This window comes from Haliotis asinina, chromosome 6 (assembly GCF_037392515.1).
Source record: "Haliotis asinina isolate JCU_RB_2024 chromosome 6, JCU_Hal_asi_v2, whole genome shotgun sequence".
Lineage (NCBI taxonomy): Eukaryota > Metazoa > Mollusca > Gastropoda > Lepetellida > Haliotidae > Haliotis > Haliotis asinina.
Genome location: NC_090285.1, coordinates 19,910,563 through 20,054,741, shown reverse-complemented (window position 1 = coordinate 20,054,741; position 144,179 = coordinate 19,910,563). Strand labels below are relative to the sequence as shown.

General features: G+C 40.2%; 4 protein-coding genes across 4 annotated transcripts; 2 read left to right on the top strand and 2 right to left on the bottom strand.

Annotated features, from left to right (window-relative positions):
- The first annotated feature begins 86 nt into the window (after positions 1–86).
- Positions 87–15,639, top strand: LOC137286750 (uncharacterized). The gene is made up of 12 exons (XM_067818729.1): positions 87–452; positions 3,699–3,858; positions 4,619–4,789; positions 6,302–6,393; positions 9,956–10,182; positions 10,826–11,079; positions 11,454–11,676; positions 11,987–12,076; positions 12,352–12,563; positions 14,553–14,753; positions 14,912–15,086; positions 15,508–15,639. The coding sequence occupies exons 1-12, from the start codon at positions 121–123 to the stop codon at positions 15,621–15,623; spliced, it is 2,253 nt and encodes a 750-aa protein (XP_067674830.1). The 5' UTR covers positions 87–120; the 3' UTR covers positions 15,624–15,639.
- A 6,530-nt stretch (positions 15,640–22,169) lies between these two features.
- On the top strand, positions 22,170–47,826 carry LOC137286125 (uncharacterized). Its single transcript, XM_067817788.1, has 12 exons — positions 22,170–22,570; positions 25,300–25,459; positions 40,322–40,492; positions 41,695–41,786; positions 42,285–42,505; positions 43,569–43,822; positions 44,205–44,427; positions 44,729–44,818; positions 45,119–45,330; positions 45,636–45,836; positions 46,630–46,804; positions 47,525–47,826. Exons 1-12 carry the CDS (start codon positions 22,239–22,241, stop codon positions 47,641–47,643), a joined length of 2,250 nt encoding a protein of 749 aa, XP_067673889.1. The 5' UTR covers positions 22,170–22,238; the 3' UTR covers positions 47,644–47,826.
- Positions 47,827–49,803: 1,977 nt separating this feature from the next.
- LOC137286128 (receptor-type tyrosine-protein phosphatase eta-like) lies at positions 49,804–118,337 on the bottom strand. Its single transcript, XM_067817791.1, has 50 exons — positions 118,173–118,337; positions 117,230–117,536; positions 116,719–116,973; positions 113,620–113,907; positions 106,983–107,119; positions 106,325–106,447; positions 105,614–105,677; positions 104,550–104,719; positions 104,103–104,295; positions 102,068–102,241; positions 100,341–100,475; positions 98,656–98,792; positions 98,072–98,194; positions 97,702–97,765; positions 97,331–97,506; positions 96,682–96,862; positions 94,435–94,608; positions 93,652–93,786; positions 91,013–91,149; positions 90,418–90,540; positions 90,011–90,074; positions 89,645–89,814; positions 89,004–89,208; positions 87,641–87,814; positions 86,820–86,954; positions 85,812–85,948; positions 85,457–85,579; positions 84,961–85,024; positions 84,513–84,703; positions 83,430–83,610; positions 83,056–83,229; positions 66,551–66,685; positions 66,243–66,379; positions 65,497–65,595; positions 64,329–64,395; positions 63,952–64,116; positions 63,392–63,541; positions 63,188–63,287; positions 61,649–61,719; positions 60,935–61,034; positions 60,488–60,562; positions 59,153–59,234; positions 58,650–58,740; positions 56,647–56,723; positions 55,761–55,895; positions 55,001–55,126; positions 53,010–53,161; positions 52,343–52,487; positions 51,482–51,587; positions 49,804–50,731 (listed from the first exon to the last, which is right to left on the bottom strand). The coding sequence occupies exons 1-50, from the start codon at positions 118,224–118,226 to the stop codon at positions 50,667–50,669; spliced, it is 6,846 nt and encodes a 2,281-aa protein (XP_067673892.1). The 5' UTR covers positions 118,227–118,337; the 3' UTR covers positions 49,804–50,666.
- Positions 118,338–121,726: 3,389 nt separating this feature from the next.
- On the bottom strand, positions 121,727–140,188 carry LOC137287735 (receptor-type tyrosine-protein phosphatase F-like). The gene is made up of 17 exons (XM_067820122.1): positions 140,182–140,188; positions 138,651–138,824; positions 137,818–137,952; positions 136,630–136,766; positions 136,340–136,397; positions 135,341–135,531; positions 134,374–134,554; positions 133,548–133,682; positions 133,241–133,377; positions 132,298–132,396; positions 131,137–131,203; positions 129,449–129,613; positions 129,014–129,163; positions 128,803–128,902; positions 127,999–128,075; positions 124,633–124,720; positions 121,727–124,065 (listed from the first exon to the last, which is right to left on the bottom strand). The coding sequence occupies exons 1-17, from the start codon at positions 140,186–140,188 to the stop codon at positions 123,804–123,806; spliced, it is 2,163 nt and encodes a 720-aa protein (XP_067676223.1). The 3' UTR covers positions 121,727–123,803.
- Positions 140,189–144,179: the final 3,991 nt, after the last annotated feature.

Here is a 144,179-nt window from a genome sequence, read left to right as displayed (position 1 = left end):
TAGCAGGGAACTAGCTATAGTTTCCCTACACCATGTCCTTGACACGGTAACACTTGATTATGCAGCGGGCAATAGCGTCAGGCTATATCTGGATAAGATTCGCCAGTGAAAAGACAGCTTATGTCAGTAATTGTTGACAACATGGCAGCAGGTGCATGGACCATCCTGCCTTCTATCCTATGTGTTGCCCTTACCCGGGGGCTGGCAGACTTTCCGTTCAGGAACACCTCACTGTCCTGGAGTGCTCGGGTGGATGACCTGGTCAGTCGTCTCACTATTGATGAGATCCAGCGTCAGATGGCGAGGGGTGGAGCGGATACCGATGGTACTCCTCCTATCCCCCGACTGGGTATCAAGCCATACTCTTGGAACACGGAATGTCTGAGAGGTGATGTCCGTGCAGGGAACGCTACAGGATTTCCTCAGGCGCTGGGTCTTGCTGCTTCGTTTAGGTACGTCTAATGTTTTAGGGCATATGAGTGTAAAGCACAGGTATATGGCACTGTGTTCTACTCTTCGGTATTTGAACAGTAGAACAACATTCAATGTCATTAATAGTTCATTGTCGACTCATATCTATAGGAACTTTTTTTATCTTAGGCAGTTGTATATAACAGAACTATTTCTCTCTAAAGAGACCTAGAATACATGTTTTTGTATTGCATCAAAGTCCAAATATAGTTACACTCGACTCTCAAGTTTATCTAAACTCTTGTTTTCTATTCAGCTGGATTTTAAACTTACGTTTCCCTATATGCGCAATGTTACTGCATGCAAAAGTTCGAAAATATACTGAAGGAAAAGAATAAGGGGTCACATGAAAGGACAGGTGTTCTGTTTTTTTTTTGTTTTTGTTTAAAGTTTCTTTACAAACTCTGTGAAGTTTATGGAAAAAATGGAAGAAAGGAACACATGTACTTTTATATGATCCTTTATGTTTTCTCTCTTCTGTACATGTTCTTACATTTTTACACTAGACTCTATACCTGACAGAATATTTGCATGACATAACACAATATTACCCATATAATGATTTTCATATATCCAGATGCTTGCTTGCGACGGCGATGATGATTTTTTTAAAAAGTATTTCTTAAAGGTCACATGGAACCAAAAAATCAAACATAAATTAAATTAAAACACAATTATCACTTATTCATGACATCTAATATACATTGCTGCTTGTTAAAAAACGAATAAACACAATTATAAGCGTACAACGGCGATTCAAAAGTGCAATATTTTTTACTTGGGCTTACTTCCCTCGAAACAAACCCTCGGGAGACCGAACCCAGTCATAGCGGGTGGCTGTACACTCAAGGGTAACGACGACTTCCGATTGGCTGGTTCATTTGCTGATGCGCTGAGGGCTCATTGTGTGTACAGAAAGATGATCTGTTTGATGGGCCTTTTATAAGTATGGCTAGTCACAAGAAAGTAAAATTCTTTATGGATAACAACTTCTTTTATTGTACTTGATGCATCGTTTCAGTATGGATTCATATACCGTTGTCAAACAAAATCATTTACACTAGAATAAGTTGTTATCCCGAGAGAATGTGTATAGAGATGTTGGGTTTTGTAAATTCACGTTATCTGAATTTGAGTTCGATTAAATCAAAAATCATCTCAGCAGAGATGGTGAAGTACTGTGTGACTGGAAAGTGTCATTCGTCCAAGTACAAAGCAGGACTTGAAAGAGTTTGCACCAGTTTCCGTCAAATCCAGTCATCCGAAAAAATGGCTGTAGTTTGTTTGCAACCCACAGGCATAACAATTTGTCATGTGTACAAGTATCACACCTGCCTAATTACATAATGTGGCAGAGACTGGACTCGGGTGCACGGGTCATAAATCAATTTATTTTGTTTATGGCACATTTTTTTCAACTTTATAGACTGAATTGTCACTTTTCATGATTTGTTTCGGTAAGTGCATATCTAAAGGTATCAGAATCTGCAAAGTTGTGTTTTACGTTGCATGTGACCTTCAAGAAATATATGTTTAAAGAACACGAGTTTTCATGGATGACGTTTCAAAGTATGTTCTTCATCAGGTGAATGAAACAATTATGACCATACAGCTATATATGTACATGTAGAAACAATAACAGTATGACAAAGGAAACCAGTAGTAAATAGATGGATGGACAACAATGGGAGCCAGGAATTGTTAATCCAGGAATGATTGGTAAGAAAAACAAATGGAAGCCAGCGGGGCGGTGTAAAATTAGCACTGACTGAGTGGATGGAGAATAGGATGGAATAAAGGAAACCAGGGAGTGGCGTAGTTGATGACGTAACAGTGACGGCGTATAACTAAGGTGGTAAGAAAACAAGTGGAAGTGGGCCTTATAGTAGCATGTGCAAGGACAAAGAGTGAACGAGTCAGTTTGGTTTTACGCCACACTCAGCAATATTCCAGCTATGTAAATGATCGAGTCTGGACCAGACAATCCAGTGGTCAACAACATGAGCATCGATCTGCGCACTTGGGAACAGATGGCATGTGTCAACCAAGTCAGTAAGCCTGACCACCCGATCCCATTAGTCGCTTCTTACGACAAGCATAGTCGCCTTTCATGGCAAGCATGGGTTGCTGAAGGCCTATTCTTGATCGGGTACAAGGGCAAAGAGGCAGTGATGATAAATTAACCTAATATCAATAAGTCCAAGGCACAAGGCAGATATGCTCCCTGTTCCCTTCACAATACTGAAGTCATCCATAAAAACTCTTGTCTTTATGTGTTTCACTTCTAATTGCCCTTCAAAGACCCCCCAAAAATATGATTAGCCTAAATTTGCTTTGTTATGTGACAGAAGAGCAGAGCTTGATTATAATGCACACGTATAATGTTCGAATGTGGTCGAAGACAGATTTATTTGACTTATATATATTTGTATGTTTAGCATTGAAATTGTATTAGCGTTTGCGTATGTATATATAGTTTGCTCTCCGAAAGAATGCTTTGACTTCTAAAAAACTTTAATTTCAAGGCATAATTGATGTCAACAAGGCTGGTACATTTTTATGAAAAACTAAACATTGGTGATGATACCAAATGTTTCATTGTTAATTGTTAAGATCTTACTATATTTTCAGTCAGCAACTGATTAAAATTAATTTATAGACAATGTCTGCAAAACGCATTGATACCATAACCAGGTTTAATCCCATGCCAGTGAACCCGTAAAGGTCCTCGGTAGAATAGGCCTTCAGCAAACCATGCTTGCCATAAAGGCGACTATGCTTGTCCTAGGAGGCGACTAACGGGACCGGGTGAAGTCAGGCTCGCTGACTTGGTTGACACATGTCATCGGTTCCCAACTGCGCAGATCGATGCTCATGCTGTTGATCCCTGGATTGTCTGGTCCAGACTCGATTATTAACAGACCGCCGCCATATAGCTTGGATATTGCTGAATGCGACGTAAAACTCAGCTCACTCACTCACTTACTCACTAATCCCAGGGGTAAAATACAAAACTTGGGGACAAAGCCACATTTTGTTATCGGTTTTCATGTTTAATATTGAGCATGTTCACCTTCCAAAATGAATAAGAGTTAAATTAATTGACCGTTCCATCTGTAATACAGATGCCATCGTGTTTGTTCCTCTAAACCACCAAGACCAAATATATTATATGATAGTTATTTTAAATGATTGTGAATCTCAAGTAGATTGCTCTTTTATTTCAGCCCATCTTTGATTTATCAAATAGCCGAGGCAACAAGTGTCGAGGTCCGAGCAAAGTACAACTATTACAAAAGTCAGGGACTTTCTCAAAATCATATGGGAGTAAGCTGTTTCAGTCCTGTCATTAACATCGTCAGGGACCCTAGATGGGGCAGAAATCAGGTGAGTGAGATGATATTTAGGGCACATTGTTGTTTGTGTAGTTTTTGTGTGACATAATCCATGTAAAATTTGAATACATAGAGCAATGTTGCTAAAGCACAGATGCATTGACCGTTTCCTGATTTCTACCGATTTCTGACTACCAATTGTACCTTTGTATTCATGGCATATTATTGCTCAGATAAATAATATAATGATACATACGTATATATATAATATCATGTGGTGAATATCCTTCCGTATATATGTGCAACAAAGATTATGAGGCCGGTAGACGACAGATCAATGACCTGTGAAGAATCTGTTTTGTTATAATACTAGATTAATTTAAATAGGGATAATGTGAAAAAGCTGCTGAAAGAGAGTGTTTGTTATTTCCTAAATACCAAGTTTTCCTTATTGCAACAAAGTAAGGGAAATGTACTTTCAATGTACGATTGTCGAAATTGGGAGATATATGGGACTGAATCAGTGGTGATACTGCATACACAAGATGAATGTCATTGTATCGTTCCTCAGTGGGTTTTCTTTCTACCACACTTCAACGCTCAAGTTCCCCTACCTTTTTATGAAGAGTATATCATATCGTTTGGTGAGTAGTTCTTCCGTATATATTGTGCAAGATACATTATGAGGCTGGTAAACAACAGATCAATGACCTCCGAAGACTGAGCTTTGCAGTAATACAAGATTAATTTAAATAGGGATAATGCTGTTTCTTGTTTCCTAAATACAATGTTGTCCTCATTGCAACAAATAGGAAACATACGGGGAGGACCCTTACCAGAGCGGCGTTCTTGCAACCAGCTTCGTCCGGGGACTACAAGGCAACGACGCGCGATATGTGCGTGCCAATGCTGGATGTAAACACTTCGCAGCCTATGACGGTCCAGATAATATACCAAGTTCAAGATTTCAGTTTGATGCCATGGTAAATATGTTGAAGTTAATGCCCTTGAAGACTTTGTCCGTTTCCAACTTTTTTCACAAGGTGTGAGTGAGTGAGTTTAGCTTTACGCCGCACTCAGCAATATTACAGCTATATGGCGGCGGTCTGTAAATAATCGAGTCTGGACCAGACAATCCAGTGATCAACAACATGAGCATCGATCTGCGCAATTGGGAACCGATGACATGTGTCAACCAAGTCAGCGAGTCTGACCACCCGATCCCGTTAGTCGCCTCTTACGACAAGCTGAGTCGCCTTTTATGGCAAGCATGGGTTGCTGAAGGCCTATTCTAACCCGAGACCTTCACGGGTCTTCACAAGGTGTAATCAGGCGAGGAAATTTTGAAGAAGATACTTGATATGGGTCATTCAAGGAAAAATCTTTAAACGTCTTAAACGTAGTTGGGCGATACTGAACGCCTCAATTCACGAGAGCAGGTTTGAATATTTATGTGTTTGTACATGTTATGAACACGTATATCAACATTTATAACTGACAAATAGGATCTTCAAGGGAACAGTAGCATTGCTTTTGCCTCTGTGTGTTGAATGGTATTAGTATTCTAAGTATTCCAGTATTATCATTTGTCGGTGACATTTCCCGTTTTAGGTTCAATTGCACATGCTCTATGTATCTCTTTATCTCTTCATGGTCTTTTTAAACCTCATATGGCTCATTTCAAAAAGATTCGAAAGACACTTCTAAATTCGAGGCTTCGGCGAAGAATGGACATCCATAGGACTAACTACTGTAAGAGTTCCGTTTGGATTCCACGTTTCGCGAACATCCAGTAACTTCACAATTTGACAGTCATTCTTGAAACACATGTACAGATTATAATCAAAATTACACAATCGATTTATTATTTCCTATGAACGCTGAAAGGGTTTTTGCTCTCTCGTATTTGAAGGATACTATCTGTGAAGTAAGTGACTCTTTCTATTTCTTGTGTGTTTTTTGTTTCATATCGGCGATGTCACTATTTGATACTGATTACATAAAAATACTGATATCATTGATACAAGACCAAGAATAGGCCTTCAGCAACCCATGGTGGTCATAAAAGGCGAGCATGCTTGTAAGAGGCGACTAACGGGATCGGGTGGTCAGGCTTGTTGATCAGTGGATTGTCTGATCCAGACTCGATTATTTACAGACCGCCGCCATATGGCTGAAATATCGCTGAGTGCGACGTAAAACTAAACTCATTCACTGATTTAATTCTTCTTGTCACGGCATGGTTGAAGTATTGCTAATGTGACGCTAAATGGTAACTTACACGTATAAAATATATACTTGTAATACTGTTGGAGCCGTACTGTGGGGAGGACCCAAAACAAACCGCATGTGATAGTTCCAAGGGCCTTAGTACCTGTATGCTTCAACAATGACATTAAAGTTTGTTGTTAAGATACGAATTTGTTTCATGGAAATTAACAACAATACCTTTGTTTGCAATTCCGTGACTACAGTGTTTTATCCGCTGTCCACAGGTAAGCGAGCGTGACCTCCGAACGACCTTCCTTCCTGCCTTCAGAGCCTGTGTCAAGGCCGGAACATACAGTTTCATGTGCAGCTACAATAGGTACACACCCTTCTCGTCAGGCTTTGTCAAATTGCAGATAAATAAATAAACATCAGTCTTGATTTGAGGCCAACGTATCTGACTGGGTTATTATCGATATTCTGGTTTGATTGTTTCATTCCGGATTTTCACCCAGTTCACCCAAAAGTTGGTAGTTTGGTTGGTTGTTTTACTCAGCAATATTCCAGCTGTATCGCGGTGGGCTGAAAATAATCGAGTCTGGACCAGACAGTCTAGTGAACAACAGCACGAGCATCGTTCTACGCATTTGGATACGATCACATGTGTCAACCAAATCAGGAAGCCTAACACCCGATCCATTCAGTTGTCACTTTTTAGAAGCATGGGTTACTTAAGATCAAACCCGGATCTTCGGTGGCGTTTTATTAACTTAGAGCCCGTTTATACGGCAAACATTTACATATAAGCAAATTTGCTCATGTGAGTATATTTACTCACATATGCAAATATAAATTTGCGTTGCGTTCATTGTTCATTTTAAATCCATAAGTTAACTGGTAGCAAATTCAGGGGATTTGTTATTCCAACAGTTATCATGGACTGGGTCAGACTGAGAAGACTGAGTCGATGTAGAAGATTTCCATATTTCTTTAGTTTGGGTGTTTTACTGGGAACATCAAACTTCAGAGAAATGCGGAGGAAAGCAAGACACAGTAGATGGTTTGAAGATACTGTTTTACGGGAATTTAATGACTTGGATTGGCAAGAAAACTTCAGGATGAAAGAGGAAACATTCACTTTTGTTTGCGAGAGACTCCGGTTTGAATTGTCACCTCAGCGTAATACAGTTGACGAACCGTTAAGTGTTCAAAAGAAAGTTGCAATTGCAATATACTGGCTTGCTTCCAGCTCCGAGTACAGGACAGTGGCCAATCTTTTTGGTGTCGGGAAGGCAACTGTATGCGTATGTGTCCATCAAGTCTGTACAGCTATCATGAAGGTACTTCTGGATGAATTTGTGAGGTTCCCTGAGGAAAATGCCCTTAAGGATGTAATTAAAGGCTTTGAGGAAAGATGGAACTTTCCAAATTGTGCAGGTGCTGTTGATGGCTGTCATATACCGATTATAGCTCCCCAAAACTCCCATGGCGATTACCTCAGTAGAAAAGGGTTTTACTCTCTAATACTACAGGGTGTGTGTGATAACAACTATGTCTTTACAGATGTAAACATTGGGTGGCCAGGTAGGGTACATGATGCCCGTGTCCTAGCAAATTCAGAACTGTACATGCTTGGTGATAGCGGTGACCTATTTCCAAACTGGAGGAAGAAGGTTGGAGACTGACAGATGCCTGTAGTTCTTCTTGGAGACGGGGCATACCCATTAAAGACTTGGCTTTTGAAACCTTACCTTGGCAGGGACAACCTCACACCTTCCCATACCACATTCAACTACCGCCTAAGCAGGGCCAGAATGACAATTGAGAATGCCTTTGGTCGTTGAAAAGGATAGTGGAGATGCTTACAAAAGAGACTAGATGTGGATGTGGGTTTTGCGTGCACTGTGATAGGCTGCTGCGTCGTCCTCCACAACATATGTGAGAGTTTCAGGGATGTGTTCAGGGAAGAGTGGAGTGTAGATCAGGAGGCGTATGAAGATGGTGGACAGGATATGCAAGATGCAGGACAGGAGTTACCCTGTTGCGCCAGGGCTCTCCGAGACGACATTGCACAGACTTTCACAGTAAACAGACCCTAGAAAGACTGTAAAATGTGTATTTTGTTTCCATAAAACGTTCGTGTTTGCAAATATGAACACATTTAGACATTACCCTTTATCATATTGCTCCATGTTCATTACGCACATCAGCTGGCTTTTCATGGATCCCTGTGATTTCATCTCTTATGGTTAATTATTCTTATTCAATATGAAAAAAGCAACCTTTCTGTTTCTTTATTTTAATAAAAAAAACAAAAACATTTCCACTCTTTCTGTTTACACTGTGATTTAGAAAAGAAACGAAACACTGAATAGCAATCAGTTGTCTATCAAAAATCGCAGATATAATCAGTTTTACCTCACAGTCTTGTGAAAATGACTGAAAACAAATCTACTCTTTCTTCAAAGAAATAAAATCCTTTATAGTTTGCAAACACATCATGAACAAAGTATCATCCAAGTATAAATGCAGATTCGGCCATCAAAGTTAAACTGCATGCATTAGAGATTGTAATAGGTTTTGTCATCGACAGTATTAGGTGCAATGCATGAGGATGTTCCACGGGACACGCCAGGCCCTGCATTGTAGGACCCTTGACCCCATGACCTCATATTAAACTGGTGCTCTCTCTCTTCCCGTCTCTGTCTCTCCTCAGACTCCATCTTTGCTCTTTCTAGGTCAAGTCTCTGTTTTTCCAGGTCAATTTTACTCCTTTCAATATCCAACATTTCCCTTTCACATTTCTCGTTCTCAGAACTGAATTTGTCCATGACAGTGGAGAGAGCTAGTTCAAATTTGGATTTTCTGACTCTTCTTTTCTTTTTTAGTTCTCTCTGTCTCTTCGTTACTCGATATCTTTCGCTTTGCATCCGGTGCGTTTTCGGCATTTGAAATGCTTGGCATACTCATTGTGTCTGTCTCCGTTGAAGATTCCTCTTCACATCCTTGCTGTGCTTCGGTATCTTCATCATCAACAGTCATCATGTCTCCAATGTATTCTGTCGCAGGTACATTTGATTCACTATCATCTACGCCAAGGTCATTCACTTCGTCATTCTCAATCGTCTTACTCAAAGTTTCTATCACTTTTACAGGTGACGAGGCCGGTCTGGTTCCCAAAATTCTGTCCATCTCTTCATAAAGCTTACACATCTTTCTTCCCTTCCCGCTTTTCTTCATGGTTGTTTTGCATTGTCTGTAGGTTCTCTTTAACGTGCGAATGCGCACTTTACACTGATCAGATGTACGATGGAATCCTCTGTCCAACATTTCGGTGGAAACTGTTTTATAAACAGACCCGTTATTGGCTTTTGGATTTTCTAGTTGTTCTTCAATACTATTTTCCTCCCATATTTCCAGCAAACATTTTGTTTCTTCGTCATTCCAGGAATTTCCCCGTTTTTTTCCATCATTGTTTTTCTGTTTACTTGCCATCGTAACACGTCTTGACTGTGTGACGACAAAACATCAAGTGATATTCGAAAAGCCAATCGGATGCAAACAGATTTGGCGGGAGAACTCTAAAAGTAGGTATTATGAAATTACCCGGGAATATTTGCTTACCGTCAGTAAAGTTACTGTACGTCTATACGGCATGTTTGGTTAGGGTAGCAAAAAAATTGTAAATGAATTTGCACCTACCCCCTGCTAGGTGCAAAATTGCTCCTTGTAGCAAATTTTGCACATGAGTAATTGCGTCTATACGACCACATTTACACACGTAAGTATAATTTGCATATATGCAAACGATACATACGTGAGCAAATGTGGCCGTATAAACGGGGTATTAGTAACCCCCAAAAAGTGAGAAAACAAGTTAAAGTGTTACGAGATAAACTGCTGGCTTCTAACAATAATCATGTACTCTTGTTAATCTACAGCTTGAACGGCGTGCCGGCATGTGCCAGTAAGCAGCTACTCACCGACATTCTCCGATCGGAGTGGGGGTTTACAGGATACGTCGTAAGCGACGAGGGTGCTGTAGGGAACGTTAAATCCGGCCACCACTACGCCAACACCTCCGTGGACATCGTGGCCGACTGTGTGAACGCTGGATGCAACTTGGAACTATCTGCGCATGAGAACAATCTGAAATACTACTATATGGGTAAGGACATCTCATAAATACCACGTTACTATTTAGTTCCCATCAAAATGGAGATCATTATGATTCCAACCATTATACATCATGTATTTTCGTAGTTAAATGTGTGTATGTTCTTCCAACATTGATATCGATTAAAACAAGATCAAACGTATATCAGACAATCCAGTGATCGTCTATGGCAGGTATTTGCAGACAGTAATGTGCCTGCAGCTAGAGTGAATGAGTTTAGGTACGCCGCACTCAGCAATATTCCAGCTATATGGCGTCGGTCTGTAAATAATCTGATGTGACACAGACAACCCACTGATCAACAACATGAACATCAATCTATGCAACTGGAATGACATGTGTCAACCCAGCCAGAGAGCCTGACAACACGATCGATAGTAGTCTCTTACGACAGGCATGCAATGTTAAACTGCAAAACCATGGCTATTGGCCAGATGTGCTCACTTATTAAAATGTGCAGGAAAAAATCTTCAATGATGCAGTTCCATTATGGTATAATGACCCTTATGAGACACAGTTTTGTAAAACAAAATTAATGTTTCAGTCTGGCTTTTGAAATAAGGGGTTTCCAGCCAGAAATGTATGTGTACATTTTGACAATGGTATTTTGTATAATGAGTTCATTTGATTCAAGCCGAGGCCATACAACAAGGAAAACTTACAGAGGAAACAGTCAGAGAAAGTGTCAAACCCTTGTTCTACACCAGAATGAGGTTGGGCGAGTTCGATCCCCCGGAAATGAACCCATATTCCAAACTTGACCTCTCTGTTATTGAAAACGAGGCTCACCAAATACTTGCAATCGAAGCAGCCATGAAGACATTTGTGTTGCTGAAGAACATGGACAACATTTTGCCCCTTAAGAGAGACACTTTCGACAAGATTGCTGTGAGTACTGCAAAGTAAACATCATATTTTCATTCTCACGTCAACTTTTGTATTGCAGATGAAGTCAGCATTGAAAGCGAACTAAAGCGATAATTTGAAAACCAAAATAAAATTAATCTTACTTTAACTTGAATAGTCGTTCATGGCCATTACTGTGTTACGGCAAATGGGGGATGCGAACCCACCATAATTTTAAATACTAGACACGAAAAAGAACGCAACTCAGCACATTCTATTCTCGAAAGTCACCTTTCCCTGTGAGTTTAGATCAAATGCACACGAACATTCCTTCCACCTTGTAATATACTCCACAACAGAACATGCAAGCAATGATTGAGGAATCACTAATTACTTTAGTTTAATGTTATGATCAGGTCGTTGGACCCATGGCAAATGATACAACTCAGTTGTTTGGGGACTATGCGCCTGCTACCCCCTCCATCTTCATACGAACTGTCCTGCAGGGCTTGGGAAAGCTTGCCAAGTCTGTCAACTACGCAGCCGGATGTGATGACAACTTCTGTAAACATTACGACGATGTATCTGTGAAAAAAGCAGTGGCCATGACAGAGGTTATATTTGTGTGTCTTGGAACAGGTAATCCGTATAATGGATTAAAGAGGTGTTTTACAAACATACAAAACTGTTTTTCGATAGTCAGACTCATTGACATATGTCATCGTATTTCAATTGCGTGGATTGATGCTCGTGATGTCAGTCACTGGATTTCCTGGTCGAGACTCGATAAAATACAGACCGCCGTTAAATAGATGAGTGCGGCGTAGAAGAACAAACAAACAAAACCCACTGTGAATCATGCATCATTCCTACACATTTATTATTGGTTGAGTTAAAAAATTCCACATTTATTACGAACGTTCATCCCATTTTCATGTTGATATTCTAGGGCAATTGATTGAATCCGAGAGCAACGATCGCTACGACATCAACCTCCCTGGGGATCAACTACAGCTGCTTCAAGACGTTGCTGCCAACAGTCAGTGACAGTTCTAGTTATGTTAGACATGTCGTGTGTAGATATTATGACAATGTTTGTCTGATAGTACATGTTGACTGGTATTCCAGCTGGTTCGTCACAATATATTATAATATTTAAAGCAGAAGGGTGTTTGTGGTTCTTAGTATGCTGATTCTAATCAATACTTAAAAGTGTAACTGTTTACATAGTAATATAGATAGAGAGATAATATAATATAATATAATATAATATAATATAATATAATATAATATAATATAACTCTCTTTCTACAGGAAATGGGACCCCCGTGGTTCTCCTGTTGTTTAACGCCGGAGCCCTAAACATGACCTGGGCAGATCAAAGCGCCGACATCGCCGCGATCATGGAATGTTTCTTCCCAGCACAGGCAACAGGGGAGGCACTTAGGCGTGTGATGATTAACGAAGGTCCAGGTTCGAATCCTGCTGGTAGAATGCCGGCTACATGGCCCGCCTCAGAGGATCAGGTTAGGATATGGGTGTATCGAATGACGTGCAAAGTCTCTTTGACTGGCATTCTAAATGCTGGGATGTGCCATATGTAACAAACGAAATGGATATAGCTTCTTTTTGTTCGTGAGTGTGTGAGGCATGAGAAAACAAAAGTAAGCATTGAAACGGTGCATTCAAGAAATAAATGTAGTTTCTTAAGCTTATTTAATATTGGATATGTGTCCACTATACCCTGCACGCATCTACGGGTAGGCCCGGTAATTTTGTTACCTCCCTTTGCTGTCTCCGCACTCTCACAATAGCCAATCAGCTAGGCCGCAGTTATGACCGAATTCGCCAGAATCAACAAAGGCAGCGATCGCAAATGCGAAGGTTTGCTCGCAGTGCGACTCAGATTTTGGAGTAATCATACAGACAAATTTATAGGCCCGAAACTTTACAAAAATATATGCAAGACCTCTTCCAGAGAACCCCTGCATGGTTTGTGTTGCCAAGTTTAAGACGAAATGAAAAGCGAAAGTGAGTTGTGGTTCGCTCAACTTCCCATCGTAGACATCTGATTGGATAAAAAGCCAGCCAAGGGAGGTAATAAATGTACCGGGCTGAGATGTAGATGCATCAGGGTATAGACTTATCGGATCGTATAATCTGGAGATATCGAGGATGCGGGTGAGAAAACTGGTTTCACGCACACGTATGTGTGAGATCGACTTCTAATCTCGTGATTGGCTGTCCCGTGGTGATGAGTTAAGGTCAAATCATGATATACAACTTTCCTGATTTATTGGTAAGTTACTCGTGCTTGAATTAATCAGACACATGTTACTCGTGCCCCAAACCCCCTTTTCATGTATTATTTTCACCACTGAAAGCACAAACAGGTCTTTATACAATGAAACACATACTGAATAGATATAACACGAACGTAGCTATTTTCTGATTCATTTTATTTAAACTTTTGATGCTAGTCATGAATTCTAAATGGCTAAGTCTAAATCACAATAAGTGATACCTGTGTAAACTATTATGTTAGAGATAAATCCAGGAATTCCCTGATGAAGGAAATCTTCATCATTAGTACTTTTACTCTGAAGAGATGCAAGAAGTGTCATATATATCGTCTTGCAAAAATACCTGACACGATAACGCCAGTGCCTGTCCATTGGGAGATCGTTTTGCCTCATTGTTTCTTTGATAAATTGATCTGCATCCCGGCGAAGAAGAGTTGTCCCCCCTTGATAGTGACAGTAATCTCAGCAATGTCACATTCAAGCACAGGATTTACCCCTAATTACACACACTCAATAATTTTGGCTCCGGTACATGGGATAACATTGAACGTAAAGTGGTATACAAGTACAGATTCCCTATTTGCAGAAATATCCAAAACACTTTTCTGATGACAACAACCACCAAATGATTACGATGACGTGATGCGCTCAAATGTTTCCTGTTTGCAGGAATTAAAACCATCCACATTTACAGGGTAACACCATCATTTTAGAGTGTTAATCAATTTTCTGTGATCCTATCTAGTTGCATTATTGCTATTGCTTTGATTATGCGAGGATGTTTTAGAAAGCTTTTGGTGGAGGGTCACCTTGGAAATGGTTAGTGATTGGGAAACCAAGTGACGTCACTCATTCATAGCGTTGTGTTCTGTATTATTACTGTGCAGTTACGATGAGAAGATATGGTATTTGAATCAATTTGACCATAATTTGATGAGATTTTATGGCGTGTAAGAGACTACTGTACTGCCAGATACTGCTTATACGTTTCAAAGCGTATTTAAGTCGCTTTTGCACATTAAATACGTTTGGAAACAATTCGTTGTAACATAAATGATACCTGGCAAGTACTCGTATAGCCATCTGTGGTTTTCAACTTTCAAGAACACGAATTGCTTGACTTGAGTTCTTTTTTATGGCTGTTAGATTAGTTCTTACCTTATTTTGCTAGACCTTAACAGTAGTAAGAATGTGTTTCAACCGTTTTCCTAGATCTTCAACATCACCGACTATTCAATGGAAGGGAAGACGTATCGCTACTTCAAAGGAGATCCTCTGTACCCTTACGGCTACGGGTTGTCCTATACTCAGTTTAGTTACGTCTTTCTGGAAAACCCAATAACAATCACCGCGGGACAAGATCTTCATGGTATGGCCACCGTCTTCAACACCGGGAATATTGATGGAGATGAGGTTCGTTTACTCCTTTCATGTGAGGTTCATATCAACATTATTTTGTTGTTTGGGGTTGGTTGGTGGGCCACATAGACTCATGTTTCAGCAAATGCTGTATATATTAAAAATAGTTACCAATAGTATATTTCTGCTGCAGAATAATATATTTCATCCAGGTTATACAAGTCTACATTCAGTGGATGAATGCTACCCAACCCACTCCCAAGTTACAACTCGCCTGGTTCGACCGAGTCACAATCCCTGCCAATAGAGAGATGAACGTTAATTTCACTGTTTCTGCTGAAAGTATGGCAGTGTGGGTGGGCAACGCTGGCTGGACAATTGAGGAGGGTAAGTAGTTTACTAAGTAATTTGTCACTGTGGTGAATGAATAGTACTCTTAAAAGCGTCATAGCCATGTTCACATTTGTACGAAGGTTATGGATGGGTTCAACTTAATAAATCGATAACAACCAATGCTCCTCGATGACTCGACTGCTGAATGGAAAGGACCAAATTAGTCACTGTCTTTTTGCTCATAACCTGTCACTGGATTGTCTGATCAAGACAGGCATATTCCCTATTGCTTGACATGATAGTGACGTTCAAGGGCACAACCTTCCAAATGTGAAATTGTTTATCCTACACAGTATTATTGAAATGAATCACAGACCCACCAGGGATAATCCTAGGTACCCATTTCAATGATGTATGTTATCTTTTAAATGAAGGTATACTTATCTGTGTTAACGTGACAAAGTTTGATTTGCAGGACAGATGATGCTTTATGTTGGAGGTCAACAGCCAAACCAGAAGAGGCAAACAAGTTCAAACGTTTTCCACGCTAACTTCAAGATCGTGGGATCGAAATTTTTAGGGCTATATTAAAATGTTTTACATTGCCTTGTGTGGTTACTGTTATGGCTAAGAATTCACCGTAACACACGATGTACGAAATCCCCTTGTGAACCAGCAAAACAGACCAAAGACAAGTCATAAATGTTCAAATTGTATTATTATGCAACGAGAGCAAGGTATACAAAGTCACAATATAACATACGCTCGGAATTCTCAGTATGAGAGATAATCAACTATGCAGAATGTAAACACAGCGATCGGTTTGACAGCAGATAATGTAGGTCAGGCGTTGACGGGTTTTCAAGCGTTGGCAGTGATGTGAATGAGTGTGTGTGTCACCCTCCGCATGACAGATAAAATCCGGAAAACCAGAATCCTAAACGTGTTGACCATGTATTAAAACGAAATGTGACCCATCATATCTAATATTCAAAACACTAAATATTGTGACCCAATAATAATAATTACTTAATTAATAACAAAACTGTACAGAAAATACATACTCGTAACAGTTACATATAATGCAAAGGAGATAAAGATCGCCTAATTCTATATGATGAGTATGCCCAAGGCATGTAATAGAGAAGAAGCCCCTTCAATATTGTTTCGAGAGGATAAATGACTACCCAAGTTGCAGATAGATTCCAAACGTTATGAGGACCAACTGATATATAATATATACACATTGTGCGAACTAATGAACAGATCATGATCTGATCTGGATCACTTTGGCCACGACCATTTCCACACAAAAATATCAGGATATGCAGAAGCAGCGGGGCTTTGAGAGAAAATGCCTCACATTTGCCATGGAAACTCAAACAATGTTTTATTCAGAATTGCATATGGTACCACTACACCACCAGATCTATCGACATGCCATGTTTGGTGAAGAAACAAAGAACGGTGTTAGAGTTCTGCTTCGTAAAAAAAAAACGAACACAAATTTCAGAGTAAATCAAACCTGTTGCCTTGAAAACGCAAAAATATACATTTTATTCAGAAATCCAAAACTACCATAAGGCACCAGTACACCCCCCAGATGTGCCAAGTTTGGTGAGGACACATTGAAAGTTTTTCGCATTCTGCTCCGGAAAAGAATTTCTGTCTAAGTCAACCTTGTAGCCATGGAAACGCAAAAAAATACTTTACATAGAAATCCAAAACTACCACTAGCAGATCTACCTATGTGCCAAGTTTGATGAAGAAATATTCAACACCTTGAAAGTTTTGCTCCGCAAGAAAAAACATGTGCACGGACACACGAGCGCATGGACGGAGTCCATTTTCATACCGGGGATACAAAATATGGGTGTGATATACTGTGGAGTGGAAATTCAAATGCGACATGATACTAATTGGACATATGAATTACAAGAGTCTTTCTGTGGCATATGCTCTTGAAAGCAGACCTTTTTTGCCGGTAATGAAAAGTGAGAGGCCAAAAGCAGTTTCTCCTACAGTGCCGGTCTCCTAGATGTGTTGTATTGGTAAGTTGGAACATTTATCGATACTAATCGTATGGCGAAAAAAAAACGCTTTACCTTGTAATAATATTTTTCGACTTACCATTTTTCATTTACCAACTGGAAGTAAGACTGTGAAGAACAATTGGTAAGAGATGGCCACGCTTGTACTTTATCCAGGTTTTGAGGAGTTCCTTTGACTTATGTGTTGTTTTGAATGTTGTCAACATTTTAGAGTTTCGCAGTGAATCGTTGCATACAAGAGTTTAAATGAAAGGTGTCATTAATTGTAGTCACTTGCGTGTTTCCGAACACTAGTATTCGTTAAAACAGTTATGTAACTTTCCTTGCGATAAATAACAAAGCAGTCGACTGGGAAGATTTGGACGTCCATAATGAGTCAATTTACTTTTTAAAGGAATTTTTCAGTGGAATTCCTTTTCATTCAGTATTTATTGTCACAGGAGACGTACGGGGAAGACCCTTTCCTAGCCAGTATTCTAGCAGCAAACGTCATCCAAGGACTACAGGGCAAAGACACACTATGTGCGCGCAAACGCCGGATGTAAACATTTTGCATCTTATCGTAGACCAGACAATATACCAATCGATAGGTTGAAGTTCAATGCAAAAGTAAAGACACCATCAGCTAGCATCTGACACTATATCACTTTCCCTCGGAGGAATCTTTAGGGATGTAAAATGACAAATGTATCCCAAATTCAGGAATCAAATTCAAAATTTAAATTCGTTTTGCACCTAATTTATTGAGTTATGCAGCATCATATATGTAGTTTTTTTACACACTCCTTCCTTCTTGCATTCAGACAGAGCCTATGAAAAGGCTGGAACATATAGCGTCATGTGCAGCTACAACAGGTAACAGCTACAGCATGGAACATTTATTAACATGTAAAGCTAAATTGGCAAGGACAACGCGGTGGCAACGTTTGATGAATTAATGTATGATCAAAGGAAGCAAACATAAATCCCTTGTAAACAACACATGAAATTGGCGTTGAGAGTAAATAATTTCTCGGCTTAATTCAGCGTGAATGGCGTGCCGACATGTCCTAGTAAACAACTCCTGAACGACATTCTCCGAGAAGAGTGGGGTTTCACAGGTTAAGTCGTCAGCGACGAGAACTCCATCGAGAAAGTTCAACGTGGTCACCACTAATCCGATAACTATATGGACGCCATCCGTGTACGCGCTGGATGCAACTTAGAATTGGCAGGGCCAGAGAACAAACTTGCATGCTCGTCAATGGGTAAATGCCATTTGACATAAATGTTCATATAATGATATGAGTCATATTGATATAAGTGTGCATTAGATAATGAAACCCATACTAATATTGTTGGTCATGCTATATTTTAAAAATATATAAATTAATATTTCTGTTTGACAGCACGAATATACTCAATGCTTTCTACTAGTTGCATTAATACTTTCTTCTATTGCATTAATATCAAATTTTAACTTGCTGTTTTACACGCAGCAAAATCTTGAATTTCGTATTGAAATATCTACTCACTCAGTAAGAGATAAATCATATGGTTGACGACTTCTTGTTTATAGTATGACACAATTAAATTAACGTTTCTCGCCTATTCCTTGCCCCTTCGTGAAGGTTGTCAGGGCAAGGAATAGCCCAGAAAATGTGTGCCATACAAAAAACAAATTCAAAACTTGACCTCTCTGTCATCGAAAGCGAGGCTCACCAGATGCTTGCAATTGATACAGCTATGAATACCTTTGTAATGTTGAGGAACGAAGGACATGTTTTACCTCTGAAAAACGACATCTTGAATAGGATTGCAGTGAGTATACTAAAGGTATGATGATATTTTCCGTCAAACCCATGAAGATCCGTTCTAGATTTTCCTTTTCTTCAGTAACCCATAAGTTTTTCATAAGATTCGACCCAACTGGATTGGGTGATTAGTCTCGCTAACATGGTTGACACATATCATCGTATTCTAGTTGCGTAGGTGCGGCTGATCACTGGATTGTCTTGTAGGAACTCGTCGATGATGTGCGAATGGTGCAGGTTATACAAGTCTGCATACAATGGGTGAATTCTACCCAACCGACTCTACAGTTACAGCTGACCTGGTTCGACCGAATCTCGAATCCTGCCCTTTGGAATATAACGGTTAATTTCATTATTTCTGCTGAAGATTTGGCGGTGTGGGTAGACAACAAAGGTTGTACAGTTGAGAAGGGTTTATTTGTTGATAGTTGTCTCTATCTTCTGTCTCGAGTGACACATATTTTGTTCAGTCTTTCTCAAGGGAATCTGCGTTCGCCATAGTGAAACATTGTCTTGATGAGCATTATGACTGTTTTGGAATGGGTCCATAACTACCAGTGCTACTCAGTTACTTGGCCATTGTTGCTCATACGTTGTCGCCTCTGCATTGCCTTGTCAAGACACAAGTGTTTGCAGGTCTTCGTAATAGTGTTTGAAAGTGTTAAGAGTGTTTAATGGTACAGTCAACTAATTCAATATTCCAGTGTCATGTAACACTTTGTCAAATGTCCCAAACAAATGCCAACATTGTATTATTAAAATGTATCATGAAGCATGTTCTTTTTTATAAACTCATTGGCGGTGAGACTGGGGGACTTATGTGACAAATGAATGTTACTATTTCAAAGAGTATATACTTATCAGTTGTAATTTGACCCAATCTGATTTCCAGGAAAGATGACGCTTTCTGCTGGAGGTCAACAGACAACTAAAAGAGGTAGACAAATTCCAGCGTTCTTCCGATTAATTACAAGATGGTGGGACCGAAATATTTGGGACGATATTAAATTGTTTTACAGTGCCCAGTACGAATACACACAAATTAACACTAATCCAATACTTCACAAGGCTATGATAATCAGAAACATGGTAACATGAAAGAGTCGGATATTTCTGTACCCATTTCTGTTTTAGAATTATGAACAACGAAAAATCCCCTTCAATAAAGCAAACATTATTACAAATGTATTGACGTTTATTGTATGTATATGATAAATTGTTGTTATAGATTAAACGAAAGATAAACCTATTTCTTACAGTAATGATACATTGTTGACGTTAAAAGAAATGAATGATGATAATGTACCCATAATAGCGACATAGACACTACAGCCAAGTGAGTGATTGATTGAGTTTAGTTTTACTCCGCACTCAGCAATATTCCAATCCAATGATTAACAACATGAGAACCGATGACATATGTGAAGCAAGTCAGCGAATCTGACCACCCGATCTCGATAGTCGCCTCTTACGACAAGCATAGTCGTTTTTTATGGCATGCATGGATTGCTGAAAGCCTATTCTATCCAGGAACCTTCACGGATCCACTACAAGCCAAGAGTAACTCCGCTTGAATACCGGGATATGCACTTGTGACAGGCAACTGAACGACAGTTCACTATGGTACACGAGTGGAACGGTGACGTCTTGTGAATAATTCAGACAAACCAGTGGTTGTTGTACTGATAACGGGATCATGTTTTGATTTTACCGACATGGTTTATGTTTCTCTAGACAAAATAGGAAAAGAATTCTGTGAAACCACGACTACACAACCAGACCTGAAACGTGAGACCTAAACCTTCTGCCCAAATATCGTCTGTCTCACTTTTAAGCAATTTAATCTTATCTATGACTTTTTCGGGACGGGGTCTCCTCCAGTCCGACCCCTTTCTCTGAATAACAGTAAGCCCCCTCGTTCACAGAATACTACTGGTTTCGGAACAACGTGTTAAAACTATATAACAGCATAATGGACAAACTTTATCATTACTGTGGACAAGAGTTCTACTCTCTTTTGGGCATCAATGAGTACTCAAGCAAGTGATGACATACTCGAACAGTCAATGTTTGAAATTGTGTATTAAAATCCTCTGACTTGTAATGTTTTGTTTTTAATCATTGGTGTGATTTTTAGCTAAGAATGTATGTGGTGTTTACAAAGAGAAATGTTTAAATTGTTGCTCTCATTATCAGCTGAAGCTACATGACAGTAATCTCGCCATGCACTCGGAAACATTACTGTTATAAGCTGTCGGACAACTGCCCTTTTACGCAAATGATGACTCTTGTGTCATTGGTCCTTTCGTCCTGTCGTAATGCTACGTGGCTCTGTCAGATCCTGTTTGTTGTTCTCAAGTAGACAGGCATTTCGAGATAGAAGTTAGGACTAAGTACAAAAACTCCAGTGGGAATGACCTCTGGGACACACACACTTCAGTAAAGTCATCAATATGGTCAGTGACCCCAGTTTCTACTATATCCACACGAACACCAGATGTAAACATTCTTCGGTCAAACCAGAAAATACGCCCGCAAAAAAACGTCATCGAGTTATCACAAGTTAAAGATCAAGGGGCCTTTGCACAAAGAGACCTTAGCGCTGAGATGACCGGAACTCCTATTCTTTGGGTAGTCTTAGCGCAGTGGTTGTTTTGTACAGCAGCACCCTGGGCCTCGTTCCACAAAACGAGCGTAAATCTTCGACAGTCGGAAGTCTATGTTAAAGTATGGAGTTACAATCACCTATAAGTTACGATCGCTTTGCAGAACGGAGCCCTGTTCTTTAACACATTAGTGGTAGTGGAAAGCAAAATCAGGAATTGTTGTCCCAAATTTTTTCACAGTATATCCTGCGAGAGGGCAGAGTTATGTAATTGTATACCGGTGACTAGTCTGTTAGCACTACGACCGTTTTATGAAATAGAACCCTAAGTGCCTCTGTACAGTTCGACCGTAACTCCCATAACTTAACACAGACTTAAGGTATTCTTAGCACCAAAGTTGTTTTGTACAACAGCACCCAGGTACAAAAGTGTCGACAGTATCTGACATGACATACATATTCCTCGTTCGCAAACAGCCAAGAACGACGTTTGATTCTTTGTCTAGTCAACATTCCAGCGATATGACCCTGGTCTGTAAATAATCAAGGCTGGGCAACAATGATGGTCATCATGGGTTTTAAACATTGAGACAAAGAAACTACAATCACGATGTTCGTTGCTCTGTTAGATATCTTAAATCATGTCGAAACAGCTGTCTAGCTACAGCAGGGAACGTGACACGGTAGCACTTGATTATGCGGCGTGCAATAGCGTCAGGGTTTATCTGGATAAGATTCGTCCGTGAAAAGACAGAGAATGTCAGTAATTGTCGACAACATGGCACCAGGTGCATGGACCATCCTGCCTTCTATCCTATGTGTTGCCCTTACCCGGGGGCTGGCAGACTTTCCGTTCAGGAACACCTCACTGTCCTGGAGTGCTCGGGTGGATGATCTGGTCAGTCGTCTCACTATTGATGAGATCCAGCGTCAGATGGCGAGGGGTGGAGCGGGTACTGATGGCACTCCTCCTATCCCCCGACTGGGTATCAAGCCATACACTTGGAACACGGAATGTCTGAGAGGTGATGTCCGTGCAGGGAACGCCACAGGATTTCCTCAGGCGCTGGGTCTTGCTGCTTCGTTTAGGTACGTCTAATGCTTTTTAGGCAAATGTGTGTAAAGCACAGGTATATATATGGCACTGAGTCCTACTCTTCGGTATTTGAACAGTTGAACAACATTCAATGCCATTAAATATTTCATTTATGGATGTCGACTCATCTACAGACACAGTTTTATCTTGTACAGTCTTATAAAAAAAAATAACTATTTCTCACTAAACAGACCCAGAGTACATGTTTTTTGTATTGCATCAATGTCCAAATATAGTTACACTCGACTCTCAAGTTTATCTAAACCCTTGTTTTCTGTTCAGTTGGATTTTTAACTGACGTTTGTGTGTAATCTATTTTCCCTTTATGCGCAGTGTTGCTGCATAAAAAAATTCGAAAATATGCTGAAGGAAAAGAATAAGGGGTCACATGAAAGGACAATTGTTCTGTTTGTTTTGGGGTTTTTTGTTGTTTTTTGTTGCTGTTGTTGTTGTTGTTTTTGTTTTCACAAGTTTCTGTACAAGCTATGTGAACTTTGTGAAAAAATGGAAAAAAGGAACACGTGTGATTTTATATGATCCTTTACTTTTTTCTCCTCAGTACATTTCCTTACATTTTTTAAACTAGACTCTGTGCCATATAACATTTGCATTCTTTATGTGGCATACAACAATATTACCTATATAATGATTTTCATATGTCCAAATGCTTGCTTGCGAGGGCAAGGATGATTTTTTTTAAAGTATTTTTTTTTAATATGTGTTTAAAGACAAGAGTTTTTATGGATGACAACTTCTTACTTTGAAGTGTCACGACGTTTCGAAGTATGTTCTTCATCAGGTGAATAAGACACATATGAACAGACAGCTATATATGTACATGTTGAAACAACAACAGTATAACTATGAAACCAGTAGTTAGTAGGTGGAAGTGGAAGGCAGTGATTGTTAATCCAGGAATGATTGGTAAGAAAAACAAATGGAAGCCAGCGAGGCGGGGTATAATTATCACTGACTGAGTGGAAAAAGGGAAACCAGGGAGTGTTAATCCAGGCGTAGTTGATAAGGTAACAGTGGGGACATATTAGTATGTCAGAATGTTTAATATCATAAAATATTGGAGTAAATTGTTAGTAACTGATAATTGTATTTTACAAAGCTGTTACAGTTATTTTTATGATAATGTTTCAAAGTGTAATGTTTCAAATTGGTCCTATCAAGTTAAATGTATATTGACAAGCATCGGTTTTGGAGGTGTTTGGCATGCTCAGGAACTTCCCTCTAGTTTTCTACCAGTTATTAAGCAGCGAGTCTATGATCAGGCCTCTCAAGCTGTTAGAAGTCTGCTATCTGTATCATCCAAATGTACTTTATATGTTAATCTTACTGATACTTATAGCCTAAATGTTTAACCTCCGCAAATGTATACCTCATTTTTATAAGAGCTCGATCTCTAAATTTAGATTATCTTCACAATTTAGCAATATCAGGTAGATATCATTGTGTAAGCGTTAAAGATAGGTTAGGTTATGTAAATTTTGTTATGCAGATATTGAAGAAGAGTTTCATTTTATCCTTAAATGTTATAAATATAATGAAATAAGAAATAGATATTTAAAAGAATATTACTAAAAATATCCCTCTGTTTACAAACTTGTACAATTACTTACTATTCAGAATACCACGGAGTTATGTAATTTGGGCAAATATCTTGTAAAAGCTTCTAGAATAAGAAATATGTAACTACAGATTGTGTTCTCCTGTCTTATCTTATCTTGCCATTGCATGGTTTCTCTGTTTCCGTAGGCTTCTGAATACCACCCTGTCAACTTCTAATTGCCTTCAAAGACTCAAAAATATGGTCAGCCTAAATTTGTTTAGTTATGTGATTGAAGAGCAGAGTTTGGTGATAATGCATACGTATAATGTTCGAATGTGGGCGAAGGCAGATGTATTTGTTATATATATTTTTGTATTTTTTGAAATTGTACTAGCTTTTGACATTGCGTGTGTATATATAGTCTGTTTTCCGAAAGAATGTTTTGACTTCTAAAAATCTTTAATTTCAAGGCATAATTGATGTCAACATACAATGCTGGTGCATTTTTATGAAAAACTAAAAAGAAGCGATGATACCAAATATTTCATTTTTAATTGTTAAAAAGTTACAATATTTTAACTCAGCAACTGATTAAAATTAATCTATAGACAATGTCTGCAAATCACATTGATCCCACAACCCGGTTTAATTCCAATGGCACCCGAGAAGGTCCCGCGGTAGAATAGGCCTTCAGCAACCCATGCTTGCCATAAAAAGGCGACTATGCTTGTCCAAGGAGGCGACTAACGGGACCGGGTGAAGTCAGGCTCGCTGACTTGGTTGACACATGTCATCGGTTCCCAACTGCGCAGATCGATGCTCATGCTGTTGATCAATTGACATTCTGGTCCAGACTCGATTATTAACAGACCGCCGCCATATAGCTTGGATATTGCTGAGTGCGACGTAAAACTCAACTCACTCACTAATCCCAGTGGTAAGACACAAACCTGGTGACAAAGCCACGTTTTGTTATTGTGTTTCATGTTTTATATTGAGCATGTTCACCGACCATAAATGCCTGAGAGTTGAAATTAATTAAACGTTCCATCTGTAACATGGATGCTCTTGTGTTTGTTCCTCTAAACCATCAAGTCTAATTATGTTATATGACAGTAATTTTAAATGATTGTGAATCTCTAGCAGATAGCTCTATTTTTTCAGCCCATCTTTGATTTATCAAATAGCCGAGGCAACAAGTGTCGAGGTCCGAGCAAAGTACAACTATTACAAAAGTCAGGGGCTTTCTCAAAAACATATGGGAGTAAGCTGCCTCAGTCCTGTCACTAACATTGTCAGAGACCCTAGGTGGGGCAGAAATCAGGTGAGGGAGATGATATTTGGGGCACATTTTCGTTTGTGTAGTTTTTGTGTGACATAGTTCATGTAAAATCTTAATACATAGAGCAACGTTGCTGAAGCAAAGATGCGCATTGACCGTTTCCCGATTTCTGACTACAAATTGTACCTTTGTATTCATGGCATATTATTGATCAGACAAATAATATAATGATAAGTAGTATAGGGAATGATAGTCCGAAAACACTTTTCAAAAACCCCTCTAAAAAGCCTCATTTACTAAATGAGGCTTTGGTGGGACCCTTAGCTCTTGCTATTATTGCCCCTACTACAAAGCCACGCCATCACGTTTACCGTGACTTGGCAGGCGGTAACACTGTGCCGTACGGTACGATCAATAATTCTTCTCTTACAAACCCCCTACCCGGCCCATCCCTCAAGTAGTACAAGTTAGGTTCGTCGGCTTTCATATCCACTTTATCTATGTTGTAAGTTTTGACCGACCATATAGGATCGGTGGCTCGCTTACGGCTATCGCCCTCGTGTTCCCCCGGCTGGTATAGATACCTAACTAAGGCCCTATCCGGTATCTGTTTCTCCTTTCCACGCAATGGAGCAGACGACTCTGCTAACACTGATTTTAGTTTGATAGCGTCTGCCGGTTTCTTACCGGTGAGACGGGTGACTTCATGGTTGATTGCCGACACCACCTCTGGTAACCTCGCTACCCATTCGGTCGATCGTTTTCCAGTGTTTGTCATCTCCCTAGCATATTGATGGCCGAACAAGCGCTCAGCCAAAGTCCTATTAAATCTCTCAACTATAGCTTGGCTGCGATGGGCTCCGGCCGTGCCACGTCTGACCTTTGTATCGTGTTTGGCTAGCAGTTGTGAAACGGCACCCATGAACTCCCGTCCGGGATCAACTTGCAGCTCTGTTGGCCAAGTCAGCGGGCTGCGTTTGTATATGCGTTCTAATCCTTTGGCTACTTTGGCCGAATCTTTCGTGGTCAAGGGTTCGGCTTCCTTGTAACGACTGGCTACGTCCACTACGGTTAAGGCATACTTGTACCTCTTATCATGAGGTAGGAACAGTAGGTCTGCCTGGTGAATGCTATTAGGTATGTTAATTCCGAAACTCCTTCTAGGTACGTAGCGTGGCGCCGGCAAATAGATCTGCCACAGGGCTTGTTTTTCAAGCCACGCTTTGGCTTTCTCTGGTGATACTCGCGCCATTTTAGATAGCTTATCTACTGCGCTAGCTCCTTTCCAATATCCACGCGGGCTGTAATAAATAGCCTCAAATTTTTTCATGTCCATACGCGTATGTGTTTATACCATCAATAGCTATCCAACGTTTCGTGTCCATAGGCGATAGGGACGTCTTGTTTATAGTCAGTCCGTATATCTTATGTCCATCACTTCTAAGCGTGTTCATCTTATGCCTAAAGGTACGGGTCTTGAACAGGGCCTCCTTGAATCTGGCGTGTTTGATGTGTTGTTTCACCACATACTTCTTAACCCCTTTAGCTTTTCGGATCTCACTATTGTCGGCTTTCAATATGGAGTACATCTTAGGCCTCAAACCTATGTACTCAGCTATTGGCGTGCCAGCACACTCGTCCTTCATCTTACCTAGGACCTTTTTATTTACCGTGCTGTGCATGGTATGGGTCTTAGGATAGTCGCTGGTGTCGTATAAATCGATGTGTTTTTTCATATCCTCGTACACGTCCTCGGTTCGAATCTCCATCAGCAGGGAATCCGTGTCAGTGTACAGCACTTCACACCTGTCGCCGTACTGTTTCTTAAGCTCGTTGTAGTAAAAGTCGTACATCAGGTGTTTGGATAAATCGAGGATACTCATCCCAACGTAAACAGGTCGGTTGAATTTTATGTGGCTTTTCTTCATGTGTATGGCAACTAGGTCGTCTGTGAATATTTTATTACGGTTGAATGCCGGACTGGCTATCAATTTCCTGAGCTTGTCTTCCTCACTAGATCTAACCAGTTTCACGGTTACACGTTTCCTAAGGTTTTCCATAGTCTTACCAAACACCGAGTTGTTCATGAGCTTGTAGAGATTTTTCTCAAAATCACTGGTGGCTTTTTTTCGTAGGTCTGTGTTCATTCTGATGTAGGGCTCCATCCATGGGCTCTGGTCGAACATGAGCACCCTGTGTATTTTGGTCAGCCTCATACCCAACGACAGGTACAGCTGTAGGTTGCGATAGTGAACTATGTACTTGGTCTTATTCATTAAGTTAGGCACGAGTTTCTCAACGTCCGCTACACGACCACCTGATAAGTTATGTTGGTACTCAGACATCCAGTCTGTGTTAACCTTCATACGTTCGGGTGCAAGGGGATAGCTGTTGTGCGATGCGTGTAATGCCTTGGGATACTCTAAGTCAACTTCGAGGATATACCCTTTGTTCGAATCTGGTGCAATGCTCATAACATCAACGTTTGGTACCCATTCGAATCCTCCTGTAGGTAGATACTGACTCATAGCCCAGCCGTACAGGTTATTTGCGTCGAGGTAGAGAATGTGATTGGTTGGTTTGTTAGGATCGTAACCTTTCACGTATTGATTATTTGCTTTAGCGTATCGTTTGGATGCCATGGAAATCCCACCTCGCAAGCCTTTCTCAATGAATAAGTGCATGTCGTAATCTGTGAGCAATTCTAAATTAACTCCGGTCTTTCTAAGCAAGGCGTCCCACGACAGACCTGGGCTGGTGTAATACCATGCGGGGTCGAGTTTATACTGCTTGAAACATGTTTGCCGAAACGTCTCGAACACGTCGGCTAACAGCAGTACATCTGTCCTCAAGTACAGATCGTGATAATCGCCAAGGTTCTTACAACCCAGTTTATTCCATACGTTAATCGCGTGCGAGTAATCGTCTCGTGAGACGGACGCCTCATTCAGCTTGCTATAAAAGCAGTCGATAGGAGGTAGTCTGGTCTCTGTGAACTTAGCCCAACTATCCATGTACTCATATGGGTATACGCCCTTCCTCATGAGCAGGTGTCTAGTCTCGGCGTCTGTGTATCGATCTGTGATAGGGAAGGTATTGTTGGCCTTGACCAGACTGTCGAGTGACGACAGGAGGAATTGAAACGAGTCAATGAACCTAAGTCCGTTTAAGCTGAAGGAGATGTATCTCTCCATGTTGTTTGGGATGCACGATATATTACCATCGATTTTCGCGATGGCCTGCATGATCAAGTGAGAGTCGTATCCTCTCAAGTTGTGAAAGACAACGGGGATGTTTATTGTCTTAGGGTTGATTTTAAGCTTGAGGTTGCACGCGTTGTGAGCGGCGCCTCTATACTTACCAGTTATGTGGCAGTGATCTCTCACCGAATCACCGTTAAGTGGTGAGTCGCACACATGACAGTTAGTGCTACTGGCGTGAGCTAGCATGTCGGCTCTGGTCATACGCATTGGAGTGATTTTATACAATGCATTCCTAATAATTTTTTCTTCCTCCTGCAAGCACTTTAGAAACCTTTCAGCCGCGTCAGGACCCCTATACACTACCGGAGCTTTCGTTTCCCCGTCACAACGGACGACAATGTATCCAAACGAACAGGCTTTATGCTCTTGTGTTTTGTGTGTGAAACTCCCCCCACTAGGGGGTGTGGGGGAATCCCCACCCACAACTAAGGCTTCGAAGTCGGCGTATATAATATAAGGTACAGACATTTGGTTCTTGTGATTGTCGAATTTTAGGATATTTTCACCTTCCTTAGGCATTTCGACTCGTATGGCCGTCTGCCCAACACCTTGGCAATCCTCCAGGTGGGATTCTAATAAATCGGCCCGACTGAAACAGTGTAGGCATCGTACACAAAAGTGTTTTTCCCCAACGTGTTTCGACTGGTCGTGCAACAACCGGCTGAGATGTTTTATCCACGTGTAGTGATACGTTTCACCTTTTTGAATCATAAATAAATTAATAACTTGACAATCCTTCACCGGGCTGACCCTGTATATTATTGTTGTATTACCTTCGTGCCCAAAGACATTTATAGCCAGATTATTCTGTTTTTCTACTTTAGTGATCTGGGATATTGGGGTGGGTTCATCTATACCATCCCAGTTGAGCCCATCGTCCTGTGGATAATTAGAAGGCCTGTTCGGATTAGTGGCAGCTGGAAATATGGCTGACCTGATAGATAACCTCAGGCAATCGTTTCCTCTATTCTTAACGTTTACTATGGCTTGTTTGTTCTTATAGTAGGGAGGCAAGGCTAGGTATGACCCACCTCTGAACGGCACGTATTTAGCTATGTCTAGATAGACGTTATCGATTTTATCTACAGCCCACCCGGACCCCATGTGTGTGTAGCGTTCTAGGTATTCTCGTATCTGCTGAAAACTATTATCGATTGATGCGTCAATGGTCTCTGTATGTGTGACGACCTCTTGTTTACCTCGGAAGTAAGGTTGAAAATACTCAGTGGTACTCCCAACCTGCTTATCGAGCGACATTTTCACTGTGATCTGAAACTTGATACTTCCTAGATTATTTAGTTCCTGGTTGACCTTATCAGCTATCAGAGGCTTAATATCTGTAATGTCTATGTTTCTATCAATGTGCATGCGCCAACCTCTCAAATAATTGCCTACGGCGTGCTCAGTGCGCACAAACTGTAGGTCAATAGCTCTATTCTGTCGTAATAATTCTAAAAGCTGTGGTTTTCTCATACGAGAATACCCGCCTAAACCCAAATCGTGTGCCTCGGCTTTCAGTTGTTTTACAGTTGGACGTGCTACAGGGGTATGTGATAACAATGTGGTTAACCCGGCTTTCCCCAGTTTTGAATAACCCGTGTATCCAAGCTGTTTCGCTTGAGCTTTTAACTGTTTTACCGTAGGAGGGACTTCTAAACCTAGTAATCTCAACAATGCTGGCTTCCGCATTCTAGAATACCCGATAACACCTCTCTGTTTTGCGACCCGCTTGAGCTCGCGCACAGTAGTCATTGTGTTTACACCTAAGAGAACTAATGTCTAATTGGTTCACAGTAAGGGGAGGTAACTCCTCCACTCTTGATAAAAAATATTTTATTTCTTGTAATCACTTATTAACCAAACTCGGTTTGTTGGCCACAATTCTCGTAAGTCTTCCAACAGCTTGTGTGAATCTATGTAGGCATCGATCAGTGTTTGGTTATTTGATAACAATTCGATTAACCCGGCTCTCCCCAGGTTTGAATAACGCCGGCATCCAAGCTGTTTTGCTATAGCTTTTAATTGTTTTACCGTAAGATAGGCTTCCATATTCAAGAATGTACAGTAGACATGTTTACACCTAAGAGAACCAATCTCTAATTGGATTTTATCTTGAGCAGTCGCCTACGTTCTTTTATGTAGCCTTTTTTATTCTCATATATGAGTTGATGTCTGACTACGTTCGCTCCGTGAGCTTTACATAAACAGTAGTGCCCTTTAACCCCGATACCACACACAGAACACGTGTAGTTAGGACTTCCCATATGGAAACAACAGAACCCCTGATTCCTGCATTTCCTACCACAGGCCTCGGTCTTCCCCATAAGTATGTATTCGCATCGGTATGGAGCGGGTCTCATGTTTACTTATATAGGTATTTTAGTTTAATTGCTTAGCAACCAACGCAGTAGCTGCTATACCCAACACTATGAAGCCCAGTTCACGATTCATTTGCCCCTTGGATGGTGTGTAGTACTGAGCGAGTGTGGGTTTATTGAGCGCTTCCAATCGTTTACCAGTTAGTAGGTAGTATTCTTTCATTGCTTCATCAACATCGTAGAATGTTTTAATGGCATGGTTTTCACGCTTGAGTTGTTCGTTAATAAAATCGATCCTCTGGAGGCGTTTTTTAGCGTACTCAGCCTGTGCTCTTTGTAATTTCTCAGTAGCGAGATCGTGTCGCTTCCTTTCTTCCTGTATTTCAGCCGCGTGATCATCTCGTAGTTTAGAGAAGAGGAAATTACTCCCGGAAAATGCCAGGGCATTCACTAACGCCCCACCGACCATCATAGCTATCGTGGCCATCCTATATTTATTTCATTATATTATCAGGTATTATTCCTTGTTTTACTAGGATGTCTTTTGTGGCCATCGCCATACCAAGGTTCATTATGAGCATACCCATATCCTGCAGGTTGAAATCTAGCTTGATAGTTGGTTGTTTAAGCACCATTTTAGTCAACCGAGCGTACCCTACTGCTAGACTGGCTACCACTGTGGCGTGGTATGCGTCGTTGACGAACGTTTTCCCCTCAGACATTATGTATATGATATAAAATATTTTAAATTATAACATGATATGCGGGTCTACCATGGGGGATACCCCCATACCCCCACTGTTGGGGGTTACCTCACTGTTGGGTTGTGGCTCACTGTGGGAGGTGTATAACCATGTTATAACCACGGCAGCAGTTACGCCTACAGCCAACAACAGTCGGGTTGGGTTGGTCACTTTATGTTGGTTACACCACCGTTTTTTACCGGCAGCTACTCTCTTAGGATTCTTCTGTCTGGTTACTGTTGAAGTGGTCTCCACTGTTGGGGGTGGGGTCTCCTCCACTGGGGTCTCCACCGTCACTGGGGTTTCCTGTGCAGCATCCATCTATACTATTATTATTATTCTTTCTCTCAAATTGACAATGTTTTGCCGTGATAATCGCCGCCGTCACTGGAGCCAACAACATACCATATTTGTGGTACAACCCGCAGCTGATAGAGCTCACGGCGTGTTCGATAAAAGGGTCTTTATCTAGGTCTTCCCACAGGTAAAGTCGGCGCTCTGGTGGAATGGGAAGGAAATGTGACACAATACCGGTGTACATCTGGGTCATAGCCGATCCTATTGTCTTTGTCATTTCTGCTCCGAGCCGGGACTCGTATCTAGCGTACAGCTTATCGATTTCTTCGGCTGACATTTTGTGAATTTTATCCGGGGTGTAGTCTCCAAAGTAATGTTTGGCTTTGCCGCCAACAGCCAACGCCACCAGTTTCTCTCGCTTGTCATCAGTGGGGCCTGCGGGCGGCGTGGGGGAACCCTCCACAGACAATTGTTCGAGCAATTCCTCACACTCCATCTTATAATATAACAAGTAAGATTTAGTTTTAACTATATAATACCCGATACAGACAAAACACAGAGAAATGAAGGTTAAGTTGCACACGACAAATACTTCGAATATCATAGCTATATGCTTAGCTTTGCTTAGCTTTAGCTTAGCTTTAGCTTAGCTTTAGCTTAGCTTTGCTTAGCTTTGCTTAGCTTTGCTTAGCATACTATATAAGCCACGGGTTGGTCGGTCTTTAGCACGAGCTTAGCGTGTTTAGTTTCAGCGAGCTGTTTCTTCACCCGTTCCCGTTCTAATTTACTCATCACATCGTTCTCTCTCAAACACTCCTCGAACGAATCCCTATCCTTGCAGTGAAATAAGGCCACCCATCGCGTCTGCTCCCTGAGGTCTTTCAACACCGAGTTGAACTTCTGCGTTAGCACCCAGACGCTGTGATTTGCATGCCGGCCGGAGAAGGCCAGGTACGATAGCATGTCTCTCTTTTTTGTTATCTCGCGATTAGCGCTGCAGTCGTCCAGTATAAACAGCGTCGGTTCCCCTTTAAATTTCTCGTGAAGAGCTTTCAACCAGTCCTGCAGGCGTGTTCCAGGGTCGATTTTGTGTACGTCCGGGTCCGTCATCACCCAAGGTCGCGCGTATGTTTTATTCATGCTCAGAGTAGGGCACATGATAACAATGTTATCGAACACATCCTTGTAGTAACCCTCCAACATATCCAACACGAAAACGGTCTTCCCACAGCCAGTCTGCCCGCATATGATAGCGCAGTGTGGGTCAGTGGGTAGTGGTGGGTACCCTCGGGGGGTGTGGGGGGGTGTCCCCCCATCAGTAGATGGCTTGCACGAATCTCCCATTGTCTATATTAAGTTGCGCGTCCATAATTACGTACAAATATAATTTCAACTTACCAGCGGTTTGAGCCTTCTTATTAATCTGGATGGTTATCCCTTCGCTGCCGTTATCTATACGACGCCCGCTACCGTGTAGTTTATCATCATCCGTGGATCGCATGTCCAACCATAGGGCGTACTTGGTGGTCAGGTATTCACCGATCTGCACGGAGCCGAGGTCCAGGTCCTTTGTTATGTAATCCCCCACTGGTAGCTTTTTTATCTCATCCCACTGCTGGTGTGGCCTCATACCATGACTGAACAGCTGGTTGGGCACGCCCTCGATGGTAACTTCCACCTTTTCAATCTCGGGGTTGAAAAACTTCTCGCTGTCCCTCCGGAATGGATCGTAATCTTCCACGGGGACGACCAGGATACCTTTCATCGATCTCGCCGGCACGTTCAGGTTGATATTCCACACAGTGTCGCTCTTATCTCGCACGACTGATCTATGCCTCAGTACGCGATCGTACAGGATAGCCATCTTCCCAGAGTACTGGCTTCGAACCTGCCTGGCCAGCTCCGGGCTAGTGACCATGTCGAACTCCAGAGAGATGTTGTCTATGGTATAACTGGCCTCATCACCGTTCGGCGTACGCACTACTTTGCTATAGTCGTTAAACGTGAGCTCGTATTCGAGCCTATCACCCAGCGCGGCCTGGTAAAACGGCGCGTGTCCCGTGAGCAACTCGAAGTCGAGCGGCACGCAGAATCGATTCCCGTATGCTAGAGCGATGGCCTTTTCACCGGCCGATAGCTTGTCTTGCTGGTCTGTCGTGAAGACATACCCTATGCGCGCCCGGGTTGATTTGCTGATACCCTGGTACACATCATTGACTCGTTCTCTCTCGCTTTTCCAGAGATCCTTGTAGCAGTGAAACACGTCGCTGTCGTCGATGCTCAGTACCTCGTTACCGCTGATCTTGACGGTCGTTTTCTTGATGATAGCTCGACCCACGTTCCGCACTAGCTCGCGTTTGTCGTTGTCGGAGGTTAATGTGATATTGAACGCCAGTCGAACAGTGCCTGGTACAATGAGGTCATTCTCACCAAGGTTTGGAAATCTAACCAGCAGAGTTTGGTTCTGGTCTATCTTGCTGGGATTGTTGGTGATGGTCACCGACTGTCGCACGGCTCTGGCACCTAATGGCTCTCTCAATCTTCTGAAAGGATCTAATTTTCTACCGTACATTGTTATATAAATAAAATATATTTTTAATACTAATGGATGAAGATATAGATATGGATGAGATGCCGGGCGCTAGTGCCCAGGCATTCGATGTGCAGGAGACCTCATTTACTAGTTCACCATTGAGCCAACAACTTTTAGAAACAACGGTAAATGATTATTACGAAGGATTAAAAAGTGATAAAAACTACGTTGAACCACAGGGTATATACCATAAGAATTTTTTTATTGATAAAAAGGGTGTTCTACGTCTTAAGTCTGCCCCAAAAGTTGACCTCTTTAACAAGATCAATAAAAAACCACTGGCCTTGTCAACTCTAGCCAGCCGCAATGGTGGTGTTGAATTTATCCATGAACATCTAAACATGCCTGATTACGGTGGTGCAATACCTAAGGCCGTTAAAGAAGATCTGCAAGCTACCAGATCCCACCTCACCACTAGAGATGAAATGACGCCAGAGCGTGCTACAGAAGCCTCGGACAGCATAGAAAAACTGTTGAGCACCTACTGGGACAAACCGTTACCGGGATTTGACTTTCCGGTAAGGGAACTGCGCGGCTTAGACGAAGCCGTGAAACGCGTGCGTGGAGAACTCGTGAACAACATGGGGAAACTGAACGAAATCGACGAGCACATCGCTAGGGAAAAAACCAAACTCACCGAAACTGACGACGATGATATGAAGCGTCGCATCAATGAACGAATACGCGATTTAGAAGACGAGAGACGTACACGATTGGAAGCCGCTTCCTCGAATCGTGAACAGCTTCGATCCCAGATCAGTCGTATTCGTGAAACAATCGATAGAATACTGAACGAGGATACAACTTTAGCCAACAGGATTCGGATATTGTTCCGGGAGCAAGGGATCACCATCGCCAGCATTCTGACTGCATTGGGTTTCATCATATCAACCTTGGTGGTGTCACTGGTGGGGGGTGCCCCCACACCCCCAAGTGCCGGTGGGGGAACTCCAAGTGGCGGTGTTAAAGACTGGATTAAAAAACTCGGGGAAGGCCTAGCTAAACTGGCTGGTAAAGCCGCCGAAGCCCTTCCCGGCATCCTGGGTAGCATCGTCTCGTGGTTGTTGAGCGCTCTGTCTAAAACTGCCATGTGGCTCAGTCAAAACCTGTGGGCAGCCATAGTCGCCGTGGCGGGTCTGGTGTACGTAGCGGCTAAGAAATCTTTAACCAAATAAGTCCCAAAGTTACCCCACCAACCACTAAGGCTGTTTTATTATCAATATGCTGCTGATAGGTGGTGGAAACCCCCACACCCCCCGGGGGTACCTCCACATGAACTTTAGGCTCCGGTGGTGGCGCCACTATACCCTTTTCACGTGGTTGGATGTGTGGGATATGTGGGGTGTTAATATCGGGGTTGATACCCAACTTTTGGTCCGCCGTGGCTATGACTATTTTGTTGTTATAACCCACCACTTTTTTTATTCTCAGTTGCATATCACTCGGAGCCATGTATAACCCCACGCCGAACACGTAATTGACTTTCGATCTGGCGTATTCTAACACGTTTTGGTAACGGTCGATGGCCCGCGGGAGATCAACTGGAGAATTGATAGCATCCTCAACGTTGGAAACGAATTGTGTCTGAGCGTCGTAAGCAGTTCCCTTACCGAGGATGTTAGAACGCGTCATCGACTGCGCACCCAACAGCGCCCACACGTACGTTCGAATCGAGTCGTTCAAGCGTATTGTACCAGCACGAGTGAATCCTTTCGATGTTTTTGAGATCATTTTAGTCCAGGCTGTGGCTGCATCAGGACTGGTTTGCTTTATACAGCTGACATGGATCTTTTCATTCGTTGTGGGGCCTGTAAATGTATGCCGGTTTGGGTTGTATGAACCATCTTTAGAACCGGCATAATATTTTCCGGACCTGTAGAAGTACACGAGAACTATACCGAGACCATGGTTCACACCAGGAAGGCGAAAGTCTTTATTCGTTGGAATCTCAAACTCCCCACAAATACGTTCATAAGCGCGTCTATCATAGGGGTTATTCGTCATACTCCACGCTTTATCTTGGGGAAGAGGAGCACTTATTTCCTTCAATATTCGTCTCGTTTGATAATAAATATGAAACAAAACAACCGCCTTACTCAGTTCGTCTATACCATAGTCTGGTGTCACACCCGACCCTGTCGTCGCACACCACACAGCAAAGTTGAGTTGGTTCTGCCAAAACTGCATTGGGTTTTGATTCCAGTTTACCACCGCCTGCGCGTTATTAACGGACACGACATACTTTTCAAAGATATCAATAAAGGTTGTTTTAAACCCAGTACCATCTGCATTCACCACGATTTTCAAGTGTGCTAAATCCATATTATAATTTATAATTCATATATTATAATATGTACATAACACTTCCAGGAATAACTAGCGGTGAGGCCGTTCAGCTGACGCACGCGATCGATAACACGTCAGGTCAACTCGAAGTCGCACTCTGCGATATCACCTACCTACCGCAATGGACTAACATTAATATCAGCAACAATAAGCTGTTCGTCAGTGGAACTCGCAGTCAAATAACTGACGGCTACTACAGCGTGTGCTCGCTAAACGATGAGGTCTTCAAACCCCTGGGAGCCGAACTCAAGATGAACGACTCAAACGGCACAGTGGTGTTAATCAACAACGGAAGAACCTCATTGAGGCTAGGCCGACCATTAGCGAGGATACTCGGTATGTCTCCTGACGAGATAAAACCAACAACAACCGTCACAGGCACGAAGTTACCCGAACTAGTACCGTACCGAGAGCTATACATTCATCTCGGTCAGGTGAGCACAACGTATAACATTCAAGGAGGCCACCCTTCCACTATACTGAGAGCAGTGCCGGTGAAAACTGAGAAATTCAACGACGGTAGAACCGAGTCGTTTTCACCACGGCAGTATAAGAGATTAACCCAGGGTAACATACCTGAACTGACAATATCGGTGTTAGATATAAATCATAATCCTGTAAATATAGGATACCTCAGCTTAACGCTTCACGTAACATGACCAGCGCACAAGGGCCCGGAGTGAAAAAATGCGTCAATATCGGGATCTCCGACCTCGGAGACACACGCAGTTTCGACGCTCCCGGAGTAGATGGTAAATCATACGCCTTGCAACTAAAAAACAACATTTACAAACGCGTTGAAATCCCCTCCGGTGGAGCCCTAAGTGATATGATAGATACCACAGGAGCAACAGCCAACACTAAGTACGCCCTCGTCAACACCGGTGATGACAACTGGAGAATATACCCATCATTCGGAGGTAAACTGTTCGACTTAGACGATGTTGAGAGCACTACCGTCGTCAAAAACAAACCATATATACTCGTCTTCACCGAAGATGACAAGTGGGTGTTGTTACCCGATAACAAATGGTTTCTCAATATTAGACTCGTCTCCCCTTACGTGTTCACGGATAACAAAGACAACCACCTAAACAAAGTCGTGAACAATGGAACCCTGCTCGTGGCTTACATCCCAACTCAGAGACGTAGCATAGTCGTCAGCCCAGTCAACACTATAGCAGCCCACATGCTATCAAGTAAACCGGCCATGCAAAACGTGAAATTGCAGTTGGTGTCTGAATTCGAAGGCGTGGTTAAGATACTAGAGAGTCTACCGGCAAACTCAACACTGTTCATCAAAGTCTACCTAGGGGAACCATCGGGGAATGATGTCGAGATCGTGAAGGGGATCAAACTCGGGTGGGTGAAACGACACCAGTTTCAAGTTTGCAACGTTTACGTGCGGGTGGGTGTCGACTCCAAGACCAGTCTGCAGGGGGTCAACGTGATCGTGGAAAATAAGATATCACTAATCAATATCTTCCTGCCTGACAACATACACTTCATGGGTATTAAGTTAACCCCTGAATTATTATCAGAAAACCAGTTGGAAATTATATCATAATAGTATAATAATGACTAATCATCATCCCAACACTACACTTAACGACCTGGGAGATACAGAGGGATTCGATCAGCCTGGTGAGGAAGATGAATTCTACATCCTACACTTCAAAGACAACATGTACAGACCGGTGCCGTTACCAGATTTTAAAAAACCTAAATGGCTGATCAACTTAACACCCACCTCACCTTATATCACAATAGACGAAAATAATTGGATCACTAAGATTAGGAACAACGGTATCTGGCCCGGGGATTTCATTCCGGAGAGGGGATTAGGACCCAGACAATCTGATGGTTACGACAAAAATGGGTTATCAACTTACTTCGAAAATAAATTAACATTTAGTAATCCTGAAATAATAACCCCCCCTTTCACACTCATCATAGAAGTCTTCTTTACGGATTCATTCGATGAAGACCCCCCAATAGTACACCAAATTTTACCCGGGGTGTCAATACGCTGGGGTTACACAACCGATTATTGTCGTATTGTTATACAACAGGATACCACGGGTCCTATAAACCACTTAATAAACCCCAGTGAGGTTTTTATTAGCATAGGATATTTTATTAGCCTCTCACCTATTGCCCTGACTAGTAGTCTAGAACTTATAGGCTTCAAATACATTGATAGATTTTTAACTGAACCCCAATTAAAATATCTTTCAAAATATATATTATAGGATGGGTCTGTACCCAGTCGTAGAGGAAGTAGCTAAGACGTTAGAAACCGTAGATGGGTTCCGTTTGAGGCAGTTATGTGATGTAAAACGTCAACTAGAACAAGACCGTGACACGCGGAAAGCACTATGTAAAAAATATAATAGAGCTTTCAATATCGTGGATGGGGCTGACACTACCCTTATGGCAACCAGCATGGGACTAGGGGCGGCAGGCGTTGGGTTGTTAACCACCATCGTGGCTGCACCTATAGTGCTAGGTATTGAAATAACGGCTGGGGTGGCAGGGTTGGTAGGGTTGGCGCTTAAGTTAGTATCACGCAGGCTTAATCGTAAGGCATTGAAACACGACGAGATCAGGGTTCTGGCCGAAGCAAAACTCAACACAGTGAGTGAGCGAATTTCCACGGCACTGTCTGACAGTAAGATCTCAGAAGAGGAGTTTAGTTCAATCCTCTCTGAACTCAAAAAATATAACGGAATGAAACAAGATATTCGATCCAAGTCTCGTAAGTCTGCTATCAGCGAGGACGAGAAAAAAAAGTACATAGCACAGGGAATACAAAAAGCCCAGCAAGCCTTTATTATGAACACCAAAGAGATCGTAGGCGGTTCACATTAAACTGTTTCCTCGATATAAACATAACATAGCCGTAAGCGAGCCACCGATCCTATATGGTCAGTCAAAACTTACAACAAATTATTGATCGTGCCGTACGGCACAGTGTTACCGCCTGTCAAGTCACGGTAAACGTGATGGCGTGGCTTTGTAGTAGGGGTAATAATAGCAAGAGCTAATAGTCCCACCAAAGCCTCATTTAGTAAATGAGGCTTTTTAGAGGGGTTTTTGAAAAGTGTTTTCGGACTATCATTCCCTATACTACTTGATACAATACGTATATATGATATCGTGTGGTGAATAGTCCTCCGTATATATTGTGCAAGAAGGATTATGCGGCCGGTAGATCAATGACCTGTGAAGAATCAGTTTTGTTGTAATACAAGATTAATTTAAATAGGGATAATGTCAAGAAGGTGCTGAAAGAGAGTGTTTTTATTTCCTAAATACAATGTTTTCCTTATTGCAATAAATAGGAAACATACGGGGAAGACCCTTACCAGAGCAGCGTTCTTGCAGCCAGCTTTGTCCGGGGACTACAGGGCAACGACACGCGGTATGTGCGTGCCTATGCTGGATGTAAACACTTCGCAGCCTATGACGGTCCAGATAATATGCCAAGTTCAAGGTTTCAGTTTGATGCCATGGTAAATATGTTGATGTTAATGCCCTTGAGGACTTTGTCCGTTTCCAATTTTTTTCACAAGGTGTAATCAGGTGAGGACATTTTGAAGAAGATACTTGATATGGATCATTCAAGGACAAATCTTTAAAGTCTTAAACGTAGTCTGAATTAACGAGACCAGGTTTGAATATTGATGTGTTATTGTGCATGTTATGAACACTTACATCAACACAAACTGACAAATAGGATCTTCAAGGCATCTTGCCTCTGTGTATTAGTTTTCCAATATCTGCATCATTTGTCGGTTACATTTCTCGTTTTATGTTCAATTGCGCATGCTCTATTTATCTCTTTGTCTCTTCGGGATCTTTTTAAGGCTCATATGGCTCATTTCAAAAAGACTCAAAAGATATTCCTAAATTTGAGGCTTCGGCGAGGAATGGACATTCATAGTATTCGCTATTTTAAGAGTTCCGTTGGGGTTCCACTTTTCCACATCCAGTAACATCACTGTTTGACAGTTATTCTTGAAACACACGTGCCAACTATAATCAAAATTGCACAATCGACTGATTATTTCCTATGAATGCTAAAAGGGTTTTCGATCTCTCATAATTGAAGGATACTTTATATGAAGTAAGAAACTATCTCTATTTCTCACGCGTTTGATATCAGCGATGTCACTATTTGATAGTGATTACATATAAAAGTACTGATGTTATCATTGATACAAGACCGGTCCCGGGGTGGAATAGGCCTTCAGAAACCCATGCTGGCCGTAAATATGCGACTATGTTTGTATTAGGCGACTAACGGAATCGGGTGGTCAGGCTTGTTGATCACTGGATTGTCTGGTCCAGACTCGCATTATTTACAGACCGCCGCCATATGGCTGAAATATTGCTGAGTGCGACGCAAAACTAAACTCACTCACTCACTGATACAAATTAAATTGTTCTCGTCACGGCATGGTTGAAGTATTGCTAATGTGACGCTAAATGGTAACTTACACGTATAAAAGATACATTTGTAATATTGTTGGAGCCGTACTGTAGTGAGAACCCAAAATAAACTGCATGTGATAGTTCCAAGGGCCTTAGTACCTGTATGCGTCAACAATGACATTAAAGTTTGTTGTTAAGATACGAATTTGTTTCATGGAAATTAACAACAATACCTTTGTTTGCAATTCCGTGACTACAGTGTTTTATCCGTTGTCCACAGGTAAGCGAGCGTGACCTCCGAACGACCTTCCTTCCTGCCTTCAGAGCCTGTGTCAAGGCCGGAACATACAGTTTCATGTGCAGCGACAATAGGTACACACCCGTCTCGCCAGGTTTTGTCAAATTGCAGATAAATAAGTAGACATCTGTCTTGACTGAGACCAGCGTATTCTGTACCATTGGGTATCTGACGGGGTGTTTATCGATATTTTGGTTTGCTTGTTTCATTCCGGATTTTCACCTAGTTCACCCAAAAGTTGGTTGTTTGGTATATTGTTTTACTTAGCAATATTCCAGCTGTATCGCGGTGGGCTGAAAATAATCGAGTCTGGACAGTCTAGTGAGCAACAGCATGAGCATCGTTCTACGCATTTGTATACGACCACATGTGTCAACCAAGTCAGCAAGCCTAAACACCCGATCCATTCAGTCGCCACTTTCGAGAAGCATGGGTTACTTAAGGTCAAACCCGGATCTTCAGTAGTGTTTTATTAACTTACTCAACCCCCAAAAAGTGAGAAAACAAGTTTAAGTGTTACGGGATAAACTGCTGACTTCTAACACTAATCATGTACACTTATTAATCTACAGCTTGAACGGTGTGCCGACATGTGCCAGTAAACAGCTACTCACCGACATTCTCCGATCGGAGTGGGGTTATACAGGATACGTCGTGAGCGACGAGGGTGCTGTAGGGACATCCGGCCATCACTACGCCAACACCTCCGTGGACATCGTGTCCGACTGTGTGAACGCTGGATGCAACTTGGAACTATCTGGACGCGAGAACAATCTGCAATACTATCATATGTGTAAGGACATCTCATATATACCACGTTACCATTTAGTTCCCCTTAACACGGAGGTACCGGTGTGTTTAAATCATCACAGATCATTATAATTATGGTGAGTAAGTGAATGAGTTATAATTTATTGTCACATCGGCAATATTTCAGTCATATCGTGACGAGAATAAACATGATTATACACAACATGTAGATATTATAAAACTTGTCGTCAGAGTACGGTAAAATAACTAGAGTATCACAATTCGAATCTAAAACTAGCATATGAAGTTAAAACTACAGCACAATTCGGAAAATACATAATATAACAGTAGGCTATAGATCACCAACAACTGAAGGTAGATCAAGCTTAAGGGGACTTAGATTACTTTTGCTACCTGTATGGTCCCTAGCTGGATTTTCACCATCCCCTCAGCCGCTGGCGATTGTAGGAAAATGTAGCCGAAATTTAATATGGCAAAAACACTACTTTTAAAATATTGGTAAGTTTAAATTCATTATGATTCTAACCATTATACATCATGTATTTTCGTAGTTAAATGTATGTATGTTCTTGCAACATCGATATCGATTTAAAGGAGATCAAGCGTATATCTAGTGATTGCCTATGTCAGGTATTTGCAGACAGTAATGTGCCTGTAGCTAGAGTGAGTGAGTCAACTTAGTTACGCCACACTCAACAATATTCCAGCTAAATGGACTCGGGCTGTAAATAATCTGATGTGAAACAGACAACTCAGGGATCAACAGCATGAACACCAATCTATGCAACTGGAATGACATGTGTCAGCCAGAGAGCCTGACAACACGATCCCGATAGTAGTCTCTTACGACAAGCATGGGTTGCTGAACATCAGTTCTATCCTGGATCGTCACATGTAGCTAGAATATCACCGAGTGCAACGTTAAACTGCAAAACCAAGGCTATTGGCCAGAAGTTCCCAGCTATTAAAATGTACAATTAAAATGTCTCAGTCTGGTTTTTTTTAAATAGGGGGTTCCCGCCAGAATAATATGTTTACATTTTGACAATGGTATTTTGTTGTATATTGCGTTCATTTCATTCAAGCCGAGGCCATACAACAAGGCAAGCTTACAGAGGAAACAGTCAGAGAAAGTGTCAAACCCTTGTTCTACACCAGAATGAGGTTGGGCGAGTTCGATCCCCCGGAAATGAACCCCTATTCCAAACTTGACCTCTCTGTCATTGAAAGCGAGGCTCACCAAATACTTGCAATAGAAGCAGCCATGAAGACCTTTGTGCTGCTGAAGAACATGAACAACATTTTGCCCCTCAAGAGAGACACTTTCGACAAAATTGCTGTGAGTATTACAAAGTAAACATCATATTTTCATTTTTACGTGAACATTTGTATTGCAGATGAAGTCAGTATTGAAAGCTGACTAAAGCGATAACTTCAAAGCCAAAATAAAATTAATCTTACTTTAACGCATGGACTTAAATAGTCGTTCATGGCTATTACTGTGTTACGGCGAATGGGGGATCCGAATGCACCATAATTTTAGATACTAGACACGAAAAAGAACGCAACTCAGCACATTCTATTCTCGAAAGTCACCTTTCCCTGTGAGTTTAGATCAAATGCACACGAACATTCCTACCACCTTGTAATATACTCCACAACAGAACATGCAAGCAGTGATTGAGGAATCACTAACAACTTTAGTTTAATGTTATGATCAGGTAGTTGGACCCATGGCAAATGATACAACTCAGTTATTTGGGGACTATGCGCCTGCGACGCCCTCCATCTTCATACAAACTGCCCTGCAGGGCTTGGGAAAACTTGCCAAGTCTGTCAACTACGCATCCGGATGTGATGACAACTTCTGTAAACATTACGACGATGAATCTGTGAAAAAAGCAGTGGCCATGACAGAGGTTATATTTGTGTGTCTTGGAACAGGTAATCCGGATAAAGGATTAAAGAGGTGTTTTGCAAACATACTAAACTGTTTTTCGATAGCCAGACTCGTTGACATATGTCATCGTATTTCAATTGCGTGGATTGATGCTCGCTGATGTCAATCACTGGATTTCCTGGTCGAGACTTGATTAAATACAGACCGCCGTCAAATAGATGAGTGCGGCGTTGAAGAACAAACAAGCGTGAATCATGCATCTTTCCTACACATTTCTTATTGGTTGTGTTAAAAAATTCCACATTTATTACGAACGTTCATCCCATTTTCATGTTGATATTCTAGGGCAAATGATTGAATCGGAGAGCAACGATCGCTACGACATCAACCTCCCCGGATATCAACTGCAGCTGCTTCAAGACGTTGCTGCCAACAGTCAGTGACAGTTCTAGTTATGTTAGACATGTCGTGTGTAGATATTATGACAATTTTTGTCTGATAGTACATGTTGACTGGTATTCCAGCTGGTTCGTTACAATATATTATTATTTATAAAGCGGGAGGGTGTTTGTGGTCCCTAGTATGCTGATTCTAGTCATTACTTAATTAATGGTTATATACTCTAAAACTGTTTACATAATAATATATAGATAGAGAGAGATATAATATAATATAATATAATATAATATAATATAATATAATATAATATAATATAATGTGTCTCTCTTTCTACAGGAAATGGGACCCCCGTGGTTCTCCTGCTGTTTAACGCCGGAGCCCTAAACATGACCTGGGCAGATCAAAGCGCCGACATCGCCGCTATCATGGAATGTTTCTTCCCAGCACAGGCAACAGGGGAGGCGCTGAGGCGTGTGATGATTAACGAAGGTCCAGGTTCGAATCCTGCTGGTAGATTACCTGCCACATGGCCTGCTTCCAAAGAACAGGCAAGTGATGTTCATTGACTTATCACCTCTTCCTCTTTTTATATTCAGAAAGCACAAGCATGTATTTGTTCTTCTCATTTTGATCTTAGTCCTTTTCAGGATATTAAGCTCGGTGAGTCTGGACCAGACAAACCAGTGATGAACACCATGATCATCGATTTGTGCAAATGGAAACCGATAACATGAGTCAACCAAGTCATCACGCACGCAGACGCGCACGCGCACGCGCACGCGCACGCACACGCACACTTTCTCGAAATGTTGTATCCGCCCCTGACAGGTCGCTTTCACTATATTTCTTCCAGATGATAAATATCACTAATTATGCAATGGAAGGGAGGACGTATCGATACATCAAGAGTGATCCCCTGTATCCTTATGGATACGGGTTGTCTTACACAAAGTTCCATTACTTCTTTCTGGAGAGCCCATCTTTAATCCAGGCAGGCGAAGACCTCCACGGTAGGGTCGGAATCGACAACGACAGGCACATCGATGGCGATGAGGTTTGCTGCCACTCATATACTGAAAAGCCAAAGAAAAAAATGAAGTCTCGTGAAAGTGCATTCATGTTTATGCATTCGATTTAAAGACAGTTGACAAAAATCCAGGGCTGCATTCTTTTGCTGTTCAGTATATTACATAAATCCACCAAATGTTTAAGCTGGTTATAATTTGGACCAGTAAGCTTCTAACACTAAAAACTGCAGGGCAAATAACAACACATACATTATTGATGAAGGTGAAAGGAAACCAACAAGACGAGTCAAATAGTTTTCTATTGGGCCTTACTTGTGCAATGTTTTGGCAACTGTTTTCGCCTTTAACGTTTTGATTTTGATGGAAATGGTCTTTAGTCATATAGCCAACTACCCTATTGAAGTGCATACTTTCCTTTGGGCGTCAGTGTATTATTTTCATCCTATCAAGTTGATAGCACTCCTCTTTACTATTTAAGTACATGAACCTTTCAATTTTAACTTCCTTCAAAAGGATGCGGCGGGGTGGCCAAGTGGTCAAAGTGTCCGCTCGTCACCCTGAAGGCCCGGGTTCCATCTTCTGCACGGGTACATGGGGTGAAGCCCAATTCTGGGATCCCCCATCGTGAAAGTGCTAGAATATTGCTGACAAATACTCAATAAAACCAAATCCACCCACTCTAAAGCAAATTAAATCTAAATGTAAACTGCCTCTTTTAAATGACAAAATCAATGATTAGGCATAATGTTTTTATATATAATTATTGCCCTCTTGCCTTCAGGCAGTTCGGAGAATTTACATTCGTGTTTCTTTTGGCAGGTTATACAAGTCTACATACAGTGGATGAATGCCACCCAACCGACTCCTAAGCTGCAACTGGCCTGGTTTGACAGAGTCACAATTCCAGCCACTGGAAGTGTTATGTTGAATTTCACCGTCTCTGCCGAAAGTATGGCGATTTGGATGGACAACAAAGGCTGGGTTGTGGAGGAGGGTTAGCGTTTTTAGAAATATTTCTCGAAAGAGAAACGAATGACTGTGCTGCCTTTAGAAAGATTCCAGCAATATCAAGTGAGGGCAAAAGAAATGGGCTTCACGCACTGTATCCATGACAGCAATTGAATCCGGGGCTTTGGCGTGACGAGCCGACGCTTTAATCACGTCGGTGATTGAAATACGGTGTAATGCACTCTTGATTGTCCACATTATTATACTATGGTTTGTTTATCCTTTTTAAAAAAAATAGGGCCATAACTCCTTAATGTTTTTTGTTTTGTGAAAGCCATCAAGTCTATCACGATCTTCGCAAAGAACTTAACTTGCTTATGAAATTGAATAAATTCAAGTCTTTGGAATCTGGCTGAAAGATGTGTATGGCCCAATTCGGAATAATACAACATGGCTATTTATGTTTTTATTTCTAATTAATCATATTTGTTCATTACCAATTTAAGTTTTTAGACGTTCCCCGATTCAGTTGCTGACTTTTGATATGGCCATTTATGATTTTATTTCTTATTAACCTGATTTGTACATTACTGTGTTAAGTTTTAAAACGTTCCCAGAATCAGCTATTAATCTTTGATTCGTTAATATTGAAACATACTTGAAGTGCACATATACACATCGGTATATATTTCTCATTCCACATACTAAATTAGCATTAGAAACGCTGGACGATTTCTTGTTTAAAATACTCCTGTCTTGTTTCCAGGGGAGATGATGTTATACGCTGGGGGCCAGCAGCCAAATCAGAGGAAAAGGGCAGCTACCACAGATTCTATAAGCAATGGCTTCCGGATTGGCGGAACAAAATTTCTAGGACGGTTTTAATGCTCGATTCTAACGTGTCTGGCTTCAACTAATCAGCATTGCCAGAGAGCCTGAACGCGTAACTATCCCAATGTTTTGACATTTGTAATTAATGTAACGTTCCGTAACAAGACGACAATATTCTAACGTTACATATAATAAATGAACTCGAGTGTTTGCCTGAATAATTTATAATCATGTAAATGATATGCCTTGATACGTATTTCCTGAAAAAGGAAGAAAGAAGCAGCAAATTCTGATCCTAACACGGCAGCACATGGACGTGTTGCCGTTGAACCTAAATTCCAATGGAACAGCGTGAACCTAAATTCCAGTTGAACATTGTCTGGTCAGAACTTTAACACTATTCATAGTATGGTATGTCAGACAAACCACTCGCCTTGACAGTCTATGCACTGAGAGAGTGAGTGAGGTAAAAATTAAAGTCATATCGGCAATATTTCAGAGATCTAAATTATGAACACGGGCATATGAGATATAAAACCATGTCAAGGGAGGATTGTACCAGATTATCACAAAATGATTTATAACTAGCTAGGAGTTTTTCTTTAAAAGTAAACAAAACTAAATTTGGGCAATACAGTGTGAAAATGGGCTATATTCGCCAACCACTGATGTTAGATCGCCCTTCTAGCATCCATGGTATGCTCTGGGAGAACATGTCAAAGATGTGCTTGTTGCTGAAACACCAAATCACATAAATAATAAAGGAATAGGGTACTGTAGTTTGTGAATGAGTGAGTTTAGTTCAGCAGTATTCGACCTATATGGCGGCGGTCTGTAAATAATCGAGTCTGCATCAGACATTCCAGTGATCGACAGCATGATCACCGATCTGTGCAATTTTGAACCGATGGCATGTGTCAACCAAGTCAGCGAGCCTCACCACCCGATTCCATTTGTCACCTCTTACGACAAGCAATGTCGTGGCATTTATGGCAAGCATGGGGTGCTGGTGGCCTTTTCTACCCCGGGTCTTTACGGGTCTACGGTATTTTGTCCATAGCATACATATGATTGAAATTGCAGTTTTCATGTAATCGCTAAGGTAGTTTTCAAACTTTCAGAGCAATAAAAAGGCAAAATATTACTATTTCTGATAGCCATCCTTGGTAACACTAGACATTTCCCAGTTATCATGAATGATCCTGGCTCACAATACGCGTTATGACACAGTTGTGTAACAAATGACACTTATTTTCTTGGCATATTTCGCTAATTTGTACCCGTGAAGGTCCTGGGGTAGAATAGGCCTTCAGCAACCCATGCTTGCCATAAAAGGTGACTATGCTTGTCGTAAGAGGCGACTAACGGGATCGGGTGGTCAGACTCGCTGACTTGGTTGACACATGTCATCGGTTCCAAATTACGCAGATCGATGCTCATGTTGTTGATCACTGGATTGTCTGATCAAGACTCGATTATTTACAGACCGCCGCCAAATAGCTGGAATATTGCTGAGTGCGGCGTAAAACTAAAACTCACTCACTCGCTCGCTAATTTGTACGGGATTGGATTTGGGGACGTGCTGGTGTAACAGTCACGTGATCAACTTGTGTGTGTGGTGACTTTTCACACATGCAACTCTCACACCTGCCTGTTCTACCAGCAAGTGGTCTCTCGTCGTAACAAATAGCGAAAACTGAAGCCAAAATAGTTATCGTTTGTTAAACAACTGTTTTATTCGGGTGACCAAAAGTATGAGACAAATCATCAGTTTATTTTCGGTCGATTTCATGTCACTGTGTACATTTTGGTTTAGTTGCAATTCTTACATTTTGTTTTAGTGAGCAATTCATCGGTTTCAAATGGAATCAAACAGATTGTCACTAATAGTGAGTTTAGTTTTACGCCGCACTCAGCAATATTCAAGCTCTATGGCGGCGGTCTGTAAACAATCGAGTCTGGACCAGACAATCCAGTGATCGACAGCATGAACATCGACCTGTGCAATTGGGAACCGATGACATGTGTCGACCAAGTCAGTAAGTCTGACCACCCGATTACGTTAGTCGCCTCTTACGACAAGCATTGTCGCCTTTTATGGCAAGCATGGGTTGCTGAAGGCCTATTCTAAACCCGGAACATCACGGGTCTGTAGAAGTGTTTAAGGCGTCCAAACAAAGCTGAAGGCACTTCTCGCGTATAACACAAATAATGTTTTCAGTTGAGTCAAAGCAATAATTTTATTTGACATACATGAATATATTCAATACAAGACATATGCTAGCGATGTAGTTGTTCTGATATTGTAAAAGGATTAATTGTTAATACACAAGGAATATTATATACTCTTCATTGGAACACCGTAATCAGTACCAGGATATTAAACAGACCAATTTCACATCAGTTAATTACTACATACATTCATATGATTTTGTCTTAAATAACATTTGCATAATCACACGAAATATAAATATACACCTTGTTTATGTACAATATATTTAGACTTATCTATCGCTAATTTGTTTAAGCAAAAATACATTCCACGCCTACGTAGTGTTCGGTGGGTCATATATGTAGCTAAAATGCAATAGCGAAATGGATACGAAGCGCTGTATTTTATCCTATTTTGTGATAATGACAAAATGTAACTCGTATTGGAATCATCTGTAAAACTAGAAACATAACAAGCGCGGAATTCGCCGGGGCACCGATAGCTGATAAATATCACCAAAAAGTACCACCATAGTGTACCATACATGAATGCATAGTCAGGATCAGAATATTCCATGTAGCGTTCGTATCAAATAGATTATTCAAGCTGAGGGAAATGAAGTTTAAAGCGTAATATATCTAATATACATGGACAACAATACATGTTGACAGGAACTCATATTCTTTAACTGATTGGCTATTCAGATAGTTTCAAGTATTTGGATACTGTCGTACGACAAGACAAAGAAAAGGAAAGTTTATTATTCAGTTTCATCTGAGGTATTTCAACCAGTGACAGATCAATCACATGCTGCTGCTGCTCTTTTGTTTCCTATGCAGATGCACATCCCTCTATAACTCGGTATTCACATCTTGACAGCTCCGCTTTGTACATTCATGTAGATATTTTCAGGGTTAACGTCATCGCAAACTGAAACAGAAAACGATTAACATGTGCACGTTTATCAATTCTCGCAATCTAAGAAACTTTTGTATTGGTTAAATACACTTTACATGTAGAAATTAATCACAGAAATGTGATAATTATTATGAAGTGGAACGTGTAAAAAGTAGACTATACTCATTACATGTAGCAATAACTGGTAGCCGAATGCAATATTTCATGATTATAGGCCATGTGTTTTTAAAAAAGTAGTCATCAATCATGTTGTGTCTTTAGTCATCAAGAAAAAGTTGTCATCAGTCATGTTGTGTCTTTAGTCAACAAGAAAAAGTAGTCATCAATCATTGTTTCTTGACATTCAAAACCGTGCACGCAATTTTTTAAAATTCCATGTTAATGCTCCGATACATTACACATGGCAAGGCAATACATATCACATCTTTGAAGTATATAGATACACATGTATATGCATATAGATACATAGAATATCGCGACAGTTTCTGTAGAGGATATATATCATTAAAGAAGGTTATAACTGTGTATGCAATTGATAGAGAACCACTTGTAATAACCCAACATTTCGTTACAATTTTATGTGTTTTTGTTAACATAGTGCTGAAAAGGATCCTAACGGACTTATTACGTATACGGGACATGGTATTAAACTCGATTAGATATGCACGTTTGGCACAGTATGGCAAAGAATTCAAATGTAACATGAGATGCATTGATGGGTTCGCTACAGGATCTGCCAGACTAGAATATTTTTTCCCTCACCAAATCCTTGGTTCTGGTAAATGTTTTCCTCCTGTTCCCCCATCAGCAACTTCTTCTTCCTGTCGATCATCTCCTTGACAGCATCGTAGATGAACACATACTGCTTCTGCAGATATCAAAATCGGAACAATTATAAGTGTACAACACAGTTAGATCTTCGTGCATTTCCCTATTAACGGGACACAATCTATTAAAGCTAATTTTCTCTTGTGTTTTATGTTGGCTTCTGAGAGGATCAAATATGTCACTTTTGAAAATTCAGTCTCTGGGACTCCGGATGAGCACGTACCAAACATCTGGACGAAAGCATAATACGACGGCATAGTGTTCTTGGGACCACGTCCCATGTCGCCTAATAACAGAGGTTCAAAATGTTTACTACTTTTGTTGTTTCCTATCCATCCATTCTACCATCCGCCCGTCCGTCCGCTCGTTCGTTCACTCATTTGTTCAGTCATCCAGTGTGATACTGATCCGCTTTGGCGAAAACCAACTGAAGTGCCTTAAAATAGCACGTTTAATGTAAGGGAGGTAACTCCCGTTTCACGTCCGCAGACGACAAACTGTGCCGAACATGTGCGATCGCTGCAAAAGTTGGTCACGTTCTCGTTCCGACCAGCGAATACTGCAGACAAAAGGTAAGGATGATATTCTACCTTTGTACATATATCTTATTGATGTAATGTATCACTGCTTTTTCTGCTGCTATCATGTTGAGAATTCCCGACCCCACACGGATTCTAGGCCCACTAGAATTTGAAGAGAAGGTGCAGGAATTTGAAAGAAACGGATGTTCTCCTCATATAATGCTTGAAAGTGCAGTTAACATGTACATGTCAGAAATAAAGTTGAAATTTATACCACTGACTGGACCATGAATGGTCGATTGTTACGCATCTTCAGAACGTATGAGAAGATGTCGACCTCGCCGTCAATGTCGCAGTTGTCGATCACCTGGATGAAGTAGTCCACGCACAAGTACGTCCCGGTCCTACCGACTCCAGCGCTATGGTACAAATATATACATGATAATATCTTTCCAGTATTATACAAAAACTACTGACATGATGCCTATGATTTAGACGATACATTATGGAAAGGACGTATTTGGAAAAGGAAATTAATGTAGGGGAGTTCTGATCTAAATCTGGATTTTTATCATCACAGTCTACTTCTGAGTCATTGATGATATGAAAGATTATTACCATTAATTAAACCATACTCCGACCTACAATCTCACCCAGCTCACAGAAACATTTTTGTTAAGCATAACACAGATATACACGCGGAACCTGCTTTGTCAATCAACATTATACATTAATATTTTCTCAGGAGTAAAATTAGTGATAATGTCACAAGATACGTACATGTTAACCTTTCAAACGTTCACGCTGATATTCTCATGGCCATGTTTGTCAAGATCAAAGTCCCAGTAACAATTAAATTGTTAACTTTGAAATGCACTTTCTGACCAGGATGTTATCTAAATCTGATGATCCTTCCATCTATTAAGGATATTAATTCAGACCTGCAATGAACCAACATCGGCCCCTCGTCTGTCGGCTTCAGCTCTGCACGGACATAACGTGCGAAGTCGATGACGTCGCCCTCGTTGAGATTGGCGTTGTAGTCGTGCCACCCGGGCAAGAAGAAGTGTTTTACTTTCCGCGTTTCGTTGCCCTGTAACAGATTTTTAAATGTTTTTTTTTTACTCATTCATTCAGTTAAATACAAACATCAATTTTAACAGTTACTGCAACAACTCGAACTCTGAACAAAATAACAACGGCCCATACTCATTGATCAACTCCAGAACTACCCATGCTCATATATATCGAATTATGGATACTGATATAAGAAGAGTGGAGGCTCTTCATTTTCTTTCCAGATTCGAATAACCCGGAAAGGCAATTGAAGGCAAAGGACCACCTACATCACATGTTACTGTACCACTGTGGTAACGAATATAATATTGCTGCAACATAGCGCTTACTAGTTCAAACTTAGGAGGATATCATGAAACAGCTTCACTTTCGAGTTTGCACGAGGACAACGTAATGATTAAAACAATAATGAGTGAGTTTAGTTTTTCGCCGCACTCAGCAATATTCCAGTGATCAGTAGCATGAGCATCAATCTACTTTTAGTTGACGAATAACTGACGAGTGATATCAGCGTAGTCATAAGTATCGGGTATTGTTCGTCCCGTCCATATAGGTGAGAGTGACAGGTTAGAGCTTGGAAAGCTTGTTCAACATCAGGACTGGACGTTTTCTGTCTCTCGACTGATCATGAACGACATGTACTCTTGTAAGGACAAATGGCCGATGTTTGGATCGATGATGTCCAGAATTGCTTGGAACTCTGGGTCAATCCGTCTCTCTTCCATCATGGGCAGGTTGTAGCCCGGAGCTCGGAGACACGATTGGAATTTCTGCCGTTTTTTTCCTTGTCGAAATGTTGCAGCATCATGCTAGGATACGAAGACGTGCCAACCAAGTCAGAGAGCATGGCCATCCAACCCTTTTTGTGGAAGTCGCGGTGGCTGAGCACTTTAGACGGTATGTGTGCTAGTTATTAGATGCCTCACTCTTGAGTTTCGGTTCCCGACTCTGCATGTGTGGGCTCGAATCCCGGATCAACCCAACGAATTTCTAGAATTGTACTTTATTATGAAAAAGCAATCCCAGATATAACATATGTTTTATGTTCACAACAGCTCCCCCTTTTAATTGGTGCCGAAGTGGGTATTCAAACTTATTCAGAGCTCCAGATAAGACTCGTATTTGCTCAATAAAAATCACATTTACTCAATTAATTACAAAACTGGGAGTACAAAAACACATAAGAATACCTTGCGCACATCACTTAATTAGTTAACTAACTTGGCTTGCGTGTTATTCGTCATGGAGCACAAACTCTACAACAACATTAGCTAATGGTAAGCGATGCCTATATATATGTATTATTATAGCTGAAGGTACTGTCCGGGATTTACTGTAATAGCCACATGACTTCCATGTTGAGTATTTAGAAATGGCTGCCTGTTGCAAATGTTTGGCAATTTGACAAATCGACAATTACTAAAAGCGTTTAGTTTGTTGAGATGCAGTTATTTTATATATTTAGAAAAGTTAAGTTCTCAATAAGAATAAGAAACCCCGTGCACAAGTACTCAATTCTTTAAACTAGTGGGAGTATATAAAATGCAAGTTATTCCTCCATAAAATACAATTACTCAAATATACACAGTAAATACCATATTGCTTGAAATATTATCTGGAGCTCTGGAGGTATTCAAACTGCTGTACTGCACACTGTCAAGTGATGTGTATAATCTTTTCTGTATGCGTGTGTACGTGTGTATTTGTATGTGTACGTGGAGTGTAACAAGTCCGATTTGGTTCTACACTCTATCAGCGTGGGTTCAATTTCCGGATGGGACCCAAATTACGTACTGGAATCCATACTTGAAGTCTAATTCCAGATATGTCAAGTAATGAAACCGTTTCTACTTACCAACGAGATGTTGAAGATCATGATGGTGTACTTGCTGAGAGGCGACATGTTGATCAGTTCAACAACCAGGTCGCCATATTGACATGGAGCGTGCATTTCTTCGGGCCAGTACATGTCCAGCTTCCTCTACACAAAGACAATACACCAAGTGTCAACATGCTCTCCATTAATGAACAATGTTAATTTGTTGTTTATGATCTTCTGGCATAACATAACCCATAGGCGATATTATTACAGCAACTATCTCTGATCAAAACCAACGTTAACTGACTCTTACTGCTTTCCGATTGCATTACTCTTCATTTCTTTGAAACCACAGTCAACGAATTGATGTAAATACTTTTCCAAACCTAGCTCAAGATGTCGTTCTTGCAATCGACTGGCCGGGCTTATGTCACCACCTGAGACTCATATTTATTCAGTCGTTTTATAGGCCGAATATTATGGTTAGTATAACCGACTAGTTTTTCGGTATCATATATACTGAACAGGAAAAGAAACGCAAGTTCCGAAAAAATGAAATCTCATAAAAGCAGGAGTTCGTGTTTATGGAACGTTCATGGTAAAGCGACAAAATGCCAGACTTGTGTGTATTTGCTGTTCAGTACATTTAACTCCGATTGCATATGCAATATGCAATGTTCTCGCCTGTGATGGCGACTTAACATTAATGCGCCATGTACAGCAACGGAACAGTAGTCCCTCGTAGCTGGTTGTAGTTATGTGAGGATTAATGATAGCCAAAGCAAAATGTACACACCACTCCGTTCTCCGTCAGTCCAGTCAGCATGACTATTATGGGGACCTTCTGTTCCCAGATCATCCTCCAGAAGTCCACAGTGGTCTGTGACAAGGGTCCCTGGGAGGCGATGTATTCACGGGGGGAATTGTAGCCCTGTGAACGTACGTTACGATGAATAGTAATAATATTCAACATGGGCAAAACTTCTTTCCCCGTGTGATTGTTTGCAACCTGGGAGTCTTGACAATCTATTTAGTGTTTTGTCAGACCACCTTCAAAGTCGCCGACCCTTTCAGGTTTGAATATGATTTTCACTTCCAACATCTGCTAGAATAAGAATGAACTGGCCAAAAATTCAAATAAATGACAACGCATATGTGATCGTTTTCACTACTTGAGTAAGATTTTTTAGTCCGGATGATGATAGTCTTTTAATTAGTTTATGAAGGAGATCCAGTCAATTAGCTTAGCGATCGGAAACAGCCTCAGACTAAAAGTTGATGAAAACACAAGCTGACATATTGTCATGAATGTACACATGGTATAAATTTTCCAGAGCGGAAGGGGCGGTGGGGTAGTCTAATGGCTATAGCGTCAGCTCGTCACAGTGAAAACCCGTGTTCGATTCCCAATATGAGAACCATGTGTGAAACCCATTTCCGGTGTCCCCGCCTTGGTATTGGTATTGCTGGAATATTGTTAAAACCGGGGCGAAACCGCACTCACTCACTCCAAAATGTAAAAAAAATCAGAAAACGTTTTCTTGTTTCACGTCGGAATAACAAGTCAGGGCAAGCGGGAGGTGTTGAAAATAAACAACACGGACTTAACTGTTGTCAATTTTAACCCAGAGCCCCCACGTGGTACCATTTTTATAATCTTAAAGATAGGTCAATGTACGTACAGGGATGTAGTTGGCGTTGATGTAGTCAGAACATTCATCCTCATCAAGGGGCAGCAGCTTGACCCGGGAGTGGTCATCTACAACATGCAAAAGATATTATTTCATCACCTTTTGTCATCAATACAAGTGTTATCTATTGACATTAGCAGCTATGTTGTAAGTGTCAGTGCCAGGAAACTATAGACAAAGTGCATGTGCTTATTTTAATGGTTGTCAACAGGGACAACAAGATAGTTCCGAAAGGAGTTTGCAGCTGATAGTGATCGTAGTTGTCTGCCCCTGCTTTGTAAATCCATACGGCCGGCTTCGTCCCTTTAGAGTGGTCTCGGATTGAAAAAGTGTCTGACCAGGGCCTCCTTTTACAAAACAACCTTTACTAAGGTTAACCTTAGCTCACATTCCTTAACCTTGCACTAAGGTTAACTTAGACTTAGGTAACCTTAGTGCAGTGTTATGGAATGGGAGTTAACAGGCCCCCCTAAGTAATTGAAGGAATTACGGCAAATTTGAAGGAATTGCATCTCAAATGTAAACAAACGCAGCCCACTCGCGAAACAACTGCAGCGATATCGGTAATTTAGCGGTAATAACAGAAACACATCGGCCCTATCGGAAGCAATGTCGGTAATACTGGAAACACGCTCGGCCATCTTCGGAGATTTTTCGGTCGCGAGCGGAAACTCACGCAGCAAAACATGGCGTCGTTGGAAGAAGCACCCGTCTCGGTGAGTTTTGTTTTTAGTTCCTACTATTACATTTTTATACTTATCCACCTTTGACCACCCGTGTTGAATGCGTTTAGGTATGAAGTGTTGTCGGGGCAATAGCTTATGCTTTTAGGAAAAGATTGTCACTCTAGGAGAGTGTCACAAGTCATGATTACGAACGTGCGCTAGATATAACATCATTTTTTTTGTAAAATGTGTTTAAATTTGTCAATTGCACTTCATACCAAGAAAATATATGGCTCATAAACTTCTTCATGGCGCACGTTCATGATGTTCGTAATCAGCGGCACGACATCGATGTTCAGATGTAAACAATCTCCAGGGGCATGACTTGTGACACTCCTCTGCAGTGACAGTCTTTTCCTGTATTGAGATGCAATTCCTTCAAATTTGCTGTAATTCCTGCAATTACTTAGGGGGCCTGGTTAAGGTTAACCTTAGTTAAGGTTGCTTTGTGAAGGAGCCCCAGATCAGCATAATAGCGGCAGACATGCGTATAAGGTGATATTGTAACCCATAAGTCACTGTGTTCTTTAAACATGATCGAATGGTTTCCGTTTCTCCCAATACTGCTATTCGCCGGGTATTAATACCGTCAAATATCGCACACAATTGTATCACTGCGTCGTCAGCAGTGTAGACGTTGTTCAAAACATATTGTGAGGTAAAATGGGAATGACGTCACATATGGACAGTCCCAGCCGTTACCGTAGGAACCAGCCGAAATGGTCGGTTAATGACACTTCGTGACACTTCCGGAAATTTGCCAACACATGATGTTGATCTCTTTACTAGACCTACATGTAGCTAGTACGTATTGTTTTACGCCGCTTATGGGAAAATGGAATATCAGGGCGGGAAACTCGAGAACTGGGTGTGTATCCATGTGGTGTGTTTATGTAAAAACACCTAATATACTCTAGGTCCATACATCTCCAACATGTCAGAATCCAGACATAACTAAATTTTGTAACATAATCATTTACGAGCACCTCATACGACATGCGACCCGTGAATGTCCCGGGGTCGAACAGGCCTTCAGCAACCCATGCTTGCCACAAAAGGTGACTGTGCTTGTCGTAAGAGGCGACTAACGGGATCGGCTGGTCAGGCTCGTTGACTTAGTTGACTCAAATCATCGGTTTTCAATTGCGCAGCTCGGTGCTCATGCTGTTGATCACTGGATTGTGTGGTCCAGACTCGATTATTTACAGACCGCCGCCATATAGCTGGGATACTGCGGCGCAAAAGTAAACTCACTCACTCACTACTTACACGCCATGATGTTGACGTATCGGTTCTTGGATCTGTTGCCGACCAGCACTGCATGTTCGGCTGGATGCTTTACTGTGGCAGCGGCGAGTTGCTACAACAGAACAAGGCACACAAGATATAGGAGTGATATTTCCGAAACATCTACGGTATTTGCTGGAACAACCGTTCTATCTATGTCTGATACTAGAACACTGACACAAATATGCACCCGTGGATTTGCTATTTTAACTGTGGATGTTGCTTATTGTGGAAAGGAAGTCAATTTACCTTTTTACAAGTCTGTTTCAAAGGGAGACAACTGTTGGGGTAGCATGACAAAATCTATGAGTATGCCTGGCATATAGAGTTTTCATTTTCCAACAATCAGCAAAATTAACATGGACTGCACGACCGTTATACTATTCTCACTTACACTTGGCATAGGTATCTGATGAAGATAAAGTGCCCATCCAATATAACCTCGTCACCATAACCCTTGATAGATATATGAAATGATAGGTTACCTTCCATTCTGCTGTAAATAGTAGCTTGGAATCCTTGTATAAATCCTTCACAATATCGTGGAAATCCGCGATCTTCCTCGGCCTGGAGCAAAATAACAATATGCTTCATATACGAACAGCTCTGCAACACATTTTCTTCTTAAAAAAAAATTCTTCGTAAAAATGATTCAAAAGAGCAGTAACGTTCACTAGACTTCAGTCTGTATGGCAGGGTGATTCATAAGCAAAGAGTTTTGTTGCCTAGTCGCAATACGTCTAACATGCTCAAGGAAAAAGAACATAAAATTTGCAGTTTGTATAAAATCTAATAATTAATATATATAACATATATGCCATCTAAAGCTTTATCCAAAATAGTATGTACATAAGATAACCTCCATATAATACATACTATAAACACCGAAATTGCATTATTGTCTGTGTAGGACAGGTCACGGAATCTGGAAATTTCAAGTCGCAGTTTATATGTTTGGGAGCATGCAAGCGGGAATTTATGTCACAATCTTACTTCAGTATGAATATTCTCCGGTTGTACATTAATACATCCACGAGGCGTCTATAGATTGTCCTGCTCTTAGGTGATATTGGTGTGTCTTACACAAGTACACTAAGCATCTCCCTGAAATGCCGAGCCAAGCGTTTGGCTCCGGTTCAATCCACGCAAACTGACAGTGGCTTTTCGCCAGGGCCGATGTGGGTTTAGGGCAGGGGAGTGCGGCAATTCTACACCTCAACCGCGGTAAGTTTGCCCTACAATTTCATCAACCAAGCAGTCTTCTTATCACGCGCCAGTGCCTGTGTTACCGGAAGTGCTGACGATTGATGCCATCTGCCCTCTGAGCCAGCAAATCGCCTCGATTTCGTTTGTGTATCTGTTACACAGCTGACACACCAGGGGGCAAAGTTCATATTGGGATCCATGTGGATATATGAGCACATATATTGGCCTCGTTATGGAATCAATGGTGTACCTGATATGCATCGCTGACATGCACGGAAACGTTAAATAACCGCAACGTACTGTGTTCACGACAAGGGTCGCTGTATGTGCGTAATGTAGGTAAATTAATTTGCGGTTCAGTAATTGTGGTGTATTCATGTGGCCGTGAAACAAGCATATGTAGGTTTATTGATATTGACTCTTTTTCAGTCACTCATAGACAGAAACAAATAAACAAACACAACATCAAAGAAATATCTAACTGTAACAAATCCCCCCCCTCCCCCCCCCAAAAAAAAAGAATTCTTTGGTCAGTGGTTCATATTTGTTACGTAGTGTTTAAACTATATATTCCAGATAGTATGATTTATCTGAATCTAACTATCTAAACTTACACGGTCTTATCGACACTCTCTTCGACCTCATGTTGAGCCTCTTCGTCGTCATCATCGTCACTCTCATCGCTCTTCCTGCAACAGCATGTGAATTTGTCGTAATGATTTTACCAGTTATAAGTGAGTAAGTAAGTTTAGCTTTAGGTCGCACTCCAGCTGTATGGCGGCGGTCTGTTAATAATCGACTCTGGACCAGACAGTCCAGTGATCAACAACAACATGACACGCAAATCAGTGTCATGCGGAACATCAATCAGAAATATCAGTATAAACAGCATATCAATCAGAAATATCAGTATAAACAGAAATATCAATATAGACAGCACATCAATCTGAAACAACAGTATAAACAGCACATCAATCAGAAACATCAGTTAAAGAGCACATCAGTAAGAAATATCAGCGTAAACAGCATGCTTTAAACTAAACGACTGAAATAACGTATACCTTTGGCGGCGTCTACGTAGAACAACGACTCCTACAATAAGCCCGATGACGACGATGGCCGCCAGTAATCCCCCTACTACCGCGCCGACTATAGAGGTTGCTGCAGGTATAACAGTAATAAACGAAGATATAACATAATGGACTTACTGCATGTTACTTGACATGGGCATGTGCTAACAAATATGTATACACCATGGAACGATATGGTGTCCAATGAGTTTTTTCGTCAGAATATTTTAACAGGTAAATATTTGATCTGTATTATGCACATATTTCTGCCACCGACATGCTTTAAACTGTTTATTTCGCTGTTAAAGTAAGGGTAATTGATAGGGTTAAGTTATACGCCACACACAGCATAAGCACCGTTTTCAACAATCGGGATAGGATGACGTGTGTCAAGGAGCCTGACCACTCGATCCCTTTAATCATCTGTTACGACAAGCATGAGTTAGTGAAGATTAATGTTGCCCGTAGCTTCACGGATGAAATTGATTAGATGAGTTGAAGTAAGATAATAAGTCGTTTTGTTTGTTGACCTAAACTCCGAAATGTTCATTTCCTGAAAACACGTAGGTATTGCCCGATTACGTGATCATGCACATGGGTATATCCACGATTCGTATCTTCCTCAGTATGCAAGTGTATGTTACATAATTTCAATATCATAAAATCGCATGATCACTTCAATAATTCATGCTATTTTCAACATACGTTTTGTCTTGAAGTTACCGAACGGCTCTGTGGATGTACACCCTGCCGTGGTACACGACACTGCAACAACCCTGGAATAAATACACATGAGCACTGGTCACAGATATTTGTAACATATGTTGTAAACACTTTACTATTGTGTGTGGTGTTACGAGTGTGTATTTTCTGTATATTCTGTTATTAATTAAGTAATAATTATGATGGGTCACATTTCGTTTTAATAGATGGTCAACACTTTTAGGATTCTGGTTTTCCGGAATTTATCTGCTCCTAGTTTTCTATGTGTTTACTTCCGAGAGACTTATTCTGGGGCATTTTACAGTGTTGACGATGTTCGTTTGTGCCCGAACTTTCGGAAAATGGCTAATTATATATAAATAGGCTAGTTGCCGTGTTGCGACGCGGACATTTCTGGAATTTTTATCATCTGCATTCGTCAACGCCTGAATCTACGTTATCTGTTGTCACACCGATCGCTGTGTTTACATTCTGCATAGCTGTTTTCTCTCACACCAAGACTTTGGTGAGTTTGCTACTATATATATCTTGTGACCCATTGCCTTAGTTTTTGTCTCATTTGTATTGTATTTGAAATTATTATTGTGAAATTGACTTGTGACTTAGTATACATTGCTCTCGTTACATAATAATACATTATTTGAACGTTTATGACTTGTCTTTGTTCTGTTTTGCTGGTTCACAAGGGATTTCTTAGATTGTTTGTCACAGTAAATTCTTAACTGTAACAGTGCTACAAAAAGCGAATTCCGAGTATTAAAGTGGAAACTGTAACATAAGGGCCGCTATATAGCCGGAATATTCCGAGCTCGGCGTAGAACTATACTCATTCACTCCACATGAGGCTTAAGTCGGCGGCTTCATATTTAGATCCATGCATAAAAGTGCAGAGAGGCAGGGAACTGAGAGAAAGAACCCCCTCTTCCAAACTGTAAATTTTTCACGTTTCCCCAACCTTTTCTATTCGACATTTCATTACTGTTGATGCACAGATGGGCATGCTCTTCTTATACAGACTTCCACGTTCGGTGTATGTGTCTTGCTCGTAAGTTCGATCAAGATTACAACATTCAAGACCATTGTAAAGCTTTCAAACGGTGTTTGTTAGATATGCCAAAGATATTTCCAAGTTGCTGCTCCAGGACTAATGTCCGTTGTCCTTATTTTGCCGTGCGCTTACGTGGGTTTGTTTTCAGAAATATAAACGTAATTTATAACAGTTTGTTGCCTATTTTCCTGGTCAGAAGGGAAACAGGGTATAGGACAGCAAGAAAGAAGTAAGTCTTTCTGTAACCTCTAAACTAAAAACCTTCATGAAAACAAAGCGTTAGAGATAAAGGTTACAGTATGTGGTTTATCGCTTTTTGATTCCACAGAAACATTGTGTGAAACTCATTTAATGTGGCATCGTGATGTAGAAAAATCCTTGAATAGAGTCACTTATTTAGTCACTCTAGGAAAAGTAAACGTTTTACATAATGCTCAATGTATTCGGCTGTTAAAGAAAGAAACGAAGCTTACATATATGCAGTCTCTGGTTCCAAGGGGCCATTACAGAACTTGTCTTTTTCGCTGTCGCAGTTTTCATCCACACCAACCGAGTAAGAAGTAAGATTGCCCTCTGAAGTCAGAAATCGATGAACAAAGTATGTTACCGTATCGTTCATACAGGTGTCATCATTTGTAAAACAGAACCATGGGGAACATTATGTTATGTTATGTTACCTGGAGAAGCGCTCCTCCTTCTCCTAGCTTGTAGCAGGTAGTGTTCTGGAGTTGGGCGGTAAGAACCCTTATACCCACTGTTCTTCCATTTATACCAGTTCTTCCATGCGTCCCAGTCCGTCACATTTTGAGGGTCCGCTGATTGCGTTTCTGTTGTAAAAATGTGTTCTTTATATAATGGGCGACCATGATTTCGTATAACTACAAATACCTACAAAATAGTGATATCAGATTAAATGCAACTCTGTTTCTATTATCTTGCGACAATTTAAGGAACTATATAGCGTCAGTGGATAGAATGCCCAGGCAAACGACTTGCAGTAGCTGTGAAAACGATATGAATGACTGTCTGTGACGACACCAAGTTTAAAGGGAATTCTCCGTTCTTTGTGTCATTCCTGCTACATCAGATGCTTGTTTACGTCTTTCTGTCCGTAGATTCCGAAAAATAAATACCATTTACTTAGGTTATGCTATTTCACACTGGATATCGGAAGCGGAATCATTCACATATACACAAGAATCATTCCAGGAATTGAATCAATTAGGTTTTCGCTTACCACTCTTCTTCATTACAAGAATTCCTGCTTCAATTATGTTCCCATTTGTGCCGTCGAGAAGAGTCTTTGAATCAAACGATACCACAAATGATATATCGGTGGCAGCGTCTGTGCTCTGGGTTTCTGTGCTGATGAATACTTCCGTTGAATCTTTTTTCATTGGTTCTGTGAACAAAAAGCTCCAAAATAACAATACACAAGGAATTGAAAATGATCAATATTATTAATATATATTTTATAGTCTTGTTATCTATTATATTAACACGCAAGGTAAAACATTCAGTACAGTGCCTCCCTATGATATGTTACGTCATTTTGTTTTCCGGCCCTAATAATTTTAATGCAAGCATAATAATACATGTTTTAATAGTACTTACTTCCAGCCGTGGCATAGAACACCTCTGATTCTTTCGGCTTGCCCCTGTACATCGCATTAGCGGAAACCTTTTTTTAAAAAAAATTGAGAATTGTACTTTGTAAACGAAATGCATAATATGATATTCTGAAAATAGATCCAAACGGCTTCAAATTCTAATGTCAACAATGCTACTTAGTTATTTATTACAATGACATTGTATATGCACAAATGTTAAATAGAGGCAGCATACGTTTATATCCACAGGATTTGGTTTTATGTAATTGATGTTTGTGTGTAATACATGGCGCGTAATGAGATAACCCTTTGACACGAACATGTTTGACCTCAGATTCCATACCTTATCAGGCCCAAAGGGGCCATTTGAGTGAAGGATTGGACTAGTACCTGAAAGACTGGTAAACAGAATGTCTTTCCGAAATATCACCATACTCACTGCACTAGACATGTAAAAGATTAACCATACAAGCTCTTTAAAGATGAAAATGTGAACATATATTACCAATGGACTCGATTTCCTACGACTGGATTTGCCATGCAGTCACAAGAAATTTAATTCTTTTACAAAACTATCAGTTATACCCGTCGAAATAAACGACGACGAAAACAGCCAATCTTATGTGGAGATTAGCATTATCGTCCACAATATCAAACCCGTTAAACGTCCTGGGCAGAATAGGCCTTCAGCAACCCATGTCTGCCATAAAATGCGAATGCTACAAAAATTATCTCTAGAGCTCGGAGTCAATATGGACATGTGGATTAGAATTTAGTTAGTCACGATTCGGTTTCTGAACTTAAATGTACTCTTCCTGAATTAGAACTATGCTTCAACAAGGAAACATTGAGATTTGAACATAAACGAAATGATTCAGGAGAATGGATATCTCTGTGTATGATTGGGAGTCTTACCAAGGATGGATACTATATGTACTGTTAACAACAATTTCCTCAAACAGAAACGGTAACATGTCACAAGACCCATTTTTTCATGTCAACGATGCAGATCTAGTCCCATCCCACTGAAACTCTTTGTACACAGTGAAAATAATGAAGACCCGAGATGTATCCATTTGATTCGTACTACATAGAGCTGATCCCTTATGTGTAACGCCCTTTGCATGGACGGAAAATGGATTAATCACATTAAATGTTTATTTAATACTTACCGTGAATGTGTAGTCGTGTTCTGGTCGCACTGGTAAGATGACAGAATGTGTCTTATCACATGGATCCTCTGGTTCATAATGGCCATCAGCCATTGCTCCCTGGAAATCAAAGTTATAATTTTTTTCTTTAGATAAAGATTGGTGTTAAAGCTTCCTTTACCTACAAAACAAGTAAATCTTCCCTCATGAGTAGCAGTAATGCATTATTGAAGGCGGAATGAAAATGTTTTCGTCCCTTGGAAAAGACAAACTCTCTCTATAACGATATATATGTCCCATATCCATTTATGGGGCTGTTTGAGCATAATGTAAGGAAAGAATAATACAGAGGTAAGGCAAACAGAACAAACAAGATTACCAAGGATGTAACTGACGCGGCCACACTCACACGTGTTATGTTTTCATTTCGTGTGTCCATTCCGCATAGTGTCTGCAAGTGATATGTTTGCAAAGACCGAGTTTAGGTGGTTTGTTGTACTTCAGACGAATACATGTCATGCGAGTTTTCCTCACTTCTTGCTTAAATAACACATGAGCTTAATAGCTTAAATAGAAACATTTGGTAAATATGTTATATTGGATATGCCTTCCGTGTCCTGCTTGGTATAAGGCCTTACTAACTAACATATAGTAAGTATCATATGAGTCCTTGGATTGGTAAATCGGATCACAGTAGTTGACAAGACTCAGCAAACAGAAGTATGTGTGTCCTTGTTTGAGTTTTAGTGAACATTGTGGTGTCGTACCGAATCCGAATACTGTATCGTGTAGTTCCTGATAAAGCCGTTCCTTTCTCTTTCCTTTGGGCAGTCCCAAGTCAGATTAACAGCGGTAAAATTACCAGGAATCGATGAAGCTGTCAAATTCTGTACTTCACAAGGTTCTGAAAAATATTATGTAATCATAAATTTTGATTATGAGCACAAATTGAAGAACTTCACTGATACATCAAGGGCTCGCTTGACCCATGGTCAGAAGACATTGGTGAAAATACGTTGCGACGATGTCGTAATTACATAATGAAACTGCATTACAATAATAAAACAATACTTACGAGATTCCTTGGTTGTGATATTGTTTCCTAAGCCAGGTGGATGGGAAGCACCTTTGGATGTGTTCGCGAAAATGCTGAACGTGTACCTCCATGAGCTCAAAAGGCCGCTAATGGTTGTTTTAGATGAGTTGTAACCTGACGGACAAAACATTGGCATGCGTTCACTTAATTCTGGTTTAAGAAGAATGAGTATCATTACTATTTAGTGTTAATGAAATGTGATGTACAAAATGAGTTCTTTGGGGTTATACTCCATTAAGCCACTGTTATTGACACCAAGAGCAGCGTTTTCCCGTTGTACCTAATCGAAAAGGAGACTAATGGAAATTTAGCATGACGAGGTAAATTCATGACGATTGCCATTGATGGGTCAGACACCCTATTCTCGAAAGACTCGTGTTATCACTATTTAACAGCGATTCCTATATAGGAACTTACACGAGAAGTTCACAGTGTGTGTTCACAGGAACGTACACGTGAAGTTCACAGACGGTGCAAGTATAACTGTTAACAGTGACATACATTTTACCTTTACCAATCATTTTCAGATGAATCGGTGATTATTTTGTACTTATTTTGCTACATAGAGAGCACGTGGAACGAAAAAAATGCAAAATGATGAAGAAATGATACAAAAAAGGATATTATATTATCTAAACTAAGCACTCCATTGTACTTTTCCTCCATCAAACTCAGTTACTGAGATATTATTTTTTCAAAAACAATTTATGTTGGATTTCTACAAAAAGGACCTCTGTTGACTGTTTTCTGTTATAAATATCACTAAATGTCAGGAAACACATATGATCTAAATGGATAGCTACAAAATATATTTGATAAACACTTTTTTACCAAAATGGGGTTTTATAAATGATTGCCTCTGTTGTATTTGTAATTTTTGTACACGAAGAATTGCAAAATTATGTTCTGAAATCTCATTTTAATGTGCCTTTTTTCCTCATAAGAACACATTTCCAGAACACGTTTTGTTACTTTCTTTTATGAAACATGCTATGGATTCGTCTGTGCGGGGCATCCCAACACATTGCAAGCTGTGCATATTCACCGAATGCACGTGACCAAGTGTGCGACTCCTCATCCTCTCATATTAGTGGCACCCATGAAGAGCCACCTCCTCGTGGTGGGTGCTGGGTAACGCTAACTGCTCTTCTTCCAGGACAGAATGTGTCCACAGCACCCCATTGCTTGTCGTAAGAGGCGACTAAATTGGGCAACCTGTTTGCCGTGGGTTGCGTCCCGTATCGGTGTAGGACGGGAACCTGGTGGTTGAGGGCATTTGGGCTCTTAACTGCTTTCCATTTGCACAAAACACCACTTTGGCGCTTACTTCACCTAGACGGGTGGTTGAATTGGCCCGATTCAACCAATCGGCTGGTCATGCCTAGCCCTGTGCGTGGATTATATATATGTCATTGCACAATTGGCTGAATTATTTATCGACTTTTCTGGTTTTGGAATGTGTTTGAAGTTCTGAATTTTGCCTTGAGTCTTATGCCCAGAAGGCGGTGGATCATGGGCCAATCTGGTGGATTAATTCTTTGTAATTCCTCTATTGCAGTATATCATCCGGGTATCCTTGGTGCTGCAAGCTGGAGGCCCGCTTGCCTTAGCATTGTCCTTGTGATACTCCGTGGTGAGTGGGGAGCTAATATGATGAACCATATTACTCTAACTATGGCGTATGAAACCCCAACAAAAAAAACGTCCACTTGATATTGACCCTGTTGATACTGACCATAGACCGTCTGCATCAATTGAATATGGGCCGCGTTTCGTTGTTATTGAGACTCCTGACAAGACACCGTTAAAGTTGAACCCCTTTGCTGTATCCAAGGGTATTCAAGGTATTGCTGGGGAATACTAATGAAAAAGATTAGACGCTTGCGTTCGGGTGCCTTGCTAGTCGAATGCGGGAAAAGCGGTGAAAAAGCAACAAGCAACGAACCTGATGAACATGAAATCTTTCGTGGGCATTCCGGTCACGGTCTCTGCTCACAAGACCTTGAACACGAGTAAAGATATTGTGAGAGATCGTGATCGATTCTTTGATGATATGTCGGAACTTGATATAGGATCTGAAATGAAGGATCAAGGTGTGCTCTATGTCAAGCGCTTTTCAACTCGGAGAAACAACGAAACCATCAAAACGAATACGTACCTGTTTACTTTTTCATCTCCAAATGCACCCAAATCAGTGAAGGCAGGCTACCGTAACATTACAGTTGATACATACATCCCCAACCCGCTAAGGTGTTTTAAATGACAGAAATATGGGCACGGTGTAAATACCTGCACATTGTCTGTTGTGTGTGCAGAAGATTTTGACAGTGATTATAAAGAATGCACCAATTGCTCAGGCGACCATTCTTCATTTTCTAAGCAATGTCCTATTTGGAAAGAGCAAATGGAGATCAATAAAATAAAATTTACACAAAATATCTCTTTTTCCGAGGCCAAAAAACTGATCTTCCAGAAAGTTATGCTACAGTAGCAAAAACATCATCTGGATCTAACTCTAAATCAACCACAGGCTGCCAAACTACCTTGACTTGGGTAAATTGCGATTCTCCACAGCTTTTGTACCCTGCTATATCATCACAGACTGAGGAATCACTTCCTAGTACCTCGAAATCTTCTTCTGATCACAAATCATCATCTCAGTCACACTCAAAGTCTCAATCAACAGCTGATAGTCAACAAACGGTGAAAAGTAAACCGAAGCCAAAGCCTGATGCTTCCCAACAACAAAGTGGCAGAGCTCCTAAAGGGTCACAGAACAGAATTCAATTGTTCAATAAGTACGGGTCTTTTGAAGACAGGGACGTTTCTGAAAACGTCCATTCTAGGGCACATAGCTTGTCGCCCTCCAAATAGTTTATTCCAATAATATTGTACAGTGGAACTGCAGAGGACTGAGGACTAATTTACATGAATTACAGCTATTAGTCCAAGATTTTACACCTTCAGCGATATATCTCAAAGAGACATATTTAAAACAAACAGATACATTTGACCTTCGTCAATTTAATGCATATCATTGTTTTGCACCTCCGGGTGATCGGGCCACTGGCGGATCATCCATTCTAGTCAGACAAAACGTTGTTCAAACTCCTGTTTCACTTAATACTAATATGCAGGCTGTTGCAGTGAGAATTACTTTACATGTAGCGTTTACACTATGCTCCCTTTATATTTCGCCGTCTTCGACGTTTGCCAAAACTGATCTTCAAGCTCTATATGACCAACTCCCGAAACCCTGTATTATAATGGGAGATTTAAATGGCCACAACCCACTCTGGGGTAGTGTAACTACAAACACTAAAGGTAAATTGTTGGAGGACTTTTGTTCTGACAATGATTTATGTATTTATAACGATGGTTCCAACACATATTTACACCCTGGTACAGGGACCTATTCTGCTCTTGACTCGTCACTTACAAATTCAGAACTACTTAATGAATTTGAATGGTCAGTCCACGATGACCTCTGTGGAAGTGACCATTTTCCTACTATAGTAACATCTGTAACTCCATCTGATGTTCCTCCATCATCAAGACGGAATTTTAAAAGGGCTAAGTGGGCTTTATATGAAACACTGTGCGGAGAAACTTAAACCTGAACGTTTTATTGACGTTCCTGATGCTATTAAACCTTTTTCTGATGACTTGAACTCCATAGCTGATGAGTGTATACCAAAGTCATCTGCAGTTCCACATATTCGAAAACCATGGTTGAACGATGAATGCAAACAAGCTAGGAAGGCAAGGAAAAAAGCAGAACATTATTTCCGTCGGCATCCTATGGTGCATAATTTAAATAAATTTTAAATTTTAAATGCTAAAGCACGGCGTACTTTTAAACAGAACAAACGCCAATAAATTCTCGGACACCCATGTCCAAGGTATGGAACATGGTCCAGAAAATTAAAGGTAAAGGGTTTTTAATCTACTGTCCATCATCTTAAACATGAAGATAAATTACTTACTGATAAATCAGATATTGCGAATAAACTGGACGAAACTCTTGCTAAACATTCTTCCTCTTCTAGTTATATACCTAAATTTCAGCAATATCAAAAACAAGAAAAGAAAACTATGAATTTCAATTCTGATAATGGGGAAGATTATAATGAAACGTTTTCTATTCATGAACTCCATACTGCTCTCGATCACGCTCATGACACTGCTACAGGAGCTGATAACATACCAACTCCTGAAGCACTTACCAGAATCCTGTTTAGAGACGCTCCTATCACCTTTTGATGATATTTGGACTTCCGGGAAATTTCCATCTTCATGGTGTGATGCTATAGTAGTGCCAGTACCTAAACCTGGACGTGATCTTTTATCCAATTATCGTCCGATTTCATTAACTAGCTGTGTTTGCAAGACCATGGAACGCATGATAAATAATCGACTTCTTTGGTACTTGGAAACAAATAACCTTATAACAGATATACAATGTGGTTTCCGTAAAAACAGAAGTACTGTCGATCACTTAGTGCGTTTAGAATCCTTTGTGAAAAACGCACTGATTAATAAACAACTTGCTGTGTCTATCTTTTTTGATCTTGAGAAGGCATATGACACAACCTGGAAGTATGGCATTCTGAGAGATTTACATGACTTTGTGAGGTCGTTTGCCTGAATTCATAGGCAAATTTTTAAATAACAGACAATTTCAAGTCCGCGTGGGTTCTACCCTGTCTGATCATTACAATCAGGATCAGGGTGTTCCACAAGGCAGTATTTTGTCAGTCACACTTTTTAGTATAAAGATAAACAGTTTATCTAAAGTTTTAAACGATTCAATTGATGGATCGTTATTTGTGGATGATTTTAATATTTCTTGTCGTGGAAAAAATATACATACCATTGAACGGCAACTACACTTGTGTTTAAACAAGATTAATAAATGGTGTCTTGAAAACGCCTTTAAAATTTCTAAATCGAAAACTAACTGTATACATTTTTGTCGTAAATATAAACCACATAAAGACCCTGAACTATCTCTAGATTGCACACCAATTAAAGTTGTGAAGGAAGCTAAGTTCTTGGGTCTCATCTTTGACTCACACTTAACGTTTTTACCGCATATTAAGTGACTTAAAACTAAATGCCTGAAAGCACTTGACTTGTTGAAAGTGGTGTCAAAATCTAAATGGAGAGGGGATCAAGCTACCCTTCTCCATCTATATCGATCTCTCGTGCGTTCTAAACTTGATTATGGCTCCATTGTCTATTGTGGAGCCTGCAAAAGCAACTTAAAACTATTAGATTCGATCCATCATCAAGGTCTAAGACTTTGTCTTGGCTCCTTTAGAACTTCACCTGTTGACAGCCTGTATGTCGAGGCTGATGAACCATCTCTTGAGCAGTGACGTATAAAATTAGCTTCACAGTATGTAACAAAACTATATTCAAATGAATCAAACCCTGCATATAACTATGTTTTCAATTCTGTGTATGAGGGTTGTACAATAAGAAATCTTCTCTTGTCCCGCCTCTGGGACATAGAATTAAACCTTTTCTTTCTGCTGCTGGGATTCAGCTGGAAAACATAGCTCCCTCCCGTCTTCTTTCTTCTCCCCCTTGGCAATTGGTTAGGCCACAAGTTGACCTAACATTAACGACATTTAAAAAATCAGAAACGAATGAATTACAGTATAAACAAGAATATAATCAACTGAAACATAAATATAGCAATTATAAATCCTTATTTACAGATGGGTCCAAGGACGGTGGCGCTGTGGCTTGTGCCACTGTCATTGGATCCAGATATGAGTTCTATTTTTACAACAGAAGCTAACGCCATACTAACAGCTCTTAAATATATTCAAAGACATCCTAAAGGTAAACAATATATAATCTATTCAGACTCTCTTTCTTGCCTTCAGGCTATTAAAAATATCTCTTGTAAACATCGACTTTTAATTGAAATTATTGAATTGTATAATAATCTTGCCACTGGCCAATACGACATCGTCTTTTGTTGGTTACCCAGCCACGTAGGCATTTCCGGTAACGCAATGGCCGATCTTGCTGCCAAGGCAGCACTCAACAAATCTGTGACACCACTTCTTATTCCATACTCTGATTATAAAGCTAGCATTAGAACTTACATACGTGATCTGATGCAGAAGAAGTGGGACACCCAAGTAGGTATAAATAAATTACATGAAATAAAACCGTATATTGGTTACACTTACTTGGGTTGTCAGTCCAGATTTGAAGAGGTTATTTTACGACGATGTCGTATTGACCATACTAGATATACTCATGTGCACCTTTTGAAAGGTGAGGATCCTCCGTTTCTCCATCACAAGGGATAAGTATTTTACAGTTAAAACAATGAAGGATCTTTTTACTAATTCATATTTAATTATTGATTTTTTAAAAGAAATTGTTTTTTTATGGAATTTTAAATGTTATGTTGTGTAAATAGATGTATTTTAATGATTGGTAGTTTGGATTAGTAACTTGAATTGTTGGTGGCTGTACCCTCAAAGGGGGTTGAAGTATTGTAAAATTATTGTCCTGCTGAGAGGGTACATAAGACCACAAACATTCACAGTAAATTTAAGTCTACCAGGATTTTAATCATAATATTCATGTGATTTTAATTTCGGCTAACTTTTCGTACAATCGCCAGCAGCTGAAGGGATGGTGTGAATCCAACTAGGGTCCATGTAGGTAGCAAAAGTACTGTAAGTCCCCACGGTTCCTAGTGTGGTGATCTACCTTCTGTTGTTGGCGATCTATAGTCTGTTTTTATATTGTATGCTCTAAATAGTGGTATTAGCTTTAACTTTCCATGCTAGTTTTAATTGAAATTGGGATATTCTAGTTGTTTTATTGTCCTTCGTTGACGGGTTTTTATGATGTATATATGCTCTTTTTCATTGTTGAATGTTCTCGTCACGATATGGCTGAGACATTGCCGATGTAACGTTACATATTAACTCACTCATATTAGTGCCAACAAGGTCAGACTCACACCACGAAAGGTGGAAGTTCAGAATTATCCATCTTCCACAAATGAAGCAGACGATAAGACTTTCAAGCATAGATATAAGGGATGCATATGTCTGCATATGCAAATCCACCAAGGGTCAAGGAAATCTTATTCAAGCACCAAAAATAATGGTCAGAAGGCAAAAGTTTGCGTTAAAGTTGAAGACAACAGCAGCCATGTTTATTATCGTTTGGTCCACAAATAGCTGAAATAGTACATCTTGCTCGTAAACATGTAACAGAGCGCGCATCAGAACCGAATAGCCAATGTTCCCGATGTGGAGACCCGCTCTGTCACTTCCATACATTCAGATGTCGTTGGGCACCCGTGGCGAGCCACCTCCTCGTGGTGGGTGCTGGGTAACGCCAAGAGCTCGCCGACACCCCCGTAGTGGACCCGGGGGGATATTTGGTCCACCAACCCGTTTGCCGTGGGTTGCGGCCCTGTGTCGGTGGAGGAGGGGATCCTGGTGGTTGAGGGCAATGGGAGCAGGACCAGTGTTCCTATTGCTCAACACACCACTTTGGCCCTGACTTCACCTAGACGGGTGGTTGAATGGGCCCGGTTCAACCAATCGGCTGGTCATGCCAAGCCCTGTACATGGATTTTATGTCATTGCACAGAATTTGATTTGGAATTGTTTACATTTTAGTCTTGGCTCCCTTTGTTCATAGAATATTATTTGACTTGATTTTTTATTACATGAACTTTGCCTAGAGTCTTATGCCCAGAAGGCGGTGGCTCATGGGCCAATCTGGTGGAACTGTTAATATTTTTAATGTTTCTGCTGGAGTATATCATCCTTGGTGCTGTAAGCTGGAGGCCCGCTTGCTTTAGCATTGTCCTTGTGATACTCCGTGGTGGGTGGGGAGCTCGGATGACGAACCAATATACCAATAATCATGGATTACCAAACCCCTAACAAAAAAACAAAACGTCAACTGGAAAATGATGATCAACATCGACCCTCTATACAAATTGATCACTGGCCACGTTTTTTGATTATTGAGACCCTTGACAAGACTCCTTTAAAATTAAATCCCTTTGCAATTTCAAAAGGTATCTCTGGCATTGCAGGTGAGGTAAAAGATATCAAACGCTTGCGATCAGGTTCACTGCTGATTGAATGTAGCAGAAAACAACAAGCTACCAACTTATTATCAACTGATATGTTTGTCGGAGTCCCGGTATTAGTGTCTGCCCACAGAACACTGAATACAAGCAAAGGCATAGTTCGAGACCGTGACTGTCTTCTAGCAGACATGACTGAGCTCGATATAATGTCCGAGATGAAAGATCAAGGAGTATCTTTCGTCAAACGTTTCACAACACGGAAAAATAATGTGACTGTCCAAACCAACACATATCTGTTTTCATTTTCAGCTCCAACACCTCCAAAGTCAATCAAAGCAGGTTACTGCAATCTCAATGTTGACTTATATATTCCAAATCCCCTGCGCTGCTTTAAGTGTCAAAAGTATTGTCTGTTACATGTGCTCACTGTGCTGAGAATACACGTGACCGAAGATTGTGACAGTATTCACAAAAAATGTGCAAACTGTTCAGGAAACCATTCCTCCTTTTCCAAATAATGTCCCATTTGGAAAAGGCAAATGGAAATTGACAAAGTCAAATTTTCCAGGAACGTCAGTTTTGCTGAAGCAAGAAAGATTGTACAATCTACTGAGCACACTGAAACGTACGCCTCTGTCACAAAAACATCTGAAACCTTATCAAAAGGAACAACTACGCCAGTACTAACTTCGTCAAGCTCATGTCAGACTGACCTGACATGGGTAAATTCAGATATTCCTCAGTCTATCTCTCCTGATCTTCCACAGTCTATCTCAGAACAGTCTACTCAGACAGACACAGCTCAGAATACACAAAAGACCATATCTCCTTCGCCAAAGTCTCCTTCGGATCACAAATCATCATCATCACCATCTCAGTCACACTCAAGGTCTCAATCAACAGTTGATAGTCAGCCACTTGTTAAATGTAAACCGAAGCCTAAGCCTGATGCTTCGAAACAACAAAGTGGCAGAGCTCCTAAAGGGTCACAGAACAAAATTCAATTGTTCAATAAATATGGGTCTCTTGGCCACTGGCGGATCATCCATTCTAGTCAGACAAAACGTTATTCAAAGCCCTGTTTCACTTATTACTAATTTGCAAGCTGTTGCAGTGAGGATTACTTTACATGTAGCGTTTACATTGTGTTCTCTTTATATTTCCCCGTCTTTGGCGTTTGCAAAACTGATCTTCAAGCTCTGTATGATCAGCTCCCGAAGCCCTGTATTATAATGGGAGATTTAAATGGCCACAACCCACTCTGGGGTAGTGTAACTACAAACACTAAAGGTAAATTGTTGGAGGACTTTTGTTCTGATAATGATTTATGTATTTATAATGATGGTTCCAACACGTATTTACACCCTGGTACGGGGACCTATTCTGCTCTTGACTTGTCATTGACAAATTCAGAACTACTAAATGAATTTCAATGGTCAGTCCACGATGACCTGTGAGGAAGTGACCATTTTCCTACTGTATTAAAACCTATAACTCCATCTGATGTTCCTCCATCTTCAAGACGAAATTTTAAAAAGGCTAACTGGGCTTTATATGAAACACTGTGTGCTGAAAAACTTAAACCTGAACGTTTTATTGACGTTCCAGATGCTATTAAATCTTTTTCTGATCAACTGAACTCCATAGCTGATGAGTGTATACCAAATTCCTCTGTAGTTCTATTTTTACAGCTGAAGCTAATGCCATATTAACAGCTCTTAAATATATTCAAAGACACCCTAAACGTAAACAATATATAATCTATTCAGACTCTCTTTCTTGTCTCCAGGCGATTAAAAATTTATCATGTAAACATCCACTTTTAATTGACATTATTGAATTGTATAATAATCTTGCTACTGGCCAATACGACATCGTCTTCTGTTGGTTACCCAGCCATGTAGGCATTTCCGGTAACGCAATGACCGATCTTGCTCAACAAATCTGTGACACCACTTTTTATTCCATACTCTGATTATAAAGCCAGCATTAGAACTTACATCCGTGATCTGATGCAGAAGAAGTGGGACACCCAAGTGGGCATAGATAAATTACATGCAATAAAACCCTATATTGGTTACACCTACTTGGGTTGTCAGTCCAGATTTGAAGAGGTCATCATGCGACGATGTCGTATTGGCCACACACGATACACACATGAATATTTGCTTAAAGGTGAAGATCCTCCGTTTTGTATCCCTTGTGATGAAATAATCACAGTCAAGCATGTCTTGCTTGACTGTGTGGAATATTCCATCACAAGGGATAACTTTTTTAAATCAAGAACTATGAAGGATCTTTTTAGTAATGTTGGTGCTCATTTAAGCAGTGCATTTTTAAAAGAATTAGACCTGTTACATGACTTGTAAATAGATTACTATTTTATAATTGGAAGTTGAATTATCAACTTAAGATTGTTAGTGGCTGTATCCTCGAAGGGGGTTGAAGTACCGTAAAATTATTGTCCTCCTGAGAGGGTACGTAAGTCCCAAAACAGTATAAGTCAGATTTAATCTTCCACTTTTTAGTCGTAGAATATGTGTCATTTTAAATTGTGGCTAATCTTGGATACAGTCGCCAGCAGCTGAGGGGATGGTGTAAACCCAGCTAGGGACCATGCAGGTAGCAAACGTACTGTAAGTCCCCATGGCCCCTAGTATGGTGATCTACCTTCAGTTGTTGGCGATCTATAGCCTGTTTTTATGTTGTATTGTCCGAATAGTGATATTAGTTTTATCTTTCCACACTAGTTTTAATCCAAATTGTGATATTCTAGTTGTTTTACTGTCCCTCGTTGACAGGTTTTTATAGTATCCATATATTTCATTTCAGTATTTAACGTTCTCGTCACGATATGGCTGAGATATTGCCGATGTGACGTTAAATATTAACTCACTCACTCAGATGTCGTTGACGAAGTGGCTGGTGAGGCGACGGCCTAACCAACCGAATAGCTGCTTCAGTTGATCTGGATCGTCTCGTCCGATTGACTGGTCTCCCTGGTTGGTTTCTGTGACTGACCATATAAACAATCATGGGCGGTTCCAGCCTTTTGAAAAGGGGGGGGGGGGGGGGGGGAGGGGGTTGCACTTTTGTCATTTTTATCTTCAGTAGGGGAGGGGGAGATAGAGAGTGTTAATTGATCGCTTGCAGCATCTCCATTGGTCGATGGCTAAATCACAGGTCTGCGCAAGGGCCTTCTGAGCGACCCAAGCTTCAACCTGCATCTGTATGTAGATGGGTCTTTACAGGGTTAAGGAGCACACTTCGATACAGGGCTGTGGTCTCCAGAAGAGAAGTTACTTTACTTCAATCACCGAGGTTAGGCAGTTATCCGAGTCATTTACCACTGGGCTGATTGACTGTCCAGTCGGCCATTGATGACCACGGTAGCCATCTCTTCCAGCTAGCAAGCAATCTGGTTACAAAACTTCCAGATTGGTCAGACCATGTCACATTTCCTCGAGCAGAAGCATGAAAACCCGAGTATCTTCCATCTGCACTCAAGAACTTCACCAGGAGCGGCTATTGCAGCAGAGCAGCAGTCTCCCTGTCTTTATTCAGATGTACCAGAAGCCTGTATGATAAGGGGAGGTGTCTCAAACAATTTGCCAGAATGATTCCAGCAGATACAACCTAAGAATCTCTAGACTGGGCTCTAGACATTTGCATCTATCGTCTCTGTCATCTCCATGACGAATTCTCCAAACTCACTCTATAGACCTTAGAAATTCATTCTATAGACCTTAGCCTTACCAAATAAACGCTCCAATGCGTCACTGCATCTTGGTTTAACGTTCAGACTTTATTGCCAAAATTCAGCCCGACCGACAGTTTCACATTCCACCATTATCTTCAATACTTGGCAACGATAACAAGGACGGCTTATCGCTACCTTTGGTCAGAATCCTATGCATCTATATACGTAAAGGGAGCATCCGATGACAGCTCTTCATCCCTCATATGAGAGAGGTATCATTCTGGATGAGATCCGTAATACTTCGAGCATACAGAGATGTAGGCTAAAAGCTCTCGCAGCTTTCAACCCACTACTATATGATTTTCTCCTTCCCTACCATCAGGGAAGGATGCTTAGGGAATAATTTTCTTTTCATGTTAAATCACTTTTATTTGAGATTTTTTGCGAGGAAAAAATTCATGCCATCCCATCAACATATGCAGCTGTTGTACATATCAGGCGGGTCTCACACAGCCTGAACTGGATACAGAAGGAAAGTGGACAAGTTAGTGTGTGTGTGTGTGTGTGTGTGTGTGTGTGTGTGTGTGTGTGTACACACACATATACATACATACACATATATATACATAGATATAGATAGATATAGATAGATATCGATATATATATATATATAAGCCTTGATGGTAGATAGAATCTAGTTTTTTAGAGTGCTTTTCTAGGTTCCACCACAGACTATCCAGTTTAGAGCAAACCCATGATACACATGAAGGAGGATCTGATCCCCTCCTCACTGTATTGGAAACGGCATTCGGTAAGAGAAGGGCTATCAAACACATTGTTTTCAAATATGTTATCTGTAGCAAGAATGTTAAGTGTCGATCGAACATAATTCCCACGAATTAGGACACACGTACAACCTTGATAGGCCATATATCAACAGATAGGCCTCGATCCTTGTGTGGTTTGTACCTACGTCAAAAAAAAATACAGTTATTTTGGGATTTTTCATTGGCCCATATTTGGATTTTGGTAAGGCACAGTTGTAGCTGCCTTTCTATGGCATGCATATTCTTTCCACGGTGTGAAATATTAAATCATCTACGGAAAGGGTCCCATCAACACAAATATTTAAAACATTAGTGAGGCTGTTAATTTTGATGCTGAAAAGGTGACAGTTAGGATGCTGCCTTGAGTGATGGTCTTGGTGGACGTTCCCAGACAGTGTGGAACCCATCCGTACTTGAAATTTTCTGTTGTGTTAAAATGGAATGTGAACTGAGGTAATCTGCCCCTCAATTCATGTCAATCTTTTAAGATACCACGATATGTTTCCACGTTGTGTCATATGCTATTTCTAAGTCGAAACAGATAGATAGCATGTTGTTTGTTGACAGTGGAATTTTTCATAAATGATTATCACTAGATGGTTAGTCAAAACACATCGATTGTTGACCATGCGATCCATGGTTTTACAAACTCAGTTAGTTATTGATATAGGATGGTAGTTTGAGGAATCAGTATGACACGACGCTGTGGTAAAGGAATGAAAGTGTCATTGTGCCACAAGGGGGCAAGTTTCTGGTTGTCCAAATGTCATCAAATATATTGAGTAGAGTTTTTCAGCTTAAATCAGGGATATGTTTCAGAGGCTGATAATGAGCTTTTGTATCATCAGCTCCTGCCGCAGTGTCGTGAGTCTGCCCCTCGGCAGTTCGTAATTCCTGAAGAGGAAAAGATTAATTGTAATCCTCGCCATTATCAGAGTTTAAATTGATTTCTTTTCTTACTGGGTTTGGTATCTCTGGAACTGGGGCTTATAATGTCATGAGGAGGAGTGGTTTGCAAAAGTTTCAGCAAGTTTGTTTGAAATTTTAAATTTATTTGTTAAAAGATACTCATCATATTTAAGATGGTGAACACCACATTTGGATCCTTTGCCTTTAAACTTTTGAATCATGTTCCACACTTTGGACATCGGTATGCGTAAGTTGATTTTGGACACATATCTCCTCCCTGAATAGCGTTTAGTTTGCTTAAAGGTACGTCTGGCCCTGGCATTTGTCATTTTAACAGCATTTAGGTTATGCACAATCGTATGTTGTCGGAAATATTTTTCCACCTTGGACACCTTGGTGTCTTGGAGACAAAACGTAGCTGGTTTAAAATCTTGAATCAATATCTGTAGCTAACTAAAATATTCTTAAAGCCGCTGCAACTCCATTTTTTTGTAGATTCATGGTGCTTTCCTTAGTGATTTATCAAGTGACCATGATGAACCGTTTGAAGTACTCCTATTGGTGTCAGGTGGACATGGAGTACCTGCCACACCCAGAAGTCCAAAAGCGTTATGATCCTCGACGGGGATTTTTTGATTTGTGGTTTGCCAGTTACTCAGGCTGCCTTAGTTTCTGTAGTTTGTTTTCTTTTCTTCTTGGGCACACAGTTTCTGTTTTGGGCTTTGGCTCTGGTGTTTGACATTTACACGTTTGGACTGTTGGTTTTGTAGATAAATTGGTTGAGATTGGCTGAGAAGATGTGACCCCTGTCAGACCAGTCTGGCATGAGATAGTTGCAGTATTAATAAAAGAACGGAAGAAAAGCTGGAGATGGTTGAAGGGGTTACAGTTAAACTTGCTTCATGAAAGGAAATATTTTCTTTGAGTTTGATCTTTTGGGTCTCTGATTCACGCTGTCACGCTGGACAAGACTTGGAAGAGGCGATATGGGTACCACCGTAGTTTGTGCACTTCACTTCCTTAGTACAGTCATTGCTACCACAGCGGTAGCAAACAGCAGAGGAATGACAGGACTTGGATCCATGTCCAAATCTGTGGCAGCTGCAGCACCAGAGTGGTTTGGGTACAACCCCAGACCCATTTTACAATAGCCAGCTTTAATGAATTCGGGAATCGCTGATCGGGCGAACGTAAAGACGTAGGCGTTCATGAGTTGAACCACACCATTCTCCTTGATCGTGAATCTCTTTACAGATGCATCAAACTGCTTGCTGAGTTCCTGGACAACGTGTTCCTCGGTCACGTCAGAAAGTCACGTACAGTGCCTCTAAACGTGCTTAGTGATTTGTGCGCTGAGACAGCAACCTTTGCATTGCCAAACTCAGTAGTAATTTCAGTAGATTCAGGAATTCTTGTCTTCGAGCACATTCTACAAGGAGAGAACTGGAACGGGGTTTAGAGACATTGGCAACCCCTCCGCAGGTACTATGGATATCCTTGGATGCTGCAAATGGGCTCGATTGCAGAGGTTTTTTTTCACAAGCTTCAGTGATTAAAGCACGTGGCTAGTAATGGGTGTACTCTCGTCAGACGAGGAATTATCCGAATCCACATGTCTTCGTTTTGTTTGGAAACCATGTTGTAAGGGGCATGGTTCAGCACACGCTCTCCCCACCCACCACGGAGTGTCAACAAGGACGATCTTATACTGCAGCTTATCTCCAAGCTGCAAAGGCCGAGGATAAGGGAATGTTATACTCCAGCGCATTTGACATGAGATACTGCAGCTTCCAGATTACATGTCAGGATGGTTCGGTCCATGACAATTAATTGGAGACGTACAGATATCACAGGTCAGCATCACCAGACTGGTCCATGAGTCAACGCCTTCTGTGCATGGGTTTGCACAGCTGATTGGTTTTGACAGAATATCAGTTAACACTTTGGGCATGTTCAAATTGTTATGTTATACCAAATAAACATTCCATGCACAGGTCACGGCGTGACCAGCCAATTGGTAGAATCAGGCCTATTCTACCATCCGTCTCGGCAAAGTTAGTGTCCAAGTGGTGTGTTTGATTATTGAACACTATTGCCGTCCCGTCAACCTCAATCACCAAACTCCCTTCCTCTGCCGACACAGGGACGGCACATACGGCAACGGGTTGCCCAATTTGGCTGCCTCTTACAACCAGCCCACCGGTGACCGGGTGTAAAAACCTTGGAGTCAGCTTTGTGTGCAGACTCTTTCCGTGTTGTTACAACCCCTTGTATACAGTACAGACCACTGTGCGCTTACAAGAACCATCGAATCAAAATAAATACATACGTTCTAATACTTTGTTCCGGGTACAGCAAAGTACAGTGAACTTTGACAAATTACTGTGACTGTGTGTCCCAGTCCACCTAGCTGTGGATTGGGCATCTCGTCAGAATGAGAACGCCACAATAAACTCGGTTGATAGTACGATGTGGCGTTAAGATTGACATCCAATGATCGATGAAAATAGTACCAGCGCCTTGAGCAAGCCCTATATAAGTATCCTATATTAAATTATGAAAAAGATGGATGATTATCATAAAACAATGTATCCATAAAATATGATCATAGTGAGCCAGTGGATTACGATTTTAAGTCACATTTCAGCCATACCATGACCAAAACATGTTGTAAATTCACCATAAATACGTGTAAAGTATGAAAACCTGTCAACTAATTACAGTAAACCAGTTAGAAAATAATAGTATTTTAGAAGTAAAACTAGCACTTAAGTCTAAACTTTAATTTCAAATTTGAACAAGACAGTATGAAAATGGGTTATAAATCGCCAACAACTGAGGGTATATCACTAGACTCGGGAACATGCCGACTTACAGTGCATTTCCTTCCTGTCCCACCTGGATCATATGATATTATGGAGATGTGTTTTCAACTGTTGCGCCTTAGAAATGCACCTACCGTTCACGGTAACGTTTCTCGTGTTTTCGAACTTTGAAGAAAGTCTTCCTGCTGCCTGCTGTATGATAATAGTATAGTCCGTCGGTCCAGACCTGTGAGTCGGGGGAGTCCAGCTAACCTCCACCGACGATGCATTAAGCACAAATGCAGAGAGATCTCTAGGAACCGATGGGACTAGTACGGAGAAAAATATCATTATTATAATCCAAACAATTATGACGTCACTTTTTTTGGTTATCACACATGTAGCATATCATATATTCTGTACCCTTTTACAAAGTCGTTCCTGGGAATATTAAACGAATACCATTTGAAAATCACGTTAAGTTTTATCTCATTTGCAAAATGAGTAGAACTAGTTCAAATGTAGTTACCATCAATGTCTGTCTGTACGACTAGAGACGTGTTAATCCCGATACTGAAGTTGTTGACAGCGGCCACAGTGAAGGTGTAGTTAGTGTACGACAGAAGAGAGGTGACGTCATAGTTGGTGGGAGACGTTTCAATTGTTTGTATAGTGACATTTCGGGATAGACTACACTCGTCATCCTCAACCTGAAGAAGCCACATACAGATAATTAAGGACACTCCTGAAACTATTACTTCAGTGAACATCACTTGCACTCAAGACGATAGGAAAACAGACTTATGATATTAATGCATGTAGATATCTAATATTTGTATCATGCCTCCAGGTATTGTATTGTACACTAATATCTAACATTCGAGTCACCTTATCCTGGTATTGTATATGTACACTAATATCTAACATTCGAGTCACCTTATCCTGGTATTGTATATGTACACTAATATCTAACATTCGAGTCACCTTATCCTGGTATTGTATATGTACACTGATATCTAACATTCGAGTCACCTTATCCTGGTATTGTATATGTACACTAACATCTAACATTCGAGTCACCTTATCTTTCCGTTGTGGATTTTCGGGAAATTGGTAAGTTATTAGTATGAAATTCAGACTGTTCTGCTTAAGATATGTTGAGAGTAAATTGGAAGATTTACGCCTTCCCATTCAATACTGGAACAAAGACCTTCACACACGTGCATTTTGTATGATAGGAATTAACAGTTACCGGTGACGTGTGAATGAACGTTACCCAAACCTCACAAAGATTCTTTGAACGATAGAGACACCAGTTCAATTGCTGGAGAAGATTTCCCATATACGGACATTTGTCATACTTGCATGTAACTTCAACATAATGTCGTAGCAAATCTTAACTTTTCTTTTCTGTGGAATATCAATACTCTATGGCAGGAAAATAGTATACGTTCAAGTCAAGAAAAAGAGGACGTCACTGTACATGTTAGACCTTGACATTAGATAATTGAAGGTGGCTATGTTTTGACTGAGCATAACTGGCAATGCAGGCAGAGGGTAGTAAAATCGTGTGCCCTCTCATGCCTTCGGGTATACTCATTGATGTACTCACTCTGAAGGTTCCATGAGACTTGCAGTCAGTGCAGATAATGCACACAGCCTGCTTGCACTCCCCGTCTTCTGTGTGTACATACAGGACGTATCCCAGGATGTAGCCGTTGGGGTATCTGGGAGGTTTAAAGGACAGTCTGATGGAGGTGCTGTTGATAGACGTGCTCGTGAAATCCGAAACATTCCCTGGCTCTGCAGCACAATGCACATGATGCAGTTAGATGACATGATATTGGTTTGTCATTAACAAAGAGTTATAAGTTGGCATGCAAGTTCACTCTAAGAGATGGGTATTGCATAACAATCTTGCCATGGATGTTCTGTTTTAGTGAGACATTCGAATGACAGTGTTTCTATCCCCCGTATACATGAGTTGTATACACGTGTATCCTACATGTAATACATAAATCATGTACAGCATCTGGATGGAATGTCAGTAGCACACTTACTCCCAATATCTGCGAAATGATATCCAGTTGCTATACTCCCAGAAAACGAATCATGGGCCACAACCTGTAATTGAAAGAAGACGAAGTTTTGCCCTCACGCGGCATGTATCTGGAACAATTTCTGGTACCATACACAATCAATTTAACTACACTTTTAACATTACATGTTATTCACTGTTCAGTATGAAAACATATTACCCTACCCATTTGATACAGCAATTATCTAGTGCCCCACACAGCTGCTCTATACTTCATGTTAACTGAATGCAGTTCCCTCAAGAAATCGCTAGTGAGTGAGTGAGTGAGTGAGTTAAGATTTAAGTCACATTGGCAATATTGCAGCCATGTCGTGACTAAATCAACTTATAAATATATTAACAATAATAATTATAGATAAATTATTTTAAAGAAACTGTCAAGTGAACAACCAAGGAATCGTGTCAAATATTCAGTGACTTACTGGGGGTTATAAGTTTTAAAAATTAACTGGACTCACCGAAAACAAGTAGTTTGTTTGTGGTGTCACGGATACAACCCGTGAGTAGGAACAATTCACCTCACGTTCAGCTGAAATGTTCAATCCTGTGGGATTTTCTGTCACATTGCTGTGATTTCCTACCTGTCAGCGTACAAACAGTACACATCTTTCACAATCCATATGTACTGAATATCCATTTCATTCATATATTTTCCCTAGCTGGATATATCTGTATGAACAGGTATAATTAAGCTGAAAGAGAATGTATACACCATCCGTAATCTTTATCACATCAAAATAATAGTACATAATTCTGACTTACACCTGGATATTTAAACAATATAAATCTTATGTGAGCAGCAATAAGACATACCTGAGCTTCATACGACAGTGTGTAATATTTTATGTCGCCGTGTCTTTCTGTTTCGTTGGGACAAGAGAAGATAACTTCCACAAACGTAAAATTGTCTTTAATCTGCTCTATGTGAAGATTTTCAACCTTCCCAGGAGCTAAAATTGAAACATACTCTTTATTAGTAACACAAAAACTAACAGTAGATTTTGCTGCTCCAAATGTACGATTAAATACATTTCTGTTATTTGATGACTATCGGTAGGTGATTAAAAATAATTAAGATGGACGAGGTGTCCAAGAGTATTTCAAAAGGTATTCATACTACCAAGAGGTGTACATTCGGAAGTACAGGAAACAGGGACAGAGATGTTTATCATTTTTAGTGTAAACCAGAAGCTCCGCTATGGATTAGCAAGAATTATATTCTGGTTCAGTCCACGATACGAATCCACAGGCTCCTTGTGCACTGATTTGCAGTTGTATTATTTATTGTCCATATTTGTCAAAATAGGCCATGAAATACTTTCGATACATTGCACACGTGTGATACACCATAGAGTGTCACCGGAATGCGGGACTACTTTTTCATTCCATTTTACTAAGCATACAACGTATACTACAACTTCCGTTACTCTCATTTCATTCTTAGGGCAAATTTTTCAACAAAAATAAGCACTTAGATTTCAGTACGAGGAATATATGATAATTAAAATGTACTTTATCACGATTTACATGAACTTGTCAGAATTTGACTGTTCTACTTAGCCACTAGACTTTCAGTCCTACCACGGTTTCTGTCGTATTTAAATTCATCCTTCATCAAGTGAACAAAACTAAGTTACAGAGACCATTGTATATGTAAGGACAACAAACGTAATCAGGTGACAAAGGTAGACACTTAACACGAACTGATGGGTAATAGCGATGGATATAAGAAGGTCAAGTGTAAATAGGTCCTCATAGGTAATAGGCTCTTCTTGGAAATGAGCAAGAGGAATACACATTTGTTCGCTTTTTGGTTTATACCTGACTCGTTAGTCCGGATAGTTTCATTCAGAGACAAGACACTTGAGTTTCCACATGGAGTAGCTGCTGTGATGCTGAAGTTGTATTTCCAGTAACTACGGAGATCCCCAACCACCACGGATGTGTTATAGAACCCTGAAGATAAAGAAGGTGTTGTAGTTTTCTCGAAACTATGCATTATATATAACAGTAAGTATTTATTGTGACTGACGCACGCTACCTTAGCATTATGGCTAAAAGACTCTCCATAAAAAATGTGAAGAATTTTACACTTGTTAGTCATAATGTACTGGCACGGATACCAATATCTCGTCACAGATCAAAATATATGGGTACAGGAACTGATTGTTAACGTAATACGGAATCCATTAAGTGCCACTTCTAAATGGACAGCAACCTGATAATCTCGATGATTTGTATGCCTAACTGATAATGAATCTTAATCATTTCCTTCACTAGGCTACAAATACTTATTGTCTGCCATGGACTACACATCACCTATTCTTTCCTTTTCCATGAACGTAACACTTTACCCTAGTACTCTTTCAATCCCGTATCAGGGACGATAGGGTAGTCGAGTGGTTAACGCGTACGCTCGTCGCGCCCAAACCTTTTAGCTTGTGAATCCCATTTCTGGTGTCCCTTTCCTGATATTGTGGGAATATTGCTTTCCTATTTCAATTAACATGTGCAGTGGCCTGTTAACTCGGTTCCTTATCGATGCAGAAATGTTAGGATATATGCAGTAATAGCAATTGAAGAAATTGTATAAATCCGTGTAGGTGTTCCCAATACGTCCTCATTATAATTACACGACATACCGCTGACACTGTCAGTCTTATTCTCTTCGAACATATCTGAGTGTAAGTTGGCTTCTTCCCAAACTGTAATGTAGTAAGTGGTCGTTCCGTCCTGGTGGTCAGCGTGGGTCCAGAACAGTGTCACATTGGAAGAGCTGTCGACTGAGGCCCAGAACTCATTTGGGGGTGATGGAACTACAGAAACATAATATTGATGTTATCAAGTTCGGTAACCCTGAACAATATACAGTCATTGGTACTGAAATCAATCGCAGTGGTCATGTTGATATAATTTCTACTGATTTTGCGATTCTTGATGAAAACGCACTGCGTCTTGACATCCCAATTAATTCTGCGAATAACTAATGAAACACGCGATTATGAACAAATCAATATGTTTCAACGTTCCTGGTGATTTTTCGAATAATAATGAACCAAAGACCCGCTATTTCATCTGATGGCTTCACGAAATATAATTTATTCAGGTAAACGTCCGAGGTGAGCACCTCACCCTATCCCTACTAAGTTGAACAGAATTGAAACGAAAAATTTAGTTCCACATTTTTATACATGTTAAATCGGTTAGACCGTTTAGAATCGTTTTTTTATTTTTCATTGATTGTTTGATTGTTGTATTAATATGAGTTTGTGAAGTCTATATCTGCATTTACCGAAAAGAAGCTTTCGGAATGTATGTAAAAGAAGAAGGACAACGTATAAGGCAAAAAATAGCAGTGAAAATAACACGAATGGATCAATATGTACGCTGCTGCTCTTGCATTCTTGGACTTCACTCCATCTTTGAAATATGATAAATGACAACCTACTTCTGAAGCTCAATCATGATTGACAATAGCCCAATAGACGTCATATCTGATTTACAACAGTCCATCTTGAAAGACTGTCATACTACCCTCCTAAGTGCCATATCTGGGTAAGCATCTGGTTCTCTGTGTCATTTTCCAGCCATGTAGGCTAACCCACCATCAGACGGAACTTTGGCTGATGAGATCTAGTTACTCAAGAAACTCCGCCTGCCCAAAGCCTATGAATGTCTGTCATACATCACAGAATGTATTAATGATTTGGACAATGTGGACATAGGCAATGTGGGCAATGTGGGCATAATGTGGACATAATGTGATACAGCCCAACAGTACTGTCAAACCCACGTATTCTCTGTTTCGAGTTCTCAGCAGCTAGACACCTCAAAAATGTTAACCAGCTTCTTCCACCTCGGTGATTTCTATACAGAGCAGCATTATCTTCTGTAAAACACACGTGCACTAGATCTAATTCTCTGGAACTAGACACCCCATTTGACCAGTCAGAATCAGTCTAAGTCTAAGTCTATATTCAAAACTGTTAATATCATCGCACCTACCAGTCATGTTCGTTTGAACAGTGGTCTTCGTTTCCTCGCCTGTTCCGTTTATGTTGACACAAGATATAACAATCGTATAGTCGGTGTAGGACTGCAAGGCTGTAATATTGAAGTCGTACTGTCCATTTCCATCGTGGTTGACAACAGCAATACTCGTGTTCTCCTCAGTGTTGTCCACTGTTTTACAGCTGTGCTTTTTCTTTAACTGTAAATAGCACATATATCCACATAGAGGCAGAAGCAAAGACGCTTTGCTCACCTATAGGATAGGGAAATTTTTCTATAACGTGAAAACATAAACTATTCGTAGTTATATTTAGAAAGGTATTTACATTTTTGTCCACTTCTATAGAAATGTGCCATGTCGCTGTATTCTCGGTTACCTTACTCTGATCACATAAATGAAACATAAATCAGCGTGTATTGCTTAGTAGTTCAGTAATAATTTGTAGTCACTTTGACATCAGGAGCACTATTCGTGCTGGAAGTGCCAACAGCTTTTCTTGCTTCCTTCCTGTGTACAACACGAAACAGTACATATGTCCACTTACATAATCGTTGTACTTTAAGTGATACTCTATGGTATTTGCGTTTTTATTCAGTATTTTAGGAGAGTATCTCATCACTGTAATCACACCCACCTCAATCTGTTCACGTGTTATGTTTATAACTCGGTCAGGCTTGCCGTCTGATGTAACGTTTATCAGATACCCAAGGATTTTGCCATTTGGATGTGAGGGCTTTGTCCACTGTATCCTGATGGAATGTGCTGTTGTATCCATAACATCCAAACTAGCCACGGGACCGGACGCTAGGAAAACGAACATATTCATGCCATATGTAGATAAGACCCCACAAACAAACTGACTCATGATCATGTTGAAAAGTTATACGCATAATGGCATGGGGGCACATTTGAATATCAGTTGACTTTTTACGTAGAAAATAATGAACACAATGCACGTGACTGTTCTGACATCATACAGGTTAGGAACAGTTTGATGTACCTCCAGTGTGTGTGGTATAATTCTTGGTAGAAGTGTTTCCATCGTATGTGTTGAATGCTTGCACCTGTAATCAAATCATGTTGAGTTTATCACTAAAGTTGTGATGAGGAACATGCACAAAATTGTCGTATAGTTTTTAGTTTCATATAATGTCAGATGCAACATATCATACTAAAGTATAGTTGTTCCAAAAGTATCTTTCAGTTCAATTAGCTTTAGTGGTGTCCTAATATACAGGGTCCAGTGGATGCACGTGGGTATGTTTGTCTGAGCAATCTACATTATAGGTGAGTATTAGCATATCAAAGTTAACACTGAATTTTTACATAAGAATGTGCAAAGATGAGTCATCGGTGGATATGAAAACAGTACAACACAGTTCATGTGAATATTTTGCCCACACTCACCGAAAACATGTAGTTTACTTGAGGTGTCACGGGTACCACCAGTGAGTAGTTACAGTTGGACTCAGGCTGAGCTGAAATGTTCAATCCTTGATGGTTTTCTGTGACGTTTGTTGTATACGTCTCCTATCAGAAAGAAAGAATACAAAGCAGAGCTGTGAGTAGTTACAGCTGGTCTCAGAATCAGCTGAAATGTTAAATACATGAGGAATTTGTCTCAAGCTGTTATTAATTTCTCCTCCTAGAGGAGTAACAAAATAGTAAGCCACAAAACATAATTATAATGTAGCTCTGTAAAGTCACTTTCGTTCATAATATGTTATGTGTCACATGTTCAAACTTTTCATTTTGTAATTTTCAGCCATGGCCCTGCTACAAACTTTACATCAAACCAAATAATGCCGCACAAAGCATATAATGTACAATACATATCCACTGAATATTTCATTCTTACGGTTCTTGTTAGATGTGCGGCAACGCAGTATCCGTTACGTTGGTACATGTAGGATAAAGTATATTAAATGCACTTACGCCTTATTTCTACTCAAACAGATTGTTAAAGAAATTGTAATTATTCTTTGGTGAAAACACGACGTACCTTCGCTTCATACGACAGTTTGTAATAGCTTATGACGCCATGCCTTTCGGTTTCATTGGGGCAGGAGAAGATGACTTCAGCACTCGTATAATTGCCTGGATCCTGATAGATGCGAACATTTTCCACCTCGCCAGGAGCTATGAATAGAAACAGGACTTTATTAATATTTCAGGTTGGGCACAATTGAAAATACTGGGCTTGATTCCGCTGAACTAGTTGCTATTTCAATAATATTCCATTTATATGACACCTGAACTGGAAATACACATTCAGACAAATCATTGAAAGAATTAGCTCGAGATCAATATTCATGGGACCATTTTGAACTAAAATGTGTTTTTAATAGGCCGATTAATAGTGGACTATCAAAACAAGTTTGGGATTATCTAATTTGGGGAGAGATTGTTTGGGAATTGTATTATTGCATATGGATTTAGAAAATTATGAAATGAGAGTCAAGTGCGACAACTGACATCACGCTGGAGATACACTTTACTGGGTAGCTACACAGACTGGGTGACCCAGACGGGCCATCCGTGCCCAATGTCCACGAGTTATTCCATCGTCCATCGTCCATCGTCCATCGTCCATCGTCCATCGTCCATTGATGTCAAAATGACAAATCGCCGTTCCGCAAACATTATGCTTTCTTATAAAACATGGCTTACAGTCCGTTTGAGTCAGCGTATCAAAGTACACACTCGGGCGACTCTACATTCTTTCGGGTATCGTTAGAAGAAAATTTCAGGGGAGAATAGGTCAGTACTCTCTGAACGCTCTGATATCGTCTGCTTCAGAAACAACTTTCTCAGGGCAATAAAGAAGAAGCGCGAGAAAAGGTTCGAGCCAGTGTATTTGGACGAGACCTGAGTGAATGCCTCGCACACTGCCAGCAGTCAGTGGGTACACGATGGGGGGGAAAAGTGGTCACGTAGAAAGCTGCTTCTAGGGAAAGGAGAGAGACTAATCATTCTCCATGCTGGTTGCACCTGCAAAGGCTTTCCCCCAAGGCTGCAACTTGGTATTCAGGGCAAAGTTCACTGATAACAGAGACTACCATTCAGAGATGAATGGCGCAGTTTTCCTCGATCGGGTTAAAAACAAGTTAGTACCGGCTCCAACAGAGAAGTCCTTTATCGTAATGGACAATGCCCCATACCATAGCGGACAGGACCCCGACAGTAAAGCCCCAACAATAGAGGACAATACAATATACAAGTCTATAGATTGCCAACAACTGAAGGTAGATCACCTTCATACTGGGGACTTACATTACTTTTGCTACCTACATGGACCCTAGCTGGATTTACGCCATCCCCTCAGCCATTGGCTTACATGCAGAGAATTAACCATACGGTAAAATGAGAAACTACTACGATTAAAAACCTGGAACTTAAATTTACATCAGATGTTCCGTTTCTGCGGTTTCATACAGCCGCGACAGATAACAACTTTTGCGTTTTAATTGATGACAGTTTCTTTAACAACTTTTCGGTGGAGTACGGAAAATGTTCCAGTATAAGAAAGCTGTTGGGTATTATAAATGATAAACATGTGTACTATTTATATTTATGTAGCAATTTTGTACAATGATAAAATTTGCAATTCCTCAGTCGTTTTCTGACTCAAACGGACTGCACGTAGGAGTCCTTCAATCCCATAGCCAGAATGAATGTTTCTATATTAACATTTGTCAGAACAATTGTCTTCGGGGTTCCCAGTTATGGTGTGGGATGGGATCGTTGTGACTGGCAGAATACTTTTATTTGTTATTCACGGACGTGACATTGGGCAGTACTATCGTGACATCTTGAAGGCAAAAGACATGGACGTCCACAGCACTGCTATAGAGAATCTCAACAGGATAGCATTGCCACCTTACCGCTTTTATCACCTTACAGAATACATCAGCACCTAAAAAATACATATCCCGATGTTCTAACTGTAAGAGCATACACTCCCACAAATTATTCTTTTCTGCCACTTTTCAGGAAAACCTACACTGCTGAGATGTTACAACTGTGGTTCATGGTCTTATTGGGCAGTGTTGTGTCGACGCACCTTCTATCATTGTACATGTCGAGATATTTGGGCTAATACATACTATAAATTAGACAGAGTGTCAGAATGTAGTAGAAGACTCCTCTTTATCAGAAAACATTATGGAATATTCCAACAAGTTTGTTATGTAGTTATAAAGAGCCATAGCTGTTGCCTTTCGACAAAATGTTTCAAAACATCAGTCCATTTGGGTTGTTCCGGTTTTTGCAGACGCCAAATGAGACACTCTTCAAGGTTTTGGAAGAAGTTATTATGAGAAACACAAATAAGTCACATCATTGACTTCAGGGTGTATTTTAAGAAATTCTTCTAATTATTAATGCAGAGATCTCGTAAATGGGTTGACTTGTGAATAATGAAAACGCTACAGAATGTCCATTGAAGGCTGCTGATACATTATACCAACGAATCCATAAATGAAATGAAATACAGCTGGTCATTCCATTTGAACCCTGGTTTCGCATCAACAAAGTCAAAACCGTGAGTGAGTTTAGTTTCACGCCGCACTCAGCAACGTTGTCGCTACATGGCGATATGGTTAAAAAGACATAATGAGAATAGTTTTTTGCATTGTGTACCTGACTCTTCAGTCCGGACAGTTTCATTCAGAGACAAGACGCTTGAGTTTCCACATGGTGTAGCTGCTGTGACCTTGAAGGTGTAGTTCCAGTAACTCCGGAGACCCTCAACCAGGACGGAAGTGTTGTTAAACCCTGAAGTATAATAAAGTCGGACTATGAAAAGGACAAATTGTTTCTTCACCTACCTCAAAATCCAGTTATCAATTAACAGGTGACTGTTATCACTTCTTAGGAAAGTATGTAATTATGTAAAATAACAGTAAGTATTCGCTGCAATATATGATTAGTACCCTCACGAAGTAGCCACGTGCTACTGCATTCCTTAACGCGAATGAAGTGCGTCAAGAAGCTTTTATCAACTCGTTTACCACTATGTACTGGTAGGTGTACTAATATTTTGTCACAGATCACAAATAGATGGCTAGCATTATACGGAATCCGGAATTGATACATGTAAAGAGACAACATCTCCATTATTTTTGCCAAACAAATTCCACAGTGTTATGAGGTACATATCAGGACAGAAGAGTGCTCTGTAGCTGCCCTCGTCGTTAATTTACACCTGTAGTCGATCCCGCTTGTAACCCTTAATGAATCACACTGCAAATACTAACCTGTGCTAACCCAGTCACATATGACTTCCTTTTCCATCAACTACAGATACAACGTGTGCATTAACCAGTTAACTCGGTTTCTTGTCAATGTAGAAATGTTGCAATATTGCTGGATGATATGTCAATTTATGTACCAAAATGTGTTCATTTAAATTAAATGACATACCGCTGACACTGACAACCATTATCTCTTGGAAACTTTCTGAAGTCAAGTGAGTTGCTTCCCCTACTCTAATGTAGTAGATAATTGGTCCGTCCTTGTGGTCAGCGTGGGTCCAGAACAGGGTCACAGTGGACGAGCTGTTGACTGAGGCCCAGAGCTCCTTCGGCGGTGATGGAACTACAGAAACAAAATGTTAACACATTCAAGTTCGGTAGATTTGGACAAAATGCAGTCGTTGGCGCAGGGGTCACGGTGATGTTTCTACTGATTCTGCGATTTTTAATAAAAACGAAATGTGCCGTGACATTCCAACGGATTCTGCAAATAATGTATTCATGGTGAAATGAGCCATCAGTTAGACATTTGAATGGCATATTTTAGACAGCTTGGTAACAATTACCATATACTTCCATGAATACCACCGTTTATCATTTTAAGAAGACTGAAAATGTACCGACGTAGGGGATTCTAAAAAGAGAGTATACATGTATCCTTGTGATTATGATACAGGGATTAAAGTTAAAACATTCTCCATGCAACAAGCCGTTAGCTATTTCACCTGACGCTTTCACGAAATATAATTATTTATACATTCAGGTCAGCCTGTAACTCGTGCATCTGACTCCATCAATGCTGGGTTAGGATATCTGATCACCATTGTTGACAAAAGATTTATTCAAGACACATTCTCATTCTGGTTAAATGAGTTACGTATGTTTTTCAAAATATAGATTTATTTACTGAAACGGGTTTCTGAAGTCTATAACCATACTAGGCACATAGAAAAACTGTACACAGACAAATATAATATCCAAATTGATCAAACCTGTGTAGAAACGTACGGATTTAAACTCAGTGATTTTTACATAATCCGCATGCACGTGCCACGTTCCGTGACGTTAGTGGTTTCGTCCTTGAGACGATACATTGTTGCACGTGCATTCCGGGAAAGAGAAACAGAGCAAATGAATGCCACGCAATTTTGTCACTTTGGAAAGCTCAACCCATCCCCTTGCGATCGTTCTAAAGCTTAAATGGCTATTGAAACGCATATGATGCCGAGGCTAACGTCTGCAAAACGTCATGAGGCTGTTGGGTTGGTCCGTGAGGGATAGTCTCAACGACAAGTGGCTGCACATATCCACTGCCACCGGAACACCATGTCTTCACTGGTGAGACGCTACCAGATCACAACTGACGTCATCAATCGGTCACATTCTGGATGTCCACGTGTAGCAACGCCAAAACAGGACAGATGGATAAGGGTGACCAAATCTTCGCCACAGGTTTCAGACTGAAGTGATGAGTACCCAGACCATCCAAGGACTTCTCCATATTCACCCCAACACAGTTCGACAAAGTTTACATCATCGTGGGTCAGACCACGGCGTCCTGCCATACAACCTTTCCTGACACAACGCTATCAACAAGCTCGTCGAATGTGGTGCCGAAATCATGTCTGCAGACCCTTGTTTTGGTTGAGAAATATTGTTTCGACAGATGAGTCCAGGTCTAACATTTCCCATAGTGATAGACGTCAACGTGCCAATAGACGCGTGGGAGACCGTTATGCACAGCCCTGTGTCTTGCAGAGGAGTGGTGGTGGTTCCTTGATAATTTTGGGTGGAATAACAGCACGCCAAAGAACTCCCTTGATGATTGTTCAGGGCAACGTAACTGATGTGGGCTACAGGGATCAGATTCTTCGACCTTGGCAATTCCTTTTCTGCAACGTCATGGCCCTGGGTTAACATTCTAACAGGACAATGCCCGCCCTCTCAAGGAAAGGGTTGCTATGAATTTCATGCACCACCACAACGTTGACTTACTGCCTCGGCCTGCAAATTCACCGATTCTCTCCCCGACAGAGCATGCTTGGGACGAGATGGATCGACGTCTACGCGGTCTTCATTCGCCAGATAACGTCCTTGTAATGTAGTCGTTTGACGCCTGTCCCGCCTGTGGACGCATGACTTTGTTGTCTCATGATCCCTCCATTGAAGTGCATATGCACCTGTGACATTGTTATCCTACTTATCAACTGGGATAATATTTTGACATTGCACAGTTTCTCTATGTGGCTAGTATACATTAATTGAGAATAAGAAAGGAAACAATATGGATACAAAAGAACAACCCGTGATCATATTGTCACTAGTGCATATGCTCGAGTTTTCTGCCATCATCTAAAAATCTGAATCAGTCTAATCCAGAGCTGTGATTGAATACTACTAACATTTTCTCACATACCAGTCATGTTCGTTTGAAGAGTGGCGTTCCTTTCTTCCCCAGTTCCATTTATGTTGACGCAAGATATAAATATTGTGTAGTAAGTGTAGGACTCCAAGTTTGTAATATTGTAGCCGTATTGTCCATGTCCATCTTGGCTGATAACAGCAGTGTCCTTCGTCTGTGCTTTGCAGTCATGTTTCTGGTGTAACATAATTCAACGTGTAATGCTATCATGTAATTCGGTAACATTTTGTAGTCACTTTGACAACAGGAGCACTATTCGTGCTGCTTTTCTTGCTTCCTGCCTGTGTCTGTTGTTGGCGATCAATACCCAGTTTTTATATTGTATTGTCTGAATAGTGATATTAGTTTTAACTTTCCATGCTAGTTTTAATTCAAATTTTGATATTCTAGTTGTTTTACTTCCCTTCGGTGACAGATTTTTACAACGTGCATGTGTTTTATTTAAATGTTAAATGTTCACGACACGATATGGCTGAGATATTGCCGATGTGACGTTTGATTTTAACTCACTCACTCACTTCTGTATAACACGAAACTACACACACACACACAGAGAGAGAGAGAGAGAGAGAGAGAGAGAGAGAGAGAGACTGACACTCTATGATGTTTGCGTTTTAGGAGAGTATCTTATCACTGTAATCACACCCACCTCAGTCTGTTTACATGTTATGTTTATAACTCGGTCAGGCTTGCCGTCTGATGTAACCTTTATCAGATACCCAAGGATGTTGCCATTTGGAAGTGAGGGCTTCGTCCACTGTATACTGATGGAATGTGCTGTTGTATCCAATACATCCAAACTAGCCACGGGACCGGACGCTAGGAAAACAAACGTACCCGTGTCATGTGTAAATAAGACCCCACACACAGACTGACTCATGATCATGTTGAGAAGTTATAGGATTAAGCCATGGGGGCACATTTGAATATCAGTTGACTTTTTACTTAGAAAATAATGATCACATTAGATGTGACTGTTTAGACATGACACAGATCAGGAGCAGTTTGATGTACCTCCAGTGTAAGTGGTATAACTCTTCGAAGAATTGACTCCTCCATATGTGTTGAATGCTTGTACCTGTAATCAGATCATGTCACGTTTATCTCTTAAGTTGTCACGAGTTCATGTCAGATGCAAACATATGATACTAAAGTACATTTGTTGCAAAAGTACCTTTCAGTTCACCTAACTTAAGTGTCGTCCTGTTGTCCAGGGCGCAGTGGATGCACGTGGGTACGTTTGCCTGAGCAATCTACACTGTATGTGAGCATTAACATATCAAAGTTAACATTGATTATTCAGATAAGAATATGCAAAGATGAATCCCCAGAGGATATGAAAAAAGTACAGCACAGTTTATGTGAATATTTTGCCCACACTCACCGTAAACATGTACTTTACTTGAGGTGTCACGGGTACCACCAGTGAGTAGTTGCAATTGGGCTCAGACTGAGTTGTAATCTTCTGTCCTTGGGGATGTTCTGTCACGTTTGTTGTATACGTCCCCTATCAGAAATAAGAAAAACAAAGCAAACCTGTGAACAGTTACAGCTGAAATGTTACATACAAGGGTAATTTGTCTCAAGCTGTTCTTAGTTTCTTCTCTACGAAGAGCAACAAGATAATAAACTTCAAAATATAATTAGAATGCAACACTAAAATGTCATTTCGTTCATAGCTTGCTATGTGTGACATGCTCAGTCTTTCGTAATTTCAGCCATGGCTGTGATACAAACGTTACATCAAAGTTAATAATGTCACACAAAGCATACAATGTACAACACATATGCACTGAATACTCATTTCATTCTGTTTTTTTTCATGTTTCTTGTCAGATGTGCGACAACGCAGTATCCGTTACATTGGTACAGGTGGGTTAAAGTATACTAAATGCAGTTACACCTTATTTATACTCTAACACATTATTAAAGAAGGTGTAATTATACTTTCGTGAAAACACGACGTACCTTCGCTTCATACAACAGTTTGTAATATCTTATGACGCCATGACTTTCAGTTTCATTGGGGCAGCAGAAGATGACTTCAGCACTCGTATAATTGCCTGGATCCTGATGGATGCGAAACTTTTCCACCTTGCCAGGAGCTATAAATGCAAAATGGACTAAATAATTCAGGTTGAATACAGCTGAAAATACGTGGCTTGATTCTTCTTAACTGGTTGCCAAGGGTAAGAACTGGCCCAGAAGACCGTTTCATTAGAACGACAGTTACGTTGTCGTACCGTTTCATTAGAACGACAGCTACGTTGTCGTAACGTCTATCATACTGGAGATATGCTTTACTGGGTAGCTAGACAGACTGGGTGACTACACAGATGGGACATCTGTGCCCAGTGACCACGATTGCGTGTTATTCCATCGTCCATTAATTCAAAGACGATGTTGATGTGAAGATGACCAGTCATCGTTCCGCAAACGTTATGTTTTCTTATAAAACACGGCTTACGTTGGAGTCCTTGAATCTCATAGACAGAGTGATCGTTTTATATTAACATTTGTCAGAACGATTATCTTTGGGATTGCCTAGTTATGATGTGGGGTGGGACCGCTTTGACTAGCAGAATAGTTTCATATGTTATTCACGGACCTGACACTGGGCAGTACCATCGTGACAACATGTTGGAGGTACAAGACATGGACGTACTTCCAACAGAATAGCATCACCACCTTACGATGTGTAATCAACTTGTCGTTAGTGACTGTAGCCATTATGTGCTTCAGTTTACTAAAAACACTTATTTCTACGGAAGTTTGTTCGTAATTGTACTGAAAATACCTGCAGTGTGTGATTTTACGATCAATTAATGGAAATACATCCGTATACCTAGCTATGTATATATAATACTTGACTTTTAGGAGGTATTGCTATGTATGTAAGTAATTCTGCTTGAGGGCTCCTGGCTCTGTCGATAAGGCAGTTTTTGTGCTTTTATCACATTATAGATACAGTGAGTTCTTTTCTACCACTTTTCAGGGAAACCTACACTGCTGAGTTGTTAGAACCTTGCTTCATGGTCTTATTGGGCAGTGATATACGTATGTACAAGTACCTTTCACCATTGTACATGTCAAGATATTTGGACTAATACGTACTAGAAATTAGATAGAGTGTCAGGAAACATTATGGAATATTCTAGCAACTTAGATTTGTCTCTGTTGTATTTTGATCATCGTGATTTTTAACATCAGGTAATTCAACAAAATTAACATCACATAATTCGGCAAAATGTTTCAAAAAATTAGTCCATTTGGGTTGTTCCGCTTTTTGTAGCCGCTAACTAAGGCACTTTTCAGGGGCAAGGCCGTGGAAGAATAAATAATGGGAAACACGAATAAGTCAAATCATTGACTTCAGAACCTCTTTAAAGGAATTCTTGAAATCGTTCATACATAGATATCGTAAAAGTCTGTGAATAATGAAAACACCACAGAAAGTCCATTGAAGGCTGCTGATACATTTATCAGCGAATCTAGACAAGGAAATGGAATACACCTGGTCACTCCATATGAACTTTGGGTTCGTATCAACAAAGTCAAAACAGTGAGTGAGTTTAGTTTCACGACGCACTCATAATGTTGCTGCTACGTGGTGGTATAATCAAAAGAGAAATAGTGAGGATAGCTTTGTGTACCTGACTCTTTAGTCCGAACAGTTTCATTCATAGACAAGACACTTGAGTTTCCACATGGAGTAGCTGCTGTGATGTTGAAGGTGTAGTTCCAGTAACTCCGGAGACCCTCAACCAGGACGGATGTGCTGTTAAATCCTGAAGTATAATAAGCTTGGACTATGAAAATGACAAATGTGTTGTTTCACCTACCTCAAAATCTAGTTATCATTTAAGAGGTGCATTTTATCAATTCTTAGGAAAGTATGTAATTATGTAAAATAAGAGTAAGTGTTCACTGTAATAGGTGCTTATGAACCTTTACGTAGTAGCTACATACTACTGCATAACTTAACGCGAGTGAAGTACGTCAAGAAGCTTTTATCAACTCGTTTACCAGAATGTACTGGTAGGTGTGCTAATACTATGTTACAGATCACAAATAGATTGTTAACAGTATACGGAATCCGCTAATTGACTCCTATAAAGAGACAACATGTCCATTATTGTTGTACACTTTGACACCAATACAACATGATCCAGTATGTACCTAAGACCTGTGCAACGTGTGTGTTGTTAGAAGCATACGCACATACACACACACAGAAACGCTGCAGTGGCTAGTCATTAGCTAGTTAATTCTTCAAGATAAAATGAAGCGGTGGATGTCTTGCTGCTGCTGCTGCTACTACTACTACTACTACTACTACTACTACTAGTACTACTACTACTACTACTACTACTACTACTACTACTACTACTACTACTACTACTACTACTACAGGGGCATGGTGGGCGAGCTGGCTAAGGCGCCAGGCTACTGATCCAGCGAGGTTGAGGTTTCGGGATCGAGTCCACCTGTGACCGGGTGTAAAAACCTTGGAGTCAACTTTGTGTGCAGACTCTTTCAGTGTTGTCACAATCCCTACACAACCCTGTGCACTTAAAAGAACCCACGAATCCGTTGGTATATGACCAGATGGTTCCCACATGAACACGTGCATACACCTAGTTACGGGTACAGCAACGTGCAGTAAACTTGGACAAAGTGCTGTGACTATGTGTCCCAGTCCACATAGCTGTCAATTGGGTAGGATGAGAGAGCCACAATACACTCGGTGCGCCTAGTGGCAACAAGAGTCGTATACTCCCCAGGGAGTTGAGATTGAAATACGATGTGCTGTTGAGATTGACATCTAGTGATCGAGGGAAAAATACCAGCACCTTGAGCATGCACTAGTGCGTGGATATGTAAATATCCAATCTATCTATCTACTGCTGCTGCTGCTGCTGCTGCTACTACTGCTACTACTACTACTACTACTACTACTACTACTGTTGCTTGCTGCTACTTTTTCAACCATGAAGATCCAGGGTAAAATAGGTCGTCAGCAAACCATGCTTGCCACAGAAGGCTACTGAGCTTGTCGTAAGAGGCGACTAAGGGGATAGAGTGGTTAGGCTCGCTGACTTGGTTGACATACATATCAGGACAGGAGTATGCCCTGTAGCTTAATTTACATCTGTACTTGACCCCGCTTGTAACCCTTAATATATCACACTGCAAATACTAACCCATACTAACCCAGTAATATATGTTTTCCTTTTCCATCCACTACAGTTACAACTTGTGCATTAACCAGTTAACTCGGTTTCTTATCAATGTAGAAATGTTACCTAATGTAGCAATATTGCTGGATGAAATATCGGTTTATGTACCAGTATGTGTTCATTTAAACTAAATGACATACCGCTGACACTGACAACCATTTTTTCTTGGAAACTTTCTGAGGTCAAGTGCGATGCTTCCCATACTGTTACGTAGTAGGTGGTTGGTCCGTCCTTGTGGTCAGCATGAGTCCAGAACAGGGTCACAGTGGACGAGCTGTTGACAGATGCCCAGGGGTCTTTTGGAGGCGATGGAACTACAGAAATATAACGTTAACACAGGCAAGGACGGTAACAAAGTACTGTCGTTGGCGCTAAAAGTAATCACAGATGTCAGGGTGATATTTGTATTGACTCTTGATGAAAGAGTAATGTGTCTTGACATTCCATTTGATTCTGCAAATGATAATGAATAATTGATTTATATAAAATGTGTGATCAGTCAGACATTTGAATGGTACATTTTAGACTACACGGTCGCAATTACCCTACAGTTCCATGAATACCAGTTAGGAATTTGACTAAAATATAGAATACAAGTGATTAAAAACCATGTGGAATAGTATCACCAAAACTCGTATTACCAAACTTTTCTGAACGATATCAATTTTGGAATTAGTGAAGAATACAAGTAAGTAAAATCTATGTGGAATAGTATCTGTAAGGTTCCTATTACCCATCTCTTCTAAACGAAGATGCATGAGTGAAAATATAAAACACACACACGTGAATTAGGATGACACCTTTAGCAGTTCTTGATCAAAAACGTAGTCAACTAGGATTGCTACCAGACATTTCTTGGCTATAATGTAGACTGCTTGGTCTCAACTGCTCATTTGTTTCACTGAATACCTCCGTTTGTCTCAAAGAAGATTGCCTGTTTTGATATATATACCGACCGTACATTGATACTGTTGCACATGTTGTATATCAGCCAAATAGCAGTGAATATACTGCATACGAATCAGTACGTTGCTGTTCTTCTGCTCTAGTGATGCAACAGATCACAACCTACTTCCTTTAGGGCACAAAAACTATCATTACTTACAATAACCGTCCGGATGATAAGCACCTCCTAGATAGCTACATTTCTTTGTTTCGTACTCACTCACCAGTAACGTTCCATAAACCACCAGCCTCCATCCCCCACCCGGTCAAGTTGCGAATACCACTACAGAGCACCCATTCGCTGATCATGTTTGGAGTATGTCGTCAGTCAGCAGAAGGTAGATTTCCCGGAATGCAAGATCGAGATAAACGTATTCACGAAAACTCATGAATATGTAAATGTAGGCATGACGCCAAAGGTCAGCAAAGGACAATAAAAGGTGGATGTTTAAATGCAATCATGCAGCCTGAAAACAACCTTTCATTAGGCGAGAAAACAAAAGAAAGAGGGTGTGAGAGTACCATGGAGGTAGCAAAGTTACTGTAAGTCCCCATGGTCCCTAGTATGGTGATCAACTTTCTGTTGTCGGCAATCTACAGGTTTTTATGCTGTATTGTCCAAATAGTGCTATTAGTTTTAACTTTCCATACTAGTTTTAATATTCTGCTTGTGATATTCTAGTTGTCATACTGTCCTTCGTCGACAGATTATTATAGTATATAATGTATATATATTTGATTTCACTGCCAAATATCTTCTTCTCTTCACGATATGGCTGAAATTTGTCGATGTTATGTTAAATATTAACTCACTCACTTACTCGTAAAGGTCCGGGGTACAATAGGCCCTAAGCAACCGATGCTTGCCTTAAAAGGCGACTATGCTGGTCCTAAGAGGCGACTAACGGGATCGGGTGGTCATGCTCGCTGACTTGGTTGACACATGTCATCGGTTCATAAGTGCGGAGATCAATGCTCCTGCTATTGATCACTGGATTGTCTGGCCCAGACTCGATTATTTACAGACCACCGCCATATAACTGAAATATTGCTGAGAGCGGCGTACACCTAAACTTACTCACTCACTCCCTTGCTGACCTCATCATGCCTGCGGGATTCCGACACATCTACATTCTGCTGACTGACACTTTACTATTCATTTTGAAAATATCATTAGTAACACATGACTGAAAGACATAGGTGAAATATCGCTAACATCAACCCGCTTACCCGTCATGTTTGTTTGAATAGCGGTGCTGTTTTCCTCCCCTGTTCCATTTATGTTGATACAAGATATGCCTATTGTATAGTTTGTGTAGGACAGTAAGTCTGTAATGGTGCAGTCGTATTGCCCATTTCCATCTCCACTGACAACAGCAGTACTGTTCTTGCTCGACGTGTCAGCTGCCCTGCATTCTTGCTTCTGCTCGAACAAAATTATAACACATATACTCACTTGTGTAAGGTTTTAGGTTGTGTAATGTTTCCATTGACTGGTTTGCTGTCACCCTTACTTAGATAACAATGGGGACACTATTCGTTCATGAAGAGTCAACTTCACATTCCACCTTCCTCTCATATATCCAGTGAAAGAACCATTGTTTTAGTGATAATGTGTGGTATTTTAATCTTGGTTTACTTCTTTAAAAACATTTGTTGTGACTGTTTCATACCTACCTTAGTCTTGTCACAAGTTACATTTATAACTTTGTTATCGTTGCCGTTTCTTGTAATTTTCACCAGATACCCAAGGATGTTTCCATTTGGAAGAAATGGTTTGGTCCACTGTATTGTGACGGAATGAGCCGATGTGTTCCATGCATCAAAACTAGCCACGGGACCGGATTCTTGGAAAACGAACATATTCATATTATGCATCCACGGACCCATCAACTGAATATCAAATTCTGCGAAGGTATCACTTTCCAGGCATCACGGCTGCATCTAGAAATCTTAGCAGTCCTGGCAGTCTTTTTGCACATTCATAACCTGTTTGCACATTTACAATACAAGGCGTATTAAGTCTGTTAAGATCTTAGAATTTCCGGGGATTGTTAAAATTACACACTCTACGGCTTGTTCGGCTTGACTTGAACAAGTGAATACTAATACGTTGATTGACCGTATCACTCTTGTTGGATCTATTATTGTGAACAGGTGTATCTTTGTCAGTTGCCTGTCAACATGTCCGAACAGCCAAGACAAGGTCGCCGTTTGACATCTCAGTGTCGAGAAATCGTCAGCAATGTCCTAACTTCGTTTTAAAATGAAGCTAGAGATGGTAGAGAGTGATAGCGATAGGGACTGGGATTGTGAAAGTAACTGACGTCTGTACGTTGTATAGTCATTAAAACAAACTAGACAACATTTGACTGCATATACAATTCAACTAAAACCTGCAATGTTTTTTTCAGAAGTGTTCTTTTCTGGGACAAGTGCTCTAACTAATCCATGTATGCAGGTTTTGCACGAACACAACCTTGGTTACAATATCTGCTCCCCTATTTCATGAAGTTGTGTGCATATGTGGAGTATTATGAATGTAGAATGGCATTTTTGCAATTGCATTTACTTGGAAGCTGTAACCAGACATTTGACTTAAGTGATATAAAGTGATATAAATGCTGATACGCTGTTCGGTGCGGACTTGGGTGAAAACATTAAGAACGTCAGTTGACCATACACTTAAGATATATTCACAAAGGTTAAATGTACACATTAATGTAAACAGTTTCACGTACTTCCCGTCGGTGTTGTGTAACTCTTGGTTGACGTTTTGCCTGCGTATTTGTTGAATGCTTGTACCTGAAAACCAATCATGTCAAGATTGTCTCTTAGTGTGTAATGGCGGTTAGGGGAGGGAGAACGTTTCACTCTGAATGAACTGAACATATAACTCTGAATCTGACATTTAAGAGGCCTAGGATGACCCACTTTAGAATACAATAACCTTTGTTTTGGATACACATTGTAATTGGATTCATGGTATGATATCAGGTGAAATATTTAGTGAGTGAGTTAATGTTTAACGTCACATCGGCAATACTGGAGCCATATCGTGACGACATGTAAAACTAGTAATTAAATCTAAAACAATTTAACTCTAGAGGACGATACAATATAAATACAGGCTATAGACCGCCAAAAACTGAAGGAAGATCACCATACCAGGGTCCATGGGGACTTACAGTACCTTTGCTACCTGCATGGATGAAATATTTAGATTATAGAATATATTACAGCTGTTGTCCAAATATGCAAGTGACGACAGGATTTAATTGACTTAGTTATATCATGACCATGGCCATGCAGTACAGGAAGATACAGAGTGCTTTTTTTTAGGAATATAAAGACAAACAAAGGTAAAGGAAAGACTCAATGAAAGGTATCTTCTGTGTGCTCGAAGGATGTGTGTTTGCAAGCTGATGTGTCCATAGTATCATCTCACTCACCGAGAAATTGTAGTTCACTTCAGGTGTCACTGGTACTACTCGTGAGTAGTTACAGTTGGAATCGGGTTGAGCTGAAATATTCAATCCTTGAATATTTTCTAATACCCCTGCTGCATTTGTATCCTGTCAGAAACAAAGCAAACAAAATAATCTACCATAAAGCATAGCATTTGTAAAAACTATTTCCTCTGCTTCCATCCAGGGAGAGTTGACACTTTACTGTAATATAACTAAAGCCATATCTTATTCCATTTGGGATTACAAATTTGTCAATGTTTACTCAAGTTGCTAGAAAGTAATTGTACCTTTTTCAATCAACTACCTTGAATGAAACTTTGCATATTGATATATGATGCTATAATTCTTCAACGTAACTTTGTAATTATATGTTGAATGACGGTACATGATTTGCTGTACAACAAGAAAGTAAAACAAAATGACAATAACAAAAATAACAATAATATTTACAACGTATGCACACGGAATATTCATGTCCATTAAAACATTTCTGTACCCATGTATTTACTTCATGCGTGACGTATCATCATTTCTGTAGACAGGATTGGAAGTAAATTTAATTCGTTCAAAGTACGATCTTGGTGATACATATATATAATAATGGGAAGTCGTTTATCCTTTGGCTATCAATAAGACATACCTGCACGTCATACGACAGTGTATAAAAATTCAGGACACCATGTCTTTCTGTTTCATTGGGACAGGAAAAGGTGACTTCCACAGCCGTGTAATTGTCTGGGATGTTTCTGATGAGAAGATTTTCTACATATCCAGGAGCTATTGATGAAACACATTTTTCAGTTATGATCATTGTTTTCTCAATACTTCTACAATAATTACAATGAAAATAAACTAACAAGGTCAGTTTTCTGACAGGGATGGAGTTTCAGTTCCAACTGGATGCTAATACAAAATTTGAAATTTAGGATACTGAGAACCACTGTATCCTCTTTTGTTGTAGCATATGACTGACTGATCATCGATGGATGATGCATTTCTTGCAATGACACGTGACAGTTTTATGCATACCAATAACATGCCACCTGTTATCATTTGTGTGTTCAAAACACTATTGTTTTCATGATCATTATCACCATTTTATTTCCTATAGGTGGCCAAGACGCCAACGGTACATGTGTAAAAACATGGGCCAATCTGGTGGATTTGTTATTTATAACTCTTCTGCTGGAGTATATCATCCGATTATCCTTGGTGCTGCAAGTTGGAAACCCACTTGTTATTAGCATTGTCCTTGTGATACTCCGTGGTGGGTGGGGAGCTTGGATGATGAACCTTAAAGCACTAGCCATGGCTTACGAAACCCCTGTCACCAAGAAAAAACGTCCTCTTGACACAGAACCTGATATTAATGAACTCAGACCCTCCACATCTATTGACCATTGGCCACGTTACATAGTACTTGAGACCGTTGACAAGACACCCCTGAAGCTGAACCCTTTTGCCATTTCAAAAGGCATACAAGGCATAGCAGGAGATGTTAAAACGTTAGACGTTTGCGTTCAGGGTCTCTTCTCATTGAATGCAGTAAGAGACAACAAGCAACTAATTTCCTGTCAACTAAATCTTTTGTCGGCATTCCCGTATCAGTCTCTGCCCACCGAACACTTAACACCAGCAAAGGCATAGTGAGAGACCGAGACTGCCTTTTTGCTGATATGCTGGAGATTGATATTGCCTCAGAAATGAAGGAACAAGGTGTACTATATGTAAAACGTTTCACTACCCGGAAAAACAATGAGATCCAACAAACAAACACATATTTGTTCTCTTTTTCTACTCCGACTGCTCCCACATCAATAAAGGCTGGTTACTGTCAACTCAAAGTGGAAACGTACATTCCAAATCCATTGAGATGCTTCAAGTGCCAAAAGTATGGGCATGGCGTAAATACCTGCACATTGTCTGTTGTGTGGGCTCACTGTGGTGAGAAAACACACACAACAGAAGATTGTGACAGTGATTTTAAAAAATGTACCAACTGCTCAGGTGACCATTCATCTTCATCGAAACAGTGTCCAATCTGGAGAGAGCAAATGGAAATAAACAGAATAAAGTATACCCAAAACATCTCTTTTTCTGAAGCTAAAAAACTGGTGAAGAGATCTGATCTTCCAGAAAGTTATGCTACAGTAGCAAACGCATCATCTGTGCGCAGCTCTAAAATAACAAAGTCATCTACAAGCTGCCAAACTACCTTGACTTGGGTCAACAGTGACTCTCCACAACTTCTATACCCAGCTATGTCATCACAGACTGAAGAATCACTTCCTGGAACATCAAAGTCTTCTTCTGATCATAAATCATCTTCGCAGTCAAGCACTGAGTCTCAATCTACAACTGATAGACAACAAACTGCTAAAGGTAAATCTAAGCCTAAGCCTGATGTTTCAAAACAACAAAGTGGCAGAGCTCCCAAGGGGTCACAAAATAAAGTTCAATTGTTTAATAAATACGGGTCTCTTGAAGACATGGACGTTTCTGAAAACGTCCATTCTAGGGCACATAACTTGTCGCCCTCCAACAGAGTGCGGGGTAGATCCAAAAAAAATCCCCCCAAAAGATTGTTTATTAGAATAATATTGTACAGTGGAACTGCAGAGGATTGAGGACTAATTTACATGAATTACAGCTATTAGTCCAAGATTTCACACCTTCAGCGATATGTCTCCAAGAGACATATTTAAAGCAAACAGATACATTTGACCTTCGTCATTTTAATGCATATCATTCTTTTTCACCTCCGGTGATAGAGCTACTGGCGGGTCATCCGTTTTAGTCAGACAAAACGTTATTCAAAGCCCTGTTTCACTTAATACTAATATGCAGGCTGTTGCAGTGAGAATTACCTTACACGTAGCGTTTACGCTATGCTCTCTTTATATTTCGCCGTCTTCGACGTTCACTAAAACTGATCTTTAAGCTCTATATGACCAACTCCCGAAGCCCTGTATTATAATGGGAGATTTAAATAGGCACAACCCACTCTGGGGTAGTGTAAATACAAACACTAGAGGTAAATTGTTGGAGGACTTTTGTTCTGACAATGACTTATGTATTTATAATGATGGTTCCAACACATATTTACACCCTGGCACAGGGACGTATTCTGCTCTCGACTTGTCATTGACAAATTCCGAACTATTAAATGAATTTGAATGGTCAGTCCACGATGACCTCTGTGGAAGTGACCATTTTCCTACTATATTAAAAGCTGTAACTCCATCTGATGTTCCTCCATCATCAAGGCGGAATTTTAAAAAGGCTAACTGGGCTTTATATGAAACACTGTGTCCTGAAAAACTTAAACCCGAACGTTTAATTGACGTTTCTGATACTATCAAATCTTTTTCTGATGAACTGAATTCCATAGCTGATGAGTGTATACCAAAGTCCTCTGCAGTTCCACATATTCGAAAACCATGGTTCAGCGATGAATGCAAACAAGCTAGGAAGGCAAGGAAAAAAGCAGAACATTATTTCCGTCGCCATCCTATGGTGCATAATTTAAATAAATTTAAAATTTTAAATGCTAAAGCACGGCGTACTTTTAAACAGAACAAACGCCAATCCTGGCAAAATTATGTATCCAAAATAAATTCTCGGACACCCATGTCCAAGGTATGGAACATGGTCCAGAAAATCAAAGGTAAAGGTACTAAATCTACTGTCCATCATCTTAAACATGGAGATCAATTGCTTACTGATAAATCAGATATTGCTAATAAACTGGGTGAAACCCTTGCTAAACACTCTTCCTCTTCAAATTATGTACCTAAATTTCAGCAATATCAAAAACAACAAGAAAAGAAAACTATTAATTTCAATTCTGATAATGGGGAAGATTATAATGAAACGTTTTCTATTCATGAACTCCATACTGCTCTTGATCAAGCTCATGACACTGCTACAGGAGCTGATAACATACATTATCAACTCCTGAAACACTTACCAGAATCCTGCCTAGAAACGCTTCTCAATATTTTTGATGATATTTGGACATCGGGTAACTTTCCTCCGTCATGGCGTGACGCCATAGTAGTACCAATACCTAAACCTGGACGTGATCATACGGATCCGTCCAATTATCGACCTATTTCACTAACTAGCTGTGTTTGCAAGACCATGGAACGCATGATAAATAATCGACTTGTTTGTTACTTGGAAACAAATAATCTTATCACAGATATACAGTGTGGTTACCGTAAAAACAGAAGTACTGTCGCACTAATTAATAAACAACATGCTGTGTCTATCTTTTTTGATCTTGAAAAAGCATATGACACAACCTGGAAACATGGTATTTTGAGGGATTTACATGACTTTGGTTTGCGAGGTCGTTTGCCTCAATTTATTGCCAACTTTTTAAATGACAGACAATTCCAGGTCCGTGTGGGTTCTACCCTGTCTGATCATTACAATCAGGATCAGGGTGTTCCACAAGGCAGTACTTTATCTGTCACTCTTTTTAGCATCAAGATCAACAGTTTGTCAAAAGTTTTAAACGATTCAATTGATGGATCGCTTTTCGTGGATGATTTTAATATTTCTTGCCGAGGTAAAAATATGCATACTATTGAACTGCAACTGCAGTTGTGTTTAAACAAAATAAATAAATGGTGCCTTGAAAACGGCTTCAAATTTTCGAAGTCCAAAACTAATTGTATACATTTTTGCAGAACATATAAGCCACATAAGGACCCTGAACTATCTCTAGATGGCACTCGCATCAAAGTTGTAAAGGAGGCCAAGTTCTTGGGATTAATTTTTGACTCGCATTTAACGTTCCTACCACATATCAAATCCCTCAAAACTAAATGCCTGAAGGCACTTGACTTGTTGAAAGTCGTTTCAAATTCTAAATGGGGAGGGGACCAAACTACCCTCCTGCAACTTTATCGATCACTGATCCGGTCAAAACTTGATTATGGCTCCATTGTATATGGTGGAGCCTGTAAAAGCAACCTGAAACTTTTAGATTCTGTTCACCATCAAGGTCTAAGACTTTGTCTTGGCTCCTTTCGAACTTCACCTGTTGACAGCATGTACGTTGAGGCCGATGAGCCATCTCTTGAGCAGCGACGTATCAAATTAGCTTTACAGTATGTAACAAAATTATATTCCAGTGAGTCAAACCCTGCATATAACTGTGTTTTCAGTCCTCTGTGTGAGGACTTATACAATAAAAAATCTTCGCTTGTACCGCCTCTTGGTTTAAGAATTAAACCATTTCTTGCTGCTGCCGGCATTGAGCTGGAAAATATAGCTCTTTCCCGTCTTCTTTCTTCTCCTCCTTGGCAGTTGGTTAGGCCCCAAGTGGACCTAACATTGACCACATTTTAAAAATCGGAAACTAATGAATTACAGTATAAACAAGAATATAATCAATTGAAACATAAATATAGCAGTTATAAATCCTTATTTACAGATGGGTCCAAGGACGGTGGCGCAGTAGCTTGTGCCACTGTCATTGGATCCAGAACAGTATCTTCTAGATTACCAGACAACAGTTCTATTTTTACCGCTGAGGCTAACGCCATATTAACAGCTCTTAAATATATTCAAAGACGCCATAAACATAAACAATATATAACCTATTCCGACTCTCTTTCTTGCCTTCAGGCGATTAAAAATCTTTCTTGTAAACATCCACTTTTAATTGAAATTATTGAATTATATAATGATCTTGCTACTGGCCAATACGACATCGTCTTCTGTTGGTTACCCAGCCACGTTGGCATTTCCGGTAACGCAATGGCCGATCTTGCTGCTAAGGCAGCACTCAACAAATCTGTGACACCACTTCTTATTCCTTATTCTGACTACAAAGCTAGCATTAGAGCTTACACTCGTGATCTGATGCAGAAGAAGGGGGACACCCAAGTAGGTATAAATAAATTACATGAAATAAAACCCTACATTGGTTATACCCACTTGGGTTGTCAGTCCAGATTTGAAGAAGTCATTTTGCGACGATGTCGTATTGGCCATACAAGATACACTCACGCATACCTTTTAAAAGGTGAGGATCCTCCGTTTTGTATCCCTTGTGATGAGAGAGTCACGGTCAAGCATATCCTGCTTGACTGTGTTGAATTCTCCATCATAAGGGATAAGTATTTTTCTGTAAAAACTGTTAAGGATCTTTTTAACACAGTCAGCGCTCATTTAATTATTGGTTTTTAAAGGAAATTGATTTCTGGATTGAATTTTGAGTATATGTTCTGTATATAAATGTATTTTAATGATTGGTAGTTTAGATTAGGAACTAGAATTGTTAGTGGCTGTACCCTCAAAGGGGGTTGAAGTATTGTAAAATTATTGTCCTCCTGAGAGGGTACGTAAGTCCACAAACATTCGATGTAAATTTAAATCTCCCAGGTTTTTAATCGTAGTATTCTTGTTGTTTTAATTTTGGTTAGCATTCTGTATACTCGCCAGCGGTTGAAGGGATGGTGTAAATCCAACTAGGGTCCATGCAGGTAGCAAAGGTACTGTAAGTCCCCATGGTCCCCAGTGTGGTGATCTACCTTCAGTTGTTGGCGATCTATAGCCTGATCTTATAGTGTATTGTCCTAATGGTGATGTTGTTTTTAACTTTCCATGCTAGTTTTAATTCCATTTGTGATATTCTAGTTGTTTTACTGTCCTTAGTTGACAGGTTTGTAGACATCAAATTAATTTTGATATTAGATGTTCTCGTCACGATATGGCTGAGATATTGCCGATGTGACGTTAAATTTTAACTCACTCACTCACTCACTTATTACTTCAACAGATATGATTATGTGTTATTTTTTTCTGACCGACGTACAAATCCTTTTTAAGAACGATATAATGTATTAAGAGTCTATTCTTATGACTCTTAATTCTCAACATCATGAGGGATTAGAGTAGTTACAACAGTCCTCAGGTGAATATCAAACACGATACTCATTGTAAAGAGGACATACTAAAGTAATATGGAATTCGTCTTCTAGTTCAGTCAGACAGGAACTGAAAAACGCAGTTACATAGCTTTTGGAGTATCAATATGAATCAAAATTAAATTTATGTATATTGCAACGACGTTTTGTCAAACATTTACATAAATATTTTAAACTAATAGTTACAAGATATTTTTAAAAAACCAGTCCTTCTTTATGATTGATTAGAGCGGCAATGTTGATGTACGAATGTTTTAAATGGATGTCAGTGTTAAAATTCAATCTGATATAATGTAAGGCCACTCATTTACACTATCGATGGTTTGTACTTACGTTCATCCTTTGTTGTGAATGAGAACGTTGAGGAGGTGCTGTGGCGATCCCCTGACACTGTAACTATTGATGCATTGTAGGTTGTGGCAGGCTGCAGGTCTTCTATTTGTGTTCCGATGGTTTCAGTAGTGTTGGCATACACAGTCGTGTTAAAAACAATTTCATTTTGGTGCTTCACTGTGACGATATACCAGCTTGCCTCGCCATCACTTTGATTGAAGGTCAGGGAAAAGTTTGATGCAGGAACCTTTCTTGTTCTGTTGTTTAGAATAGTAACTTCAGATGGGTCTGCATCAAAAATGATTTCATGCTTGTGAGCACACTACCCAGTATACTAACACACACGTGTTGTCCCAGTGAACACACAAACACGTTTTACAATGAGATTTTATGGATACAATTCTCAGGTTTGATTGTTACAGTAGTAATTCAGTTGTTTTATGAAACTGGTCAAGGCCAGTAAACAATGTCCCTGTTGTCCAGTTGGCATAATTGTGCCATTGTAGCTTACAATATCATGAGCCAATAAATGGAAGTCATTCATTGAAGTTAACCTAATTTTGTGTATGTACATTACCACAAATGCCTCATTTGATTTAAGACTATGATTCACTGAAATACGTAAAAGTGACCTAGTGCTACGATTACAGTCGTAATAGCACTGGTACAAGAGGTGCTGTTCAGTACAGACAATGGAGGGACACTTTATGGCTAACATGTCAGAAGGCTAATAGCACAAGTAATAGCATTTTATGTGAGTGTCACACAAGAGTTTGAAAACAATACTTTTGTTACATAGAGGAGACCAAACTATGGATTGAGACCTACAAGTAAATCTGTAGGATGTCATATCAGATTCAAACCTATGAATCATTACAGTAATGACTATTTCAAAGGTCACGTTCCGATATACTGAATCAAAATCGTGAGCATTTTAGAACATATGAAAAGATTGCACAATTATTCTCTATACAACATGTGTGGACAGTTCGAGCGACTTGTGGTCTGGTGTCGTCCATATCGTGAGGAAAGGTTAAACCATGGGGAACGGGATAACAACAGAGAGAATAGTCTAAACACGATATGACTGCTGAGCCTTCAGTTTTCCTTCGATCAATCAGCTATGGTCCTATCTGTTGCAATCCCTCCTTATACTACCATGATAACTCCAATAAAGAGAATTATTTCAATGCTCACCTCGATGTCGGTATGCAATGATACTTCCGTCTTCTTATGATTATAATGTTAAGCCTGTGCTCTAGATCTTTATATGTTTACTTCCAATTCATTCTTAGAATTAGCCTCGAGCCCAACCGGTCCCTGACATTTGACCCGAACAGGTCCCGGTTTGGGTTTAATATCTAGGGGCCGGTTTCGGCTTTGGGCTGGTTCGGGTGTATCCCCATTCTTATGAGGCATAAGAATCTCTCAATGACATAATTACGAAAGTTATATGTACTTATGTCTTCAAGTTCCATTGCTTCAAGCTCGTTAGTTATGTAAACATTTCTTTGCAGAAATATGTATCCTTGATGTTTCCCCTCACTGATGTTAATTTATCCTAATACAGTAAAGAGACTATTTACACGCAAAATGCGTGAAGAACTGACATTTCTTAAATGGGAGTAACTCACCTTGGGCCAAGTCAGCAGTAAATAGAAATAGTGTTTTCACCTAATGGAATCAATCATTTTTCGTAACTTCTGTTGGTTTTCAGTAGTGACAGCAAACTTAACATGGCACCAAAACCACTTGGTCGAAGGATATGATATAGAAAACATTGGCCGTGGTTTTCCTTGGAATGCTTGACAACGTTTATCTTAAGGCTAGAATGACCATACGTGTATAGTACTGGAAAGTATCTGTGCATTATGAGTTGTTCACTGGTGTGGAGAGGGGAATGGGTCGATGTACCCCTTCGTGCTCAGGGAACAAACAGGGTACATCAATCCGTGCGCCCCTCGAGACCAGTCTACAACTTATAAGAAACATAAACAAACATCAAGGGTACATCAATCAAGGACCGCAAGCGAACAATGAACAACGTATTTATCTTACCGGACACCTCAATGTTAATTTTAACTATCTGAAGCAAGGGTATCAGATTGTAGACTTCGCCAACCTGTGTCAAACTAGTCGAATCTTGCATCTTGCTGTTTTACCCCCAGGTATTGTCATAGTACCTGGTCGCCGTAATTCCCCTTCTTAATATTCACAGGCACTACATTTGAACATTTTGTCAAAATTTAGTTAATGAAATGCGATGTTAATCTTTCCTTTTGCAGAGGACACAAGAAAACAGATTTAGATTTATCTCCCTTCCATCGATTTTTATTCGCAAAACATCAGTAATTTCCGTGCACCATGGGTGATTCAATGTTCTTCGACATACTGCCACGAAGTACCGAATGAGTTGCTATCGGCAGCGGGATACTTTACAATAAACGTCGCTTGTAAGTGGGATACATTGAAAATAACAGAAGAGCGCTTAGCCATGCAGAAAACAACACTTATGGGTGAGGTAAGATAATATTAATGATCATAACGTGATACGCAGCGTTCTTTAATCACTGTTTAACTGTTGACTAATATCATAGACTTGAATCTATACAACCATATTTGCGTTTCCGTTTCTTATGTTGACAAAATGCCGTGAGTTTCCATCACCAACACCAAGCATGGTTTTCCTTTGAATGCAGCCTTATTATAAGTTGATGATGCTGATTTTAATTCTAGCATGAACAGGTTTTAGATTGTATTTCGTCTTCTTCCTGACATCAGTGTCGAATTAACTGCCCCATACTGACAAGCAACATTTAGTAAAGACAGTCTGCCGAATCATCTGTAAATGTTCTAAGCGCCCTTATGTTACTGGAGTGTCTGGTTCAGATCCGACTTTTTTACAAACAGCTGTAAAACTGCTGAAACAAATGTCTGCTAATGAGATAGTCATCAATCGACTCTGCCTTTGGCAGGGATTTCTTAGGAATGTGAACAGGGTTTTGCTGCTTCTATTCATGTCTAAGGTGAATTTAGGTAATTTCCAAAGTGTGGGAGATTTGTAAATATATTGTACCACGCCTTCCTAAGAATACTCACATGTCCTGATGCTTACAGGTGTACTGTTTACTTGCTTTGTAACGTTGTACTGGATGATGGAAGATGTGATGACTATTTCATAAAGCTGTCCTGGACGTAGTCCTGTTATTGTCGTGCCCATCGATGAGTTCCAACTATGACCTAGAACTGTGTAGGTCAAGGTGGGTTTGATATTGTTGGGGTTTGTCCATCCAAGAGTTATATTCCTCTCACCGACAAACGTCGCTGTGATGTTGGTTACCTTTAGTTTCGAGACTGAAACAGATTGAAAATCATCTTAGTACGATATTATAAAAACAAGGGTTCACAGTGGTCTGAATACCTCGAAGATTCTTTACATCTAGAATATGCAAGGAAACTCATCTGATAATATAGTCAGTTTTTGGTAAAACAAATCTACATATATATCATGTCGGGTTTCTTTTTCGCATCATTTATCTGTGATTCAACGGTAAGACTGCACTCACTCATCCACAATCGACTATCTGATGAAACACTACTTTGGACTCACCATTACTACATGTCCCCCCATCATGAAAGAAGTTGCCTTCACACTGACAGGTGTTGTTGTAACAGGTCGCATGGTCAACTTGACAACACGATGGGGACGTCTGACATGACTTGCCAAGAATAATACAAGGCGTTGCACTGGTAGGTGCTGCTGTTGGAGGTGATGTTGAAGATGGTGTTGTCATTAGTTGTGTTGATGATGATGCTATCGATGTTGCCAATGCCGATTTTGAAATTTGACTTGGTGGTGATGAAGGTGAGAGTGAGGAAGATTTAAGAGGCGTATTTGACGTCTGCACATCAGCATCCTGAAACAAAGCATTGTGCAGACAGGACTATTTTACGCTCGGTACAATGTACTTGAACGAGGTTATTGTGACACTTTCTAATCTATATGCACATTGATCTATGACTAAGCGAAGGAAAGCACTTAACTTCCTCTCTTCCCACCAGGTAAAATGAACATTAACACTTCCAGTTGTGAATGTGTAAGAGTTTCTTGGTCGGTTTCTAACTAAAGAGGGCGTTCTGGAAAGGGGGGTTTGTGTTCGTTTCAGTGCATGTGCACCAGACCGGTTGTGAGAGGATTTACTTATGACTGTTGGGTGTTTAAGGAGCATGGTAATGCAACCTGGCCCTGCATGACGGTTAAACCAACCTTGCTTTCATGGAGTCGAACAGCATCACCAGAGGAGATGTAACTGAGGGAAGACATTAGCTGTCTAAAGTTCAGAGTTTTCTGTACAGAGATTAGCCACTGGCTCGCTAAATGTCGAGAGATTTGACTCACGTGATATCTAACTAAAACCGATATCAACAGAGCTGCCATAACAATTGTCGTCCACGATAATACTCCAAACAAATTGATTTCGAATCGTGTATCATATTTCTTGGTTCATAACTTTGAAACTGGGATGTGAAGATAACACGAGTGTATTACATACCACACAGACGACTGAGAAGAGCAGGAGACAACAGAATCCTAATCCTATATTCATTCTGGAGACAATGAGAGGTACATCCGATGAGAAGTCCTGACTGCTTACATGATCCCACGCTCCTGCTTGTAAAATTCAGGAGGCGTTTGTTGTAAACTACTTCCTCATTGTGCAGTTGACAAGATATTGCAGTGACGTCCCCTGCTGAATGGCGTTTGTGATAAGCTCGATACGTTAGATAGCATACCCAGTCACCGGGGACATGGGCTCAGTACTTCAGGTCAAATCTTCAGATGTGTCAGCAGCCCAGTTAAGTTCAATTTACCAACAGATTTACTTCATTTACACTTCTAGAATTTGGTATACAGTCGACCCCGTTTACCCGGACCCCACATATCCGGAAGTTCACTTTTAGGTGCCCCCATGTTTTGAGTTACGATAGCACAGATTTGTAGTTAAAGGGTCGGGTTCAATTCCCCAAATGGGTCCATTTGTAGTTTTCACCCTCATGATATGTCTATAGTATAAATAAAGGCTGCGTCAAGTCATGCGCACTCACACTAATCCTTGAGACAAATACCTTTACCTCAATAGTTTATTCAGTATGATCTTGAGGGCATATGATTCAACAAGCCAACTGAATCAAATTTTAACTGATCATGATCTATGTCTCATACAGAATAGAGGTGAAAAAGAATTCAGCTAATCATATTGTGTCTCTTTAAGAATGGAGGTGAAACAGAATTCGACTTATCATGTTATGTGTGACCCTTTAGAACAGGTCGGGGAGAACCTGAAAACGAGCTATAATAGTTAGATCGAGCTATAGTAGTCCAAACGAGCTGTAGGGCGATAATACGATCGCGCTATAATAGCACATATCTGGAAAAGGCCCTTTAAGCACAACTTTCCTCATGGCGGTGCACCACACGACTCGAATCGACCGACACATATGTGAATGCAACTGTACCCCCAGACCCGGGCGTTATTGATATATGAGCTACTAAACGACCCAAACCCTATCGACATTTACACTTGAGAGACAAAGTCGCACAGCTGAATTTGCTTACTGTACTGTGTGTGATATGGAATTTATTTGTGATTTTTTTTATGTTTGGTGTATGTTCATTACAACTCTGTATTATCTGGCCATACCCAGGATTGGTAATATAACTGTCCCAAAAGCACTTAAATATGGGGAAAACCATTTTAACCACTCACGATTGAAACCCAAGAAATTAGAGGAAATTACTATAAGCGAAAACTGATGCAAGGAAAACCCATTCACAACGTTTGTAAAACTGTATTCATAAATCCATATAAACGCCAGATGCTCTCTTGTGCAATGACATATTGACAACAGAAATAGTTATTGCTGATTTAAGTACAGAATGCTGAAATGAGTGAGTGAGTGAGTTTAGTTTTACGCCGCACTCAGCAATATTCCAGCTATATGGCGGCGATCTGTAAATAATCGAGTCTGGACCAGACAATCCAGTGATCAACAACATGAGCATCGATCTGCGCAATTGGGAACCGATGACATGCGTCAACCAAGTCAGCAAGCCTGACCACCCGATCCCGTCAGTCGCCTCTTACGACAAGCTGAGTCGCCTTTTATGGCAGAATGCTGAAAACTATACATTGCTATGAAAAATACTGCAAGAGATTCCCAGATGTCGTCTCAACCACCTACAGCGTTTTGTTGTCCTGATACGTATTGGCAAAATATGACAGATGCATGTCCAATGCCTTCGCTCCGAGAGACACATGTAAACGCGTTGACATGCGGGCCTCAAGGTATGCCGACTGTGGCAGATGACGGTGCCAGTGACGAATCTCCCTAGAGCGGTCCAGAGAGGTTGTGATTGCTGGCAATGAGCGCTATACTCATACGATCACGGATCTGATAGAAAGACAATCTGCTGTTATGTTGCAGACTGACAAGATATACAAAAAGACAGATACGGAATGCTACAGTCATATGATGACGTCTCACAGCAGAACTGGAAGTACTGCACACCCAATCTAGGAAAGACGTAGGAAGAACTCACTATACGTGTCTAGAAAGTGTTGTTACAGTGTCATATTAGAACCGAGTTTATAAATGCAAAAATAAGTTCAAAACATACAGTTATTGTTGAAGCGGCTACAATTTATATAAAGATTGCCAGCAATTTGTTTCAGGCTTCTCTAAATGTGCCAGTAGCTGCCACTACCCATGATCCCACTCCTGAGTTCCCTTCCGCATTTTTACTGTAACCGAGTCACGGACGACGCAGACAACACCGTCATCCTTGAGCCAACGTGACTGTGATACGAGATGCACCGAGTGTGGCATTGAAAGAGACGGGGAAGTGCACAAGGAAAATGTGCCATGGGTAGATCTGGGGCAATAAGGCTGCCAGCTTCCACAAGGGAGTACCTGTGAGCTATGCTGTCACTTCTTATGATCCTGATCTTAGTTGAGGTCTGATCGAACAGTGCCCTGTATGATGCCTTCGATCCTGCTGACGTGGACTCCTGGTTCTGAGCATAGTCATCACAACAACCGGAAGTGGGACACTTTTGATCACTCAGTACAGACTCAGTCATGTGACTGGTGACATGGGTTCGATAATGTTGAAACAGTGACAGATCACGGGTGAGAAATGATGGCAAAGATGCTGTGAGATGTTGTACATCAAACATCAGCCAGTCACGTAGATTGTACTGTTCCCGAGTCTGTAACGAGTCCTCATTCCCCAGGAAAGTGTGCAATAGTGTCGTGAGGACCCTGACCATGACGTGACGGATCTGCCAGTTAAGAGCCAGGACTTGGTTGTTGTCAACAAAGGTGACAATGTCCCCTTGACCAGACCATTATCTTGATTTTCGACCCATTTCAGTATGCTGTGATATGACGCAGCAGGTCGAGATATAGCTATTGCATTGCTGCCTTTTATGTAATGCACAGTTATGTTATTCGCAAACGATAAAGGGGCAATGAGGTTCGAATCTCTACAATAATAAATTTGTTCAACAGTGAATGCAAGAGCATTATCTTTTATGGTGTTACCCAACAAGTTCATCTGGCACAGTGTTGCCAGAAAGGAAATCTGGATGGACATGCTGAAACCTCATGTGTTTGCAACAGGTTTGTATCTTGATATTCCTGGCAAATATTTTTACTGTAGTCAAGAACAACCTGTGGAATGCGTTCAGCAATCAGTTTTAAGTCCTCAGTGGTATAATTCCCATTTCGTATTGCTGCAGCAATGTCTGTGTTAGATGTACTTGGAGAGGACTGCTGTTCATAATGCTCTGCACATGTTGTGCACAGATACTGTTTTATGGATAGGAATCCGTCGACTGTGCCTCATTTTCACTTTTCATCATGACAAATTTAACACTTTGAAAGGTTTATTTGTTGACAAAGTGTCATATTGGCTACAACCACAGCTCGTGCTTCTCTCTAGTGTTTGCCCGAGTGTCTACTTGCATCACGTAATTGCTTTATCGCAAAATAGCTGTATCGCAAGACCAGGCTTTTTACAAAAACAGGATTGTCACAACAAACGTTGATCACGAAACAGGTTTATTTTCGTATTGCTGATATAGCTTTATCAAAAAAGCAGGATGATTACAGTTTGTACCACTTGCTGATAAAAAGAAATAATTTAATGACAACATTTACAAGCACTTATTTGAGGTCAATCACAGTGTTTGTTATCACAATCAATTTCAACAATTGCATTCGCCTCGTGGCAAAGGGTGTATCACAGTTAGTTATTTAGTTCTATCACAGGTCACGGTTGAGATATAACTTTATTTAATCGTTATGTACAAGTTTTATGTTTATACAGAGGTACATATCACAATGCTAATTAATCAATTGCTTACTTTTTTGTTACTGCACAATTACAGATAAATGCCTAAGACATGTTTACCTTTCCTGATATTTATTGCACAGGTGTCTATGCCCACAGTAAAAACTGCCTTGCTAGTTGATACACAAAACAATGATTACAGGCAAATGAAATCAATTGGGTAAGTATTGGGTAAGTTATGCGTCCTTTCAATAACATACTATGAGTACAGATGTATATTTACCTCAACACTCGAGCACGGCATTAACGATACGATGTGACTGCGTGTTTGGACAATAAGATGAATTTATATCCATTTGAAACCACAGACAACCAATTCTGGGCATGGTTCAATGGGACTGTAGGAATGTGACCAATGACAAGCACCGATACAGACTTGAACATACACCAAACATCAACAATATCCACAAACAGATTCCATGTTACACACAGTACAGACAGCAAAAAACAACCCATTCGCCAAAACACACAGCCAGACCATTTTATTGGAAACTAAGCAGCTGATTCAGCAATTGCGAGACAGGAAGTTGTGGACTACACTGGGCCGCCATAGTTATTTTGTTTATTCTCGTGGCGTTATTGCAAACCACACAGTACTATGAGTACTATTTCCAAACCGGAATACATGCAGTAGTCAACTTCAGCCTGTCACGTACTGGGTCTGCGAGTTTCAAGGTAAATTAGCTGTGTGATTTTGTCTCTCAAGTGGAAATGTCGATAGGGTTGGGTCGTTTAGTAGCTCATATATCTAAAACGCTCGGGTCTGGGGTGAAGTTGCATTCACATATGTGTCGGTCGATTCGAGCCGTGGGATGCACTGCCATAACCGCATTGCGGAAAGTTCTTCTTAAAGAAGGCTGAGGGGATGGTGTAAATCCAGCTAGGGTCCTTGCAGGTACCAAAGATACTGGAAGTCCCCATGTGTGCGATCTATAGCCTGTTTATATACTATGTTGTCCCCTATAGTTAAAATGTTTTGGATTTAATTACTAGTCTTACATGTGTATATATGATATTCTATTTATTTTACTGTCCTTCCTTGGCGAAAATGTATAATCTATCTTGTTAATACACATATTGTTTTAGTCGCTCACTCACTCACTCACTCACTCAGGTCGACACGTGTAGAATATTTCGAGATTTGGTGTCCCAGTGGCAGCGAAATTGACATCCGATGCATCTCTCCATTTTGATCTGTATTATTTGTCCCTGCATTGTACTCATTCAAGTAAACAATTCACTTGCATGTGTTTGTGACGGTTACAATCAAGGATCAGGAAACGGTCACCAATACATGTACAATATATTCACATTTTTGTTCATTTTCAGGGTAAAGTTGTCGCTAAGCGCACAAAATGTGAAATCTTTTGAAAATGAGAAGTTTTGTATGTATTTTTGTAAAACTTTCTTGGCTGTTTCCAGAGTAAGCTGATCTGATTTAATGTATTTGTTTCATTTCCCCGGTGGGACAAATACAACTTTACAAATAAATGGGAAATACATGCGATCAAATTACATACAGCACAGTGATGTATTTTGCAATTTGACCAAATGACGCGGTTCCTTAAATAGATTAGGTACTGCACTGATATTGACGATAGTATATATAATATATTCGTGGTAACCTCGTATTCACAAGGGGCGCTAGGGTAGTCCGCTCATCATGCTGAAACTCCGACTTCGATTCCCCATATGGATACAGTGTGTGAAGCCCATTTCTTGTGTCCTCCGATGCGATATTCCTGGAACCATACTCACTCACTCAGATTCACAAGCGCACCTGCACAGTTTCGTACAAATGCATGTCGTTGTCTTTTACTTGATTGGCCAACGATTCATATGTGTGTTGATTTTTGGTATCTTCATTCTCATAACATCTATTCACATGTGTATTGTGGTAATCACTGGTAGATCCACCTGCTACTTCATCGTAAGGGGTGTCCTCACTCTGTCCAGTACCTCTCAACGACAGCTCTGCTGCAGGGGCTCCTCCCCGTGATCTCTTTGTCTTTGCTGGCTGAACAACCTTGCTGCAATGGAAGATACAAACATGTGAAAGGCACCGGCAGTCTCATACAGCAGACAAATATTTGCGCAAACTGAATTCTGAATTATTTTCATGCTGTTCATGGAATTATAAAAACATGGGCGCCAGAAATGGGCTTCACATTGTACCAATATAGGGAATCGGACCTGGGTCTAGCAACATGAAGTTAGAAACGGATTCAGAATTCAGGATTGGGGATTCGAATCCCGAATCTGAATATTTCTTTCAGATCGGGATTCGGATACCGAATCTGATTTTTTTTTCATATTCGGGATTAAAAGCCATAATATATGTATGTGTGTGTGTGTGTGTGTGTGTGTGTCTGTGTGTGTGTGTGTCTGTGTCTGTGTGTGTTTGTGTGTGTGTGTGTGTGTGTGTGTGTGTGCATGCATGCCCAATCCGTTTCTAACTTCATGTTCCTAACGGGGTCTTCGATGTAACGAGCCTTTAATCACTAGGCTACCCCACCGTCCCTCATCTCTTTAGAAGCGATTTGGGATGGGGACCATGAATTGAGAATTTTTTGTTCTAAACAAGTCATGGTACTTACAAATATATAACAAGGATTATGATGACACAAAGCAGGAGAGCTGTGGTCACCCCAAAGGCGATCGTCCATGGTGCGGCATCATCAAGTGCTGTAACAAATGAAGAAGTGTACACCGCAAGCAGTTTAGGGTCAGTTAAACACTGTTGTTGGGGTGTGGTGGGGGTGTGCTCCGTCCGTCCGTCCGTGCGTGCGTGCGTCCGTGCACATTCGTCTTTTCCGGAACAGAACTTTAAAACGGTCACTATTTCTTCATCAAACTTCCCAAACATATAGCTCTTGTAGTGCACTGGTGCCTTTTGGTATTTTGGGGATTGTGAATAAAATACTGTATAAAATGTTTTCATGGCATCAAACTCAACTTCGACTGAATTCGATGGTAGTGCTCTTTACCACAACAGAACTTTAAACCCGTTAACTATTCCTTCACCAGACTTGGCACACGGATAGGCCGGGTGGTGTATTGGTGCCTTCCGGTAGTTTGGGACTTCTGAGTAAGATGGGTTTTTTTTAGTTGTTGTTGTATCTAAGGCAAGACTGAAAAATACACACCAAACCATTTGACATGATAATAACTAGCAGAGATAGTCACTGATAGTATTTTGCCATTGTGGGGGACTGTGATGACTTAAGACCTTAAATCATTATGACTGCAATCTTGGCCTCAGATACAATTGACATCCACTTGCGATTGTGGGCTAAGATCATTGTAAGCTACAATCGAAACCTACAATTGGTCCAAACCAATCGTAAGGACCTAAGATTATTGTAGTATGTAAGAAAATGGCGTTTTAGTCAGGTTTTGTTTCTCGCCCAAAAAAATCCACTATGCGTTTTGATATTGATCTCATATTGCATAAAAGTGTGTGATTTGCCTCGACACTTCAACTACAGGGAGAATGCACCACCGATTTAACGTCAGAAACATCGGGTCGTGAAACACATATGGGTAGTGAACTACATGAACATCGAGTTGATATCATAAAGTACTAACTATTCCTACCCGGCTCAGTCTTGGAAGAAAATTGAAACAACATACGTTTTCATAATCATGGAAAGGATTTAGTTACGAAAGGTGTCCAATAACGCAAAGGCAGCTAATCTCAGTTTTTAAGCAAGATGGGAGTAGTTTCCCTTGACATATTATGTCGTTGCCGTTGGGTCTGCCTTGCCCGTTGTATTTCATGTTGTGACTCCACAGAGTTTCACATGTATTCTTAGTTTCTGTCCCATTCGTGTCATTGATTTTAATTATTTTTTAACGAAAATAATTTACAATTAGATATCGTGTAAAATCAAGATTCTTTCATATTCTTTAAAGGAATTCCATAATACGATGAAGTAATTATCAAAGAAATAGGGTCCAAAATTAACATGGTTTGGTGCGTATATGGCAAAAACAATTCAAGCATTTAGGTTTTTACCCCAAATCCCCTGATACGATGCACGTACAAATACGTCTCAGTGGCAACTATTGGCAATCAGACATTAAGTTGCTATGTCCTAGGGACATTTTCTTTTTGTTTTGTTTCAATTTCCTCAGTAACTAATTCATTCAATCTAGACCCAAATTTCTTAATGACTTTTTTGTGCTATATTTTCATGATCATGGGTAGGTATTTATTAGCGATTGTGGGTTCTGTTGTGTGCAGTAACCGCCTGCTATGTGAGCAGCATGCTATGCGCTCTTGCAGACAATTGTAGACGGGCGTCGAGTATAAGAAATTCGTACCTGCACCATTGAAGTGTTAGATAGCTAAGATTGCTATCTTACATTGATGCTGTCTTACAATCGCACTAAGACCGGTTTTGTGCATTATAAGTGCATTACAGCAATTGTATGGTGATCGTAAAGTTGACTTCAGGGACCTAAGATCGATTGTAACTAAGGCTGCTCTATGCAAGAGGACCCAGGTGTTGTCTAAACGTTGAGAGTATCCGGTCACATAGGTGCCATCGGACACATGCAATGGCAAGTCAGTTTTCATCCCGACTACAGTAAAATATTTTTTCTTTATATTGACGGAAAGTATTCACTTCATTTTACATATAAAGCTTGTGCACCGTGGACTGAATGTTTTTGTGTGGGCTATGTCTGACTAATTAGCAATAGAATGGAAGGCAATGTTGGTGCTCTTGAACAATTCTCAGTACATGTACCATGTTCGTGAATACAGCTCTGTCTAAACTACGACACAGATGCCTCAAACTGTTCATTTTCGCAATGAAAAATCATCATTGTGTGGTCTTTTACTTGTCGATTTGACAAGTACAGCACGGGGTATATGATTATGTACACGCACATATTATCCACAAAAGAAAACTATAATTGTAACTGCAATTATAATTAGTGATGAAATGTGAATGTCCAAGACTGGTGTCGACTTGAAAAGCCTAATAGTATTTTCTTTTAACATTTGGTCTTTCAAACAATTAAACGACAAACGTCACAATGCTGTAGAGATGGTTACTGGGGGATTGTCTCAACGTCGAGGTCCTGTGACTTCCCATTGCTACCGAAACACCATTTCAGCACTGTTGAGAGGTCAACAGAACCGCAATGAAGCTGCCGATCGGTGGACGTCCACGCACAGCAATGCCAAGGCAGATGGATATGGGTTACCGATTTTGCGGTGGCCTATTTACACCCCAGAGAGCCCCTTTAATAGCTGGTCAGGGTAATTTCACAGACACTCGAGCCAGTGGCAAATCCGTTTCTTGAACATTCAAACGCAAGGATGCCCGTCAACACAAGGCTAGTTTCTTCAAAACCACAGTGTTCAAATACATCACAGAATATGTCAACACAAAGTTTAAACCAAACTGTGCATAAAGTAGTCAGCCTATGGTACCGACACATGATCCCCACCGAAAAACACGTTTATCCCTGTGTGATCGCGTGACCTACAAATTGCTATAAAGTACCTTTTTACCCCCAGATCACGTGAAATAAATAACAAAAAAAAACATTCCTGTCATGTGCCTCCGAAACCAGCGCTGATGTTTGGGGCAAAATGGGGAAAAGAACTCAACGGAATAACGGCCTTGAGCTGAACTCGCTTTGAAAGATACGGTTTTCAGAAGGAGGGTCGCATTATTGATGAGACGAATCTTTGTCCGTCTGCTCGACGTGAATGGCGGCCATACACGCTGTTGACACTAACGGTGAAATATCAGCTGCATCGCAGTCATTGGTATCCTTAATTCATGGTTGCTCTGAATCATTTTGATCAGTGTAGTATCGGTAGGGACGCGCATCTTTCTTCATTTATCAGGGAGAAAAAAGTTGTATTCCCGTGATGCGTTTCGAGTGGATTTCAACATACATGTAACATCAAAAACACTATCATCAAGTGAATTAACGCATACCTGTACGTTTGGTTTTAAAGTTACCGAACGGCTCGGTGGACGTGCATCCAGCACTGGTACACGACACAGCAACAACCCTGGAATGCACAATGACGAATATTGGATTGGCAAAGTCAAAACAAGTCATTCTGGCGAATACGTCTAAGTCAACCGTTAAATGATCTAATATCGACAAATAGTGGTCAAATAACCAGTTCGTCTCCATTGATTTATCCTGTTAAAGTAACAATTAAAGGGAATAGTGAGCAAGCATTTCATAATGAGATCTATGCGCTGTGAGAGAAAATTTCTGCCCTTGTGGCAGGGAGGCCTTGACCTTCGCAATGGTCAGTTTTCCATTCTTGTCGAATAATGCCGGCAGCGACAGACTTTGTTGTGTACATTTCGCAACTATACGGGTGCAATCGAGAACGCAGTCTAAGTGACGAAGCATTGATTCCCTTCGCCTGGCAGATGCTCTGTACCATATTCCACATACCAGCTTTTCACATATTGTTTTAAGAAATACTTAAGAACACAAATCTTTGATTTTCGGATGAATGATGATTTCATAATTTTCAAATTATGATGGTAACACAGAAATTATAAAGTGTCTTTCTAAGCTTTTCGTTATATATACATATATATTTCATCTGACTATCAAACATGTTCTTGTCACGATATGGCTGAAATATTGCCGATGTGACGTCAAATATTAACTCACTCGCTCACTCACTTAATCATACGTCAGAAAACTTTAAAGACAATGTTCAGAGTTCACGGCATGGTAGCTGGATATCATGGCAAAAATGAAAGGAAGCTCACATATATGTAGTATCTGGCTCCAGGGGTCCATTACAGAACTGGTCTTTTTCACTTTCACAGTTTTCATCCACACCAACCGAGTACGAAGTAAGGCGCTCCCCTGAAGTCACAAATCGACGCGCTTAGTACATGTATGTGACTGCTACTTCAAATTACATACTTATCATTAGTATATATCCCTCAAGGATGATATCTTGTAAGTCAATGTTACCTGGAGAAGCGCTCCTCCTCCTCCTAGCTTGTAGCAGGTAGTGTTCTGGAGTTGAGCGGTAAGAACCCTTATACCCACTGTTCTTCCACTTGTACCAGTTCTTCCATGCGTCCCATTCCGTCACACTTTCAGGGTCCGTTTGCTGTGTTTCTGTATGCACATGATGAGGGGGGGGGGGGGGGTTGAGTTATTGTGAAAGTGTGTTCTCTAAACAATGAGCGACCAAGATGTCAGACTGAAAATCTGTGACGACAACAGGTGTTCGTGAAAACGGTAAAAGGAATTCACCGTTCTTTTGTGTCATTTATACTTGTTCACGTCGTTCTGGCCGTGGATTCAGAAATAGACACAATCTATACTGAGGTTATGTTATGTTATGTTATTTTACACATTCATTCATTCAAGGACATGAGCCAAACAGGTATTTTCGCTTACCACTCTTCTTCATTACAAGAATTCCCGCTTCAATTATGTTCCCATTTGTACCGTCAAGAAGAGTCTTTGGATCAAAAGAGATGACAAAGGATGTATCGGTGGCAGCGTCTGAAGTTTGTGCTGCCATGCTCTTGAATATTTCTGCTGTATCCTTTTTCAGAGGTTCTGTGAACGAGAAAGCTCAAAATTAAACGATATGAACATTCAGCATGGTCCCTATTATATTATTTCATTGTTTCACATTATGTAGTCTTATTATTAGTTATATAGTCTGGTTCATAATTATTGAGAATTTTTCTTCTTACTTTGAGCTATCCTAACACCTCAACTGATTCACTGATACTTAAAACTAAGTAATGGTATAAGGGAGGTAACTCATCTTGGCCTACTGAGTATAGTACAATTAGAGTTACCTCCCCTGAATTTGTAGCAGACGTCATTTTCCTCAGCACTGTCAACAATGTCTGCTGAAGATAAAAGAAGGTTGATTTTTGAGTTGTGTAATCAAGGAATTGATGATGTAAATACATTGGCAGAGAGAACAGGAACTCCTCTTTCTACTGTGTATAGGATTAGGAAGAATTTTAAAGAGGGAAAGGATTTTGGGCACCAGAAAGGAGCAGGGAGACCCAGAAAATTGGACTTCTCAGATCGCGTCCGGCTGGGAATTTTAGCGTCTAAAAAGCAAAGGGCAAGCATCTCCACCATCAGGTATGAAATGATAGAAAGGGGATCAACAGTTGTATCAAAATCTGCAGTTAGAAGAAATTTGATTGATCTTGGATGGGAGAAAAAGACTGGAATTCCTTCTCCTCTCATGAAACAAGAACATAAAGACAGGCGTGTTGAGTGGTGTTTGGCACATGAAAACTTTGACTGGGAAAATGTGATTTTTACTGATGAAAGCTCAATATGGGTATATCCCAATAATGTGAAAATATGGACAAAGTCTGCGTCAGCACCGTTGTATCGACGACCTAAATACAGCCCAAAGTTTCATGTATGGGGAGGGATATCCTTATTAGGAACGACCCCGCTGTGTGTGTTTGAGGGAAATCTGACAAGTCAACGCTACACTAACATATTAGATAATTTTCTCCTTCCAAGTGCACATGTGTTTTATGGAAATGACTGGATTTTGCAGCAAGATAATGATCCTAAACACACCGCAAAACATGCCAAGCAGTGGTTTCAGCAGAAAAATGTGACTGCATTACCATTTCCTGCATATAGTCCTGACTTAAATCCCATTGAGAACATTTGGGGGATGATGAAGGAATGTGTGAATCAAAAGGGGTTGACAAAAATTGAAGACATGAAGAGAGAAGTGGTCTGATACTGGGACAGCATAACTCACGAGACACTAACCTCTCTGATAGGAAGTATGCCTACCCGTCTTAGACTGTGCCGTGAAGCTCAAGGAAACTTGATAAAATATTAAATTGTTACCTACACAACATGAAAAGGTCAGTTCACTTTCACAATACATTCAATTTTATCTGATTTGTTCTCGTTTAATAATATGAAATGCTTTAGCTATTCTCAATAATTTTGAACCATACTGTATTAACACATTTAATATAGTTTCCAATACGGTACATCCCTGTAATATGTTACGTCATTTCCTTTTCAGACTCTAATAATTTTAATGCAAACTTAGTACTCAATGTGTAGTTATAAGTACTTACTTCCAGAAGTGACATGGAACACCTCTGACTGTTTCGGCTTGCCCCTGTACATCGCATTGGCATAAACCTTTTTTTTAAAAAAAAAATGAGAATTTTACTTTTTAAACAAAATGCCAAAATGCATGATGCGGTATTCGGGAAATAAAACGGCTTCAAATTCTAATGCCAAAAGTAATTAGTGAATTACAGTGACATTGTATGAGCGCAAATGTCAAATGGAGGCAACATACTTTTATGTCAAAAGAATTTGGTTTTGTGCCATTGATGATAGTGTGTGGTAACTGCCACTTAGTGAGATAACCCTTCAACAGGACCACGTTTGTACTCAAATGCCATACCTTCTCAGACCCAAATGTGACCATTTGATTGATGGAGGCGACGGGTACCAGAAAGTCTGGTAAACGAATAGCCTTTCCAAACTGAAACGCCACTCACTGCATCCAATACACAGAGAATTAACCAAACAAGCTCCTTGAAGATAAACATATGAGTATGTATTGCCTATGAATGCCATTTTCCTACTACGAGAAGCACTGGACATGTTATGCAATAACAAAAGTTTAATTTTACACAACATCTCATTTTACCTCTTAAAATAACCTTGATGAAAATAGTCAATCTGTTGGCAGTTGCTGATCTACGGGTATGTTTAACATCTTCAACAATATTGACTGATTTGACTTCCTGCCGATGCTCCAGAAATTATCACTAGCAAACCAGAGTCAATATTAACAGTTTTATTAGAATTTAGTTAGTCACAACTCAACTGCTGATTTAGATATATACTACCTAAATTAGGATTTTGCTCGAACCTGGAAACCATTAAGGTTTGAACATAAACGAAGTGATTCAGGTGAATATCGCGATAGATGCGTCTTTGTATGATCAGCTGTCTTATCAAGGGTGGATATCGATATTATTTTTACGATCAAAAACAACTTCCTCCAACAGACATGCTAACATGCCACAAGACACATTGTTTCTTTCAGTGATGTAGATCTAGTCTCATCCGATTGAAACTCTTTGTACACAGTGAAAATAATGATGATCCGAGATATATCTATTTGATTCGTACTACATAGTGTTGATTCCTTAAAGTGAAACGTCCTTTTCATGGACGAAGAACGGGTTGATCACATTAGATGTTTGTCTAATGCTTACCGTGAATGTGTAGTCGTGTTCTGGTCGTACTGGTAAGATGACAGAATGTGTCTTATCACATGGATCCTCTGGTTCATAATGACCATCAAACATTGCTCCCTGGAAATCAAAGTTATAAGTTTTTCTTTAGATAAAGATTAGTAATTTCTTTATCTAAAAACAATGTGACCTTCCAACATGAGTAGCAGGAATGTAATATCGAATGCGACATGAAAATACATAGATTTTCGTCCCTTCACAAGGACAAACTTTATATATATTGATACATATGCCCTGCGTGCATTCTTGGGGCTGTTTGATCATAAGGAAAGGAAGGAAAGAAAGAACAATATGGAGGTAACTAAAGCGGCCACGCATACTTGTTATGCGTGGTCGCTTGCTTGTCACCGATACAGGAATCTGTATCGAAACGCCGCCCCACCTGAATAAAGAAGTTGTTCATCCATAAAGTTTGTCCTTGTCATGTGTTCATTACTTGTGTCCCGTACGCATAATGTGTGCAAACGGTATATTTCAAAGACAAAGCTTAAGAGGTTTGTTACATTTCAAAGGAATACATGAGTTATCACAGTCTATCCTATCCTATAGTACAAATAGCTACTTTGTTCATGTACATCAGTCCACAAGGACCATTACTGTCAGGCTATAAGTCCCTGTCTATATACAATTCCATTCTTAATGTTAATTGGTAACTATCTTGATAATTAAAAGATCCCAATAATTTATATAGATAATGTATGCTCAGATATGCTAACATATCAATCTGACAATAGCAATATTCAAACAAAACATACTTTCCATGTCCTGCTTGGTATAAATAGCATGCAGTCAGTGTCATCTAAGTAATTGGACTGGCACTCTGATTACAGGATTTTACAAGATTCAGGAGGCAAAAGTGTATGTCGTTTCAATTTTGGTTTTGGTGAACATTGTGGTATCGTACCGAATCTGAACACTGTACGGTGTAATTCCTGATAAAGCCGTTCCTTTCTGTTTCTTTGGGGCAGTCCCAGGTGAGATTAACAGCAGTAAAATTGTCAGGAATCGATGAAACTTTCAAATTCTGCACTTCACAAGGTTCTGAAAATTTATGTAATCATAAATTTTGATTATGAAACAAATTAAATAACTTCATGGATACGTCAGGGGCTACCTACCTGCATATTGCTATAAGACATTGACGAAAATACATTGCTGCGATGTCATAATCAGATAATGAAACTGCACTGCAATAGCAAAACAGTACTTACGAGACTCCTGAGTTGTGATGCTGCTTCCAAACATTATAGGACGGGAAGCTCCTTTGGATGTATTAGCCATAATGCTGAACATATACCTCCATGAGCTCAATAGGCCGTTAATGGTTGTTTTAGATGATGGATAACCTGACGGGCAAAAAATAGGAACATGAATCCTCTTAATTCTCATGTCTTTCAAGCTTCTCTTACCTTGTTACGCTCTCGTATGAACCAGGTGTGAGTCAAAGAATATTTCAAAAGAAATTAATATATCATAATTCTTTGGTGAAATGTACCTCGTTAGGATGAGAAAGCCACAATAAACTCGGTGCGCCAAGAAGCAGCAAGAATTGCATACTCCCAAGGGAGTTGAGACTGAATCTCATAAAACAAGATATCTACATCGTATGGTCATGGATATTATGGAAACGTGTTAGGCTGTTGCGCCTCAAAAATACACCTACCGTTCACAGTAATGTTTCTCGTGTTCTCGAACTTTGAAGAAAGTCTTCCTGTTGCTTGCTGTAGGATAATGGTATAGTCCGTTGGTCCAGACTTGTGTGTCGGGGGAGTCCAGCTAACCTCCACCGACGATGCGTTAAGCACAAATGCATAGAGATCTCTAGGAACCGATGGGACTAGTACGGAGAAAAATATCATTATTATAATCCAAACAATTATGACGTCACTTTTTTTGGTTATCACGCATGTAGCATATCATATATTCTGTACCTTTTTACAAAATCGTTCCTGGGAATATTAAACGAATACCATTTTAAAATCACGTTAAGTTTTATCTCATTTGCAAAATGAGTAGAACTAATTCAAATGTAGTTACCATCAATGTCTGTCTGTACGACTAGAGCCGTGTTAATCCCGATACTGAAGTTGTTGACAGCGGCCACAGTGAAGGTGTAGTTAGTGTACGACTGAAGAGAGGTGACGTCATAGTTGGTGGGAGACGTTTCAATTGTTCGTACAGTGACATTTCGGGATAGACGACACTTATCATGCTTAACCTGAAGAAGACGGACACTGATGAATAAAGATGGACGGAATCATGATAGGACATTCCCGAAACTATTACTTCAGCGAACATCACTTGCACTCAAGACGATAGGAAAACAGACTTATGATATTTATGCATGTAGATATCTAATAGATTTCGGATGTGCATTTGTATCATGCCTCCAGAGATTGTATATGTACACTAACATCTAACATTCGAGTCACCTTATCCTGGTATTGTATATGTACACTAACATTCGAGTCACCTTATCTTTCCGATGTGGATTTTCGGTAAACTTATTAGTATGAAATTCAGACTGTTCTGCTTAAGATATGTTGAGAGTAAATTGGAAGATTTACGCCTTCCCATTCAATACTGGATCAAAGACCTTCAAACACGTGTATTTTATATGATAGGAATAAACAGTTATCGGTGACGTGTGAATGAACGTTACCCAAACCTCCCAAAGACTCTTTGAACAATAGAGACACCAGTTCAATTGCTGGAGAAGATTTTCCATACACGGACATGTGTCATACTTGCAATTGCATGTACCTTCAACATAATGTCGTAGCAAATCTTAACTTTTCTTTTCTGTGGAATGTCAATACACTATGGCAGGAAAATAGTATACGTTCAAGTCAAGAAAAAGAGGACGTCACTGTACATGTTAGACCTTGACATTAGACAATTAAAGGTGGCTATGTTTTGACTGAGCATAACTGGCAATGCAGGCAGAGGGTAGTAAAATCGTGTGCCCTCTCATGCCTTAAGATATACTCATTGATGTACTCACCCTGAAGGTTGCATGAGACTTGCAGTCAGTGCAGATAATGCACACAGCCTGCTGGCACTCCCCGTCTTCTGCGTGTACATACAGGACGTATCCCAGGATGTAGCCGTTGGGGTATCTGGGAGGTTTAAAGGAGAGTCTGATGGAGGTGCTGTTGATAGACGTGCTCGTGAAATCCGAAACATTCCCTGGCTCTGCAGCACAATGCACATGATGCAGTTAGATGACATGATATTGGTTTGTCATTAACAAAGAGTTATAAGTTGGCATGCAAGTTCACTCTAAGAGATGGGTATTGCATAACAATCTTGCCATGGAGGTTCTGTTTTAGTGAGACATTCGAATGACAGTTTTTCTATCCCCCGTATACATGAGTTGTATACACGTGTATCCTACATGTAATACATAAATCATGTACAACATCTGGATGGAATGTCAGAAGCACACTTACTCCCAATATCTCCGAAATGATATCCAGTTGCCATACTCCCAGAAAACGAATCATGGGCCACAACCTGTAATTGAAAGAAGACGAAGTGTTGCCCTCACGCGGCATGTATCTGGAACAATTTCTGGTACCGACCATACACAATCAATTTAACTACACTTTTACCATTACATGTTATTCTCTGTTCAGTATGCAAACATATTACCCTGCCCATTTGATACAGCAATTATCAAGTGCCCCACACAGTTGCACTATACGTCATGTTAACTGAATGCAGTTCATTCAAGAAATCGTGAGTGAGTGAGAGAGTTAAGATTTAAGTCACATTGGCAATATTACAGCCATATCCTGACTAAATCAACTTATAAATATATTAACAATTATAGCTAAATTATTACAAAAATACAGTCAACGGAACAACCAAGGAATCGTGTCAAATATTCAGTGACTTACTAGGGGTTAAAAGTTTTAAAAAATAACTGGACTCACCGAAAACAAGTAGTTTGTTTGTGATGTCACGGATACAACCCGTGAGTAGGAACAATTCACCTCACGTTCAGCTGAAATGTTCAATCCTGTGGGATTTTCTGTCACATTGCTGTGATTTCCTACCTGTCAACGTACAAACAGTACACATCTTTCACAATCCATATGTACTGAATATCCATTTCATTCATATGTTTTCCCTAGCTGGATATATCTGTATGAACAGGTATAATTAAGCTGAAAGAGAATGTATACACCATCCGTAATCTTTATCACATCAAAATAATAGTACATAATTCTGACTTACACCTGGATATTTAAACAATATAAATCTTATGTGAGCAGCATTAAGACATACCTGAGCTTCATACGACAGTGTGTAATATTTTATGTCGCCGTGTCTTTCTGTTTCGTTGGGACAAGAGAAGATAACTGCCACAAACGTAAAATTGTCTTTAATCTGCTCTATGTGAAGATTTTCAACCTTCCCAGGAGCTAAAATTGAAACATACTCTTTATTAGTAACACAAAAACTAACAGTAGATTTTGCTGCTCCAAATGTACGATTAAATCACAGGCAAGTGTTATTTAATCACCATTGATATGTGAAGAAAATAATATTAAGATAGACCGATGTGTTTAAGGATATAAATTAAAACAAATGTTGGCCAGTCGATGTGAAGATGTTTCACTTTCCCTGGAACTGTGGATAAAACATACTACGTAATACATTCCATTGTACAACAACATTGTATAATGTGTTATTGGATGACTATCGGTAGGTGATTAGAAATAATTAAGATGGACGAGGTGTCCAAGAGTATTTGAAAAGGTATTCATACTACCAAGAGGTGTACATTCGGAAGTACAGGAAACAGGGACAGAGATGTTTATCATTTTTAGTGTAAGCCAGAAGCTCCGCTATGGTTTAGCAAGAATTATATTCTGGTTCAGTCCACGATACGAATCCACAATATCTTTGTGGACTGATTTGCAGTTGTATTATTTATTGTCCATATTTGTCAAAATAGGCCATGAAATATTTTCGATACATTGCACACGTGTGATACACCATAGAGTGTCACCGGAATGCGGGACTACTTTTTCATTCCATTTTACTAAGCATACAACGTATACTACAACTTCCGTTACTCTCATTTCATTCTTAGGGCAAATTTTTCAACAAAACTAAGCACTTAGATTTCAGTACGAGGAATATATGATAATTAAAATGTACTTTATCACGATTTACATGAACTTGTCAGAATTTGACTGTTCTGTATAGCCACTAGACTTTCAGTCCTACCACGGTTTCTGTCGTATTTAAATTTATCCTTCATCAAGTGAACAAAACTAAGTTACAGAGACCATTGTATATGTAAAGACAACAAACGTAATCAGGTGACAAAGGTAGACACTTAACACGAACTGATGGGTAATAGCGATGGATATAAGAAGGTCAGGTGTAAATAGGTCCTCATAGGTAATAGGCTCTTCTTGGAAATGAGCAAGAGGAATATACATTTGTTCGCTTTTTGTTTTATACCTGACTCGTTAGTCCGGATAGTTTCATTCAGAGACAGGACACTTGAGTTTCCACATGGAGTAGCTGCTGTGATGCAGAAGTTGTATTTCCAGTAACTCCGGAGATCCCCAACCACCACGGATGTGTTATAGAACCCTGAAGATAAAGAAGGTGTTGTAGTTTTCTCTAAACTATGCATTATATATAACAGTAAGTATTAATTGTGACGCACGCTACCTTAACATTATGGCTAAAAGACCCTCCATAAAAAATGTGAAGAATTTTACACTTGTTAGTCATAATGTACTGGCACGTATACCAATATCTCGTCACAGATCAAAATATATGGTACAGGAATTGATTGTTAACGTAATACGGAATAACGTAATACGGAATCCATTAAGTGCCACTTCTAAATGGACAGCAACCTGATGATCTCGATGATTTGTATGCCTAATTGATAATGAATCTTAATCATTTCCTTCACTAGGCTGCAAATACTTATTGTCTGCCATGGACTACACATCACCTATTCTTTCCTTTTCCATGAACGTAACACTTTACCCTAGTACTCTTTCAATCCCGTATCAGGGACGATAGGGTAGTCGAGTGGTTAACGCGTACGCTCGTCGCGCCCAAACCTTTTTGCTTGTGAATTCCATTTCTGGTGTCCCTTTCCTGATATTGTCGGAAAACCGCGCTTTCCCATTTCTATTAACATGTGCAGTGGCCTGTTAACTCGGTTCCTTATCGATGCAGAAATGTTAGGTAATATGCAGTAATAGCACTTGAAGAAAGTGTATAAATTTTTGTAGGTGTTCACAATACGTCCTCATTATAATTACACGACATACCGCTGACACTGACAATCTTATTCTCTCCGAACATATCTGAGTGTAAGTTGGCTGCTTCCCAAACTGTAATGTAGTAGGTGGTCGGTCCGTCCTGGTGGTCAGCGTGGGTCCAGAACAGAGTCACACTGGATGAGCTGTTGACTGAGGCCCAGAAATCCTTTGGCGGTGATGGAACTACAGAAACATCATATTGATGTTATCAAGTTCAGTAACCCTGAACAAAATACAGTCAATGGCGCTGAAATCAATTGCAGTGGCCATGTTGATATTTCTACTGATTCTGCGATTCTTGATGAAAACGCACTGCGTCTTATTTCTGCGAATAAGCGATGAAACGCGCGATCGACCAGACATTTCATCAGTAGACTTTAAACTGTATGGTCGCAATTACCCTATAGTTGTATTAATATAGTAGAAATAATACGCTACATGGGATTCTGCGAGACAGCATATTCAGGTGGTTATGACACAAGGATTAAATTTAAAACATACTCCATTGTCTTTTTGAAATGTCCACTGATTTTCAAAATTTTGATGACCCAATCAATGTGTTTCAACGTTTCTGGTGATTTTTCAAATAATAATGAACCCGCTATTTCATCTGAAGGCTTCACGAAATATAAGTCATTCAGGTAAGCGTCCGAGGTGAGCACCTCACCCTATCCCTACTAAGCTGAACAGAATTGAAACGAAACATTTTAGTTCCACATTCTTAAACATGTTAAATCAGTTAGACCGTTTAGAATCGTTTTTTTTTATTTTTGATTGATTGTTTGATTGTTTTATTAATATGAGTTTGTGAAGTCTATATCTGCATTTACCGAAAAGAAGCTTTCGGAATGTATGTAAAAGAAGAAGGACAACGTATAAGGCAAAATAGCAGTGAAAATAATACGAATGGATCAATATGTACGTCGCTGCTCTTGCATTCTTGGACTTCACTCCATCTTTGAAATATGATAAATCGCAACCTACTTCTGAAGCTCAATCATGATTTACAATAGCCCACTAGACGTCGTATCTGATTTACAACAGTCCATCTTGAAAGACTGTCATACTACCCTCTTAAGTGCCACATCTGGGTAAGCATCTGGTTCTTTCTCTCATTTGCCAGCCATGTTGCAAATACCACTGCAGGTTAACCCACCATCAGACGGAACCTTGGCTGATGACATCCAGTTACTCAAGAAACCCAGCCTGTCCAAAGCCTGAATGTCTGTCATATATCACAGAATGTATTAATGGCATGGGCAATGTGGACATAAGCAAATCGCTCGTGAACATGCTCGATACAGCCCAACAGTACTGTCAAACCCACGCATTCTCTCCTTCGAGTTCTCTGCAGCTAGACACCTCAAGAATTTTAACCAGCTTCTTCCACCTCGGTGATTTCTATACAAAGCAGCATTATCTTCTCTAAAACACACGTGCACTAGATCTAGTTCTCTGGAACTAGACACCCCAGTTGACCAGTCAGAATCAGTCTAATTCAGAGCCTTTATTCAATACCGTTCAATATCATCGCACCTACCAGTCATGTTCGTTTGAACAGTGGTCTTCGTTTCCTCGCCTCTTCCGTTTATGCTGACACAAGATATAACAATCGTATAGTCGGTGTAGGACTGCAAGGCTGTAATATTGAAGTCGTATTGTCCATTTCCATCATGGTTGACAACAACAATACTCGTGTTGTCCTCAGTGTTGTCAACTGTTTTACAGCTGTGCTTCTTCTTTAACTGTAAATAACACATATACCCACCTAGAGGCACGACGCAAAGAAGCTTTACTCACCTATAGGATAGGGACATTTTTCTATAACGTGAAAACATAAACTAGTTGTAGTTTTATTTATACAAATATTTACGTTTTTGTTCACTTCTATAAAATGTGCCATGTCACTGTATTCCCGCTTACCTTACTTTGATCACATGAATGAAACATATATCAACGTGTATTCCTTACATGTAATTCGGTAACAATTTGTAGTCAGTTTGAAAACAGAAGCACTATTCGTCCTGAAGTGCCAACAGCTTTTCTTCCTTCCTTCCTGTGTACAACACGAAACAGTACATATATCCACTTACATAATCGTTGTACTCTATGGTATTTGCGTTTTTATTCAGTATTTTAGGAGAGTATCTCATCACTGTAATCACACCCACCTCAATCTGTTCACATGTTACATTTATAACCAGGTCAGGTTTCCCGTCTGATGTAACTTTTATCAGATACCCAAGGATGTTGCCATTTGGAAGTGAGGGCTTCGTCCACTGTATCCTGATGGAATGTGCTGTTGTTTCCAGAACATCCAAAGTATCCACGGGACCGGACTCTAGTAAAACGAACATACCCGTGTCATGTGTCGATATGACCCCACAAACTGACTCATGATTATGTTCAGAAGTTATACGTTTAATGGCATGGGAGCACATTTGAATATCACTTGACCTTTTACTTAGAAAATAGTGATCACATTAGATGTGACTGTTTAGACATGACACAGGTCAGGGACAGTTTGATGTACCTCCAGTGTGTGTGGTATAACTCTTTGAAGAATTGACTCCTCCATATGTGTTGAATGCTTGCACCTGTAATCAGATCATGTCAAGTTTATCTCTTAAGTTATCATGAGTTAATGCCAGATGCAAACATATACTCATGGAAAAGTTTAAGGGAACGCATGATATAGCTGTGATTTTTAATCTTTGAAACAGTAAGAGAAAAGTTCATACAGATGAAAAGGCTTATGTCAAGTGATGAAAATCAGTATCTGGTGTGTCCCCCATGTCTCTGGAGAACTGCTTGGCATCGCCGTGGCATGCCGCCAGTGAGTGTACGGATAGTACCAATCGGAATTCTACGCCATTCGTCCTGGAGAGCCATGAAAAGTCCATCCAAATTGTTGGGTTGAACAGATCTGTCCCGAACATTGCGGCCAAGAGCATCCCAAAGATGTTCGATGGGGTTAAGGTCAGGACTTTTTGCCGACCATTGCAACACCCGGACATCTGCAGCCCTCAGTCTGTCCCGACAAACATGAGCGATGTGAGGACGGGCATTGTTATGCTGGAACTCGAACATTCCACCTGCTGTACGCGCAGAGGGGATCACAATCGGATTCAAGATCTCGTCACGATATCGTAAACTGTTATCCTGCCATCAACACGTACAAGATCTGTTTTGTGGTTAAAGGTAAACCCACCCCACCCCATAACAGAGCCCCTCCATAACGATCATGTTGTTTGATGGTGCAGGCACTGTGACGTTCCCCAACGCGTCTCCAAACTCCAAATTCGACCGCCATTAACCGCTTCCACCATTAACCATGCCAACTGCCTCCCATTTCTGTGCCAAAGTACTGTCTCGCCAAGTTAACACTGTTTTTAACCGTTGTGTTTGACAGTCCACATACATGTCACGTGTAAATTTAAGTGCAAGTAACTTTAGGAGCATGTAGTACACGTGCATGGAAAGCATTATGGTGAGTTTGAGTGAACTGCTCTTCAAGAAAACGATCATACACGGCGCTGAAGTTAGGGCAATTCAAAATATCTGTTTACTAAGAAACGTGCGTTCCCTTAACTTTTTCCATGAGTATATGATAATAAAGTACATTTGTTCCGAAAGTACCTTTCAGTTCAACTAACTTAAGTGTCGTCCTGTTGTCCGGGCCTAGTGGATACACGTGGCTACGTTTGCCTGAGCAATCTACATTATATGTGAGCATTAACATATCAATGTTAACATTGATTATTCAGATAAGTATATGCAAAAAATGAGTCCTCAAAGGATATGAAAAAGGTACAGCACAGTTTATGTGAATATTTTGCCCACACTCACCGTAAACATGTACTTTACTTGAGGTGTCACTGGTAACATCAGTGAGTAGTTGCAATTGGGCTCAGACTGAGCTGTAATGTTCTGTTCTTGGGGATGTTCTGTCACATTTATTGTATACGTCCTCTATCAGAAATAAAGAAAGCAAAGCCAACCTGTGAACAGTTACAGTTGGTCTCAGAATCAGCAGAAATATTAAATACAAGCCTTAGGGTAATTTGTCTCACGCTGTTGTTAGTTTCTTCTCTAATAAGAGCAACAAGATAATAAACTTCAAAATATAATTAGAATGTAGCACTAAAATGGCATTTCGTTCATAGCATGTTATGTGTGACATGTTCAGTCTTTCGTAATTTTCAGTCATGGCTGTGATACAAACTTTACATCAAAGTTAATAATGTCACACAAAGCATACAATGTACAAAACATATGCACTGGATACTCATTTCATTCTTATGTTTCTTGTCAGATGTGCGACAACGCAGTATCCGTTACGTTGGTACAGGTGGGTTGAAGTATATTAAATGCAGTTACACCTTATTTATACTCTAACCCATTATTAGAGAAGGTGTAATTATACTTTCGTGAAAACAAGACGTACCTTCGCTTCATACGACAGTTTGTAATATCTTATGACGCCATGCCTTTCAGTTTCATTGGGGCAAGAGAAGATGACTTCAGCACTTGTGTAATTGCCTGGATCCTGATGGATGCGAAACCTTGTCACCTTGCCAGGAGCTATAAATGCAAAATGGACTAAATAATTCAGGTTGAGTACACTTGAAAATACGTGGCCTGATTCTTCTTAACTGGTTGTCAAGGGTAAGAACTGGCCCAGAAGACCGTTTCATTAGAACGACAGTTACGTTGTCGTACCGTTTCATTAGAACGACAGTTACGTTGTCGTAACGTCTATCATACTGGAGATATGCTTTACTGGGTAGCTAGACAGACTGGGTGACTACACAGATGGGACATCTGTGCCCAGTGACCACGATTGCGTGTTATTCCATCGTCCATTGATTCAAAGACGATGTTGATGTGAAGATGACCAGTCGTCGTTCCGCAAACGTTATGTTTTCTTATAAAACCTGGCTTACGTTGGAGTCCTTGAATCTCATAGACAGAGTGATTGTTTTATATTAACATTTGTCAGAACGATTATCTTTGGGATTGCCTAGTTATGATGTAGGGTGGGACCGCTGTGACTGGCAGAATACTTTCATATGTTATTCACGGACGTGACACTGGGCAGTACTACCATTACAACATGTTGGAGGTACAACATGGACCTGGACGTACCTCCAACAGAATAGCATCACCACCTTATGATGTGTAATAAACTCATCGTTAGTGACTGTAACCATTATATACTTCAGTTTACTAAAATTGCATATTTCTACGGACGTTTGTTCGTAATTGTACTGAAAATACCTGCATTGTGTGATTAAGATGAATTAATGGAAATACATCCCTATACCTAGCTAAGTATATATAATACTTGACTTTTAGGAGGTATTGCTATGTATGTAAGTAATTCTGCTTGAGGGCTCCTGGCTCTATCGATAAGGCAGTTTTTGTGCTTTTATCACGTAATAGATACAGTGGATTCTTTTCTACCACTTTTCAGCCAAACCTACACTGCTGAGTTGTTAGAACCTTGCTTCATGGTCTTATTGGGCAGTGATATAC

Bases quoted from the DNA above. Each gene is read 5' to 3' on its own strand.
- LOC137286750 (XM_067818729.1), top strand. From the start codon at position 121: ATGTCAGTAATTGTTGACAACATGGCAGCAGGTGCATGGACCATCCTG. The intron at 6,394-9,955 runs GTACACACCCTT...GTTAATCTACAG, and splicing joins TTCATGTGCAGCTACAATAG to CTTGAACGGCGTGCCGGCAT. The intron at 14,754-14,911 runs GTTCGTTTACTC...TATTTCATCCAG, and splicing joins GGAATATTGATGGAGATGAG to GTTATACAAGTCTACATTCA.
- LOC137286125 (XM_067817788.1), top strand. From the start codon at position 22,239: ATGTCAGTAATTGTCGACAACATGGCACCAGGTGCATGGACCATCCTG. The intron at 40,493-41,694 runs GTAAATATGTTG...CGTTGTCCACAG, and splicing joins GGTTTCAGTTTGATGCCATG to GTAAGCGAGCGTGACCTCCG. The intron at 41,787-42,284 runs GTACACACCCGT...ATTAATCTACAG, and splicing joins TTCATGTGCAGCGACAATAG to CTTGAACGGTGTGCCGACAT.
- LOC137286128 (XM_067817791.1), bottom strand. From the start codon at position 118,226: ATGAATATAGGATTAGGATTCTGTTGTCTCCTGCTCTTCTCAGTCGTC. The intron at 104,296-104,549 runs GTAGGTATGAAA...TTGTTCGAGCAG, and splicing joins TAACTTGTGACAAGACTAAG to AAGCAAGAATGCAGGGCAGC. The intron at 55,127-55,760 runs GTGTGTACATTT...GTCTTTGTGTAG, and splicing joins GACTGACGGAGAACGGAGTG to AGGAAGCTGGACATGTACTG.
- LOC137287735 (XM_067820122.1), bottom strand. The intron at 137,953-138,650 runs GTATGTCGTGTA...CTTTATCTTCAG, and splicing joins TAAGATTGTCAGTGTCAGCG to GGTTCTATAACACATCCGTG. The intron at 131,204-132,297 runs GTAAGCATTAGA...TTTAAAAAAAAG, and splicing joins AACACGACTACACATTCACG to GTTTATGCCAATGCGATGTA.